The sequence below is a fragment of the Elephas maximus genome, chromosome 26 (genome assembly GCF_024166365.1).
Source record: "Elephas maximus indicus isolate mEleMax1 chromosome 26, mEleMax1 primary haplotype, whole genome shotgun sequence".
Lineage (NCBI taxonomy): Eukaryota > Metazoa > Chordata > Mammalia > Proboscidea > Elephantidae > Elephas > Elephas maximus.
The window spans coordinates 6,684,676-6,798,547 of record NC_064844.1 but is presented as its reverse complement, the minus strand read 5'-3'; the positions used below and the strand labels follow the sequence as shown (position 1 = coordinate 6,798,547).

Below are 113,872 nucleotides of genomic sequence, written 5' to 3'. Positions count from 1 at the left end.
AAAGTTTCCTATCATCCTTTCACTCAGGAAGAGATTTCTCAAGATTTCTTCAAGGTAATTTTCTTTTGAACTTTGTAGTCATTTATTTATGCTAAATTCATCCCTTCTTAGAACGTTAAATCCAGCAGAGTAAGACTTCGGAAAAATCATACCCATATGGTTGGATCTAAGTTATTTGCTCAGCTCTCTTCTAATCAGAAGCTAAGTGGTTGTAAAGGACCATGGTCCCCGATGTTAGGCATCATGGAGAGCAGTTCTTCCTGTGGCTTCCCTCTGCAGGCTACGCATCCATGGTACTACCCATATACCAAAAGCGCCTGTGTCTACCACCATCTTGATCCACATTTTAGGAGGTGATAGACTCACCCAAAACCAGGCTCCACAGTGACAAATATTTCAAAATACAGGCTTGCAAAGTTAATCATATTCAAACTAGCAAAATAAAGGCACCCCAAATACAACAGCAGAAAGGCACCATGGTTCATAATAGCCAAAAAGCAGAAACAACGCAGATGTCCATCAACTGATAAATGAATAAATAAAATGTGAAATATCTACACAATGGAGCCCTGGTGGCATAGTGATTAAGAGCTTGGCTGCTAACCGAAAGGTCAGTAGTTCAAATCTACCAGCTGCTCTTTGTAAGCTCTATGGGGCAGTTCTACTCTGTCCTATAGGGTCGCTATGAGTCAGCATCGACTAGGCAGCAACGGGTTTGCTTTATATCTATACAATGATATATTATTTGGCAATAAAAGAAAATGAAATACGGATACATGCTACAACATGGCTGAACCAGTTATAAAGGACCATATATTTTATGATTCCGTTTAATAAATAACCAGAAGAGACAAATTTATAGATACAGAAAGTAGACTAGTTGTTACATAGAGCCGAGGAGGTTGGAGGATTGGGGAGTGACGTCTGAGTGGTGCAGGGTTTCTTTTTGGGAAAATGAAAATGTTCCAAAATTGATGGTGGTGATGGATGTACAACTCTGAGAGTATACTAAAAGCCATTGAATTAAACATTTTAAATGGGTAAACTGTATGGCATGCGAATTATATCTCAATAAAGCTGTTTTTTAAAAAAAGAATGGTACAGCTCTTCCCTTTTTCCGCCATCTTGGAGCCTGTGGAGGCCTGCTGGGAACAGGACTTCTAAACCAGCAAGTATGTCTGGAAGGCTGTGATCCAAGACTATTTTTGCTGGCTATAAACAGGGTCTCCAGAATTAGAGGGAGTAAAACACTCTTCTAAAATTGAAGGTATATAAATTGACAGTAGCAACTCAAAAGATTAGATAGCAAGCTTAAGGGGCAGTGAGTTTGTGTTAATGGGGGAGGAACAATTCAGAAAAGGAGGGAGAGGATGGTTGCACACCTTAAAGAATATAATCAATGTCACTGAATTGTACATGTAGAAATTGTTGAATTGGTGTATGTTCTGTGTATATTCTTAACAACAAAAATAAAATAATTAAAAAAAAAATTGAAGATATTTATGCCCCAGATGAAACTGAATTCTATTTAGGTAAGTGATGTGCTTATATGTACAAAGTAAAGAACAACACAGTGAACGGCTCCTGGTGGCAAACCTAACAAAAGCAGAGTAATCTGGGGAGAGGTAACTCATACCCATTAAAACAGTGGCAGGGTTTGTGACAAATTCCAAAGCAACCTTCCTACTAAGGGCATTGGACACTGAATCCGTGTGATGCTGTGCCCCTCAAGGATTTAAACTTATTAAAATTAAACAACAACAACAAAGAGAATGGTACTATTGCCTCATGAAAATTTAAAAAGAGATGCCACCAAGAAACCCAATCTCTTGTAGACCCTTCACAAGGATCGGTAAGTCCTCTTATTCTGAAGATCACGATCTTAAAGACACTTAACAACATAGAAACCCTGGCGGCATCGTGGTTAAGGGTTCGGCAGCTAACCAAAAGGTCAGCAGTTCAAATCCACCAGGTGCTCTTGGGAAACCCTATGGAGCAGTTCTACTCTGTCTTATAGGGTCACTGTGAGCTGGAATCGACTTGACAGCAATGGGTTTGTTTTAAGAACATAAAAGACATACGTTTTAACTTTTTCACCCTTACTGGTACGTACAGGTACCACTTCCATTTTCCGCCTCTGGGACTTCTGGGGAGGCTTTTTTATTTTTTTTTAACCACTTACAGTGCATATGCTGGCATTGGGGAGGTGACTTGCGTGACGATGTAAAACAGAAGAAAGTTCATCAGCGAACTTCCTGGGTTGCGAGGTTAGTGTATGAGGTGCTGCATCCTGGAGGAGTGACTGTGCAAAAGTTTTGTTTCTTTGGGCTTTTGTACAGTGAGATAAGCCTTGTAAGTATATTTACTATTTCCTGTGTGTTGTTGGGAAACTCCAGTAGCGTAGTGGTTAAGAGCTACGGCTGCCAACCAAAAGGTCAGCAGTTCGAATCCATCAGGCACTCCTTGGAAACTCTATGGGACAGTTCTACTCTGTCCTGTAGGGTCACCATGAGTTGGAATTGACTCGGCAGCAAAGGGTTTGTGTGTTGTTGGGAAGGTGCAGTGCCATGGATTGAATTGTGTCCCCCCAAAATATGTGTCAACTTGGCTAAGCCATGATTCCCAGTACTGTGTGGTTGTCCTTCATTTTGTGATCTGATTATCCTCCATTTTGTGATGTGTTGTAAATCCTAGCTTCTATGCCCGTGGTTATGGTCCCATTCGGGAGTGACCTGTCCATTATGTTCATGAGGCAGGATTAGGTCATATTAGATTAGGGCGGAATGCAACACCCTTACTCAGGTCACAGTGCTGATCTGATATAAGGGGAGTTTCCTTGGGGTGTGGCCTGTATCATCTTTTATCTTACAAGGCATAAAAGGAGAAAGAAGAGAGCAGAGAGAGGGGGACCTAATTACCACCAAAAAGAAGAGCCAGGAGCAGAGCGCATACATTTGACCCAGGGTACCTGCACTGAGAACCTCCTAGACCTAGGGGAAGCTTGAGACAAGGATTTTCCCCAAGACCCCACAGAGAAAGAGAAGGCCTGGTTCCCTGAATTTGGAGTTCTAGCCTCCTAAACTGTGAGAGAATAAATCTCTCTTTGTTAAAGCCACCCACTTGTGTTACAGCAGCACTAGATAACTAAGACATGTAGTTTTCAGGGTTAGGTGATATTCAAGATAATAAGTTACTTTCAGGCATAATACAGTGCACAAGTCCTTGATGTACTGTATGACCAACAGTACACATAAGTACAATTTACATTTTTCACCTCTTGGGCTTTTGAATGGAGAGAGAGCCTTGTAAGTATATTTATGGTTTCCTGTGTGTTATTGGAAAGCTGCAGTTTTCGGGATTAGGTAACATTAAAGTCAGTAACAAGAGGAAGACTCTCCTTTCTTGTCAGGATCAAGCCAGGAGTCAGTGGGGTCTCGAATGACATCCAGCTCCAACAGGTTGGAAAGCATTTACTTGTCAAGGGAACCAGAAAGTGAGGCAAAGAGTGTGACACTAAGCAGAAGCAACTTGAACAATTATGTGCAGCCAGTGCAGAGTGCCTTTATGTGTTACCCCATGTCTTCAAAAGCTTCACGATTTTTTTCCCTGACTCATTCCACTTATCCTACCTCTGAACCCACTGGTACATATGTGTACCACATAACATTTATAAAAATCCATCTTATGTAACAAAAAATTACCAACATTTAATGATTCTGCACACATTCCATTAGTGAAAACATATTACATCACCAAAAAATTACAAACATAAAATAATTCAATAACGTAATTATCCAACGTAGTTTTAAGGGAAATATAATACAATGAGTGAGAAAGATCAAAATTGGGCAGGTTGCTTGACTTCTTTGAGCATCAATTTCTTCAGCTATAAAATGGGTGTGTCAATATTTTCCTCACTACATCTCATAGTCAGGCTGACGATTAAATGAAATAAGCACCTGAAACTCAACTACGTGAGTTTTACTTCCTCCTGATCCTACTAAAAATGACAGTCAGAGGTTGTTGAGAGCAAAGTTCCTAAGGTCTACAAGACTATTTTCATATAACACTCTTACCACACTGAGTCCAGTCTCGTGTTTTGCTTTCACTATTAGCATATGTTATGAGTCTTTCACTATCAGCTTGTTATGGGTAGATTTATGTGTCCCCCCCACCCCATAAAGTCCTAACCCTGAAGACTTGTGACTATGACCTTATTTGGAAATAGCATCTTTGCAGATGTAATTAATTACGTTCACATGAGGTCATACTGGAGTACCAGTAACCAGATACCATCAAGTTGATTCTGATCCTTGGTAACCGCATATGTGTTGGAACAGAACTGTACTCCATAGGGTTTTCAGTGGCTGCTTTTTCAGAAGTACAGTGACTCTAATCCAACATGACAGGTGTCCTCATAAAAACAAGAGAAGAGACACAGAGACACAAATGCACAGGGAAGAACGCTATAGGAAAATGGAGGAAGAGATTGGAGTTATGCTGCCACAAGCCGTGGAATGCCCGGGACCACCAGAAGCTGGAAAAGACAGGGAAAGATCTTTCCCTAAAGCCTTCAGAGAGAGAACGGTCCTGGCCTCCAGGGTGATAGAATAAATTTCTGTTGTTTTAAGCTACTCAATTTGTGGTACTCTAGTGCCGCAGCCCTAGGAAGCAAGCCAATACAACATAAATCTCTAAACTCATGCTATGTCTCTGAAGATAAACAGTGCACACCCTTTCTACTTTCGTAGCTTTCACTTATCAAACATCTACTCTGCTGGGCACTTGAAAATCGTGATTCCATTTAATCCTTAAAATACTAAAAAAAAAAAAAAGTCAGATATTATTATTTCCATTTTATAGGAGAAAAGTAACTTGCCCAAGGTCACACACCTAGTAAGTGATGTAATATAACTTAAAAATCAAGTTTGGATGATGTCAGAATCCACAGTGCTAATCACTATGTTGTTGTTAAGTGCCATCGAGTTGATTTTGACTCATAGTGACCACATATGACAGAGTAGACCTGCCCCATAGGATTTCCTAGACTGTAATCTTTCTGGAAGCAGATTGCCAGGTCTTTCTCCCACAGAGCACCTGGGTGGGTTCAAACTGCCAACCTTTCCATTACCAGCCAAGTGCTTGACTGTCATGCCACCTATGCCTTATGGGATTTCCTCTTCCCTCTTAAACTCTAGAAAGCATCATGAAAGTAGTTATGTTTATTATCAGGCTAACCTTAATGCTTTGAGTCAGAATCTACTCAATGGCACTTAACAACACCACCACCTGAAAGTTAATGCTATCTCAGATGATCTTTAAAAACCAGCATGGCGTGGTATAAAGAAGGCTCCAGGGATGGGTTCTCCTGCTGGAGCTGTCATTAACTAGCTGTGAGAGCTCGGGTGATACATTTCCTCCTTTTGGAACTAAATTTCTTCATCGGTACAATAAGGGAGTTGGAGTAGATGAACTCTAAGGCTTTCACATGACTAAAATGTTATTATATCCAAAAAAGAATTTTGCCTTTTGTCTGACCTTTTTGGCAATGTTCGTTATAAATGGAGGAATAGACAGTAAGATGTTGTGGACTTTTCCCATTGGCCTGGAGTTGATGGCCGGAGCTCAAAGACAAAGAGGGGATTCAGAGCCCTCACATTCTAAAAAGAGCTAGTCACATCCTTTAGGAATTATTAAGATTCAGCCAAATCAGTTTCACTTCCCCCAACCATCATCTCAGCCCCCACCCCAACCTCACCCCAATCTATAAAAGAGAAACAGAGACAAGAAAATCATCAGTCTTGCAAATATCTCACCTTGAGGGAAGTAGAGTGGTAGCTTTCCCCATCTCTTCCCAGGGGGTGGGAAAAGGTGGACCCTACTCCAGGCCAAGTGAAGAATGGTATCATAAAGACTGAGGGTCATACTAGTTTTTTCTCTGCTGGACATCAGCTTAGAGAGTGGATTGTTGGTCTTTCCTGTATCTCAGTTAAACAAGGCTAAAGATAATTGGAAAGAAATGACGGGACATAGAGCCGGGTCCCTCCTTTCAGCCTAAGCTTCAATTTCTCCTTTCTAATGCTCTAATTCAGGCTTCCAGACAAGGTGAGCTATCCACAGTTTCTCAAATTCACCACAATATTCCCTACACCTGTGCCTCTGGACACCCCTATCCCTTCACAGATACAGCAAGCCCTTTTTCTGCTTGCTAGCCAGGCCAACTCCTATTCATCCCTCAAATTTTAATTCAAGTGTCCCCTCTCTTTGAAGTGTTTCTCAGCTGCAGATTGAGTTGACCACTCCCTCTTTTGTGCCTGCCTAGTTACTAATCTCCCTTTTTTTTTAAGTATCTAATTTCCCTTTAAATTCTGTGACTTGCCCTGAATGGCATGTATTTGCTGACATGTTCCTTTCCTAAGTATACTGGGAATTCCTTGACAGTGATCTTGTTTTATTCATCTCTCTATCCCTTACCTCTAGGGCAATGCCTTGCAGTGTGGACAATTTTGGTCAATATATCAAACGTCTTCCTTCAACCCTGGTGACTGGTTTAAATTCCTATCAGGTGGCAAAAGCTCACAGCAGGGAAACTTCTGAGAACAACTATTCTAATTAACTAATGACCTGGAGGAGTATTATAGACTGAATTGAGTCCCCCCAAAATATGTGTGTACCTGTGGATGTAATCTCATCTGGGAATAGGGTTTTCCTTGTTATGTTAATGAGGGCATATCCCTGCAGGGTGTGTCCTAAACCGAATCCTTTCTGAGTGATATAAGAAGCAACACAGACAGAGGAAGGAGCCCTGGTGGCACAGTGGTTCGGTGCTTGGCTGCTATCCGAAAGGTTGGCGGTTCTAAATCACTAAAAAAAAAAAAACTAGCTGTGGGAAAAAGATGTGGCGATCTGCTTATGAAAGATTACAGCCTTGAAAACCCTCAGGGGCAGTTCTACTCAGTCATACAGGGTCATGATAAGTCGGAATGGACTCGATGGCCCTGGATTTGGTTTGGGTTTTACAGCCAGAATGACAAGCAAGCACAAATGGGAGAAGACAGCTGTCACGTGAACATCGTCAAGGAAACAAGGATTGCCAGCTACTAGAAGCTGAAATAGACAAAGACAGACCTCCCCCTAGAGCCATACTCTGCCTGCAGACTCCTGGTCTCCTAAACTGTGAGAAGATAAATTTCTGTTCTTTAAAGGCACCCACTTGTGGTATTTCTGTTACATGAGCTCTGCAAAACTAAGACAAGGCGGCATTACCTGGAGATTACTGCTTGCCGGTGAATTTGAAGAACTGAAAAATTTACCCCCAGGACCCTGAGGTCAGAAAATAAATGGCCTTTGAGAAAGATTTTTCCCAACTCTTATTTAATTTTTTTTTTCCCAGAGAAAAACTTAGGAGAATAGGTAAACAAGATGCAATCTTTTATCTCTCTGACATCGTTTAATGATATTTATCCCTTTGAACACTCAAATTGTTTTTCGTTTTTTATCGCCTTGGTGAGAATCTTCTAAAAATGTGTTATAATTATCTAAGATTTGTTGAACAGCATATCCTGAACATAAATTGGCCTTTTCTTAAAGATTTTTTTCTTAAACATCATCACAACTGACCTGAGTGACTGTGTAGTGCATTTAAAACGATGATGTCTTCAGAGCTCCTAAGAGGTGCAAGAGTGTTTGCACTACACTCAGGGATGGATTATCCAACGCAAAGTAAGCGTGGGTTTCCTTGTGCTTACTGACTAATCTACCGTGAACAATTGCATATGAGTTTCACCATGCCACATCAACGCGACACCCATGTGAAACTGTTCACCACAGATCAGTAAGGAAGCACAAGGAAGCCCGTGCTTACCTTGCTTGTTGGATAATCCTCCCCTGCTATACTCAGACCACAGACAACTTTGTTTTCTGAGTTTTTATTTTACTTTGAATTGTTTCTCTTTTAGCCCCGAGTTTTTCTTGGTGACAATACCTTTACGTGTAGCCTCCATCCTAACTTGCTGCTTCTAATTTCCTGTGTGCTGAGAAAAACACAGATTGTTGAAACAGCCTGAAAAAATAATCTTTGAGTGAGGACCCAATGGACGTTCCTATGAGTAAAGTACGTGAATTTGTGACATTCCTGCAGTGTCTCTTAGTGTAATGTTTTTGCTTACTTTCAGTTTCCTGGTCTTATTTAGGAGCCGTCGTGGCCCAGTGGTTAATGAGCTACAGCTGCTAACCAAAAGGTCAGCAGTTCGAATCCACCAGGCGCTCCTTGGAAATTCTGCGGGGCAGTTCTGCTGTCCCATAGGGTCTCTACGAATTGGAATCGACTGGACAGCAACGGGACTTTTTTTTGTTTGTTTTGGTGTTATTTAGGTAAGTGTGCTACTATTCTATTTCTTTAATTCGTCTGCTATGAAGAAATAAGGAGCTCTGTTACAGCAGTGATGAAGCATTGGGTGCTAACCGAAAGGAGTGTTGGACCACACAAGAGAAAGGACTTTGCTAACCGCCTCCGGAAAGACTACAGCCTAGTGAACCCTACGGGGCAGTTCTGTTCTGTCCTATACGGTTTCTATGAGTCAGAATCGACTGGATGGGACACAAGAACAACATGAAGAAATCGTCTTGCAAGTGAGTGGTTTCTGGCCAGGCTTTCCAAGGCCTGACTGCCCTATCATGTGATCGGTTCCTTGGGCTGGCATCGTTCCTCTTTAATTCCTTAAATCTGTGCAATAGCCGCTGACTCACTCCTGCATACGCTGCTGCTGATGGAAAGATACTTAGCAAATGGAAGCCTGAAGGTCAGAGGAGAAAATAAAAACATGTACAGAAAGAACAAATATTATAAAATGGACTTTTAGAAGATGAAAATATCACTTTTCTATTCCACCTGTGGTGGCGTAGTGGTTAAGTGGTACAGCTGCTAACCCAAAGGTCGGCAGTTCGAATCCGCCAGGCCCTCACTGGAAACTCTACGGGGCAGTTTTACTCTGTCCTGTAGGGTCGCTATGAGTCGGAATCGACTCGATGGCAGTGGGTTTGGTTTTTGGTTTTTTTATTGTAGTTGTAAGCCTATTTCCAACCTCTGCTATTCACGCATTTATATCCTGGAGCCAGATGTTAGCAATACCCAGCGAGACAAAATCCAGCCTGTCAGAACAGATGATGGATCATTTATATAATTTATATTAAAAAATCTATGTGGTAGGCGCTAGCCTCATGTTGAAGGTCGCTGAAATGTAATTGAGAAACTATAGCAAGACGCAAAGCTTAAGACCTGCTAATAAAGGAAGCAGAAACTGGGTATTTTGGGGTATAGTAATAACTATTTTAGGTTGACACTTAAATTTGCCACACAGCATTTTCATTAAGATAAATCAGCAAGCAGATTTCCACGTAAGGCATCATTGGTGCTTCTAAAACCAAAACCCACTGCCGTCAAGTCGATTCTGACTCACAGTGACCCTATAAGGCACAGCAGAACTGTCCCATAGGGTTTCCAAGGAGTGACTGCTGGATTTGAACTGCGGACCTTTTGGTTAGCAGCCGAACACATAACCACTGTGCCACCAGGGCTCCACTGGTCCTTTTAGGCAGTTGAAAATGAATGAGGTTAAGACAATTAACTACTTCTAATTACAGAACAAATATAGATCGGCTTCCACATGAAAAAGATACAAATCGCAAATGATCATAAACGTTACAAGACATGAAATCTGGAGACATTTTATTTTACTCTGTTGAATGGCAGTAGGATGATATATAAAAATGTATACACTGATATAAAAGCCTATGGTTTGCTGCTGAAAAGTTAAAATTCAAGTGAAACTTGAAAAAATTTTAAACATGAAATGTTTTTATTTTCTAATTTTCAATCAATATGTGCCAATTATTTTCTTTAAAATTGTAGCTTAAGAATAATTCTTTGACTCTATTTCATGAAATTTGTGAAGATTTGTCTTTGGTTTCTTGAATTAAAACAGCAATATGAAATATCCAGTAGAATGGAATGTGGTTTATATTTTAAAATTTTATTTTCCCTTTATAAAAATAATATTTCGTTGTCATATTTGGAAAAATCAACAACACATAAAGAAGAAAAATTTTTAAAGTCACCTATAATTCCACCATACACAGGTTAACATATTGTTGCATTTGGTTCACATTATTTAAAAGAACTGTACCACTCTCATAAGACTATTAGAAAATATAATGACCAAGTTTTAACATGTCACTCAGTTTGAATTAATCAGAAAATGGAATTCAAATGCACTTTTAGTCACCATATTTATCATGTATTAAAACCAAACAAAACCCGTTGGCATCGAGTTGGTTCCGACCCTAGCAAACCCATAGGACAGAATAGAACTGCCCCATAGAGTTTCCAAGGAGTGCCTGGTGGATTTGAACTGCTGACCTTTTGGTCAGCAGCTGTGGCACTTAGCCACTATACCACCAGGGTTTTCTATCATGTTATTACATGTGTGAAATAGCCAGGCTACAGATTTTTAAAATAGTAAACCCCAAATCCCCACAATCCTATATGAAATTTCACTATTAAATCTTACAAAAGAATTAAAATGTATATTCGGGGTTTAAAGTAAAAATGAGATTACTCAAAACCAAAACCAAACCCACTGCCGTGGAGTCGATTCCGACACAGAGTGACCCTATAGGACAGGGCAGAACTGCCCCATAGAGTTTCCAAGGAGCGCCTGGCGGATTCAAACTGCCAACCATTTGGCTAGCAGCTGTAGCACTTAACCACTACGCCACCAGGGTTTCCAAAATGAGATTGAGTTCTATATTTGTCAGTGCATTCTCAGTTTCCTCATTAATCCATTTTTATTCAGCTACTGCAATTTTTCCACTGCATGTGTATGTAAGACAGCATACTGAGCACACAAAACACAAAGAAGATTACATCTACCTGAGGCTGAAGGAAATAAAACGGCAAACACATTCAATCAACTAGTTCAGGGGTCAGTAAATTTTTTTTTTATGAAGGACCAGGTGGCAAATATTTTAGGCTTTGCAGGCCATAAGGTCTCTGCCATTGCCATGTAAAGCAGCCCCAGACAACTCAGAAAAAAGCAGGCATGGCTGTGTTCTAGTAACACTTTATTTACAAAAAGAGACAGTGGGATATACTATGTCCATCCCTAAACTAAATGAATACGTTAGATGCAAACAAAACAAAACAAAAAATAGAATTGACTTCTTTCCAGTGAATTCATTAGCTTTATAAGTAATTATCTGTCCTGGATTGAATCGTGTCCCCCAAAAATATCTGTCAACTTGGCTAGGTCATAATTCTCTTGTATGAATGTGTGATTGTCAACCTTTTATCTTCTGATGCGATTTCCTTATATGTTGTAAACCCTATCACTATGATGTAATGGGATGCATTAGCAGCAGTTATATTGATGAGATCTACAAGACTGGATAGTGTCTTAAGCTAGTCACTTTTGAGATGTAGAAGAGAGAGGTGAGCAGAGAGACATGGGACCTCATACCACCAAGAAAGCAGTGCCAGGAGCAGAGCTCGTCCTTTGGACCTGAGGTTCCTGCACTGAGATGCTCCCAGACCAAGGCAAGACTGATGACAAGGACCATCCTCCAGAGCCAGAAAGGGGGGAAGGCCTTCCCCTGAAGCCGGCGCCCTGAATTTGGACTTCTAGCCTACTGGACTGTGAGAGAATAAACTTCTCTTTGTTAAAGCCATCCATTTGTGGTACTTCTGTTATAGCAGCAATAGATGACTAAGACACTATCTAACTGTATTGCACAATTATCTTCTGGAAATACAGAAGAGGTGGTCCACAATTTGTTGGAAGGTGAACTCCATTATTCTACAGCATCAGATACAGTTCAAATTCCTTTCAGTCTTAATGTTTTGGAATTTCTCTCCAGTCCTGGCAGAAAACAGAGGGCACACTTGAAGTGTTGAAGAGAATTTAATGAAGGGGCTATGTAGAGAGGTGCGGACAGTTAAGTGAACCAACAGGGATGGTGCAGCACCCAGGAAGGACCAACAGCAAAGAGCTGTTATTACCCCTAAGCCTGAAGGGACGTGGGGAGAAAACAGTGTTGCCAAAATCCTGAAAGACCTGGGGTCTTAGAAGAGAGGCCACTGGACCGGAGCTGTGTCTACGGAGAATGCAGCTATAGTCACGGTGTGGAGGAAGGTCAAACAAATATCCCAGTCTCCTGTCCTCCCTCATTTGTACCCCATGGGAAGAAGAAAGCAAGAGCCCCTGACAATGCAGTTCATGGAGTCAGCCACTCATAGGGACACTATGTGACGGAGTAGAACTACCCCATAGGGTTTCACGTTCTAATCTTTATGGGAGCAGATCTCCAGGTCTTTTCTCCCACAGAGCGACTGGTGGGATTGAACCACTGACCTTTCAATTTGCAGCCGAGCACTTAACCATTGCACCCTTTGAAATCAATTAGTCATCGTTTTGTTTAATAAAAGAAATATGGATAACACAGCAAGGTGTATGCCCTTTACTTATTTTTGGTAAAATTCAATCAGCCTCTTTCAAAATCATCGTGAAGTCAGCATTAGTAGACAGCTCTGTCATTGTTGTTAGCTGCCCTTGAGTGAGTCAGCCCCCGACTCATGGTGACCCCATGCACAACCGGACGAAACGCTGCCAGGTGTTCAGCCATTCCCGTGATCAGCTGCTGATTGGAACATTGTGAGCCACAGGGTTTTCACTGCCTGATTTTCAGAAGTAGATCATCAGGACTTTGCTTTTAGATGGCTTTAGTACTGACTAAAATAGTGTTAGTAGGTAATACTCCCCAACAAATTGATATTTTTCTATCCACCAACTAGATCTCCTACCTTTCACAGTACATTAATATGTAATGTGAAATCTGGCTCTAAATTAGGAAGAAATAGTTTATGTGTAATTGTTACCATTAATAAACTCATACATAACTCCTGTGGGAAGTTCCTAGCATAACTTAAAAAAAACAGGTTTCCAAGCCCTTGCTTGGGTCTATTTTGATCCCAGAAAGCAGCCTATTCTTAACTTTAAGTCTCAACCCCGTCCTCCTTTTTGCTGAAGACCTGCCAGTAGTATATCAATAGTATTATATATAGCTGTAAGTAGTTTTCTAGTTTGGGTAATTCAGAATTAGTTATCCAGCTGCCTCAGTCTCTTCTATTTTCTCTGTTTCCTATGCCTGTATCTAAAGCATTCTTGAATACAGTGATTCTTTTTTTTTTTTTAAACAAGGGTCATAAGGACAATAGCCATATTTTTCCTGCACTCAATGCGAAAGCATTTTTCTCTTACTCAATTTGCAAGGTCATATCGAATTACATGGAACTGGCAAAAAAATCAACCTGGTTTTGTGAAGAACAAATCCTACTAAATTAACTTACTTTCTTTTCTAAACTAACTGCAAATCCTGACAGATGGTATAGCAATGATCACCTCTACAAAATATCTTGTGTCTCCTTACTGGTATATACATCATGTGTTTTCAAATGTATTGTGGTATCAGTACAAGGTAGAACCCTGAAAGGAATGCTTCTCTCTCTCCTCATTGCACTCTTGAATGCTGACCTCAGCATAAAGACGTAAATAAGACTGGAATCAGTTACTGAGTGTGCCAAGTACACACAGATTGTAGATCATCCCTTGTGTCCAGAGAGGCAGGAAAGTGGAATTCCACCTTGCCCGGGAATCAAGTGATCTGGCGTTACCAGGATTTTTCCAGTCTGCAAATGATGTAATTTCCCTGTCCTCTTTTAAAGAAACTCCATCTTAAGTAATACTACAAAAATATGGCCTCTGAGAAGAGGTAAGAAAATTAAAATTCACCAAAAAATTCCTATATAGTCTTGAAGTCAAGTATAAAGCACCCATCTAAGACTGCCAAGTGTCCACCTTGGGTCAGGCTCTGTGCACCAACAGCAGGGCCTTATTCTGTGTGTGTTTACTGGAGACATCCGTTCCCATAAATGTCAGTGAAGGGCAGAAAGCAGCGCCTCTGCCTCCTCTTCCCCCCTGTACAGGAGAGCGTGTCTTTAGGGCCACTACCCTGCCAGGGCCTCTGAGCCTCTCTGTACACAGGGTCACCACCGTGTGCTACACAACCAATGGAAACTCAAGTTATGATGTTCTCTGGTTATTTCAAATAAATGGTAGAATCTCCTCCCTCCAAAAAAAAGAAAAAATTAATACACATATTGTTTTGTGACATTGGTTGCCATCTCCATGGCGTATCAACACTCTCCCCTTCTTGACCTTAGGTTCCCCATTACCAGCTTTCTTGTCCTTTCCTGCCTTCTCGTCCTTGTCCCTGGGTTAGTGTGCCCATTTAGTCCCATTTTGTTTTATGGGCCCATCTAATCTTTGGCTGAAGGTTGAACCTCATGAGTGACTTCATTGCTGAGCTATAAGGGCTTTGGGGGCCATACTTTTGGAGTTTTTCCAATCTCTGTCAGACCAATAAGTCTGGTCTTCTTTTTCTTTGTGGGTTAGAATTTTGTTCTACTTTTTTCTCCAGCTCTGTCTGGAACCCTCTGTTATGATCCCTGTCAAAGCAGTCAGTGGTGGTAGCCGGGCACCATCTAGTTGTGTTGGGCTCAGTCTGGTGGAGGCCATGGTAGTTGTCGTCCACTAGTCCTTTAGGCTAATCTTTCCCTTGTGTCTTTGGTTTTCTCCATTCTCCCTTGCTCCAGACAGGGTGAGACAAATAGAGTATCTTAGATGGCTGCTCACAGGCTTTTAAGACCCCAGACGCTACTCACCAAAGTAGAACGTAGAACATTTTCTTTATGAACTATGTTATGTCAGTTGAGCTAGATGTTTCCTGAGACCATGGTCCTCAAACCCTATATATATATATATATTTTTTTTTTTAAGGTGTCTTTAACACCTGATGCTTCCTGAACACGTCAGAAGCACCATCCACGTGTCTAAGCTACAGTGACAATCATTTTATTCAATGTGTTTTGTCCAATATGAGTACTTCCTGTTTAGCTTCTTTTCTTTTTTTCATTCAGTGAACACATATTTCGAGTATCTATCGCATGCCAGGCACTGCAGATACAAAGATGAATAAGATGTTCTTTCTGATACACGAATCCTCAGGGACATCACAGTCGACGAGGGAATGTTGCTGTTGTTAGGTGCCGTTGAGTTGGTTCCGACTCATAGTGACCCTACGCACAACAGAATGAAACACTGCCCCGTCCTGCGCCATCCTTACAATTGTTGTTATGCTTGAGCTCGTTGTTGCAGCCACGGTTATCAATCCACCTCGTTAAGGGTCTTCCTCTTTTCTGCTGACCCTGTACTCTGCCAAGCATGATGTCCTTCTCCAGGGACTGATCCCTCCTGACAACAAGTCCAACGTATGTAAGAGGCAGTCCCGCCATCCTTGCTTCTAAGGAGCATTCTGGCTGCACTTCTTCCAAGACAGATTTGTTCGTTTTTATGGCAGTCGATGGTATATTCAATATTCTTCGCCAACACCACAATTCAAAGGCGTCAATTCTTATTCGGTCTTCCTTATTCATTGTCCATCTTTCACATGCATATGATGCAATTGAAAATACCATGACTGGGGTCAGGCGCACCTTAGTCTTCAGGGTGATATCTTTGCTCTTCAACACTTTAAAGAGGTCCTTTGCAGCAGATTTACCCAACGCAATACGTCATTTGATTTCTTTACTGCTGCTTCCATGGCTGTTGATTGTGGATCCAAGTAAAATGAAATCGATGACAACTTCAGTCTTTTCTCTGTTTATCATAAAGTTGCTCACTGATCCAGTTGTGAGGATTTTTGTTTTCTTTATGTTGAGGTGCAATCCATACTGAAGGCTGTGGTCTTTGATCTTCATTAGTAAGGGCTTCAAGTCCTTTTCACTTTCAGCAAGTAAGGTTGTGTCATCTGTGTAACGCAGGTTGTTAAAGAGTCCTCCTCAAATCCTGATTCTCCGTTATTCTTCATATAGTCCAGCTTCCCTGATTATTTGCTCCACATATAGATTGAATAGGTATGGAAGGGAATAAAAACTGATTATTCTAAAACAGTGCACTGTGCGATGTGTGCTACTAGAGGGAGAAACAAGTTTCCCTTTTAATGCAAAGCTAAGGAAGAATTCATAGAAAGGTGACTTTTGAGCTAGGTATTGAAAGAAAAATAGGTGCTCAATAGGGAGGGAAGGGAATTTCAGGTAGAGAAACAAAAGGAGAAAAGCATCAAAGCATAAAAGAGCATGGTGTGTTTGAAGAGCCACGAATAGTTTCATGTAGCTAAAGAATGAAGTTTCCCGGGGTGGAGAAAGGTAAGAAATGAAAGGTGAAGTCATATTGTGAAGAAACCAACTATCATAGTAAAGAACATGGCCTTTATCCCATAAACAATAGCGTTCAGTTGAAGCTTTTTCCCCCACTTTAATCAAGGGGATACCAGATTTCTCTTTTAAAAAGAAAATTCTAGCAGCACTGTAGTGAGGATAGTGTAGAGAGGTAAGACTGCAGGCAGAGAAACCCAATAGGAGTTCCTCCCACTGAAGTTTTATAGCTTCAGCCTGTGCTGTTTTTGTTTGTCTCATGTTTTATACTGATTTTATTAAACTTTGTTGATAAACATGCAGATGGAAATTTTCAAACATGGAGGCACTCATCTCAGGACAGGGATGGCAGGATCAACACGCATTCCCTGGACACAAAAGGTCATGATGTAAACAATTTGTTCCTAGGAAGAATATGTATAACCAAACCGGTTGGCATCACTCACCTAGGATATAAAACTCACTCACTCCTCTCCCAGCCAAATGGCTGACCTTTACATTTCAAAGGACTTCAAAGCTGGAGCCAAATCAATCATTAACCCCCTACCTTTCCTGTGTTCTATATGCATAAAAACCTCTAACTCAATAGAGACAGTGGAGCACTTTGTATTTTCACTTAGTGCTGTCCAGCTTGAGCTGTATTATTCCTCAATAAAATTCCTTTTCTTTCACTTCTAACAGAGTATGAGATTTTCTTCTTTGACATTTCCAGTATCAGAAGCTAGACTTTGAAGTGCATTATCTTTGACAACCCCTGGGGCATCTGGATATCTTCACAGGCACTTGCTGACTTGCTCTGGGCTCTCTGCCTGCATGAATTCTCAGGAATCACTTAAGGTAAAAAAAATCTCTTGAATCCGAGCTCTGTTCCCTTGTGTGACTAGCTCTTTGAGTTCTATTGTGGATTTGTTTTTGTTCTTTTGAGAAGAATTTGTTCTGCTGTAACTGTCATTATAAAATAGGGAATGCCATGTCTAAAGGAGATCTGGAGCCACTTTCTGGGAATGCTGCTCACTACATGAAGAAGCATATGGTCCCTTATTGTCATATTCTTGTCTGTTAGCATAACCTCACTAAAAACAGTTTGGAAAATCAGTGGCTATTTTGGGGTTCTTTTGATCTCTGTAAGTTAATTTTTCTGTGCAGTAAGTTAGAGAACTGAGGCTTCTGGATTAGAGTCCCAGGAGGATGCTTGTTTTGACTGGTATAGTAAGGTCTCTAAAAGACATAGGAGCCCTCTTGGCACAGTGGTTAAGAGCTCAGGCTGCTAACCAAAAGCCCAGCAGCTCAAATCCACCAGCCGCTCCTTGGAAACCCTATGGAATAGTTCTACTCTGTCCTACAGGGTTGCTATGATTTGGAATCGAATTGATAGCAACAGGTTTTTGTTTTTTTTTTAAGACCTCAAGACAGGAAAATTGCTTCCCAGTAAGACACTGTCTCTAAACGTACTAAGCAAAATAAAGAATTACAATATCAAATTTCAGTTCCCACCCCTTCTGCTCCCCTTTCAGCTGCTGCCTGTTTATACCCTTCTTTGCCTTCCTACTCCTTTGATAACACTTTATCTGAACTTCCCTTTTTCCCTAAAAACCAGCAAATAAACCCTTCCCTGAAATGCCCTTTAAAACTAACCCCCGCAGTGATACTAAAGATTCCCCTCATATCACTTTTGTCCCATGGACATGTTCAGAATTATGTAGCACGGTGAAAGATTTTCCTGTACGCCATAAAGACCCTTACAAATTTCTGAAGAACTTAATATCCTTGTTGTAGCCAACCAGCCTGGACTTCCTGACTTATATCTGCTTGTTCACATGATAAATGGCCCAGGAGAAGCCCAACTATGGCTAGAACAGGTAGAATGGTAAGAAAGGCCCCAAGAATGATTTAGCCTTAAATATTGATAATATGGCCACTGAGCTATTAGAAGACTCTCAGGCCATGAGTAAAAAAATGCTCGATGCTATCCCAAAGGCAAGAGATGAGATAAAATGATTGAGACATTAAAAAAAGTATTGGTGGGGAAAAATTTGGGGGCTGCTGAACGTATTGCCATCCATTGCCCTATTTGCCCTCACTACGATCCCAGAAAACACCTTCAAATCCTACCTGCACAATACCCTTTACCTTCCGGGACTATGCTTGAAAGGCAGCTAGGTTTTATTCAGCTTCCACCCTCGAATGTTTGTAAATATGTATTGGTAATGATTTGTAGATTTTCACATTGAATAGACGCCTCCCCTGCCATTATGCCGCTACAACATTTGTAGCCAAGAAACTTCTTGAAAACGTCATACGCACTTGGGGAGCACCAAAAACTCTGTAGTGATTAAGGAACTCATTTCACTGGTCAAGTCATCCAAGAACTGTGTCGAGATTTTCCCATATATCAAAGGCTACATTGTCCCTATCATTTTCAGTCTTCTGGCCTGGTATACAGAACTAATGGAATAATAATGATCCAAATAACAAATCTTTGTGAAACTTTAAATTTACCCTGGACAAAGGTTCATCCCTTAGTTCTTTTAAATCTGAGTTCCACACCATTTAGATCTCACAAACTTACCACCTATGAAATAATTACTGGGAGACCCATGGTCCTTCCTTATGTTGCCTGCACGACCCTAACATTATTCAACTTGAATTACTGAAATACTGCCAGTTAAAATTTTTTTTTTACTTTTATTGTGCTTTATGTGAAAGTTTACAAATCAAGTCAGTCTCTCATACAAAAATTTATATACACCTTGCTATATACTCCTTTTTTTTATATATACTCCTAGTTGCTCTCCCTCTAATGAGACAGCACAATCCTTCTCTCCACCCTGTATTTCTGTGTCCATTCAGCCAGTTTCTGTCCCCCTCTGCCTTCTCATCTCCCCTCCAGATAGGGGCTACCCACATAGTCTTATATGTCTACTTGAACCAAGAAGCTCACTCCTCACCAGTATCATTTTCTATCTTACAGTCCAGTCCAAGCCCCATCTGAAACGTTGGGGAATGGTTCCAGTCTTGGGCTAACAGAAGGTCTGGGGACCATGACCTCCGGGGTCCTTCTAGTCTCAGTCAGACCGTTAAGTCTGGTCTTTGTGAGAATTTGAGGTCTGCATCCCATTGCCCTCCTGCTCCATCAGGGATTGAAATACTGCCAGTTTTTAACCCAATACTCTAAACATTATCTTTCACAGGTTAGAGAAACCTTTGATGAATAGAAATTAGACTCCTGAAGTATACCTAACATTGCCCCAGGAGGATATGTATATTAGAAGAGACACCAAATAGAAGATTCATTAGAACCTTGTTAGAAGGGACTATACTTAGTCCTTCTCACCAATTCATGTGCACCTAAATCAGAGGGAATAAAACCTTAGATCCATTTGTCACAGTTAAAAAGGCTAAGACTTCTCTTTGGACTAGCCAACCCACTGGAGAATTGAAGGTTACATTTAAATGCCCCTGTGGCCAGAAGCAGATGACATCTGAGGCAGATGTCTGACCCAAGACACTGGGCCAGGCCTGAAAATGCACCTCTTTACCTTTTTTTTTTTTTTTTTAATCTTTGGTACGGTCACATCTCTATTAATGTTTTCGTAGGTTGAACAGATGCTTATGCTCACCATTTTAAGAGGTTTAATTGTTGGATACAGGGTTCTTTCCCAACATCAAGTCAGTCTGACCTTCCCTGGTGGGTCTCTTTACTACAGGGATCTGCTTGGGTTGCTCTTGATCTATAGATAAAAGAATGGAGAAATAGCTTGTTACTACAGGAAATCACTATTACTAGATTCTCCATTGATAAATTGCCTCTTTTCAGATCTGAACAAAACCCAGGCTGAAACTTAACCTTTAGACTTAACACAACCATTACTTTACTAAATAAAGTCACCCAAGAAGAGCTAAAGAATCTTCCAAATCCACAAACAGTACACTTCATATTGTAGGTCTATATCAACAATTGTGGGATGGATTCATATGGTTAACTCCCCAAGCAGGGTGGCTAAGGCAGGTTGCTCTCCTTTGCTGGGAAGAATCTAACCACACTCATATGAACAACCCAGTCATCACCAGACCTATGGGATGCCTTCTGATATCCAAATGTGTTATAACCTTACAAGCTACTTATTGGTTTGCCACTGACTGGCTATGACACTCAGGTATCTATTGGGTAGCCCTTTACAGCACCTTTTGGCTATGTGGAACTAACCTTTGGCCCTGGCGCCCACCAGGCTGGATTGGAAGATGCACTCTGGGCTTGAGATGGACTCAAGGATGTATTTTAAGTGAACTCCCTTTACAAAATAATATACCCATAAAAAGAGCTCGATAGTCTTGATCATTGTTTCATGGGCCTGATCATTTAGTGGCAGTACTCACCCCTCAGATAGGACTTGAAGACGTTATGGCACATGTAGAAATATTAACCAAATATAAACAAACTGCCCTAAATGACAGTGCTCGTGGGCTTCAAGAGATCAATACCGAAAGAGCAATGATGAGAAAAGTATACTCCAAATAGAATGGCCCTCCTCACTGCAGCCCAAGGAGGTACCTATTCCATAACAAAATCTGATTGCTGTGTCTATATTCCTGACAATAAGGCTAATATTACACTCTATGTCAATCATACACAACATGTAATAGCTTGTCTTAATGATCCCGTTCCTTCCTAACTGATATTACAAGCAATTGGTTTTCCTCTTGGGGTGGATGGTGGAAAAATGGATGCTTTATTTTGGAATCTTTATATTCTTCATCATTTCTATCATAGTATTGTAGTTATAAAATGCTGTTTTGCTTTAGTTCAACACATTTTATCTATGAAAAGCTGTACTTCAAAATCATTTGACCCTTCACATAAAATCATGCTGGTTTCACAGGCCTTCACCAATGATCATGTTGTTTTAATCATTTCCCTCTTGTATCCCTGGGTATGTTTCATCTTGATCTCTATCATTCTGTCCTGATGGAGAAATGGTCCTCAAATGGGACCTTGTCCATCAAGATGTTCCCCATAAAACCTACTCACCCTGAAGATGAGGCCTATCAGTTTGCAAAGGTGAATTAAAAAAAGAAAATTAATTTTCTTAGCCAAAACTGCTAAAGAAAACAAAGTATTGCAGAAGAAAGGCTACTCCATTGTGGGTGATCAGTGCCTGCTAGTGGAGGCTTGATCAAAAGGGGGAAATGTGCAGAAGGAGTTTTTTAAACATGGAGGAATTCATTTCAAGACAGGAATGGTGAGATCAACGTGCATTCCCAGGAAGCAAAAGGTCAGGATGTAAACAATTTGTTCCTGGGAAGAATGTATATAGCTGCACTAGCTGTTGCCACACACCTAGGGGGTAAAACTCACTCCCCACCCAGCCAAATTGCTTACTTTTACATTTCAAAGGACTTCAAAGCTGAAGCTGAATCAGTCATTAACCTCCTATCCTTCTTTTGTTCTCTATACATGAAAATCTCTGACTTGATAGAGACAGCAGAGCAGTTTGTATTTTTACATACTGTTGCCCAGCTCAAGCGGTATTATTCCTCAATAAAATTCCTTTTCTTTCACTTCTAACAAAGTACGAGATTTTCTTCTTTGACAGACAGGAGGTTATGAAAACTACCACCAATTCTAGCAACTTTTTTATGTTGCCCTCTGCTGGCAGAAAGGAAGAGAAATGACTGTGGAGGGCATCGTTTCACATTTCATTTGCTGATGGTATTTCAATTTCCCTGAAATAATGTTTGTCATATTTGTTAACATAAAAACACATACCAGTATTGTGTTACAATTATATCTGTATACCACCACCGAGGTTTTGAATTCTTCTTTTCACACTATTACACACTCTACACACAAAATTTTTCTCCTTGAAATTCAATTTATTCATAAATCCTATTGTAACAATGTGCCAGGAATTGTGCTGAGTAGAAGATACAAAAAAAGAATCTCAAGAAGTTCAGTATAAGAGTAAAAATAAAATCAAAATACCATTTATGTGATGGTCATAAGTTCAATGCATAAATACAGCTAACATTTTATACTAAATATGATAAATGCAGGTAATTCACATCTGTGTCTTGAATTCTTATTGTACATCTTAATATATCCAGCTCTGTGTGTGTGTGTGTGTATGTTTAACATCAACAGCACACCTTCAGTGCAGGAAAATCGGACACTACGGATAAATACAAACAAGATACAAGAGAGAAAGGAGAAACAAAAGGAAAAAATAGAAAGCAAATTTCACCCACATTCTCATCTACCTAGATGCTTTCAAACTGACACAGACACACACATACATACACACACACACACAAGTGATCATATCATAGACAAAGTAGATTGCTCTTTTTTCCTACTTAACAATATACCAGGTCCATATTTATGCACCAAAAACTAAGCTTTTTGAGTATAATTTGAATTAGATGGAAATAAATTTTAAAATAAAATCCTACATTATTTGCCATATAGGTTGTTTTCCTGCTTTTTTTCTTTATAAACAGTGCTACAGTAAATATCTTTGTAGCTTAATGCTCTCATTATTACTAATTTCCTTAGGATAAATTCTCAGAAGGAGACTTACTAACAGTTGAATGCTTAAGCATTGTGCCACCAGGGCTACTTATTGGAGACACCAAGAGTCAGATTTTATATAGTAATGTCGTCAAGCATTTCCAATTGAACATATACTTTTTAAATTGTGCTTTAGGTGAAAGTTTACAGCTCAATTTCTCATACAAAAATTTACACACATATTGTTATCTGACATTGGTTGCAATCCTTATAATGTGACAGCACACTCTGCCTTTCCACCCCCGGTTTCTTGTGTCCATTCAACCAGTTCCTGTCCCTTCCTGCCTTCTCATCCTGCCTCTGGACAGGAGCTGCCCAATTGTTCTTGTGTATCTGCTTGAACTAAGAAGCACATTCTTCGAGAGTGTTATTTTATGTTTTATAGTCCAGTCTAATCTTTGTATGAAGAGTGGGCTTCAGGAATGGTTTTAGTTCTGGGTTAACAAAGCATCTGGGGTGGGAGACAGGGGGAGGGAAAGGCATGGCCTTGGGGGTTCCTCCAGCCTCAGTCAGGCCATCTAGTCTGGTCTTTTTATGTGAATATGAGTTTGGCTCCACGCTTTTCTCCCACTCCGTCAGGGACTCTGTCAGGGTGCTCATTGATAACATATACCTTCAATGAACCAAAAAAAAACCCCACCAAACTCATTAGCATCAAGTCAACTCTGACTCGTAGCTCTCCTACAGGAGAGAGTGGAACTGCCCCACAGGGTCTCACCCCTATCAAAATCTTTAAGGGAACTTCTTCTTCTTTTACCTTTTAGCATGGAAACTTACAAACATACATGAAAGTAGAGAAAATAGTATAAAAAACCCATGACCTAGTTTCACTAATTACCAGTATTTTGCTGATCTTGTATCATTTACTGAACCCCCCCCCCATTTTTGGTTGGGGTAATTTAAAGCAAATTCCAGACATATCATTTCTGCATAGTTTCAGCAGACATCTTAAACTTACAAGTTTTTCATAGGAAGTTTTCAAATCTTGAAAACTTATTTTTAAATCTATCTGAATGATTAACCAGTAAATTTTTAAAAGAAGGAAAATGAGGGGGAAATTTAGCCCCCCAGATAATAAAAACATATTCCATTTTAAAGCTATTAAAAAAAAATTTTTTTTTTTTTTATAGGCCCAGGAATGGGACAGCAGGGGCGAGGAAGAAACAATTTCATACACTGCTAATAGGCGTGCAAATTGGCACAATTTCTCTTGAGTGCACTTTGGCAATATGAACCAAAAGCCTTTAAACTGTGTATCCTTTTATGTCTCTTGCATGATTCAAATAGAAAGAGAAAGCAAATGTGGTAGAAAGTCAACAATTGGTGAATCCAGTTGAAAGGTATATAGGTATTCTTTGTACTATTTATGTGATTTTCCTAAAGATTTGGAATTTTTCAAAAATATAAAGTTTTGTTTTTTAATGTGCCTCTTTTTGACCCAGAAGTTTTAGAAATTTATTCAGAGAAAGAAAAAGATATGCACAAATATATACGTATAATGAAGAGTGTAGAAGGATGTTCCCAGCCAGTTGTACATAACGGTGAAGAGCTAAAAACAACCTAAAAGTTTAAAAGTAGAGGTTCATGAATGAATCATTGTGAATGAATCATTGTGGCACATGCATACAATTAAATACTATGCAATCATTTTAAATCATCTTAAAGAGCATATATATTCTCCTGCAAAAATTTCACAAAATGTAATTACGTTAATATGACGGTAAATGTTATGTGTCACCTTAGCTAGGCTATGATTCTTGATGAGTGGTTTGGCAGACACTGAGTAATCATCTTCCATTTTGTGATCTGATGTGATCAGCCAATCAGTTGAAAGGGGAGTCTCCTTGGGGGCATGGCCTGCATCCAGTACATAAATGGATGTTCTGGAAAAGACCACTCTCTTTCTCCATCCTCCACTCTTCTCATCTCCTGAGCTTCCATTCTTGGTACATAAACCTGCAGAAGTTTCTGGCCTGCTGCCTGACCTGTGGATTTTGGAATCCCCAACCCCTGCAACCTCATGAGGCAGCAGAGGCATCTAGCCTGCCTCCTGACCTGCAGATTTTGAGTTTCTCAGACTCTGCAACCATGTGAGCTGGCAGAGATCTTCAGTCTGTTGCCTGACCCACAGATTTCAGACTTCTCAGCCCCCACAATGGCATAAGCCATTTCCTCACCATTGCATGAACTATTTCCTTGAACTAAATTTCTCTCTTTATGTACACTTTGCTCCTCTAGAGAACCCAGACTAAGACAGTCAATTAGGACTGTTTGTTTGCAAGTGACAGAAAATGACCTGAGCTGGTGTGACAGTTATTATGTGATTGTCTCTCTGCTTCTATGGTCTGCTTTGTGATGATGGGGCTGAAACCCCACCAGAATTTCTTCTTGGGTCCTCATCCAAGCTTTTAAGTTTCAATAATCCCAACTACTACCCTTTATTCCCCCCCGCCCCTGCCTTAAGGATGGTATCTGCTTCCTGCAATTGCAACCTCTGTGATACTTTAGGATTTTCTTTTTACTTTTTCATTTTATCAATAGTCATTTAGCAATAATTTAGCATTTATCTATACCAAATTATTTCTGTAAAAATAACTGGCGTGGTTACTGTCTCTTGATAGCTGGTTGAGCCTAAAAGGAGAATTTATTACAATGATTTAAAGTAGCTCATGGAATCTGAGGGCAGAAGTACTTCAGAAAGAGTCTGGGGTAAGGACATAATTAGTGACCAGGAACCTAGGAAGTGTCTCCTCATATCTTGTCCCTGCTTGTCTGTTTATAGAACTTCTCATCTCTTTGCAGAACAACTATCTACGTTGTTCAGTTCACACATCAAATGATAGCTGTGCCCCTAGCTTTGACCCTTTTAAATTTCCTTCACATGGGAGCGTAGATCAGTCTGAAAAGAATATTATGGTGCCAATTTCAAATTCCTGGTAGAAAGAATCTCATAGACCTGGCTTGAGTAGATGTCTACCCACGGCCTGATCATGTGTGACCAAGAGAGGAATTCGTGTAAAAGAGATATGGTCGTTCAGGGCTCAACTTTAAGGAAGAGGAAGTTAAGCTAGAATCACTGTGAGATGGGCCAACAGCCAAGAAGAACCTAACATAATTATTGAGTGAGAACAAATAAACAACCCGTGTATAATATAATCCCATTTCTGTGAAGAAAAAAGCAAAACAAGCTATATCTATGTAGGAATATATGTCTATTGCTAACACATGTATTAGAAGAGTCTGGAAAGATTTTGTAAACAAGAATATATATATATACTTCACTTTTCATCATAAAATAATTTCAGACTTACAAAAGAGTTGAAAAAGCAGTACAAAGAATTCCTATATATTTGTTATAATTGAATCGTGCCCCCAAAATATGTAGTGTATATTCTACCGTCAGTGCCTGTCGTTATAATCCCATTTTGAAATGAATTGTCTTTGCTATGTTAATGAGGCAGGATTAGTGTAGGGTGTGGCCTGCATCTAAGATATATGTGTGTGTCCTCGTGAGGCTCTCTCCTCTTTGCATCTGGATCTTGTGTCCAGTTCGTTATCAAGTGACCTCCCCAGAGTCCTGCTGTCTGACCTGCTGATTCTTGGATTCGCTGGCCTCCACAGCCCCTTGGGCTGGTGGCCTATTGTGTGACCTGATTCACCAGCTTCCACAGCCTTGTGAGCCAGCAGCCTGTAGTCTGAACTGCCAATTTGGGTTTATCAGCTCCTGCAGCCACATGGTTTGGGAAAAACCTATGCCTGACCTATGAATTTGGGACTTGCCAGACTCCACAACCACATGAGCCATTTCCTTTATTTGGTTTGTGAGTTCTGTGAGATATTAAAGTAAATTAGGGAAACCAAAGATAGGAGGGAGAGTACTGAGAGTACCAAAGACAGGAGAGAGAGGGAGTAGTTGATGTTAAAGATGATGGAGTGGTACAGCAGCTTGGAAAAGTAGGACACACGGGACATCTTTAACCTCCGCCTCATAGGAAGCACATTTGTGCTGATTCTTATAAAATAAATTATTTCTTTATAAGTCCATCTCTTTCCTCTTGCATTTTACTACAAGCAGCAAGGAGAAAGCACATGGCCCCTTTAAGTTCTTGCTTAGAAATCTCATCAGCCAGATATCCAAGTTCATCACTTACAAGTTCTACCTTTCTCCAAATGTTTGACCAGGGCGTAACTTTAGTAAGGGTGGGGCAGGAGTCATGCCCTCCTGCAAGGCTGCAACCCGAGACACACCTACACCAATCCAGCCTCATTAACATGTAGAGGTCAGGAGCCATAACACATAAAATGGTGGACACCACAGGATACTGGGAATCGTGGCCTACCTAGCCAAGTTGACACATAACCCCAACAATTGCAGATTCCATATACCTTATTTGCACAGTCCCACTTAATCATTCCATGTGAGTCACAAACACCGTGGCTAGAAGGGCCATATTAAGTAATTCACTGCATTGCACTTAAAAATGAACTGTGCAAAATGAAAACAGAACTTAAAGATTTGGACAATTCTTTTGTACAAACTAAGGACACATATCCTAGAATGTTCACCAAGGGCGTGGCTACACAATCTTTTGTTAAAGAGATTACGCCTGTAACTGATGGATCTACCCACCCACCACAGCAGAAAACCCATTAGCTTAGACTGAAGGCGACAGAGAAAGAAAGGAAAGAACACCGTCTGCTTCTTGGAATTCTACAGGCAGGAAACAGACCAAAGGATCTACATCTGTTGTCCCCCAAGAAAAGAAAAGGACCATCCCTGAAGCATTTCTGAGATCAGCAGAACTGTTGGAAGAAGGAAGGGAAGCAGGGTTGTCTTGATTTCAAAGGGTGGGGTCACAGTCTCCTGGATGTCGAAGGATAGGGCCACAGCCTCCTGGGTTTCAGAGTTGGATTTTTGCCAACTCAGTTCCAAATTGTAAGGTTGCCATTAAGGTGTGCCAAGAGGATGGGGCAGCCATGCAAAACCAAGTAGGTGGGCTGCCATGCTCAAGGGGCAGAAGTAGGGGACTGCTGTGGTCAAGGGAGTGGTGTCTCCACTCAGATGGACTAAGATGATGTGGTCGCCTAAACCTGGGGAAACAGAGTTGCAATCCTAATGGGCCTGGAAGGCAGAGATGAAGCCCAGGGTAGAGGGGCCTCCACCCAGAATCGAGAGGCTGTGGTCAGTAGCCAGACTCTGGAGTGGAGGGCATTACGCACATGGTCTCAGAGAACAGAGAATTATTTTCAAGCCATGAAAGCTAATGTAATTTCTTCTGCTGGGTTTTGGACTTGCTTGGTGCCTTTTACCTTTTTCTTTATGATTTCTAATGGAATTGTCTACCTTGTGTCTGTTCTACCATTGTACTTTGGAAGCAGATAACTTGTATTCTAGATTTCACAGGTTCACAGATGAAGAGGAATTTTGCCACAGGATGAAATACGTCTAAATTCTCACCCGTATTTGATTTAAATGACTCAGAAAATGTGATTTTAGACTTGGACTTGCTTTAAGACTCTTGGGATGATGTAATGGGGTGAATGCGTATTACATGTGGGAAGGACATGAATTCTGGGGGCCAAAGTGTAGACTGTTATCCCCATTTTGTGTCCCCACCAAAATATGTGTTGTAAATCCTAACCTCTAAAAAAAAAACCTCTATGCCTGTTATAATCCCATTTGGGTATGGGTTGTCTTTGTTATGCTAATGAGGATGGATTACTGTAGGGTGTGTTTGAGTCAATCTCTTTTGAGATATAAAAGAGATTAAACAAGCAAGTGAGTGAGCAGAGATGGGGGAAAAGAGATGCCAAGCCACATGAACGTTGTCCAGGAGCAGTATCTCAGAAGAGACTTTCCTCTAGAGCCGACAGAGAGAGAAAGCCTTCCTCTAGAGTCAGCACGCTGAATTCAACCTTCTAGCCTTCTAAACTGTGAGAAAATAAGTTTGTTTGTTAAAATCATCCGTTCGTGATTTTTCTGCTACAGCAGCTCTAGAAAACTAAGACAATATTCTTCACCCAACTTCCCCAAATGCTAAAATCTTACCCACAGTAAAATGATCAAATCCAAGACAGTAATACCTATAAATACCAATCTACAGACCCTACCACTCTTCTGTCAGTTTGTTGTACTGTAATGGCTTGTGTGTTGCACTGATACTGGAGGCTTTGCTATGTGTATTTCAAATATCAGCAGGGTCACCCATGGGCAGGTTTCAGTGGAGCTTGCAGACTAAGGAAGACTGGGAAAAGGACCTGGAGGTCTACTTCTGAAAAAATTTGCCAGTGAAAACCTTACAAATAGCAGTGGAACATTGTCTGATATAGTGCCAGAAGATGAGCCCCTCAGGCTAGAAGGCACTTAAAATATGACTGTGGAAGAGCTGCCTCCTCGAATTAGAGATGGCCTTAATGGCATGGATGGAGTAAAGCTTTTAGGACCTTCATTTGCCGATGTGGTGTGACTCAAAATGAGAAGAAACAGCTGCAAATATCCATTAATAATCTCAACATAGCATGTATGAAGTATGAATGTAGTAAAATTGGAAGTTGTCAAATATGAAGTGAATGCTTGAGAGAACTCAAGTAAGTCAACTCTTGCAAAGAATTCAATCAAGTTACTTTTTAACTGTACAGCATTTATGTACAGAGTTATGTCCTAAGTTTTCTAAACAATAAAGTTTATAACTTTAACTTTAAAATATGTTTGGCATACACGTGGATGCAATTTGTATACATGTAATATAATATTAACTTCTGTAATAATTTAATGTAATGCTAACATAGCAAAAGTCTAAAAAATACTGGAAATTTTATCTAACAGGAATACCTTTAATTAATATATCAAGTGAGTTTTGTTTTTTATTATGGGACACAATGCTTGATATTACCCTAAATATGCAAATAAACGAGGTATTAGGCACATTAAGAGGAGGCAAAATTCAGTATTTATTTCTCATGCAAAATACGTTTCTGTTTTGCAACAATGAGTGTGTTTCTAAATTTGTCTTCGAAGAAAGCAACAAAGGGCATTTATCAGAACATTATGTTTATCTTTTATCAGAATGATTATGTATCTCCATGTAAGGAAATTGAACAATTCCTTGAGGAAATAAATTAAATGAGTATTTAGATAAAAAAAATTATATAAATTTATTTTATTTTCCATTTTCCTTTAGAATGGCTTTCTTTTAAGAAATTGATTGATACTGTTAGGACTCGCAAAACAAACTTGCTCATCAAGAAGTGGTGCTATTGTTACATCAATCATGTACTTCTCTCTGAATATGGGAGTTGAACAATTCCACAAAGAAGTAAAAATGTACATTTTATGAATTTTGTATACAATAACAATTATATTTTCCTTTTCATTTTGGATCAACCAAGTATAACTTCATACTCAGTTCTCTCTCACTGGTCACATAAGAACACACCAGGAGCACTATAATCATGTGACGTGTGACACATCTGGTTTGCGCAAAGTGAATCAAGATGCATCTTCAGGTTGAGCACACCCTTGCATATGTATCGTGCTCTTTGCGATCACTCTCACCCCTGTTGGGTATCAGCAGTAGTCCAATGAACTGTGAAGACACAGCATTGGAAGACAGCAAGTGAATGAGCAAGTTTTTAAGTATTATTTCAAGAGAAAAAAACACTCATGGAGATCTGCAAAGGGCCCGCCAACAAACATCGTATGACAAACGAAGGAATTATTTGTGAATGCCTTGTACGTATTATTTTTCTGACTATCTCAGACCTGAAGAACAAATTACATGTTCCAAATCAGTTTTTTTACTTACTAGCTTTTTTTTTTAGTTTTCAAATATAAATTTTTGTGTTAACATTCAAATTTGAATGTAAATTTTATGAATTTTTCTTGTTTTATAAATTTTATTTATTTTCAATTTTTGAAATGCATTTGCCACAGTGGAACCAAATTTAAAAAGTGACAAAATTTTAGATCCCAGTAAGATAAGATGCCAACAACTAAGTGGATGCAAAAATGAAAGCTGGCAGAAGATAAAAAGGAAAGGATTTGTGAATCACTAAAGACAATTCCAAAATTAAATTTCTTTTTAAAATGCAACGAATCGGAAAAAATTTATTCCATTGAATGCTCAAGTTTAATGGGTGCAAATCATTGCACTAGTACTGCTAGCACTGAAATTACTAATGACAATATGAATATAACAGGATTTGTTCAAATTCTGCATCCATTCTTTGCTGTAGTAAAAAAAAAATAATGGTATAGAAACTATTTTAGAATCTGAAATTGTCACATCTACAGACCACATAAATAGCAGAAATACAGATCCTGCTTTGTAGAATAATTTTTCTTCTAATGATGTAAATTATTGGATCGCAAGAAGTCCAAGTGATTGTCAACATCACGGTGGGAAGTCTGAAAATTCATGTTGAAAACTTCTGGATGGTAAACAAACAAGGTTCTGTAGCCAGAATATATATATTTAAGGTGAAAAGCTAATGTTGAAAATTAGAAGAGGGAGTGGCTACCGTATTCTCCATCAGTCAGCTCTGTATACTGTTTCGTTTGCAAACTATTCAGTACTAAATCATTTCATTTTTTATTTGCTACAGGTGGACTTAGTGATTGGTGCAACTCGAAAATGATTGATAACCACAAAAACAGTTCAATTCACAGAAACTGTGTGTTTTCATATTTAAACTGAGGGCATGGTTTTGGATTAGTTCATGAACCGGAAACACAAATTAATGAAGAACATCAGTACTGGAAAGCCGTTTTGCAACGGCATTGTTGCTGTCATTATAACAACTGCTGAAAGTGGGTTATTTTCTCGAGGAAAAAATGAAGTGTTTGGATCCCCACAAAATGGAACTTTTGGGGTTTACTTGAATTTGTTGCTCAGTTTGATCCATTTTTAGCAGATCACATCTCAAAAGGTGGTAATACAGGAAAGAGCAACCCATTGTATATGTCTAAAACAATGTATGAAGAATTAATAAACTTAATAAGTGGTAAAGTTCGATCATTATTTTCAGTGAAAGAAGTAAAGCTCACTATTTCAGTTCATATTTTATATTTAATATTTCACATTTTATGTTTTAAAAAGTCATACCAGTGAAGAAATTTCAAATCAAGTACTTCACTATTTGTGTGAAGTTTGCAAAATTGATTTTTATAAGTGTAGAGGCCAGTCCAATGACAAGGCTGCCAATATGTCAGGGCGTTATAAAGATATTCAACAGAAAATTTTAGAACGTAATGAATACGCCATTTTCATACCACCACATGCTGCAACATTGACTTCATCTTGTAGGATGTAGTGCATCATATTGTTGTCTGGAAGAAGCTGATTTTTTTTTCTACTGTTCAGTTAGTCTACATATTTTTTGTCACCTCTACTCACTGATGGGCAATTCTTAAAACATATTTAGGCACCGATTGAATATGAAAATGTCTGTCTAATACATGTTGGGAAGTGCATGCTCTAGGAACGAATGCAACCCTGGAATGGCATACTCAGATTCTAGATGCCTTAGGAAATATTGCTGAAGCCCAGACACAAAAAGGAGATACCACAAGAGAAGCGGAAAACATTGCCAGCAAAATGCGAACGCTAGTGTGTGTATTTATGTCGGTTATGTGGAAAAATATATTGCAGCATTTTCATTAGACGAGCCAAGCTCTCCAAGATTCAGAAGTAAATTTAAAGACATGAAGGGAGCTCTACCAGGGTATTTACATAATTTAAGAGAATATTTTTAAAATTTTGAAAACACAACAAAACAAATACTGATTATCAAGCAGTTCACCGTCGCAGAAGCATTAGAAAGAAACGACTAAATGACGGACGTGCTCCAGAAGTACTGCCCCATGGGGTTTCCAAGGCTATAATCTTTACGGGGAAACCCTGGTGGTATAATGGCTAAGAGTTCGGCTGCTATCCAAAAGGTAGGCAGTTTGAATCTACCAGGCGCTCCTTGGAAATCCTGTGAGGCAGTTCTATTCTGTCCTGTAGCGTTGCTACGAGTCACAATCGACTCAACAGCAAGGGGCTTGGTTTTGGTTTTAAATCTTTATGGAAGCAGACTGACTGCCACATCTTTCTCCCATGGAGTGGCTGGTGGGTTCAAACCACTGACCTTTCAGTTAGCAGCAGAGTGCTTAACCACTATACCACCAGGACTCCTTTTCTAAAGAGACTGGCCTGTAGTTTGTACACTGTCCTTCAACTTGGCTTCATCTGATGTCTCCTCGAGGTTAAACACAAGTTATGTATTTTGGTAGGAGCAGACAACATATCGTATCAGGAGGCACTGACATCCATAGCTCTCATGACTGGTGATGTTACCTTGGATCATTTGCCTAAGGTGGGTCGCCAAGGTTCTCTACTGCAGAGTTACCAGTTTTCTCTTTGTAGTTAATACCTAGCTTCTGGGGAAATATGTCAACTCTATGTGAATATTCCATTTCTCTATACTTTTGCCCATAAATTTTAGCATCCACTGATGATTCTTGCCTGAGACAATTTTTAGAGTGTAGTTTGGCAAATGGCGATTGTCTGTTTCAATCATTTCTTCAGCATTTGTAAATTGGAATTCTACAGTAAGAGCCTTCTCTTCTCCCCCAATTATTTATTTATTCTTTTTTTATCATCATAAACTTATACATACTTGTTTTATCCCATGGGTTAAAACCTATTACTATTATTATTTATCTTGTTACTTAAATTGCCCCATGTTTAGCCATTGGGAGCCCCTTTAAATTGGTTCCTGTGTCCTTTCAACATGCCCCAGTTATTTTTTGGGCATGTTCTTACTTTTTGGCATTGGAAAATATTCCAGGCTCATCTTTTTTTTCCTTCTTCCAGCTCAGAAAGCAACCATTTCTCCAAGAAGTCCTCGTTTCCTTCTTCCTTCCTTTTTTTCTTTCGTTCTCCCTTTACCTCCCGCCCTCCTCCTTTCCTTCCTTCCTTTATTGGCAAATGGCAATTAAACACCAAGACCTGGGCACTAGGTATGTTCACCACTACTTCATTGTCATTGTTTCTAGGCTCTCTCTGCAGACAGACAGAACTAGGAACTATATGTACACGCACATTATTACCTATCTATCTACATGTATACACACGCCTATTATCTATTTCTTTATCTATTTATCTCAAACCATGAGTTCATGCTGATAACTTCGATTCCAGCGAAACACCACAGGGTTCATTCTAGCTGTCTCCCTTTCCTTATCCGTAATTCCTTTCATCAACGCTGCATATAATAACAACGATAAAAACGTATTGAGTACCTACTTTATCGAGACTATGCTAGGTCCTTTACATACATATCTCATTTAATCTTTACAACAACTGTACAGAATACTAATTTTCCCTGCATCTTATGGAAGATGAAAATGAGATACTGAGATGTTAAGTAATGTGACTAATTACTTGTGAAGCGTTAGGGCCAAGATTTGGACTCAAGTAATCTGACTCCAGGATTCATGTTCTCGACCATTATGCCTATCCCACTAATAAAACCTGAGAAAGCCAGCACAATATAGACCAACCTCACCCCATATATACAGATGTCATTTTCTAACCAGACAGATAAAAGAATTAAACATAAAAACTCAAATAATAAAAAGTTAGGAGAAAAGATGAATGAATATTCAGTCTCAGGCTGGAGAGAACTCAGTGAGCTTTTAAGCCTCTACTCCCCAGCTGCATAGTAACCTCAATCACTTCGTCTCTCAGCTGTAGCAGTAATCAGTTAAAAAAACGAAGTTGCAGCTGCGTGCATTTTTTTCTCAGAGATCATTCCTGGCTTGTCTGCCTTCCTCCCTGTTTGCACTCACTTTATATTACTTTCTCTGTCAGACCGACTGGCTTTGAATTAGAGCTTCCTCTTCTCATTGTCCTGTCAGCATTTGGCACCGCGACCCCAGACTGTTGGTTTTGGCACTACTGACCCAGTAACTCCATAGGAAACTGACCCAGTAATTATCCTCTTGGCTCTGTTCACCTAGGCCACATGCCTACTGCCAACCCAAGGTCTCAGAGCTTCACCTCACCTCGCCGGCCCCCATCTGTCCAATGCAGGAGATTGTGGCCAAAGAGTAATGGAAAACACGTGCAAACAGAAGAGAAGATACTTAGGTTTGAATATGCAGTAAAGTGTAAAACTTCTATTCTTCATGATAACATATTATTCTATGAGTGTATGCATACATGATGGACTAGGAAGAAAGGCCTGGTGGTCTACTGAAAAATCTGGCCAGTGAAAACACTATGAATAGCAGCAGAACATTGTCTGATATAGTGCCAGAAGATGAGCCCCTCAGGTTGGAAGGCAAACATAGCAACGATTGTGTGGATGGCACAGGGACTGGGCAGTGTTTTGTTCTGTTGTTCATGGAGTCCCTGTGAGTCGGAACTGACTTGGCAGCACCTAACAACAACAACATATGCATACATAAAGGAGTTCTGGTGGCACAATGGTTAAGTGCTGGGATGCTCTGTGAGAGAAAAGACTTGGCGATCTGCTCCCCTGAAGATTTCAGTCTAGGAAACCCTACAGGGCAGTTTTACTCTGTCCCATAGGGTTGCTATGAGTTGGAATTGACTTGATGGCACACAACAACAATACGGATACATATGTATATCCATGCATGTACATAATAATTGATTTTATTGCTAACATCTCTTGAGCACCTACTATTTGCCCAATACTACTGATTTTTCCACAAATTTATATTTTGAAAACTCAAACCTACGGGAAAGCTTAAAGGATAGTACATGAGCATCCATATACCCTTTACCTACATTCAGCAATCAAGAACTGAGTTTTCCAATGTCCATTGCAGCATTATTTATAATAGCCAAAAGGTAGAAACAAACCAAGAGTCCCTCAACAGGTGAATGGATCAACAAAATGTGGTATATACATACAATGGAATATTATTTAGTGATAAAGAGAAATGAAGTCCTGATACATGCTACTGTATGGATGAATCTTAAAAACATTACATTAAGTGAAATAAGTCAGACACTAAAGGAAAAATATTATATAATCCCAAGTGTATGAAATAACTAGACTAGGCAAATGCATAAAATGAGTTTCTTCATGGTTACCAAAGGGGGAAATATGGGGTTTGTCTTAGTCATCTAGTGCTGCTATAACAGAATTGCCACAGGTGGATGGCTTTAACAAAGAGACATTTATTCTCTCACAGTCTAGTAGGCTACAAGTCCAAATTCAGGGCGCCATCTCCGGGGGAACACTTTCTCTCTCTGTCGGCTCTGGAGAAAAGTCCTTGTCATCAATCTTGCCCTGGTCGAGGAGCTTCTCAGGTGCAGGGACTCCGGATCCAAAGGATGTGCTCTGCTCCCGGCACTGTTTTCTTGGTGGTATGAGCTCCCTGTGTCTTTCTGGTTGCTTCTCTCTTTTATATTTCAAAAGAGATTGGTTTAAGACACAATCTGATCTTGTAGACCTCATCAATGTAACTGCCGCTCAGCCATCTCATTAACATCACAGTAACAGGATTTACAACATATAGGAAAATCACATCAGATGACAAAATGGTGGACAATCACACAACACTGGGAATCACGGCCTAGCCAAGTCGACAGATATTTTTGAGGAGAACAGTTCAACCTATGGCAGGGTTGTTATTACTGGGGGCTAAGCTTCTGTTTCGGGTGATGAAAACCTTTTGGAAATAGATAGTGATGATGGGTGCACAACACGGTGAATGTACTTAGTGTCACTGAAAATGTACATTTTTTATTAAAATGGCAATTTTTTAGTTACATGTATTTTACTACAATGAATTTGTTTTGAAGAACTCAATTTTCCTGCCAGATCTAAATATTGTCTCTATACCAGAAATTTATGTGCATTTTGCATCTCGTTACATGTCATGTGTTTCAGAGGTCCCATGGCCACCCCAAATTCAATGATTTGGGAGAAGGACTCACAAGGCTCAACAGCAGGTCACACTCATGGCTAAGGCTTATTACAGCAAAGGGTATAGAACAGGAACAGCAGAAAAAAGGTATGCATTGGGTGGAGTCCAGAGAGGCTTTCAAGTCCTTCCCTCTCCAGGGCACACAGGACATGCTTTCTCTCAGAGGACATGTGTAGAACACCTCTGCTCAGGGAAGCCCCTTCAAGTCTCAGGGTCCAAAGCTTCTATGGAGGGCTGGTCACATAGGCACATCCTACTACATGACCAGCCACGGCAACTGAAATATAGGATGCTAACAATAAAAACAATAAAAACAGCTGCACAGCCTCAATCTTGATGTTTGTGCAATGCAATCCTGACAAGCTGGGATGTCATGGTCCATGGATCCGGGTGGATACAATAAAATCATCAACATTAATATAAAGAACCTTCCTTCCAAGGACCACATTCCCACAGGTTGGAAAAGGGTCGATTACGGGTATAGGTTCCGTTAGAGACATGTAAGGAAAGAGCAGCCAGATGTGCTGTGTTAACGCCCCACATCATATCTTTGCTTGTGCTGTTCCTGTCATTTGAACTGCCTTCTCCCAGAAGCCTAGCTCAAGTCCCACTTTATCTGCAGCAACCTCACAGGGCCCTCCCATATAAGCAGGATTGAGGTATTCCCTAAACATGTACTCAGTGAAGGAACCTTGAATGAAGCTTTTCTCAGACCCATTAAATCCAGTAATCTCTTCCTTTTCCCTGAATTTTCCACTTACTACACAATTAATACCTAGGGATACCTCTTGTGTTATTTTCTGATATTGTCATTTAATTTTTCAAGTTTAAATTTCATCCTTAACCAGATGTCCTATGAGGATCGTGTCTTAGGTCACTTTAAATATATTCTGGCACTCCCAGGACGGAGTACTGATTATAACGTACACTTGCTAAATATTTGTTGACGCTGGAGATCTCTGATTCAAAAATTACCCTCCTACAACTTGATTTTTAGTTAACATATGAGTAATAAAGAATGAATTATACAGCTGTGGCCAGCTGGGAAGGGTTTGCCCTACTACTAAGTAAGATAAGCAAATTCAAGCCTTCCAGTCTCTTGTGTAACCCAGACTTGAAAAAAAAAATAGTACAAAGAAAAATGAATTTTAAAAAGAATATGTGTCACAGAGAAGAAATGCCTCAGCTGTCTTAAATATTAGAGACAGCACTGTGTATATTACATGACATTGCTTCAATACAGCAGAGTATAGAACTCTACAAATGAAAGTAACCTAAGAAGTTCCTGTCGAGGACTTAAAAAAAAAATTGATAAGGAAAATGAGACTGTCTCAAACTACCTAATGTGATAGGATGGTTTCAACCCAGCTAATGTGCGGGTTTGAGGTTACATGAAAGAAAGAAGCCACTGCACCAATCTCCACTGGAAGTCTCCCAGGTTGGTTTGTTGCTGTAAGTAGCGATACCAGACAAGAAAGATCCATGTGTCACATGCATCGCCATCCTAGAGTTCCATTGCTTGGCCAGTAGCACAAGCCACCAGGACAGTGTTCATCGCTAATTAGGATAGTGCTTCTCGAACTTTACCGTGCACAGGAAGAACTTGGAAGACTTGTAAAACACAGATTGCCAGCCCACTCCCAGAATTTCTGATTCAGTAGGCCTAGGATGTTGCTGCTGTTGTAGGTGCCATCGAGTCAATTCTGACTCATAGCGACCCTATGCACAACAGAATGAAATACTGCCCAGTCCTGCACTGTCCTCACAATTGTTGCTATGTTTGTGCCCATTGTTGCAGCCACTGTGTCAATTCATCTCATTGAGGGTCTTCCTCTTTTTCGCTGACCCTGTACTTTACCAAACATGATGTCCTTCAGTGACTGATTCCTCCTGAAACATGTCCAAAGTATGTGAGACATAGTCTTGACATCCTTGCTTCTAAGGAGCATTCTGGTCTAGGGCCAAGTAATTTCCATTTTTAATAAGCTCCCGGGTGATGCTGATACTGCAGGTCTACAAACCACACTTTGAGTAGCAAGGCTCTACATCATTCACTATATCCCACAACAGTATATATTTTCAGTACCCTAAATGCAATTCTCAGCAATCAACTAAAAAAATCTTCTGCCGACAAGTTGATTCCAACTCATAGCGGCCCTGTAGGACAGAGTAGACCTGCCTCATAGGGATTCCAAGAAGCAGCTGGTGGATTTGAACTGCCAACCTTTTGGTTAGCAGCCGTAGCTCTTAACTACTGTGCCACCAGGGCTCCATCAGCAACTATCTAGGTCCTAAATATTAGAACTTCGTCTTTATCAGTGTTCCCCTTTATTTTGGTCTTATCCACCTATATGAGGCCACTATCTTTCATATATAAACAGTAGTGATATACGTTTTGCTACAATAGCTCTTCTCTTCAGAATACAGTCAACAATAGAATTTCTTGCAGAAAGGTGCTAAATTATTGCATCAAAGCGTTTCTGTGATTAACATGCAAAATGGCAACTGATACCATTTGTCCATGTTTAACCAACATCACTATAATGTCATCATAATCTAATGGACAGATATTATACCACAATTTATTGTTATCTGACAGTGTTGTTAGCATTTGTTCTCTTTGTTCCTCTTTGAAGCTTCTTCCTAACTGAGAGAAGTGGAAAAATAATGGTGCCCACATTGCATGTAGTCGGTACTTGACCTGGCACTTCACGTCTGACAGACTCTATGTGGAGTGAGCCATTACCAGCAATCTGTTCATTCTGCCCTCCAGTAGGCAGAGCAAATAGGGATGGGTTCCAGCTAGGCCATAGGTCTCCTTGAAAGCTAAATACTACATATGGCATTTGTTGAGTCATTTTATTGTCCACAAATCAGAGATATATTTATCAGGGCTGCATTCACCTGGAAAATCTGTGAGCTTCTTACCTATAGTTGGTGATTAAATCTGTAAACAGACTATTTTTCCCAGGCCCAAATTCAATGAATTTCACTGATTAAGGAAACTCATTTTGGCTATGATGTTCACTGCTAGGGCATATTGGCACCCTTTTTTTTTTTTTTCAGACCAATATTTGCATACATCTGCTTATAAAATTTTTCATATTTCCATCTCAGTGGAGTCACTTAGGGGAAAAAACGTAGAAATTTCACATGCCAGCTGTTACACATGGTCCCCTCTACTGAAAAATATGAAGTGGATCAAAGTTAATGTGCTACAAAATCTTGAGATGTAGAAAAAAGCTTTAATTTTTCTCATTTTTCATAGCATCCAATTTAACACACATAGCCAAAGATCCCAAGTACAGAAAGGCAGGGAAAGGAGAACAGGAAGTGCAGGGAGGCTGCGGTAACTATTGTCTTAGGCAGTTTAGTCTCACCCCCTTCTTCTAATAACAGTGCCCTCGCCCCGGCCCCCGCCAAAAGCTAAAGGGCAAGCAACCCAAGTACCCCAAATTCCCTGCCATAGAGATTATTATTCTGAGCAGGTGACACAAATTGAGATAGTCCAAGTCCTCCCGCAGAAGGGAGTAGAGATGGCCCCTTGGCTCTGAGGTCATGAAGCCTAGAGGAAGTGAAACCCTTTCATGAGGGACTTGTGTACCTCATGAAAAGACTTACATAAAATAGAAGAGAATGAGGTCAAAACACAGAGAAAAATAAACAGGAGAAAAAGAAAGAAAATGTACATAAGAGAGAGCGAGAGAGCCCTGGTGGTGCAATTATTTAGTGCTCAAATGCTAACCAAAAGGTGGTGATTCAAATCCACCCAGGGGCTCTGCAGGAGAAAAGACCTGGTGATTTGCTCCTGTAAAGATCGTTGTTACATGCTGTCGAGTCAGTTCTGGCTCATAGTGACCCCATGTACAACACAATGAAACACTGCCCAGTCTTGCGTCATCCTCATAATCGTTATATTTGAGTCCATCTGGTTGAGGGTCTTCCTCTTTTTCGCTGACCCTCTACCTTACAAGCCTGATATCCTTCTCCAGGGACTGGTCCCTCCTGATAACATGTCCAAAGTATGTGAGATGAAGTCTCACCATCCTCACTTCCAGAGAGTACCCTGGCTGTATTCCTTCCAAGACAGACTTGTTTGTTCTTCTGGCAGTCCGTGGGATATTCAATATTTTTCGCCAACGCCATAGTTCGAAGGCATCAATTCTTTTTCAGTCTTCCTTATTCATTGTAAAGGTTACGGCCTAGAAAACCCTATGGGGCAGTTCTACTCTGTCACATTGGGTTGCTATGAGTCAAAATCAACTCAATGGCACCGAACAACAACATGTATCTCTCCCCCCTCCCATATATATAAAAAAAGTGAATATGTATATATTTTTTTCTTTCTTTCTCTTAGGTCTATTTTTCTCTGTGTTTTGCCCTCATACATGGAGATAGAGAGAAAATGAAAAAGCTTTCACTATCCTTTGAGTCCCTGGGTCAGAAGTGCGTAAGTCAGATCCTTCCGTATTCTCCCAGGACCATGAAACACTAAATTCTGCTCTTTGCTTAAATTACTTCGGGTAGGATTTCTGCCCCTTGATTAATAGTAAAGTGTAGTACAATTTGTTCATTTCTAAGTAGTGGCATTTTTTAAAAGTCAATCTCACTCCCACCCCTGGGATGAAAAAAGTACTGTGGGAAATAAAATTAGATTTTATAGGGATTTCAGTGGCTGTAATCTTACGGAAGTAGATGGTAGACCTTGGGTGGTTCTCAGCGTTTCATTCCACAATAATTCCTCAGCACTGCTGGGTGGATTCAAACCATCAACCTTTCAGTGAGTAGTCAAGTACAAACTGCTGGTGTCACCCAGGCACCTACTTACTTATGCTACAATGCTCAAGATACAAGGTCCCAGGACAGAGAGTGTTGTTGGTCTACTTTAGATCACATGTGCAGCACTTGACCATACCTGGGAAGTGAGAAGAAAGTCTAGGGGAAAAGCGTAAAGAGACCCTTTGGTTTTGGTAACAGGAGAACACTTGGATTTACCACTCCACCAATGACATACATGGGGAGGGGGGATAATTCTTTAAGCAGACATTGGGGTGCAGTTAGGAAGAGGGCTGGAGGCTGGGTGACCAAATAGTGATACATTTTGCTCCTTTGCATGACAAGGGGGCACTTTGCCAAGTTTCCTCCCTCCTTTCCTGTTTCTTTGCTCCATCCTGCACTCAGCTGGGACAGCCAAATTTCATGTACCCTACTCTATCTTGCCTCTGTGCCTTTCCGCATGTCATTCTACCTGCCTGATTGGTCCCTCTGCCCTTTGCCCCTTGACTTTCCAGGCAGAAGGTTGTAGACCTTGGATGGTTTTCAACATTTCATCTCAATAATAGCTAAAGCAATGGTTCTGCATCAGAATCACCTGGAGGACTGTCTAAAACCCAGAGTGCTGGAGCCCACTCTCAGAGTTTCTGTTTCAGTAGACCTGGGGCAGGACTCAAGAATTAGCATTTCTAACAAGTTCCCAGGTGATGGTGATGCTGCTGGTCCAAGGACCACACTTGGTTTTAGAACCAAAAACAAAACCAAACTCGTTGCCATTAAGTCAATTACAACTCATAATAACTCTATAGGACAGAGTAGAGCTGCCCCATAGGGTTTCCAAGGAGTGGCTGGTGGATTTGAACTGCTCTCAACCACAGCACCACCAGGGCTCCTGTTTTAGAGCAGTGGCATCTACGTATGACTACGTATGTGCCAGCCTCACCTGTAGATCTGTTAAAAAATATGGATTCCTGGACTCCCTCCAGGGCTATATTATCAGATACTCAGAGTGGGGTCCAGAAATCTGCAGTTTAAATAAGTTCCATAGTTGCTGTTTCTACCACAGTCCTCGCACAAGCTTTTTTTGTTTTGTTTTAATTTTTAGTCAGATTTTATTTTTATATGCCAAAAGATTCGCATAGTCTTTTCCTTTCTAAACACTCATCTTTTTTTTATTGTGCTTTAAGTGAAAGTTTACAAACCAACTCAGTCTCTCATACAAAAACTTATATACACCTTGCTAAAAAAAAAAAAAAAATTTTTTTTTTTTTATATACCCCGAGTTGCTCTCCCTCTAATGAGACAGCACACTCCTTCCTTCCACTCTCTGTTTTCATGTCCATTCGGCCAGCTTCTGAACCCCTCTGCCCTCTCATCTCTTCTCCAGACAGGAGCTGCGCATGTAGTCTCATGAGTCTACTTGACCCAAGAAGCTCACTCTTCACCAGTATCATTTTCTAGCCCATAAAAAAAAAAAAAAACAAACAAACCCAGTGCCGTCAAGTCGATTCCGACTCACAGCGATCCTATAGGACAGAGTAGAACTGCCCCATAGAGTTTCCAAGGAGCGCCTGGCGGATTCAAACTGCCCACCCTTTGGTTAGCAGCTGTAGCACTTAACCACTACGCCACCAGGGTTTCCTTCTATCCCATAGTCCAGTCCAATCCATGTCTGAAGAGCTGGCTTTGGGCATGGTTCCCGTCTTGGGCTAACAGAAGGTCTGGGGACCATGATGTCTAGGGTCCTTTTAGTCTCAGTCAGACCATTGAGTCTGGTCTTTTTATGAGATTTTGAGGTCTGCATCCCACTGCTCTTCTGCTCCCTCAGGGTTCTCTGTTATGTTCCCTGTCAGGGCAGCCATTGGTTGTAGCTGGGCACTATCTAGTTCTTCTGGTCTCAGAATCATGTAATCTTTGGTTTATGCGGCCCTTTCTGTCTCTTGGGCTCATAATTACCTCTTGCCTTTGGTGTTCTTCATTCCCCTTTCATCCAGGTAGGTTGAGATCAATTGATGCATCTTAGATGGCCGCTTGCTAGCATTTAAGACCCCAGACGCCACTCTCCAAAGTGGGATGCAGAATGTTTTCTTAATAGATTTTATTATGCCAGTTGACTTGGATGTCCCCTGAAACCATGGTCCTCAAACCTCCGCACATGTTAACACTGGCCTTCGAAACATTCAATTTATTCAGGAAACTTCTTTGCTTTTGGTTTAGTCCTGTTGTGCTGACCCCCGCCCCTGTTACGCTGGCCTTCGAAACATTCAGTTTATTCAGGAAACTTCTTTGCTTTTGGTTTAGTCCTGTTGTGCTGACCCCCGCCCCTGTTACGCTGGCCTTCAAAACATTCAGTTTATTCAGGAAACTTCTTTGCTTTTGGTTTAGTCCTGTTGTGCTGACCCTCCCTGTATTGCATGTTGTCTTTCCCTTCACCTAAAATAGTTCTTACCTACTATCAAGTTCCCTCCTTCCCTCCCCGCTCTTGTAAGCATCAAAGAATATTTTCTTCTGTGTTTAAACTGTTTTTCGAGTTCTTATGATAGTGGTCTCATACAATATTTGTCCTTTTAAAACTGACTAATTTCACTCAGCATAATGCCTTCCACATTCCTCCATGTTATGAAATGTTTCACAGATTCATCATTGTTCTTTATCGATGCATAGTATTCCATTGTGTGAATATACCATAATTTATTTATCCATTCATCTGTTGATGGGCACCTTGGTTGATTCCATCTTTCTGCTGTTGTAAACAATGCTGCAATGAACATGGGTGTGTATTTATCTCTTTATGTAAAGGCTCTTATTTCTCTAGGATATATTCCAAAAGAGTGGGATTGCTGGATCATATGGTAGCTCTATTTCTACCTTTTTAAGGAAGCGCCAAATTGATTTCCAAAGTGGTTGTACCATTTTACATTCTTACCAGCAGTGTATAAGTGTTCCAGTCTCTCCACAACTTCTCCAACATTTATCATTTTGTGTTTTTTGGATTAATGCCAGCCTTGTTGGGGTGAAATAGAATCGCACTATAGTTTTGATTTGCATTTCTCTGATGGCTAATTACCGAGAGCATTTCCTCAAGTATCTGTTAGCTACCTGAATGTCTTCATTAGTGAAGTGTCTATTCATATCTTTTGCCCATTTTTTATTAGGGTTATTTGTCTTTTTGTAGTTGAGTTTTTGCAGTATCATGTAGATTTTAGAGATCAGATGCTGATCCGAAATGTCATAGCTAAAAACTTTCTCCCAGTCTGTAGGTAGTCTTTTTACTCTTTTGGTGAAGTCTTTGGATGAGCATAGGTGTTTGATTTTTAGGAGCTCCCAGTTATCTAGTTTCTCTTCCGCATTGTTGGTAATGTTTTGTGTACTGTTTATGCCGTGTATTAGGGCTCCTAGTGTTGTCCCTATTTTTTCTTCCATTATCTTTATCATTTTAGATTTTATATTTAGGTCTTTGATCCATTTTGAGTTTGTTTTTGTGCATGGCGTGAGGCATGGGTCTTATTTTATTTCTTTGCATATGGATATCCAGTTATGCCAGCACCATTTGTTAAAGAGACTGTCTGTCCCCATTTAACTGATTTTGGGCCTTTGTCAAATATCAGCTGCTCGTATGTGTATGGATTTGTCTCTGGATTCTCAATTCTGTTCCATTGGTCTATGTGTCTGTCATTGGACCAGTACCAGGATGTTTTGACTAGTGTGGCAGTATAATAGGTTCTAAAATCAGGTTGAGTGAGGCCTCCCACTTTGTTCGTCTTTTTCTGTAATGCTTTACTTACCCAGGCCTCTTTCCCTTCCATATGAAGTTGGTGATTTGTTTCTCCATCTCATTAAAAAATATCATTGGAATTTGGGTCGGAATTGCATTGTATCTATAGATGGCTTTTGGTAGAATAGACATTTTTACAATGTTACGTCTTCCCATCCATAAGCAAGGTACGTTTTTCCACTTATGTAGGTCCCTTTTGGTTTCTTTCAGTAGTGTCTTGTAATTTTCTTTGTATAGGTCTTTTACGTCCCTGGTAAGATTTATTCCTAAGTATTTTATCTTCTTGAGGGCTACTGTAAATGGTATTGATTTGGTGATTTCCTCTTCAATGTTCTTTTTGTTGGTGTAGAGGAATCCAACAGATTTTTGTATGTTTGTCTTGTATCCTGATGCTCTGCTGAACTCTTCTATCAGTTTCAGTAGTTTTCTCGAGGATTCTTTAGGCTTTTCTATGTATAAGATCATGTCATCTGCAAACACAGATACTTTTACTTCTTCCTTACCAATCTGGACGCCCTTTATTTGTTTACCTAGCCTAATTGCTCTGGCTAGGACCTCTAGCACAATGTTGAATAAGAATGATGATAAAGGACATCCTTGTCTGGTTCCCGATCTCAAGGGGAATGCTTTCAGACTCTCTCCATTTAGGATGATGTTGGCTGTTAGCTTTGTATAAATGTCCTTTATTATGTTGAGGAATTTCTTTTTATTCCTATTTTGCTGAGAGTTTTTTCATGAACGGGTGTTGAACTTTGTCAAATGCCTTTTATGCATCAATTGATAAGATCATGTAGTTCTTGTTTTTTGTTTTATTTATATGATGGATTATTTTTCTAATGTTGAACCATCCCCTCATACCTGGTATAAATCCCACTTGGTCATGGTGAGTTATTTTTTTTGATATGTTGTTGAATTTTATTGGCTAGAATTTTGTTGAGGATTTTTGCGTCTAAGTTCATGAGGGATATAGGTCTGTAATTTTCTTTTCTTGTGGTGTCTTTACCTGGTTTTGGTATAAGGGATTTGCTGGCTTCATAGAATTAGTTTGGGAATATTCTGTCCTTTTCTATGCTCTGAAATACCTTTAGTAGTAGTGGTGTTAACTCTTCTCTGAAAGTTTGGTAGAACTCTGCAGTGAATCCATCCAGGCCAGGGTTTTTTTTGTTGGGGGTTTTTAAATTACCTTTTCAGTCTCTTCTTTTGTTATGGGTTTATGTAGTTTTTCTACCTCTGTTTATGTTAATTTAGGTAGGTAGTGTGTTTCTAGGAATTCATCCATTTCTTCTAAGTTTTCAGATCAGAGTACAATTTTTCATATTAATCTGATATGATTCTTTTAATTTCAGTTGGGTCTGTTGTAATGTCGCCCATCTCATTTCTTATTCAGGTTATTTGCTTCCTCTCCTGTTTTTCTTTTGTCAGTTTGGCCAATGGTTTATCAATTTTGTTAATTTTTTCAAAGAACCAGCTTTTGGTCTTGCTAACTCTTTCAATTGTTTTTCTATTTCATTTAGTTCTGCTCTAATTTTTATTACTTGCTTTCTTCTGGTGCCTGAGGGTTTCTTTTGTTGCTCTCTATTTGTTCAAGTTGTGGGGATAATTCTTTGATTTTGGCTCTTTCTTCTTTTTGTATGTGTGCATTTATTGATATAAACTGACCTCTGAGCGCTGCTTTCGCTGTGTCCCAAAGGTTTTGATAGGAAGTGTTTTCATTCTCATTGGATTCCATTAATTTCTTTACTCTATCCTTAATGTCTTCTATAGCCCCGTCATTTTTGAACAGGGTATTGTTCAGTTTCCAAGTATTTGATTTCTTTTCCCTGCATTTTCTGTTACTGATTTCTACTTTTATGGCCTTATGATCAGAGAAGATGCTTTGTAATATTTTGATGTTTTGGATTCTGCTAAGGCTTGCTTTAGCAAAGTTGTCACCTTGAAGACTAAGGTGTGCCTGACTCAAGCCATGGTATTTTCAATCACATCATATGCATGTGAAAGCTGGAAATGAATGAAGAAGACTGAAGAACTAACGCCTTTGAATTGTGGTGCTGGCTAAGAATATTGAATATACCATGGACTGCCAAAAGAACCAACAAATCTGTCTTAGAATAAGTACAACCAGAATGCTCCTTAGAGGCAAGGATGGAGAGACTGCATCTTACATACTTTGGACATGTTGTCAGGAGGGATCAGTCCCTGGAGAAGGACATCATGGTTGGCAGAGTACAGGGTCAGCGGAAAAGAGGAAGACCCTCAATGAGGTGGATTGACACAGTGGCTGCAACAATGAGGTTAAGCATAACAAGGACTGTAAGGATGGCTCAGGAGCAGGCAGTGTTTGATTCTGTCATGCATATAGGGTCGCTGTGAGTGAGAACTGACTCGATGGCACCTAACAACAACAACAACAAGGCTTGCTTTATGACCTAATATGTGGCCTATTCTAGAGAATGTTCCATGTGCATTGGAAAAGAAAGTATACCTGGCTGCCATTGGGTGGAGTGTTCTGTATATGCCTATGAGGTCAAGTTGGTTGACTGTGGCATTTAGATCTTCCCTATCTTTGCTGAGCTTCTTTCTGGATGTTCTGTCCTTCACCGAAAGTGGTGTGTTGAAGTCTCCTACTAGAATTGTGGTGCTATCTATTTCACTCTTCAATGCTGTTAGAGTTTGTTTTATGTATCTTGCAGCCCTGTCGTTGGGTGCGTAAATATTTAATATGGTTATATCCTCCTGCTATATTGTCTTTTTAATCATTATATAGTATCCCTCCTTATCCTCTGTAGTGGATTTAACTGTAAAGTCTATTTTGTCAGAAATTAATATTGCCACTCCTGCTCTCTTTTGATTGTCATTTGCTTATATATTTTTGTCTGTCCTTTGACTTTTAGTTTGTTTGTGTCTCTAAGTCTAAGGTGTGTCTCTTGTAGGCAGCATACAGACAGATCGTCGCACAGGTTTTTCAATGGGCATTTGAGGAGCATTGTAATATAGTCCATGGGCTCTGATTTATCAGCCAGTTTAAGCAAATGGCAGAAAAGCCTGGTATATTTCTTCCTAACATGACAGAAGGAGTTCCAAAAAAGGATACCTTTTCCTGGTGGAAAGATTATGATAGTGAAGATAAATATAACTTCACAAAAATATTGTAAAAATATTCATCCTTGAAACTTCTACCTCTTAGGTGAACAAAACATTGATATCATTTATTATGTTAGAGAGGGTGGGGGAAAATTGCTGTTGGCATTATAAACTGATACACTCTTTCTGAAAAGTAATTTGGCAATATAATCAAGAGCCAGAAGATGTTTTATTTTGTCATCTCGATTTAGTAACCTTTGATTAAGTAATCTCACTTCTGGGAATCAATCCAAATAAAATAATTCATAATATATTAAAACTCAAATGAATGAATATATCTATATTACAGCATTATTTTAATAGCAAAACACAAGAAACAACCCAAATGTCTAAAAACAGAGTATTACTTAAGTAAATACATGTGCTTGATGGAATATTATAAAGCAATTTAAATGACTGGTTATTAATTCACACACAAAAACAAAATAGCTGCCAGGTTGCCCTCCACGGACAATGGACATTATGATTTACAACAAATCTGTCAATAGTATCTTGTGCCATTTTATACATTAATGTGGAAAATGCTGAACTTATATCTTAAAAAGATTATGCCAACTAGTGAGCAAGGAATGGATGCCAGGTTCCACGGTTGAATATCAGTGTTTTTATTTCTTTTAATTCTTATAATTGTATATGACTTGAATTTTGAATTGAGTTAGTTCAGGATAGCTTTTGCCCCTAAAAAGAACTATTCATTGAAGGTCTGATGGTATCTTGTTTTGCTCTTGTTTTTTTCTTACTTAGCCCTATATAGTTGATTTATTTAAATCTGATTATCCATTAAGGACAAATTTCCAATATGTGTATACTTGTATTTATTTAAATAAGGAATCACAGCGAAGACATATTCAAACCAAAACCCGTTGCCTTCGAGTTGATTCTGACTTACAGCTACCCTACAGGACAAAGCAGAACTGCCCCATAGGGTTTCCAAGGAGCGGCTGGTGGATTTGAACTGCTGGCCTTTTGATTAGCAGTTGAGCTTTTAACCATTATGCCACCAGGGCTCCTGAGTCATATTAGCGGCTTTAAAAGTGTTCAAATATTTAGGCCCAGTAATTACATTTCTGAAAATAAATATTAGGGCTATAATCCAAAATGTTGATAAGAGTTTTAAGCTTGGAGATGTTCACTATAATTTCGTTTACAATATTTCAAAATTACCCAAGAGTATAGGAACTTAAGAAAACTGTATTATATTTATACAGTGGTTTAAGAACATGGGAACATGTTATAGCATTAAGTAGAAAAAGCAGTATACAAGCTTGAATATTTATCTTGATTTTAACTTTGTAAAATCGGCTTATAAATTACTGGAAAAACTCTAAAATGCTAACATGGTTATCCTTGAAGCATGATATATATATATATTTTTCTTTCTGCTTATCTGTAATTTCCAAATGTCCTTTACAGTGAGCATGTATTACTTTTGTATCTAAAAATATATATATACACACATATATATATATATATTGAGACTATTTCAGTCCAAATTGACGGAAACACAACTCAAATTAATTTGAGTCAAAAAGGAGAGAGTTGAAGGGAGTAGGGAGAGAGAGGGAGAGAGAAGTTCAGTGATGGATTTGGCTTCAGGCCCAGATGGAAATTATATCATCAGGCCCCTGTCTTTCCCCTCCCCCAAGATCTCAGCTCAGCCTCCTCTGTGGAGTGACCTCATTTTCCTTCGTCTTCCTGGCTGCCAGAGAAGTAGGTTGCCCACAGCTCTAGGCTTACATCGTCTGATTTAGGAATCCCAACGGGAAGAGACCCCTTCTTCCTGGTGTCTACATATCCATTCCAGAGAAGGACTCTGATAAGCCCTACTTGGGTCACCTCCCCAGGCCTAGACTAATCATAGCATCTGGGGAATGCTGTATTAAGAGTGACGTGTGCCCACATGAGAAGAGAATCTGGCACTAGAAGGAGAGAAACAGCACAATGACCAGCTAAATGAGGAAAGATAACAAGAGCAGCACGGAATGCTACTGCAGTTCACTTTCATCATCCACGCTCTTGCATTTCTGTACACGCGTCTCTAAAGATGTCCCTACCGAACTAAATGTAACTCCTCCATATACAGTTAATCTCCCAACAAGACAACCCAAAATCTTGTTCAGGGGCCACGTGTCTCAGAATCTAGGAACTCTGGGCTGTATGCTTTCCTCTTGGTCAGGCTGAGGTGGGGCTCCTCAGGGTCCTGCAATGCAAACCTCATGCAAGTTTGCTTCCCGGTCAGTGAAGTAATTCTTGGGTGATTTCTGCCCAAGTGAGGAGCGAATCCCTTTGACCCATCATTTTAGGACAGCACCAACTTTAGCTATCAACTTCCTGGTGGCCAGATTACGAGACCTGGATATTGAACAATCATAGGCTTGACTCCAAATTGGGCTTTTCTGGTAATACAAACCCCTTCAGAGCTCATCTGGCTTTTTTGCCAGTTTGATACCTGGGGATTGCACAGACTAGGCACCAGCATCAGAAATCTTACCCTGCTTTCCCAGTTTCTGTTGCTTAGCAGCAGATCTCAGGGCTCTGCCCATCCTCTAGGCTCTCAGTTTACTGCCTCCCATAATGCTTTGCCTACCTCTACACTGTATCCCACTGTGTAATATCTTACTATGGGGATGACGTCTGTTTGGTAAGGAATTTACAGCAAGAGTTGTTTGAGAAAGGGGTGGTGGTGATGGGAAACAGGGTTACCCTTATTTTTAGGTTACCCAGGATCCCTGGTGGATCAGTGGTTGTAAGCACTGGGCTGCTAACTGAAAGGTCAGTGGTTGGAACCCACCAGCCACTCCTCAGGAGAAAGAGGTGGCAATCTGCTTTCCTAAACATTTACAGCCTTAGAAACCCTATGGGTCAGTCTACGCTGTCCTACAGGGTCTCTATGAGTTGGAATCGATTCAACAGCAGTGGGTTTGTGTTTTTGTTTTTGTTTGGACTTAGCAGATCCCCAGGAGTCACTGGATAATGGAAACGGTAACGCTCTCAACTGCCAACCCACTGGTGGTCCAAATCTACCCAGAGGCATCTCGGAAGAAAGGCCAGGTGTCTACTTCTGAAAAATCAGGCATTGAAAATCCTACTCCGACACACACAGAGTCACCATGAGTCAGAATAGATTCCACAGCAACTGGATTTGGGGCACTGGTGATTCGGTGGTAGAATTCTCGTCTTCCATGTGGGAGACCTGGTTCAATTCCCAGCCAAGGTGTCTCATGCGCAGCCACCACCTGTCTGTCACTGAAGGCTTCCGTGCAGCGATGGTGCTGAACAGGTTTCAGCAGAGCTTCCAGACTAAGACAAAATAGGAAAAAAGGCCTGGCGATCTACTTCCAAAAACCAGCCAATGAAAACCCTATGGATCACAATGGTCTGATCTACTTCTGATCACAAAATGGTGCAGGACCAGGCAGCATTTCGTTCTGTTGTACACGGGTCACCACGAGTTAGGCAGCTAACAACAATAACAACAACCATGTCCCAGTGTGTTTCCGGTCTCCTTCCCTTGTATTAGTTTTAGCTCAGAGCATAGAGTTCAGCTATTGCAGTCAGAAAAAAGAATTATTTGATCCTCAGTGGTCCTGGATTGCTGGCTAGAGGCAGAAGGGGCCTCCCTGTGTTCTGCTGCCTTTCCGCTTTCCTACAGGTGAGCTTGGGTTCAAGCCTGCCCTTTTCTTCTAGCACAGAGGGTTTCCTCCAAGCATCTCCATGTTTGTATCATCCCAGTTTGGCAATATGTACAGTGAAGTGGGTACTATGTTTGATGGGGTCTAGGTCATGTGCCCACCTCTGGGAGGGAGGGGGGTTACCAGAAAAAGAGAGGAGGGGTGGAAACACATGCTGAAATAGACCACAAGTAAACTATAAGCTTTATATTTAAAGAATTTAGTAGTTTATATTTTTAAAAAATCATAGAATCTGAAACTGAAAAGGTGTGGGTTGAAAAGATTCTGCAAGATCACACCCTAATCTTTAAAAATTGCAGGGTGATCTCAAACAAACCAAGAAAGAGTCAGAGGCTGACAGCAAGTAAAAGAGAAGATTCTGCCACCCTCTCTTCACACCTTCAGAAACACAAGAGCCAGCCTGCCAACATTCAGCCAGTTCCTTAGCTGTCGTCAAGAGCAGCTTCCAAATGTACAAAACGTAGAGTCTAAATCTCAAAAGTACTTTTAGAAGGTGCTATATCTATCATTCTCACCTACATGTATGTTGTATTTTTACAGAAATATGGGCTTTAGGTTTATATCAACATTCAGGAAATGCCTACATTTCCAACCCAGAACATTTCCCCTCCAGTCAAGAGCTTTCTACCCACGTTGAGCCTCCTCACTCAGATGCTGGTTCCCAACCCTTTTGGTTTTGCACCTTGGTCCTCTGTCTTGTTTTCTACCGTAACCTGAAGTCCAATCCAGATCCCTAGAACAGCAGGTCTGGCCCACTTATTTATCTTGGTAGACTGGAAAACATAGCTTCAACATTCTGCTAAATTTCTTTGAGGTGGTTTTTAGAATAAACTTTTTTTTTTTACTTCAATTATTTTTTTTAATATGCACAGAAAATTAAAAGACATTCACATAAATGTTGACAGTGATAGTTCATGAATGGATCTTTTTTGTTTTCCTTTCCTACAATTTCCTAATTTTTATGAGAATGGACCACTTTTATATGGAAAGGAACAAAATATGGCTTTAAATATACAGAAAGGAACAAAAAATAAACACCTTTTTAGGGCAGCGACTGTTAGCAAGTTCATCATGAGAGGTCTTTGGTTTCACTCTCCTACTGTTGCATTTGCCACTGTGGGGTCAGCCTGATTCATGGCAACCCCACATGTTACAGAGCAAAACCGCTCCCAAGAGTTTTCTTGGCTATAATCTTTAGGGAAGCAGATTGCCAGATCTTTTCCTCCATGGAGCCGCTGGGTGGGTTTGAACCATCAATCTTTCGCTTAGCAGCCAATCACAAACCAGTTGCGCTACCCAGGTTCCTTACATTTACGTATTTAGTTAGTGTTTTCCTTACCATTGAAGGCCTTTTTTTTTATATATAATTTTTATTGTGCTTTAAGTGAAAGTTTACAAATCAAGTCAGTCTCTCACCTAAAAACTTATATACACCTTGCTACATACTCCCAATTACTCTCCCCCTAACGAGACAGCCCACTCGGTCCCTCCACTTTCTCTTTTCATGTCCATTTCGCCAGCTTCCAACCCCCTCTATCCTCTCATCTCTCCTCCAGGAAGGAGATGCCAACATAGTCTCAAGTGTCCACCTGATCCAAGAAGTTCACTCCTCACCAGCATTCCTCTCCAACCCATTGTCCAGTTCAATCTATGTCTGAAGAGTTGGCTTCGGGAACGGTTCCTGTCCTGGGCCAACAGAAGGTCCTTCTAGTCTCAGTCAGACTATTAAGTCTGGTCTTTTTACGTGAATTTGGGGTCTGCATCCCACTGCTCTCCTGTTCCCTCAGGGGTTCTCTGTTGTGTTCCTTGTCAGGGCAGTCATCAGTTGTAGCTGGGCACCATCTAGTTCTTCTGGTCTCAGGCGGATGTAGTCTCTGGTTCATGCGGCCCTTTCTGTCTCTTGGGCTCATAATAGGGTTATTTGTCTTTTTGTAGTTGAGTTTTTGCAGTATCATGTAGATTTTAGAGATCAGATGCTGATCCGAAATGTCATAGCTAAAAACTTTCTCCCAGTCTGTAGGTAGTCTTTTTACTCTTTTGGTGAAGTCTTTGGATGAGCATAGGTGTTTGATTTTTAGGAGCTCCCAATTATCTAGTTTCTCTTCCTCACTGTTGGTAACGCTGTGTATACTGTTTTTGCCATGTATTAGGGCTCCTAGTGTTGTCCCTATTTTTTCTTCCATGATCTTTAACGTTTTAGATTTTACATTTAGGTCTTTGATCCATTTTGAGCTTGTTTTTGTGCATGGAGTGAGCTTTGGGTCTTGTTTCATTTTTTTGCAGATGGATATCCAGTTATGCCAGCACCATTTGTTAAAAAGACTGTCTAGAATAAACTATTTTTGAATGATTTTAGATTTATAGAAATGTTGCAAAGACAGTACGGAGTGTTCCTATATATCCTTCATCCAGGTTCCCCTCATGTTAACAGCTTACCAAGCCACGGTGCATTGATCAAATCTAAGAAATTAACATTGGTACATTACTATTAACCAAACTGCAGACTTTATAATGGATTGCACCAGTTTTTCACGAACGTCCTTTTTCTGTTCTAGGATCTAATCCAGGACAGCGCATTGCCTTTAGTCTGCTAAATTTTAAAAGAAATGGTTTTTCAAGTCGTTTCCAGTTATGACAATGACAGAGAACATGGCGTTTTAATATTTCACATGAACTACTCATTAGCAAAACAACACACGTTGTCAAGATGTCACTTGCTCTGAGACTGTGAGCTCCTCCGGGGCAGATTCTCTGTTATTTGTTTGGCACACTTTAGCTATATATAGTTTCCTACATTTTCTACAGGATGTAGTTTTCACAGGGGTAAGAGCTGAGAGAAGTACCAGGAAATTCAAAGCATCCTAACCTTTGGTGGAAAACAATCTCATTCCTCCTAATGTAGAATGAGGATTTTATTTCAGGGACATGCTATAAAGGTAGTGTGAATATAATTTCTAAATACATTACAGGCCTAATCTAATCATCACAGCCTGAGCCACAGAAACCACAAAAAGACCATAGAAACAGATTCTTGTCCAACCTATTTCTCTAGCGGGAGGGACACTTGCCAACAAAACCCAAAAGCTCTCTCCAGGAAAAGAAAGCTCTCTCTAGGAGTAATACACGTAGTAATTTGGGGGAAAGTAAAAGGTGCCCTGCAATTTTAAACAAAAATATTTTCAGACCTGTAGAGAGTATTTTATATACATGGCTTAAAAAAAAGTCCATGGGTGATGGCTGCACAATATGATTAATGTAATTGATAACCCTAAACTGCACATCTGAAAAAAATGTACATCTTTTATTTAAAAAGAACACATTTTAGGTATTATAACACAAGAGCTATAAAGAATTCTACTTGAAATCAAATTCAAGGACTTGTTCAAACCAAGAGAGCTGCACAAGTTTGGTAAGGATATATTCCATCTAGCTCCTGACACAGTAGTTATTTTCAGGTGCTATCCTCAGTCACAGGATGGCATGTACAATTCCTGCAGAAGTTTTTCTCTCTCTTTCTAGCTCTTCAACCAAAAAAAAAAAAAAAAGGTCTTTCTATAATACTTTGAAAAACCCAAAGAAAGACAGAAAACAAAGAAGAAATGTCCTGAGGAACAACAAAATATTTTTGCTGGCATTAGAATATAAATTAGAAGGGTAAATGAACATATTGCGTCCTCAGGTTTTCATTTAGCAATTGGCTTTTGGGAGGAATAAGAAGTACAGTAATTGAGCTAATTAGTAAAAATGAAAGAAAAGCTGGAGATTTACATAGCACCTATTGCTTTCTAATTACTGGCTCATATATGATATATTGAATAGTTCATTGATGACTTTATATTGTAGGCCTATTTGCCATGGGTGTTGGCAAAAAACATACAACGCCTAATTGTTCAATGAAGCCACTTCAAATGTAACCTCCTCTGGGAAGATTTCTCATTGCTCCTAGTCTCTCCACCCAGGAAAATCTGCCCTCTCTCCTCTCTGCTCCCAAGAAACAACCAGTTTTACACACTTCTACAACAGCACTTATAACATTGTCATCTCTTATAGGGACAGCATCTTATTCAACTTTCTGTTTTCATAGGTAAGTGACAATCACAGGTAAATGACATATAAGTACTTAAAATAGTAGTTAATCATGTGTAGTTTGCAGTTATTATATATTTTTACGCACATTTAACAAGTTTTAGGAATTTACATGTCTTTGCATTCATATCTCTTTTACGTTCATATTTAGCTTCTGTGGGTGTTTCCTTGTATGTTAGGCAGTCGAGTGAATTATTTTTCTAAGTTTTTCATTCAAGAAATTTTGAAAGGATTCTTACTCATGACAATGACTTCTATCATGGACAAAACTAATTCCCTGAAGCAAATAATAATTTACCTGCTTACTGTCTCCCCCTCCTTTGGTAGGATTTAAACTCCATGAGGACAGGTGCTTTGTTAATAAATGTTGTTTGGACGAGTATTTGTAGAATCCAGCAGTAGGGTCTGAGACAACAGCTTTCAATATTCCTGAACAACATACGGAGTATTACAATGAAGTAGTCCAGTCATACTCAAGAGATGTATTCTGCTATAGATTAAGTGGAGTCCCTGGACGATGCGAACAGTTAAGCGCTAGACTGTTAACCCTCAAGTTGGTGGTTCAAACCCACCCAGAGTTGCCTCTGAAGGCCTGGCAATCTGCTTCCAAAATGTCACAACCTTGAAAACCCTATGGAGCACAGTTCTACTCTGCAGCACACGGGGTCACCAGGAGTCGGAATTGACTCAACGGCAACTGGAAAAAAATAGATTACGTATATTATGTTTGTCTGGAAATTTGTGTATTTGTTATTTTGTAATGTGTCCTTGAACCCTTTGAGAGTGTCTGTGACAGCACTTTTATCTGGGAATGGCTCCCGGTTCACAGGAGCTATATAGAGCAACACTGTCCAGCAGAAATACAACGTGAGGCACATATGTGCTTTTAAATTTCCTAGTGGCGTAGTGGTTAAGTGCTATGGCTGCTAACCAAAAGATCAGCGGTTCAAATCCACCAGGTGCTCCTTGGAAACTCTATGGGGCAGTTCTACCGTGTACTATAGGGTCGCTATGAGTCAGAATCAACTCAATGCCAATGGGTTTATCTAGTTTAGTAGCTCTATTAAAAAAAAAGTAGACCGAACATTTGAAACTAATTTTAATGTTTTATTTAAACTAATATATAATACATAATTAACATAAATAAAATTATTAATGAGGTACTTTACATTCCTTTTCTTCAGACTAAGTCTTCAACATCCAACGCATATTCTACACTTACGGCATACCTCAATTATAACGGTAAATTTAAGCAATTAAAGGTAAATGTAGTTCTACCAAAATAATAATTTGTATTGTTTTCGGTTTTAACTTTAAATTAATAAAAATTAAATTATTAGTTCTTCAGTCATACTGGCTACATTTCAAGCGCCCTGGTGGACTAGTAGTTAAGAGCTCGGCTACTAATCAAAAGGTCGGCGGTTCGAATCTACCAGCCGCTCCCTGGAAACACTATGGGACAGTTCTATTCTGTCCTATAGGGTCACTATGATGGTAATGGGTTGGTTTCATCTGGTTCTGCGTTGGACAGTGTGGCCAGTAATAGAGCATTTGACCCTACCTCCTGGCGACACCTGATTGGAGCAGGAGCATCCTCCTAACCACAGCTGAGCCAATCAAATGCTCTCTCTCTCTCAGGAATTTGAATCTTGAGCTTAGATACACAAAGACCAGAACTTTGGTGCTGAGTCTTGTTAGTGGCAGAATTCCAAAGGGAAGGTTTGTGAGCAGCTGTTGCCTGGGTCCCAAGAGCTTCCTTGGCATCCACCTTTCCAGATGCCTAGGTCGTTGTTAGTTTTCCTTTGGATTCTATAAGACACCTCTGACACTTCCAATACATTTTTTTTTCCTTGAGCCAGCTCAAGCTGGTTCTTGTTACTTGTGAAGACATCAATAAAAACCAAAAAAGGAATCTTACCAAACTTCTTTAAAAGGAGAGTCCAAGAGAGCACATTTATGCAGACGTACATGCGTTTATGCAAAACTGCTTTGAAAATTCATAATTGTCCAGGGGTTACCAAGTCTCAGCGGAATGGAGCAGAGTGTAGATAATTCAAAACAGTAAATTGATACCAAAAAGCATCTATTTGATTTTGGAATGCACTTCTGGGAACTGTGGCTGGGGGAGGGGAGAGTAGAAACAGGGTACGGCCTCCTGATCATTTTATAGAGAATTTAATCAGTATGAATTCTCCAAGAATGACGCTGATCACACAGCAGGTGTCTGATAAATGCATGTTGATTAATTGATTTAGAATATGCCAGCTGTCGGTGAAAAAATATGATCCACAATCAAACCATTTGACAGAAGAAAGCCAGGATGGTGTTTAAAATTAGTAACAACGTGGAATTCTATATGCAAATAATCCAAAGATGTTGTTGCTCTCTTTGGTTCCCTTCCTAGATAATCATACTCTGCTTCGGGAAAAGAGGTTTAATGTTGAAGGCAGTGAACCTAGGTAAACACATTCTCCAGCCATTTGTTCCCGGTTATTTTTGTTTGTTTGTTTTTGGGCTTTAGGTGAAGGTTTATAGAACAAATCAGTTCCTCATTAAACAATTAATACACATATTGTTTTGTGACATTGGTTGCTAACCCTGTGACATGCCAACACTCTCCCCTTCTTGACCTTGGGTTTCCCATTTCCATTTGTCCAGCTTTCCTGTTCCTTCCTGCCTTTTAATCCTTGCCCCTGGGCTGTGTGCCCATTTATTCTCAAATACATGGTTGAGTTATGTGTATTATTGTTTTATGGGCCTGTCTAATCTTTGGAAACCCTGGTGGTGTCGTGGTTAAGGGCGTTAAGTCTAATCTTTGGCTGAAGGGTGAACCTCAGGAGTGACTTCAGTATATTGAATTAGAAGGGTGTCCAAGGGCTATACTCTCAGGGTTTCTCCAATCTCTGTCAGACCAGTAAATTTGGTCTTTTTTTGTGGGTTTGAATTTTGTTCTGTATTTTTCTCAAGCCCTGTCCAGGTGTTCCCAGCCCTGAGTGTGTACCTGGAAGTCCTTTTGGTTGCAGAGAGGTATCAAGTGTGTGTGTTGGTGGGGGGTGTAGAGTATGGGGCAGAATGTGATCTCCCTGATCTGAAGCAGCTTTGGTTTTTCCTCCTTTTAGCATCAGCTCGAAACCCTGGTGGCATAGTGGCTAAGAGCCGCAGCTGCTAGCCAAAAGGCTGGCATTTCAAATCCACCAGATGCTCCTTGCAAACCCCATAGGGCAGCTGTACTCTGTCCCATGGGGTCGCTAGGAGTTGGAATCGATTCGATGGCAACAGGTTTGGTTTGGGTAAGTAGCATCAAATAATCACTATTTAAATTTCACAGGACAGACAGAGAAAAGTAAAAAAGGATTCTAGAATACCAGGTTAAAAGGGGTGGTGGTGGTTGTTAGTTGCCACTGAGTTGGCTCCAACTCAAGGTGGTCTACGTATAAGGTAATGAAATGTTGCCTGGTTCTGCACCATCTCTATGATTTTTTATATGTCTGAGCCCACTGTTTACCAGACACGATGTCCTTTTCTAGTGATTGGTTTTTCCTGATGATGTGCCCCAAGTAAGCAAGATGAAGTCCCTCCATCCTCGCTGCCAAGAAGTATTATGGTTGCATTTCTTCTGAGACGGAATGTTTGTTCTTCTGACAGTCCATGGTATATTCAGTATTCTTTGCCAACACCACAATTCAAATGCATGAATTTGAAAATGGGTGGAAGTGAGTCTAAATAAGCATTGGGATTTCACTATCAGTTCACAGGAAATATCATATAAAGAATGCACACAGGCATACAGTCAGCCAAGTCCACAATGTGGAGAATTCTACAGAACAAATCACCTGGCATTTTCAACAAATAATAAATTCTATAATTATATTGCAAATGGCACAATCACGCTGTAGGACAGAGCAACCTCTGGTGGAACATTGTTTTAGGCTGGAACCCCGAGACAAATTCGGAGGTGGAAAGCTGCATGCTGAAAGTCTGTTAGAAAGACACCACTGTGGAGAAGACAGGAAGGCAGGATTGGGCAGCAGAAAAATGGACCCCAGGAGGTTTCAACTGAGTCCTCAGTCATCCAATGGGGATCTCTAGAGCTAGAATGGCCCTTCACGGTTGTCCCAGATTGAAGCAAGGGAACCGGGTTTTATATCTGCCTGAGCTTGTTACGTGTCATGGGATGCCATCTAGTGAGGGGTATAACTTTGGGAGAAGCGGTTCCCTGCAGCCAAGAGGCGCTCCCAGTCAGGGACACAAATGTGAACCAATAACAGCTGATATTCCCAGTGGTACAGTGGTTACGCGTTTGGCTGCTAACCAAAAGGTCAGCAGTTCGAATCCACCAGCTGCTCCTTGGAAACCTTATGGGGCAGTTTCTACTCTCTTCTATCCTACAGGGCCACTATAAGTCAAAATCCACTCGAATGCAAGGGGTTTCTTTTTGATTTAGGGGATGGGGATAAGAGAATCCGCCTGAAGGAGGAAACTTGATGGAGCCCAATAGTATCCAGTACGATAATTCAAAACAGAACTAAGTCCTGAAATTACTGATGACACACAGCTATTATTCAAACCATAATTTGTGTAATAAATACTATTTTATTAAAAATAAAATGGCATTTTTATATCAAATATCTTCAGTTACATATTTCAATATAGGGAAATAAATTATTATGTGGCATTCATTTGTTAAACACTTAAATTATACAGTAGTCTCCACTTATCCGCAGTTCCACTTTCTGTGGTTTCAGTTACCCTCGGCCAATTGCGGTCTGAGAATGTCAATGGAAATTTCCAGAAATAAACAATTCATAAGTTTTAAACTGCATACTGTTCTAAGTAACATGATGAAATCTTGTGCCATCTCACTTGGTCCTGCCAGGGATGTGAATAATTCCTTTGTTTAGCATATCCATGCTATACACGCTACCTGCCTACTAGTCACTTAGTAGCCATCTCGGTTATCAGATCAACTGTTGCGGTATTGTGCTGTTTTTCTTTGTGTTCAAGTAACCTTTATTTTACTTAATAATTGTAACTATTTTATTATTAGTTATTGCTGTTAATCTCTTACTGTGCCCAATTTATAAATTAAACTTTATCATAGGTGTATGTAAGTATGGTAAAAAACGCAGTACATAGAGAGTTTGCTACTATCCCAGGTTTCAGGTATCCACTGGGGTTCTTGGAATGTATTCCCTACCGACAAGGGGGACTACCATACCACCATTTATGGAACCCTGGGTGCAGGAAACCCTGGTGGCGTAGTGGTTAAGTGCTACAGCTGCTAATCAAAGGGTCGGCAGTTTGAATCCACCAGGCGCTCCCTGGAATCTCTATCTATGGTACTGGGTTTGATTTTTTGTTTTTTTGGTTTTCGGTGCAGGTACTTTCTTTGCGTGGCTCTCAGGCTACCATAATTGTTCTCCTCCTGTCTCACAGACCACTCCCTGCCAGTATCCTCTGATGATTCATCTTCAGGTCTCTGAATTTTGGAGTGCTTTAGGGTTGAGTCCTCAGATCTCTTCTTTTTTTTTTAAATCTACATTGACTTCCTAAGATTTTTCATTCAGTCTCATGACTTTAAATATCATATATACTTTGATGACTCACAGATGTATATTTCCAGCTTGGTCCTCTTCCCTGAACTTCACACTGGCGTATCCAAATGCTGACTCAGTATCTCTACTTGGGAATCCATACGTACCTCAAACTTATGTTCAAACACAAACGCCTGACTTCCCTCCACTCCAATCCCCTGCAAAGCAGTTCCTACCACAGTCTTCAAAAATCACAGCAAATAATAACCCCATCCTCCCAGTTGCTCAAGCCAAACATCTTGGGCTCATTCTTGAATTAAGAAAATTTCAGACATCGTGTCAATTTACACATAGAAGCTTCATTGTGCATTTCTAACTGATAGACTTTTTCCCCCAGATAAACACCATTTGTAACCATATTAGTTATTTAATGTCTTCTTATAGCCAGTCCATATTCAAACTTTTCTAATTGTCTCAAAGATGTCTTTTTATAGTTGCTTTGCTCACATGAAGATTGAAATAAGGGAGGAACAGTCAAATAAATAAATATAAAATATGTCAGATAGTAATCAATACTGCAGAGTAGGGAGGTTGAAGGAGCTAGCTCGCTGGCTATTTTACCCAGGCTACTCAGGAAAGCTCTAAAAAAGTAACCTTTGAGCAGAGATAAGTGTTTTGAGGAAGGCATGGCCAACTGCATCAAATGTTGCAAAAGCTCTACACCTATGGTGGGGACTCAGAATCGATCTTTAGAAACGGCAACCTGGAGGTCATTGATTGCTTTGATTAAAGTTGCTTTTGTGGAGTGGTACAGGTAGAAGTGGCACAATGGTTAAGCATCCAGCTTCTGACTGAGTGGTTGGCAGTATGAACCCATCGGAGGCTCCATGGAAGACCTGGCGATCTGTTCCTGTGAAGATGACAGCTTAGGAAACCCTACGGGGAAGTTCTGCTCTGTCCTGTAGGGTCACTGTGAGTCAGGATTGACTCGACTGCAAACAACAATATAGGTAAAGGCTTGAATATGGAGAACAGGAGGAGAGGAAGTAGACATAGTAAGGATAGACAACTCTACAGTCATACCATACAGGGGAGCTGCCAAGTGGGGCACTGGCTGGAAGGGATGTGGAATCAAATGGATGAGTTTTTTTTTTTTTTTTTTAAATGGGTGCTTTTATAGAATTTTTTTTTTTTTTTTATAATAATGGGAATGATTCAGTAGGGAGGAAACACTGATGATGCAGGAGAGGAAACCATTGTTCATGAGTATAAGAGAGGGGATGAATCCGGTGCACAACTGCAGGGGTTGGTTTGAGCTAAGAGTACAGACAATGCAGCCATAGCAACAGGAGAGGAGACGGAATATGTGGGCTATAATGCTGGGTTTTTTTTTTTTTTTTAATGCTGGTAGGCCAGTAGATGTGGTGGTGGCTGTGGAGGTTTTCATCCAGCGAAGTAAGAATCAAAGTCATCAGCAGAGGGACCAGATGTTGGAGAGTTAAAGAGAGAGAAGGAATGAAATAGCCCTGCAGGAGAATAAGTGGATTAGGAAATGTACTGGGGCTATAAGGCCCCTTCAAGGCTGGGGTCATGAATTCACAGTGTCTACCTTTCACATTGTGTGAGCTGGAAAAATACAAGGTGGTAGTAGATTTAGGACAAACATATACAGGTAATCTAAAAATAAGGGCAACTGGGAAAACAGGCAGTCTTATGCACTGGTAGTGAGAATGTGAATTGGTACCACCTTTTTTTTTGGAACGTCACATGGAAATATCGACCTAGCAATTTTTCTTCCTGAAATTTACCTTAAGGCTAGACTTACACATCTGCACAAAAGATATACGGACATTCTTTGCAGCATTGTTAGAAATAGCAAAAGACTGAAAACCACCTAAATATCCATCAATAGGGGACTTAGTAAGTAAATTATGGTACGGATATACAATGGTATACTATGCAACCATAAAAGAATGATATAGAATGTCGCCATTTAAAAAACCCCAATGTAATTGATTCAGGCAAGGATTATCAATGGACACTAAAATCATTAAGTGAAAGCCAGGGAATAGAATTTTCACATGGTCTCAAAGAATCACCCCACAGAGTGATTAAGTACAAAGAGGAAAGCTCCCCCTGCACTGTAACAGACACCACCTTAACCAAACAATCATTAGCATCACTACTGAAGCGACGAACTGCCATCATGGGTCTTCTGATGTCATCCAACAGGAAGTACACACTTCTTCTATGATGTTCTTGCCAAAAATGCCTCACCTGAATCTCATCATGATGAAGCAATGAGATAAATTCAGAAGGTGGGATATAGTACAAGGTAATTGTCTGGACTCTTCAAAAATGTCAATGTCATGAAAGACACAAACCACACACACAACAGGAGAAATGATAGAAGACTAAAGATACATTTCTATTATATGCAGGGGTGGATTAACCAATAAGCAAAGTACGAATGGCCTTAGCTGTGTTTCTTTACTATCTGTAGTACACAATTTCACGAGTTTCACCACATCATTATAACCCGCAGTGGTCGCAGCCTGGTGTGGCCTGCAAAAACATGATCGGCACAGCTGATTTTATAGCAAAAAGCATTAAGGGAGACAAACGCCGTTATATCATGATTAAAGATACAGTAAAAAATGAAAACATAAATGCTGTAATGAAAAGTCTCAAACATAATCCAACAAGAGTTTTGAATTGACAGGGATGGAAGGATAAATCTTTTTGGTTGCAGCGTTCTGGGGGATAACGTGGAGTAGATTGTATCTTTGCCTCCAATTACTGCTGCCTTCTTTGTTGTTGTTGTTGTTAGGTGCTGTCGAGTCGGTTCTGACTCATAGCGACCCCATGCACAACAGAACGAAACACTGCCCGGTCCTGCGCCATCCTTACACTGGTTGCTATGCTTGAGCCCACTGTTGCAGCCACTGTGTCAATCCACCTCGTTGAGGGTCTTCCTCTTTTACACTGACCCTGTACTCTGCCAAGCATGATGTCCTTCTCCAGGGACCGATCCCTCCTGACAACATGTCCAAAGTATGTAAGACCCAGTCTCGCCATCCTTGCTTCTAAGGAGCATTCTGGTTGTACTTCTTACAAGACAGATTTGTTCATTCTTCTGGCAGTCCATGGTATAGTCAATATTCTTCGCCAACACCACAGCTGCCTTCTTTACGAGAGGGTTATATTCACCATCCCGTTGCCATCAGGTGTAGCCTTTATGGCTTGCTCTAGGCTATGGAATGTGTGCAGAAGTGACTCATGGCCCCATGAGACAGAAGTATTAAGAGCCATCCCATGGTTCAGCCATTAATCTTTCCTTCTGGGTGGTGCAAACAGTTACATGCTCAGCTGCTAACCAAAAGGCTGCTAGTCTGAGTCCACCATAGGCACCTTGGAAGAATGGCCTGGCTGTCTACTTCCGAAAAAACCAGCCATTGAAAACTCTAAGGAGCCCAGTTGTACTCTGACACACACCATGAGTTGGAGTCACCATGAGCTGGAGTCTACTCAGTGGCAACTGGTACTGGCCTGCCATGCGCCTGGTGTGTTCCACATAGAGGCTGTTCCTTCAGTTTAGATCCTGGAGTGAAGATCCCACAGCAGAGCAATAGCTAACATGCACAGTGGGTGAGAAGTAAACCTTGGTGGTTGTAAGCCACTGAGATCACTGGAGTTGTTTGTTCCGCAATGTAACCTCGTGAAAGCTGTCTAATATACAGCACCATCTTTAAACTCCAAGAGAGCAAGGGGAATCTCCAGGGCCCCTAAGCAAAGGGAACTGAAAGTGTGAGCGCCTGAAATTATGCTGCAACTATAAATAAGGAAGAAAAAGAAGAGAGAAATGCAATAAATCTCAAATATCTAGAAGAGGAAATGGGTAACACCTCAAAGGCAAGGAAGAAAAGGGAAGATATTGAAAATAAAAAGCAGAAATGAACACACTGAGTAATAGAAAGGCTGAACGCTAAATACATGTACCTAATGACTGGTGGTGCAGTGGTTAAGTGCTCAGCTGCTAATCAAAAGGTCGGCAGTTAGAATCCACCAGCCGATCCCTGGAAACCCTATGGGGCAGTTCTACTTTGTCCTATAAGGGTCACTATGAGTAGATGGCAATGGGTGTGGGTTTGGTTTTTTAAATGACTACATAACCTCTATCTGCTAGGACCCCAGTCCATTGTTGCTGCTGAATTGGTTCCCACTCACGGTGACCTTATGTACAACAGAATGAAACCTGGCCTGGCTATTAGGTTTAATTTTCAAATTCTCAGGAGTTTGATGTTCACTTTGAAAAAACTAAGATTATCGACACATTAATAAATTATAACATTTAAAAGCAATGAATAAAGGTTAAATACAGAAACTATTTAAATTCTAAACAAATATTTATGCTTTATTATAAAATAAAACAGTTTTTATCAGACATTCTTAACCACATGATCTAGGTCAGTGTTTTTTAATTGAGGGTTGCAAGTCATGAAGTCAATTTAGTGGGTTGCAATTTAGACACCGAAAAATAGAATTGAAAATAGAGTGCAATGCTTGTAGTAAAGTACCATTAATTTCAGATGTATGATATACATGTGCGTGTCCTGGGTTGAGATTAATACGCCTATCTGACTGTAGGTGGATTGGAGTAAAACAAAAAAGTTTGGAAGTCACTGACCTAGGCCCCTGTAATCAAAGGTGGTATTTCACAACTGGTAGAGCTCGGACATGGCCGGGTCGGAACTAAAGCTGGCTGCACTGCTGGAACAGGGCTCCAGAGACCTCTGCTACGCCAGGGCTTAGCCCCTTTGTGGCTGCACTAAGGGTCCCAAAGGGAGGGTCAGCTACGCCAGGGCAGCAGTGAGGTTTAGTTTTGTTTTCTATGGATGTCGTACCAAATTACCACAAACTCCACAGCTTGAAAGAACAGATTATTACACAGTTCTGTAGGCTGGAAGTTCCACATGGGTCTCGTTGAGACTTTCTAGGCGCTCTCAGCAAGAGTCTGCTCCTTGCCTTTTCCAACTTTCCACGTTCCCTGGCTGGCACCCTTTTTCCTCCCTCTTCAAAGCCAGCAACGTTCGTTGCATGTCCCTCTGGCCCTTCTTCAGTAGTCACCTCTCCTGCCGGGCACAGCTGGGAAAAGCTCTCTGCTTTTAAGGATCCCTGTGATTAGATTGGGGCCACCTGGTAAATCCAGACTAATCCCTCCACTTCAAGGTCCTTAACCTTAATCACATCTGCCAAGCCCCTTTTTCCTGTAAGGTAACATTTTTGCAGGGTCCGGAGGATTAGGGTGTGGACATTTTTGGGGGCCATTATTCTGTATACGACATTGAGTTTGGAAATGTTTCGTTACCTGAACAACCAGCAGAGCCACACCTGTGCCTACTGCCTGCCTGGAACTGAACACAGGTGGTCTATGAAACAAGGCCCTGTGCGAGCTCTACGCAACACTCCTTAACTGCGTCCTGAGTGTTCACCCTATCGCCTCCCAGAGGAGAGGGAGTTTCAGCCTCACAAACCAATGGAACCTAATCCTCTGCTTTTCTGTCTCCTGGTATTTTCTGGAAGGGTTAACCAGGAAATGGGTGGACCACCTTAGACCCAGAAGTGGGAGAGAATTGTGGACAAACTGAAGTATCTGACAGGAATACTCTTCCTTTTATCACATATGAAAATTAAAAATGCATATACACATGACTTTATACTATTATTTTTTATAAATATTAATTTTCATTGGTTATATAGTACGCATTTCATGATGACTGCAAATGGCAGCTTTTTTTTTTTAAAAAAAATGTTTCAGAGGGCCATCACAACTTTTATAAGTATAAAATTCCATAATTCTGAAAAAAAAAAAAGTCTTCTGAAACAGCATTTGAGGGTGGTAGCCCACAAAGTACAGTCATAAATTTAAGGTGTTTAGCTACAGCTGCTAAGTAAAAGGTAAGCAGTTGGAATCCACCAGGCGCTCCTTGGAAACTCTATGGGGCAGTTCTACTCTGTCCCATAGGGTCACTATGAGTTGGAATTGATTTGATGGCAATGGGTCTGGTTTTTTTTTTACACACATATGGGAAACCCTGGTGGCCTAGTGGTTAAGTGCTCTCAGAAAGAGTGTGCTAACCAAGAGTTTGGCAGTTCAAATCCACCAGGTGCTCCTTGGGAACTCAATGGGGCAGTTCTACTCTGTCCTCTAGGGTCACTATGAGTCAGAAACCACTCGACAGCAACGGGTTTGGTTTTTGATGTACACATATGGAGCCCCGGGAGTGTAATGGTTAAGCGCTGGGCTGCTAACCAAAAGTTAGGCAGTTCGAATTCACCAGCTGCTCTTTGGAAACCCTATGGGGCAGTTCTACTCTGTCCTATAGAGTCACTATGAGTCAGAATGGACCGGAAGACGACGTGTTTGGTTTCGGTATACACTTATAGGAGCCCTGGTGCCACAGTGATTACTTGCTACGGCTGCTAACCAAAAGGTCAGCAGTTGGAATCCACCAGCTGCTCCTTAGAAACCCTATGGGGCAGCTCTACTCTGTCCTATAGGGTTTCTATGAGTCAGAATCAGCTCAATGGCAACAGTTTTTTGTTTGTTTGTTTGTTTTTAAATACACATATACAGGAAACCTGGTGGCAGAGTGATTAAGCAATTGGCTGCTAACCGAAATGTCGGCGGTTCCAACACACCAGCTGCTTCTCAGGAGAAAGATGTGGCAGTCTGCTTCGGTAAAAATTTACAGCCTTGGAAATTCTATGGGGACAGTTCTACCCTATCTTACAGGGTTGCTATGAGTCGGAATCAACTCGATGGCAGTAGGCTTCTGGGATACACATATACAGGAGCCCTGGTGGCACGGTGGTTAAAGCACTCATCTGCTAACTGAAAGATGGGGGTAAGAACCCAAAAGCCCCTCTGTGAGATCTGCTTCCATAAAGATTACAACCTTGGAAACCCTATGGGGCAGTTCTGCTCTGTCCTATAGGGTCTCTGTGAGTTGACTCATTGACAATGGGCTTGGTTTTTTGGGTTTATACATATTATGCACACATTGGCAAGAAGGAGACAAATTTCATTTTCAAAGCTAATGTTTAAAGTTCATACGATTTATTTTTTTCATTAAATGTGCTTTACTGTACTATAGAATTTTGAAAATGATTTTTAAGATGCTTTACGCATATTTACCCACTGAGTCATCTTGCTCAGCATTGCCCATCAAATGCTTTTTATGCCAGCTAATAAAAATAGGCAATTCACTCATTTTTGAGCCATATAATTCCAGCCATAAAACACCAATGAACTCTAACAGTGCACATCCTGAATCAGAGTGAGGGTGGAGGAAATACGAGGAAGCTAAAAAAAAAAAAAGAAGCAAAACCCACAGCAGGTATCAAATAAAGGCAACGTGAGCTTTTTACAAACGTTTGTGGCTATGTCTGGGTGGTGTATGGAGGAAGTCAATTTGAGGCCGTAACTGTATTATGCTGTTTCACTCACTTGTCTGAACACATTGCAGGATGCTAATTTATGGAGCTTTTGTATTTTGGGTGACTCATTCTCCTTCCATTATTTTAAGAAGACTTTGCATGTAATTAGTAAACTAGATTTTTTTTCTTATGAATCCCATTGCATCTCCCTACCCTAACAAAAGAAAAAGGTTTCATTGTTGTTCCTCTACCCACCTCCAGTTTTGGAGACAAAATGTTTTTCAAATGGAAAGAGAGAGTCTCCTTGAAATCCATGCTAGCCTTTCGTGGAGTTAATTATCCATGCGTGGAGTTAATTATCCATGCGTCTGCCCCTGGTCCTGTCCTGCACTGTCCAGTCTTCCCTTTTTCACCCCTCCCTCCCTCTCTTGCTCCTGTCTCTGCTTTCTGCAACTGCCTTCTCAGTGAGCCTCAACAGCAAGATTTCCTGAAATGATCAGAAAGAAAGTGCTTAGGGCTACATATTTGTCCAATCCACTCAGAAGTCATTTTCTAACAAATGTAATTCTTTAAAAATTATTCACCATCCGCCCAATTGATGGAGAACATTACGGCGCCAGTTATTTTTCTGTTGGCTCAGGGCCACACTTGTACTTCTGTACTCCATTCTAGCAGGGGCTGGAACTCTGTATATTACACTTCCAGAATCCTTTGCTACCTGGCTTCCAGTCACGTTTGGCCAATGGGAGTTACTGGTGGGAGAGAAGCCGCCATTTTGGTCTAGCACCAGTGATGGAGATGTCTGGAAGGCAGTATAAGCACCGGCCCTGTGTTGCCTCTTCCTACTGCCTGCGAGGGCCAGTCAGTGCAACCAGAGGGCTCCAGCCTGAGGCTGGCAGCAGCTTTTTCATCTCTGGGCAGCATCTCTTCCTTTCTCCCCCTTTCTCTTCTAGCCTTCCCAGCACCTTTGTAACCATTTCCCACTATTAAATCCCTTTCTGTATGAACTATATAGAACGGTTTCTATTTTCCGGAGTGGACTGATTATAGACCAAGCTGTTCCACAAGCTACCAGGGCTTTGGAGAATCAAGATGTTTTTGATTTGTAATTTGTAAATGAAAATAATGTAATACTTCTCTTGAAACCATTGCTCCCCACAAATTGTTATCAGAAAAGTTTCCTGCATCCCTCAGTCCTAGCGTATGTGGTTCCACCCAAAGGCTTTGGTAGCTGACCCAGTTGCAATGGATCGCGGAGTCTGGCTAAGCTCTGTTTCAGGGGTACGAATAGTTATGGTTCAGGCACCCTGGAAAGTGGTTATGAGCAGCAGTTAAAATCCTAAGGCTTTGGGCAGTTCACATGGCTGAGCATCACTGCTGTTCAGGAATAACCCAGACCTAGGTCTCAGGCACTAGTAGTATTTTGGAATATTCATCTGGAATGTTTAGTAATTTGCAAGTCAGGAAGGAAAGCTTGCAGGGTAATGGGTTTCAGGCACCTAACGGAAGACAGAGTAGTGGCTTAGGTGTTGACCTACCTAGTTCTTCATCTGTTTGACAAATGTGTCTAGGACTCCCTCAAGGAACCCTGGTGGTGCAGTGGTTAAGCCCTTGGCTACTAACTGAAAGGATGGTGCTTTGAACTCACCAGCCACTCAGCGGGAGAAAGATGCAGCAGTCTGCTTCTGTAAAGATTACAGCCTTGGAAACTCCATGGGGCAGTTCTACACTGTCCTATAGGGTGGTTGAGTCAGAACTGGCTTGACAGCATACAATGACAGGACTCTGTCAGAGTGTATTTTCAGCCTTTGTTTCACAGAGTAGGGACGTAGACGGGAAACCCCAAAAGGAATGGTGGTAATTAGGGTTAGATTTCATGTGAGTGATTTAAGGCCACATTGAAGAGGGTGCTTGTAACTGCCATGACTTCTGGGCTCCTCAGCTTCCCCACTGTGGGACTATATGATGCATTTTTCTAGGTAGTAACCCTACAGGGCAAAGTAGAACTGCCCCATAGGGTTTCCAAGGAGCGGCTGGTGGATTCAAACTGTGACCTCCTATTTTGTTCTTTTTTTTCAAGATTGTTCTGGTTATTCTGAGCACCTTGCAATTCCATTTGAATGTGAGGATTGGTGTTTCCATTTCTTCCAATAAGGCTGCTGGAATTTTGATAGGAATTGCATTGAATCTGTAGATCACTTTGGGTACAACTGACACCTTTATAATATTAAATCTTCCAATCCATGTACGTGGATGTCTTTCCATTTATTTAAGTCTTCTTTATTTCAGCAATGTTTTATAGTTTTCAGTGTATAAGTCATTCACTTCACTGATTAAACTTATTCAGACCTAATCTTTTATAATTGTTCGGCATTTAAAAAAATTGGCATGGGAAAAGTAACTTGTATTAACAGTTCTTTAAAGTTTTTAATTATAAAACAACTCTACTGTAATACCAGCATTTTTTTTCACTTAAAAATTTAAAAATATCATTTTTTGGGGGAACTGTCTTATGGTACATAATAATAATATTGAAGTAGATAAAAAGCATTACATATTTATTCTGAAACATAAAATAATTGGACACTCTCCAGTTCTTTTTTTGAGCTAAACATACTTCTGAGAAAATACTTCAATAAAGATGTCACACATGTGCACACAAATTATAGACAAACCTTTCTTCTGAATATTAGGCCCAAAACAAGTAAAATCCTAGAAAACCTAGTTCAAAAATGCATTAAAATCTTAATACAATTGATATAACTGGACTTACTGAATTGTGCATGTGAAAAAATGGTAAAATGAGAACTGTTGTGTTATCCATATTTTTACAATTAAGAAAGAAAGAAAAAAACTAGTCTGATGCGGTCAAGGTGAATTTACCTTAGAATGCACAACGGATTCGATATAAGGAAATCTATTAATAAAGTAACCACATCAATTGATTAAATGAGAAAAAACACATGATCTCATTAGATGCTGAAAAGCCACCTGATGAAACTCAACACCCAATCATATTATTAATAAAAACTATTACTACATAAAATTAAAATAAACACAACAAAGAGTATCTATTCCAAAGTCAATTACACCTCGTGACAGTTCATTATTTGCCATAATCACTATCAAGTGTTTCACATTACTACAATACTTTTAGCCAATCTGATGAGATGTGAAACAGAAATAAGAGAAATAAATAGTGGAAGGGCAAAATTTGAAATATCATGATGGTTTCATATTATATAATAGCATATCAAGAAAATTAAAAAGAAAACTCTTAGCTGTTAGAGTTAATAAAAGAATACAGAAATATAAAGTCAACTCTGAAAAAAATCAATATATTTTTGTAAAATCATTTAAGACAAATTAAACCATACATAAAATTAACCTTTTCCCAAGTAAAATTCTTAATGAGTGATATTTATAAGGAAAACTCCAAAACTGATTGCGAGACACAAATTGAGACTTCAATAAACAGGAAGAAATCTTGTTTTCAGTGGGAAAACTAAATACCACAAGGATGCTGATTTTCTCAAATTAACTTACAGATTTGATACAATTCTAATCAAAACATGATTTTTTAGAGGCCTTTAAAATGATAATAATATTAATAGGAAAAAACAAAATAGAAAATATAAAAAAATTATATTATCTGATAATACACCAGATAATAAAATACATTATTATTGTTTTTGCCTTTGACTCATCTGCCTTCCCTCCTCCCTCAATACTAAAATACTAAGCCCACTGCCATCAAGTCAATTCTAACTCATAGTGACCCTACAGGACAGAATAGAACTGCCCCATAGGGTTCCCAAAGAGTGGCTGGTGGATTCAAACTGCTGACCTTTTGGTTAGCAGCCATAGCTCTTAACCATTGCATCACCAGGGCTCCAAAGTACTAATGGAAACCCAAATTCCCTAATTTTCTCCCATCCTGAGGCAGAGTTTTGGTAAAGGTAGGTGTCTTCTCCTTCCTCTGGTCTGCCATCTGGTGGCCGAAATCAGCAACTACGTTTCCGCCGCAGCAAGACTGCTCCTTTTGCCTCTACCCTTAGGGCCGGCTGGTCTTGCTTCTCCTTTGCTTAATAGATCTTTCTAGTACATAGCCAAGAAATCAGAGACCTGTGCTGGGTCAAAGGGCATTAAGTGGCATCTTCCAATCGTACTTAAAAATGCTCCTATGTCAATGGCATGATGTCTGGGATGGGAAAAATGATAATGGTTGAAGCACGATGCTTCCGCTTTCCTGTACATTTGCAGATTTTCATAATAAAAAGTTAAAAACAAAACAAACTCATCGCTCCCACAAACATCCAGTTAATATATGAAAGAAACCGCAATCTCAATAATTAAACAAAAGCAAATTAAAAGAAGTAAATATTTTCTCTTTCAGATTAAAAAAAAAAAAAGCAATTGTTTTTAGTTCTGAAGGAAAAAAAACCCATTGCCGTAAGTTGAGTCAGACTCATAGTGACCCTATGGGACAGAGTAGAACTGGCCCATAGGGTTTCCGAGAAGTAGCTGGGGGATTCAAACTGCTGACTTTTCAGTTAGCAGCCAAACACTTAATCGCTGTGCCACCAGGGTGCGAGTCTCAGTTGGTACATTCTTTTGGGGGGCAATCTGGTAATACTAACGAAAATCTTACTGTTCCAGAAATGTTTCACATCCTTAAACCCAGAATTCCATTTCTACCTTATGAAACTACTCAGGCAAGAATGCAGAATATATATACGTACATAGACGTTTATTGTAGCATTGTTCATAAGAGCCAAACACTGGAAATGAGTAAGACATTCACTAAATAAAGGCACACCTATGTAATGGAACACCATGCATCCCCTTAAAAAGACAATCTCTTTGTATTCACATAGAAAGATACCCTTGGAAAATTAAGTAAAAAAAGCAACTTGAATAAATAGAAGGGCCTCAGATTTAGCTAGTAATGTGTTAATATGTACATTTTAAAAAACATGGAGGCTGATAACCAAACACAGTGGTTTTCTTCAGGTGGTGTAAACGTGGGAGAGGCACTTCATTGCATGTCGCCCTTGTTATTGCTGTTAGTCGCCATGGGGTCAATTCTGACTCACAGAGACCGCATGTGTGCAGAGTAGCACCGCTCTGTAGGGTTTTTGAGCTGTGACCTTTTAGAAGCAGATCCCTGTCTTCCGAGGCGCTCCTAGGTAGTTTCAAACCACCAACCTTTCGGCTAGTAGCTGAATACTTCACATTTGAATGTTTTTTCGATACATACATATTACTTTTTCAACAGAAAGAGTAATAAAAATAAAATTCTAAAATAAACAAATAAAAAGTGTGTTTCCCTGCCATCCCTGAAAAATGTTCTCCTGTTGAGCCCAACTCTCTACCCTCTCTCACTTTAGGATTAGTTCCCTACCCGACTGTGCGGGTGGAAGATGCTTTGGTCATCCCCCTTTTTTTTAGAGTCCTGATCTCAATGTCCTCGGTTCCAAACATGAAACTTGAAATTCTCTTCACCGTTTCTCTTAGCCTATTCTAAAAGTAACTATATAGCAAAGAGAGCACTCAGTGGCTTCCTTAAACTATCCCAAGGAGGATAGAGCCCAAACTCATGGTCTCCACAGTGGGTACACAGAACGATCCATTGACACTCAGGAAAAAAACCTATATATGTAGGTATATTTTATCTAATCTGTTCTTAATTTCAACTGACAAGTTTTGTTTTCTAATTCACAATTATACAATTGTTTATATTCAATTAAGTACGTTCTTCTTGTTGTTAGCTGCCACTGAGTAGGTCCCCCCTCACGGTGACCCTAAGCACCATGGAACGGAGTGAAATGCTGCCTGGTCCTGCTCCACCCCATCATCGGTCACAGAGCTGACCGCTGTGATCGACAGGGTTTTTGTTGGCTGGTTATTGGACGTGGATTGCCAGGCCTTTTTTCCTAGTCTGTCTTAGACTGGAACCTCCGCTGAAACCTGTTTAGTATGCACAGCAGCACCCAAGCCTCCACGGAAGGATGGTAACTGCACATGAGGTGCACTGACTGGGAAGTGAACCCTGGTCTTCTCCACGGAAGGCGAGGAACCACCAAGCCCTCTCGTTCACATATATATACATTTATATGTATATATATAAATAAATAAATATATATTCATAAAAATAGATATAATACAAATATATATTATAAATAAATATATATTCATAGATTATGGGAGAAGTTCAAATTTTTTTTTTTACTCATGCAGCATTGGATCAAAAAAGATCAGAGAATATAAATCTAGGCTACAGTTGCTTAAGAAAACTAAAAGCAGAGCTGAGGTACACATAAGAATATTCCATAAATTAATTGTCTGCCTCAAAGTCACTAGTACAGTCGCTAAAAAAAAAAAAAAAACGGAACTTTTTTTTTGTTAGAAAACAGAATGGAAGACAAATGCAAGCATCAACTCAGTAGGTAATAAAAGGTGGAAGAGAAAACAGGAAATTTATCTACAAATAAACAAATTAGAAATTAAAACATTGAAAAAAACAAAAACAAATGGATAAGGAAAATAAGGTAAAAAGGAGTAATTCACAGAAAGCCTCTGATGAAAGGAGCCACATGCTATCCTGAAGTTCACCTGACTATACCAGGCCCCAAATGGAGTTCCTTGTGCTGAGCCCCATGTTAGCAAACCAATCTAAGTTTCTATTTCTTAAAAATGCCTAACCTTTCTGGAAAGACACCTAAACTGGCCAATCAGGACTTTCCCGCTCAGTTTAACCTAGTCCAAAATTTCCCTTTAATCCCAAATAATGTCTTCGAGCCAATCCGAAATTTGCCCAGTATGGGTTCCTGGGTCCTGCATGTCTGCGCTTACAAAACTTCTGCTCGGTACTGTGCTTTGGTTCTCTCATCTGACTTCCAGACCGATGTTCCCCAGCTCGTGAAATGAAAAATAAAGCTTATGAGTTCATACACAAACTTAACACTGTGAAAATTTTATTTCTAACACTGAAAATAAGCAAACTGTCATACAGGTGGAATTTAGAATATACCATACCAAGGTCTCTATATTCTTAGGATCTACCATAGTGCTGAGGGCCCTGGTGGCAGAGTGGTTAAGAGCTCAGCTGCCAACCAAAAGGTCAGTGGTTCAAATCCACCAACTGCCCCTTGGAAAACCTATGGGGCGGTTCTTCTATGTCCTATAGGGTCGCTATGAGTTGGAATCGACTCGACGGCAGTGGGTTTGTTTTTTTTTTTAAACCATAGTGCTTGGCACATAATATGCACTCAATGCATCAAAAGAGAAAGGATTTATAAGGTATAGTATATTACATCTAATGCATGTGTTTAGACACGATTTGAAAACTCAATGTATTTTTGTTATTTTTTTCTCTACTTTCAATTAAGCTGCTGAATATTTTATAGATTATGAAGACTAAAAAAAAAAAGAAGAAATTGAAAAGCCAATGGAAATTCTGTAATGCTAACTTTGCAAATACCCATTTATAAACCTAAGGACTCACTGGAGAATTTGAATATATGGCAGGTAATTATTTATTTGCCAACCCATGGAAACCTCCCCCATCCCTTTGCTGTTATAAAAACCAAACAGTCATGTAGAATATTTGCAAAGAACCTATAATTTAGAACTCCTAAAAAGTCTTTCTACAGCTAGAATAAAGGCAATTTACAGGATTAAAGCAGTGACCTTTTTTTTTCTCTCTTAAAAGCTGAATCTGTATCATCTGAAGTAGCAATTACGTGGTTCAGTAGTGAACTTTATGTTCTATAAATTACATTTGAAAATGACACTTCTATTGCATCTGGACTTTTAAGCCTATTGCTAATAATAACTTTTAACCATCTGACCAAGAATGTCAGTATGTTTTCTAAGACTTAAAAAAAAAAAAAAATTCCTGTTCTGCCAGTTAGTCATACCATTTCCCTCAGGGTCAGAAATGAGAAATGGATTATTCGGGGGCAAACATGAAGCTCTATCTTCTGTGGATGCTTCCTGGGTCGTTTAATGTTTTCCCCATAGGATCCTCCACTATTGTAACTCGAGGCCTGAATTTTTTCTTCAGTTCTCTCAGCTTCAGAAACGCCAAGCCTGTTCTGCCCTTTGGTTTTCCATCTCCACCCCTTTGCACCTCTGATTACAATACTTTGTCTTCTCGAGAGGCCCTCCGAAATTTTCTGTTCAGTTCTTTCACTTCATCATTTCTTCGTTTTGCTTTATAAGCTCGACGTTCGAGAGCAAGTTTCAGAGTCCCTCTGACATCCATCATGGTCTTTTCTTTCTTTCCTGTCTTTTCAATGACCTCTTGATTTCTTTGTGTATGATGTCCTTAATGTCATTCCACAACCCAGTGTTTCTAAGGCTGGGAGAACTGAAGAAAAAATTCAAGCCTTGAGTTGCAATAGTGAAGGATTCTATGGGGAAAATATTAAATGATGCAGGAAGCATCAAAAGAAGATGGAAGGAATACACAGAGTCATTATACCAAAAAGAATTAGTTGACGTTCAACCATTTCAAGAAGTAGCATATGATCAGGAACCAATGGTACTGAAGGAAGAAGTCCAAGCTGCCCTGAGGGCACTGGTAAAAAACAAAGCTCCAGGAATTGACGGAATATCAACAGAGATGTTTCAACAAATGGATGCAGCACTGGAAGTGCTCACTTGTCTATGCCAAGAAATTTGGAAGACAGCTACCTGGCCAACCAACTGGAAAAGATCCATATTTATGCCTATTCCCAAGAAAGGTGATCCAACTGAATGTGGAAATTATAGAACAACATCCTTAATATCACACACAAGCAAAATTTTGCTGAAGATCATTCAAAAACGGCTGCAGCAGTATACCAACATGGAACTGCCAGAAATTCAGGCCAGATTCAGAAGAAGACACGGAACCAGGGATATCATTGTTGATGCCAGATAGATCTTGGCTGACAGCAGAGAATACCAGAAGGATGTTTACCTGTGTTTTACTGACTATGAAAAGGCATTCGACTGTGTGCATCACAACAAATTACGTATAACATTTCGAAGAATGGGAATTCCAGAACACTTAATTGTGCTCAAGACGAACTTGTACATAGATCAAGAGGCAGCTGTTCAGACAGAACAGGGACATACCGAGTGGTTTAAAGTCAGGAAAGTTGTACATCAGGGTTGTATCCTTTCACCATACTTACTCAATCTGTATGCTGAGCAGATAACCCGAGAAGCTGGACTATATGAAGAAGAACGGGGCATCAGGATTGTGGGAAGACTCATTAACAACCTGTGTTATGAAGATGACACAACCTTCCTTGTTGAAATTGAAGAGGATTTGAGGCACTGACTGATGAAGATCAAAGACCACAGCCTTCAGTATGGGTTACACCTCAACATAAAGAAAACAAAAATCCTCACAACTGGACCAATAAGCCACATCATGATAAACGGAGAACAGATTCAAGTTGTCAAGGGTTTCATTTTACTTGGATCCATAATCAACAGCCATGGAAGCAGCAGCCAGGAAATCCAGAGACGCACTGCACTGGGTAAATCTGCTGCAAAGGACCTCTTTAAAGCATTGAAAAGTAAAGATGTCACCCTGAAGACTAAGGTGCGCCTGACCCAAGCCATGGAATTTTCAATCGCATCATATGCATGTGAAAGCTGGACAATAAGTGTGAAAGCTGGACAATAAGTAAGAAAGCCCAATGAAGAACTGACAGCTTTGGATTGTGGTGTTGGCGAAGAATATTGAATTTACCATGGACTGCCAAAAGAACGAACAAATCTGTCTTGGAAGAAGTACAACCAGAATGCTCCTTGGAAGCAAGGATGGCGCGACTATATCTTACATACTTTGGACACGTTGTCTGGAGGCATCAGTCCTTGGAGAAGGACATCATTCTTGGTAAAGTACATGGTCAGCAGAAAAGAAGAAGACCCTCAAGGAGATGGACTGGCACAATGGGTGCAACAATGGGCAGAAGAATAACAATAATTTTAAGGATGGTGCAGGACGGGGCAGTGTTTCCTTCTGTGGTACACAGAGTCGCTATGAGTTGGAGCTGACTCAACGATACCTAACAACAGTAACACGAGGCTCTGTATACTCAGACCGTCACTCTTGGGTTCATCAATTATCCATTGGGGTCTCTTAGGTACCAAGCTTTGTGCTAGGGTAAGAGATATATCTGTTAAATTAATGAGTCTCTGTAAGAATTTATCTTCATTTCTCTAGCCCTCCCTGATTAAATTAGCAATCGGCAAGTACCTGAGATGTATTTGTGCCTGTGTATGGATGTGCATATTCAGGGATGTAAAACAATAATATAAAATATAAGAATTACTTAGCATTTAACTATGACTATTTCGGCATGCACAATGCAACTCGGGGTGGGGGATTGTATACTGTGTGAGTCAGCAACTCTACTCTTAGGAATAGAATCTTCACGAAATAATAAATATTGGGTGCAAAGGTTTAGTCACAAGTATGCTCTTTATAGAATTATTTTTTAAATAGTGTAAGAAACAGCTTAGATCAATAGACGACTGGTGAAATAAATTATGTTAGCTCTGGTAGCACAGTGGTTAAGTGCTCAGCTGCTAACTGAAAGGTCAGCAGTTCGAACTGAGCAGCAGCTTTTCGGGACAAAGATGTGGCAGTCTGCTTCCATAAAGATTATAGCCTTAGAAAACTCTAAGAAATCCTCAAGAAAACTCCTGAAACTAATAGAAAAGTTCAGCAGAGTATCCGGATACAAGATAAACATACAAAAATCAGTTTGATTCCTCTACACCAACAAAATGAGCATTGAAGAGGAGATCAGAAAATCAATACCATTTACAGTATCCCCCCAGAAGATAAAATACTTAGGAATAAATCTTACCAGAGGTGTAAAAGACTTAGTCAAAGAAAACTACAAAAAACACTTCTCTAAGAAACCAAAAGAGACCTACATAAGTGGAAAAACATACCTTGCTCATGGATAGGAAGACTTAACATTGTAAAAATGTCTATTCTACCAAAAGCGATCTATAGATTTAATGCAATTCCAATCCAAATTCCAACGACATTTTTTAATGAGATGGAGAAACAAATCACCAACTTCATATGGAAGGGAAAGAGACCCCGGATAAGTAAAGCATTACTGAAAAAGAAGAACAAAGTGGGAAGCCTCACTCTACCTGATTTTAGAACCTATTATACCGCCACACTAGTCAAAACAGCCTGGTACTGGCCCAACAACAGAAACAAACCAATGGAACAGAATTGAGAATTCAGACAAAAATCCATCCACGTATGAGCAGTTGATATTTGACAAAGGTTCCATAGCAGTTAAATGCGGGAAAGACAGTCTTTTTAACAAATGGTGCTGGCGTAACTGGATATCCATCTGCAAAAAAATGAAACAAGACCCTTACCTCACACCATGCACAAGAACGAACTCAAAATGGATCAAAGACCTAAATATAAAATCTAAAACGATAAAGATCATGGAAGAAAAAATAGGGACCACGTTAGGAGCCCTAATACATGGCATAAACAGTATACAAAACATTACTAACAATGCAGAAGAAAAACTAGGTAACTGGGAGCTCCTAAAAATCAAACACCTATGCTCATCCAAAGATTTCACCAAAAGAGTAAAGAGACTACCTACAGACTGGGAAAAAGTTTTTAGCTATGACATGTCTGATCAGCACCTGATCTCTAAAATCTACATGATTCTGCAAAAACTCAACTACAAAAAGACAAATAACCCAATTAAAAAATGGGCAAAAGATATAAACAGACACTTCATTAAAGAAGACATTCAGGTAGCTAACAGACACATGAGGAAATGCTCATGATCATTAGGCATTACAGAAATGCAAATCAAAACTACAATGAGATTCCATCTCACTCTAACAAGGCTGGCATTAATCCAAAAAACACAAAACAATAAATGTTGGAGAGGCTGTAGACAGACTGGAATACTTATACACCACTTGTGGGAATGTAAAATGGTACAATCACTTTGGAAATTGATTTGGCGCTTCCTTAAAAAGCTAGAAATAGAGCTACCATACGATCCAGCAATCCCACTCCTTGGAATATATCCTAGAGAAATAAGAGCCTTTACATGAACAGATACATGCACACCCATGTTCACTGCAGCACTGTTTACAATAGCAAAAAGATGGACGCAACCAAGGTGCCCATCAATGGATGAATGGATAAATAAATTATGGTATATTCACACAATGGAATACTACGCACTGATAAAGAACAGTGATGAATCTGTGAAACATTTCATAACATGGAGGAATGTGGAAGGCATTATGCTGAGTGAAATTAGTCAGTTGCAAAAGGACAAATATTGTATAAGACCACTATTATAGAACTTGAGAAATAGTTTAAATAGAAAAGAAAATATTCTTTGATGGTTATGAGAGGCAGAGGGAGGGAGGGTGGGAGAGGGGCATTCACTAATTAGATAGTACCCAATGCCGTCGAGTCGATTTCAACTCATGGCGACGCTATAGGACAGAGTAGAACTGCCCCATGGAGTTTCTAAGGAGCGCCTGGCAGATGCGAACTGCCAACCCTTTGGTTAGCAGCCGTAGTACTTAATCACTATGCCACCAGGGTTTCCAATTAGATAGTAGATAAGAACTATTTCAGGTGAAGGGAAAGACAACACACAATACAGGCGAGGTCAACACAGCTGGACTAAACCAAAAGCAAAGAACTTTCCTGAATAAACTGAATGCTTTGAAGGCCAGCATAGCAGGGGCGGGGGTTTGGGGACCATGGTTTCAGGGGACATCTCAGTCAACTGGCATAATAAAATCTATTAAGAAAACATTCTGCATCCCACTTTGGAGAGTGGTGTCTGGGGTCTTAAACGCTAGCAAGCAGCCATCTAAGATGCATCAGTTGGTCTCAACTCATCTGGATCAAAGGAGAACGAAGAACACCAAGGACACAAGGTAATCAGGAGCCCAAGAGATAGAAAGGGCCACATAAACCAAAGACTACATCCGCCTGACACCAGAAGAACTAGATGGTGCCTGGCTACAACCGATGACTGCCCTGACAAGGAACACAACAGAGAACCCCTGAGGGAGCAGGAGAGCAGTGAGATGCAGTCCCCAAATTCACGTAAAAAGACCAGACTTAATAGTCTGACTGAGACTAGAAGGACCCCGGTGGTCATGGCCCCCAGACCTTCTGTTGGCCCAGGACAGGAACCATTCCCGAAGCCAACTCTTCAGACAGGGATTGGACTAGACAGTGGGTTGGCGAGGGATGCTGGTGAGGAGTGGGCTTCTTGGATCAGGTGGACACTTGAGACTATTTTGGCATCTCCTGGCTGGAGAGGAGATGAGAGGGTGGAGGGGGTTAGAAGCTGGCGAAATGGACATGAAAAGAGTGGAGGGAGGGAGTGGGCTGTCTCACTAGGGGGAGAGCAATTGGGAGTATGTAGCAAGGTGTATATAAGTTTTTGTGTGAGAGACTGACTTGATTTGTAAACTTTCACTTAAAGCACACACACAAAAAAAAAGATTATAGCCTCGGAAGCCCTACGGGGCAGTTTTACTCTGTCCTTATAGGGTCGCTATGAGTCGGAATCATCTCCACGGCCATGGGTTTGGGTTTAAGAGATGATAATGCTTTGCACTATTTAGAAACATGAAAAACATCACTGACTGCGTGAAGTGACCTGTGATAGAATACACAAAACACACCTCATTTCATTCTTACCCGCATACAGTCACGTGGCTTGCCTTAGTAGTGTGTGTGCGCTGTTCTCACGAGTTTGTGTTCATTTCCTGATAAAAGTATTTAATATATTTTCCCAAATGTGTGTAAGCACCCGGCTGTAAGAATCCAAATAGTGAATAAAAAAAGCCTTAAGTTTTGAGAAGACTGAAATAATAAAATGTATTGAAACAAATGAGAGCGCTGGCATGCCAAAAGCAATCTGTGTTGCTGATGTTCTGGAGGAATGCTGAGAAACAAAGGAAAGGAGAGCTCGTGGACCCTAGTCATCATCTGCTTCAAGTGCAACTGGAAAGCACTGGCAAGAGTCCAAAGGTAATGCTGGGCAATGCCAAGTGCAGCCGGATAGCACTTCACAGCCCCCAGTCTCCTTAGAAACCATGCAAGCAGCTTCATCTTGAAAGGAGGAAACTGGGAGAAGAACAAAACTGGTTTTCTATTTTAAGCCTGTTTAGAAGACAGAAAAACAGAACTAAAAGCCACAGTTATCCACCCTGCTGCCACAATGTTTCAGCCTAACAATGATGACGTCCTTCTTGCCTTCTACCTCTTCTCTGTAATTCAAAAACCACAACCCTTCCCACCCCTTTCCAGCCACTCCTATTTGGACCATGGCTATCCTCTGGGGAAAATTAACTTATTACTTCCCATCTCAAAACTACACGGCAAATATAAAATATCTATATGGCAAAAGACACAATGAATGGAGTTAAAAAGCAAATGACAAACTTGTCATGCAATATGTGACAAAGGGTTAAAATTCCTATAATAAATAAAAAGGTCTTACAAATCAATAGAAAAAAAAAAAGAACATCCCAATAAAAATAATTAGAAGTTTGAAGTTAATGGACACTTTTCCCAAGCAAAATATAGCTTAACCGTAGTTTCTTCTGAAATGTATGGTTTATGTTTTTACCTGAAGGGGAAAGAAAAGCAAGAAATAAAATGACTTATCAAAAAAAAAAAAGATCAGAGGATTTGAAAAGACAATGCAGGGAGAAATACAAGGGCTAACACATGAAATGATGTTCAATTTCATTAATAAAGAAATGCAAATTAAAATTACTTTGGTTTTGTTGTGTGCTGTCTAGATGATTCTGTGGCATAGGGACCCTACAAGACAGAGTAGAACTGCCCCACAGGGTTTTCTAGGCTATAATCTTTACCTGAGCAGCTCACTAGGTCTTTTATCCAGCGGAGCCATCGGTGGATTCGAACTGCCGACGTTTCGGTTTCAGTCAAGCGCTTAACCGTTGCACAAAAGTGGTCCTTAATTAAAATTAGGTACCAGTTTTAATTTAGTATATTCTCAAATAATTTTTAAAGCTTACAAAAAATAGGCCCAGTGATTCTTCCTTTGGGAATTTATTTAAAGGAAACAGGAATAGGGTTGAAAACATGTGTTGAAGTTTATTATAGTTATTTATGGGTTTAAAAATTGCAATAATTTAATCCAGCAATTAAGAGTTAGTAAAATAAATTAAGATATGTATTCTTTCATTTAGCAATTTCACTAGAATCTAACAGTAAACAAAACCAGCAGTTCTTAAGGACAGACCCATTGCCATCGAGTCAATTCGGGCTCATAGCGACCCTACAGAACAGAGAAGAGCTGCCCCATAGAGTTTTCAAGGAGTGCCTAGTGGATCTGAACTGCTGACCTTTGGTTAGGAGCCGTAGGTCTTAACCACGACACCACCAGGGTTTCCCTTAAGGACAGAAAAGTGTTTATTTCAGCAGTTTGTAGAAGCAAAAAACGGCTGAATTATTTATGGTACCCCCCACGATGGAGGGAATAAAGAAAAAAAACATGTATTAAACAATCACATATATGTATCCAAGGAAAATACGTATATGTGTGTATACACACATGCACACACACCATACACACTAAGCACCTATAAAGGAAGGATAAATTAGTGCTTTCTGTTTTTATACGAAAAGTTGATAAATTAAGTGAAAGACTTCCGAAGTGTGTGTGTACATCCAATTTATGTGTATATATATATATATATACACAAAAGGCTATTTGAACATCTTTGGAACTCCAAGCACCTTCACCTTTGGGGATCCCATTTCACACCATATAAAACATTACAATGGACCCCAGTCTAAGGGTCGAGTTGGAGTTATTTGCTATAAGATTTGGTTACATCAACATTTAAATGCATACTAATTTTGATAGTACGCTTGAAAAACTCCTAATTCCAATTATCTCCATCTATGCTTTTTTTTTTTTTGATTTTGAACATCAGCCTAGAGAGCCAACAGGCAAATCTTAGAGCTACTCTTCTCAGTTTTGTATTTTCAAACGACCCTTTAATTACAAACGCATCTGGGCCAGTGCAGCCCCAGTGTCGCAGTGGTTAAAGTCAGCGGTTCGAATCCACCAGCCAGCCGCTCCGCAGGAGAAAAATGTGGTAATCTGCTCTCTTAAAGATTCACAGACTTGAAAACCCTATGCGGCAGTTGTGCTCTGTCCTATAGGGTCGCTAGGAGTCAGAATTGACTTGAATGCAAGGGGTTTGGTTCTGGGGGTCCGGGCCAGCGGGGCTGAAAATGGGAGTGACTAAGGGGATGGGGAAACACGGTGAACCTGCGCCTCTGAAGTCCTTCTGGTCCGAGGCCGGGTTTCCAGGTGTCACTGCGATATCTTTAAGGCTCGGATCCCAGACCCCTTTCCGAGGAGGGAATACCGGAACGCCTACCAAGATCTCCAGCCAATGGCTGCACGGCTGCGCCAACTCCGGGCCAATGGGTGGAGGTCTATCGGTTGAGCCTTGTTCTTTTCCAGCCAATCGGAAACGTTTCTAAAACGCCCTTGTCCGAGCTGCGCAGACTCCAGCCAATGGCTACACGTCTGTCTTACAACTCCGGGCCAATGGGCGGAGGGCTATCTTTCGCTCCGCTCCTGTTCTTTTCCAGCCAATCGGAAACGTTCTTCAAACGCCCCTGTCTGAGGCGCGCAGACTCCCGGGAAGATGCGTTCGCTTCCGGGCGGCGCCTGCGGCGACTACGCGCGTTGCCATAGCGACCATTTTTACGTTAACCCGTTTGCAGCTTCCGTCCAGGCGTCGGGGCAACAGCCGGGGCGGCGCTCCCCCAGTCGCGGGAAGCCCTCTCCTCGCCCTTGGCTCCCGCGGCCCTAGGGTCTCAGCAGGCTCGGGGGTGCGGGCGCCTCTCGGCCTCGGAGCCGGATGGCTGCGGAAGAGGAGGATGAGGTGGAGTGGGTGGTGGAGAGCATCGCGGGCTTCCTCCGAGGCCCGGACTGGTCCATCCCCATCTTGGACTTCGTGGAGCAGAAATGCGAAGGTAAAACCGGCAGCGGCACCGGCGGTGCTGTCTCGGCTGCTCCCAGCCGCCCTGGGCAGGGACGTGGTCCGCGCAGGCCGTCTCCTCCTCGGCCCTGGCCCAGGCCCCTGCCGGCCACGGTCAGAGCCTGGATTGCAGGAGGGGGCTCTCCGTCCGGGGCTGCAGTGGGGACCCGAGTCCTCGCCCCCGGCCCAGGCCCCCTGCCGACCGCGGTCAGAGCCTGGATTGCAGGAGGGGGCTGCAGTGGGGACCCGAGTCCTCGCCCCCGGCCCAGGCCCCCTGCCGGCCGCGGTCAGAGCCTGGATTGCAGGAGGGGGCTGCAGTGGGGACCCGGGTCCTCGCCCCCGGCCCAGGCCCCCTGCCGGCCGCGGTCAGAGCCTGGATTGCAGGAGGGGGCTGCAGTGGGGACCCGGGTCCTCGCCCCCGGCCCAGGCCACCTGCCGGCCGCGGTCAGAGCCTGGATTGCAGGAGGGGGCTGCAGTGGGGACCCGGGTCCTCGCCCCCGGCCCAGGCCCCCTGCCGGCCGCGGTGAGAGCCTGGATTGCAGGAGGGGGCTGCAGTGGGGACCCGAGTCCTCGCCCCCGGCCCAGGCCCCCTGCCGGCCGCGGTGAGAGCCTGGATTGCAGGAGGGGGCTGCAGTGGGGACCCGAGTCCTCGCCCCCGGCCCAGGCCCCCTGCCGGCCGCGGTGAGAGCCTGGATTGCAGGAGGGGGCTGCAGTGGGGACCCGGGTCCTCGCCCCCGGCCCAGGCCCCCTGCCGGCCGCGGTCAGAGCCTGGATTGCAGGAGGGGGCTGCAGTGGGGACCCGGGTCCTCGCCCCCGGCCCAGGCCACCTGCCGGCCGCTGTGAGAGCCTGGATTGCAGGAGGGGGCTCTCCGTCCGGGGCTGCAGTGGGGACCCGAGTCCTCGCCCCCGGCCCAGGCCCCCTGCCGGCCGCGGTCAGAGCCTGGATTGCAGGAGGGGGCTGCAGTGGGGACCCGGGTCCTCGCCCCCGGCCCAGGCCCCCTGCCGGCCGCGGTCAGAGCCTGGATTGCAGGAGGGGGCTGCAGTGGGGACCCGGGTCCTCGCCCCCGGCCCAGGCCACCTGCCGGCCGCTGTGAGAGCCTGGATTGCGGGAGGGGGCTGCAGTGGAGACCCGGGTCTTCGACCCCGGCCCACGCCACCTGCCGGCCGCGGTCAGAGCCTGGATTGCAGGAGGGGGCTCTCCGTCCGGGGCTGCAGTGGGGACCGGGGTCCTGGTCGCAGGCCCTAACACAGCCCCGGGACACAGCAACCCTGTGCCCGGCCTCTCAGCCCTCCCCGCACGTCTGTCCTGGGCCTGCTTGGGATGGGCTTCGGCTACTTCCCCAGTGATTTGACGGGAGAAGCATCAGTGTTCTCCGAGGCCCCGCTAATCCCTAGTATTTCAGCCTGTGTAGCCGGCTTAGGAAATGAGTAATGGTTTGCCCCCGACCAGCAGCTGATTGAGAAGGAGGGCTGTGATCACCTCCAGCAGGCCCAGGGCCGGTGTTGGATCCCGGTGGCTTGTATTCCTTTTATTGAGATCTCTGACACTTAAAAAAAAAACCCATTGCCCGTCGACTGGATGCCGACTCATAGCAACTGACACTTGGCCATGCCAAAAATGAGGAGTACCTTCCAACAAAGAGTATAGACCCAAAACCCACTGCCACCGATCAACTCCAGCCCTTAGCAACCTCATAGGACATAGTAGAATTGCCCAATAGGGTTCCAAGAAGCAGACTGCCACATCTTTCTCCCTTGGAGCAGCTGGTGGGTTCCAACCGCTGACTTTTTGGTTAGCAGCGAAGAGCTTTAACCACTGCGCCACCAGGGCTTCTAAGAATATAGACGTAGCATAATATTCTGTGTGAGGAAGGGCACCTCCTGTTGCTGACTGGTTACCACTTGGAGTTCTGCATTCAGTTCTTGGAGACAAATTGGATCCCATTCAAGGAAAAGAAACCAAAAAATGCTGACATGTGAATGAGTACCCAGGTGTTATACAGGTTGTTTAGCGTGGCAAGACTTTGAAGGTAGTAACATCCAGCGGTCATTTGAAGCACCGTCTCACGTTGGAGAGATTAGTCTTGTTTTGTAATGGTCAGTTGGGGAGGGCTAGGATCAGTGAGTACAATCTACAGGGAAACATTTCTATGAAGGAAGTACATCGTAACTGAACGCACCCAAGATGGGTTGGCCTTCCTGGGAAGGTGATGGTTCCCCAGGCCCTGGCCGTGTTTTTAGAGTGGACCTGACAGTCACTGACTGGAGATGTTATATAGGAGATTCAGCTATCTCATGGTTGATTATTCCGGATGACCTTTTAGGAGTCCTTTCCAGCCCTACCAATTCCCTGGATCTGGGCAAGATGAAATTTAGATGGACATAGAATCTATTTATTGCATTCTCAGTGCCACAATGAGAATTCCAATGGTAGTTATTAAGTGTCATTTTTGTAAGATTTTTTAAGAAGTTCAAAAACAAAATTATCTTTCTTTGTACATCTTTTAAGAGTTTAAAACGCTGTTATGAGACTGATGAAGGACAAGGAAATCTGACCTCCTTTAGGAGGAAGAAACCCTGGTGGCACAGTGGTTAAGAGCTCGGCTGCTAACCAGATGTTGGCAGTTTGAATCCACCAGCCACTCCTTGGAAAATCTGTGGGGCAGTTCTACTCTGTCCTCTAGGGTCGGTATGTGTTGAAATCCACTTGACAGCAAAGGGTTTGGTTTTCTGGTTGGTTTAGGAGGGAGAAGAAATTATGTCACCTTTTGACTCTATTTACTCCCCTGAGGCTAAGTGGGGGGAAAAAATTAAAGCATAGTTCTTTCGGTAATATCTAAAGGAGCTACATCTCAGCAATAACACATCTGATTGTGTAATTTCTCAGGGAAGCAGTAATCCCCAGCTTTACAAACATATACTGTAAATGAAAACAGTGTAAGTATTGGCTATAATTGCAGCTGGGGCCCTGGTGGTGCAGTGGTTAAGAGCTCAAGAGCTCGGCTGCTTACCAAAAGCTCGGCAGTTCAAATCCACCAGCCGCTCCTTGGAAACCCTATGGGGCAGTTCTGTGCTATCCCATGGGGTTGCTGTGAGTCGGAATTGATGGCAACAGGTTTGGTTTTTTTTTTTTTCATGTTGCAGCCGGTATATCTTCTTACATAGAGACGCCAGGAGAAATGGAAGTAACATGGCCAGTGACACTTGGAAGATAGTTTTATACTTCACTGGCTTTGGGTTGTCAGAATGCTGTTCGCTACCTCAGATAATTTAAAGATCAGTTTTGTACAGCCTTGTTAAATCAACACTTATTTCAGCAAACATGGAGTGTCTACTACAAATGAGTCCTTGGGCCAGAAGCTGGGGATAGAAAGATGAATAAAACAGCCCTTGAGCTTGGGAAGTTTATGGTCTAGTGGGGAAGATAGGCAGGTAGACAGAATTTAAATGCAAAATGGTAGGTGCTATACTAAAGGTAGACATATGGTGCCGTGTGTTATGAATTAGAGGAAAGGATCTAACTGCCTAGAGGTTGGGGAGTAGGTAACAGGTCGTGGAGGAGACGTCCCTTTCCTTGTGTCTTGAAGAGTGGCTGGGAGAGAAGAGGGGAAAGCCAAAAGACAGAAGGAACAGCTTGAGCAAAGGCCAGGAGGTTTGAAGCAGTGCGTGTGCTATGTTTGCAGGCATTTCAAGTCGTTGGATATTGGTAAGAGTGCAAAGTTTGGGTTGTGGAATGGTGGAGATGAGACATGAGACCCAATCTTGGAGGGTCTTGACTGCCTTCTAAGGGTCTTGCACTTATTCTTTAGGCAATGAGCAGTCATTGAAGAGTTTTAAGCCAAAAATTACAGACGTTTGTTTTGCATTTTAGAAAGATCGTTCTGGGGGCATTAAAGTTTGTTGTTTGCAATTCAATTTGTCCTGTTTCTCTAATTAGATTGTAGCTTCTTGAAGGAAAATATATCTTTCTAATCTCCTGCAGCATCTCACTCATGGGATCATTGGGTAGACATTTGTTTTGGTTTTCTTTATTTTAAAGTCATTATTAATCTGTATGTAACAAAAATGACCTAGTCATTTTCAGTAGTATTTGTGTCAGCAAATATAAAACACTCTGGAGCCTGCTGTAAGAGGATTTAAGGTTTTAAAACTATTAACAATAATATTTTGTTAAAAGTTTACAAAGAAAATGTTGCTTTATATTATTGGTTAAAAGTAGCAAATTAGTGTTTGTCTCAGTATCAGGTAGACCTTAAGTAGGAGAAAAAATTATTTGCAATTAACGCAGCATTTTTTTTCTTTCTGTTGTAGGGTAAAGTAAAATAATGAAGTATTGAGGTACATTTGAATTTTAAACAGTAATCAGATTTTCTCAGTGAATTATTGTATTTCTTCTAAACAGTAGTTTCAATCTTGAGAGTTTTTTTTTTTAATTTTTCTAAAATCTCAGGATTGGTTTAGTGGTTGTGGGAAGTACAGTGTAAGATTCATGAACAAAATATAGTTGCCTGCTAGAAATTCAAGGATCAGGAAGGAGTGTGCCTTGGTGTCTAGCCTCAAGAGTCACTGGATGAAGAATTGGATGAGCCTTTGAACAAGTTTCATAGCTGATGCTGATCTCTTGGGACTCTCTTCAAAAGCAAAAGGCATACATTTTTATCTGTGTGTATTCTTTTCTTTGGACTACTTATTAAAGGTCAGTGTTAAATCCTATTGTGAATAGCAATTTATAATCTATGAAGTATTATCTGAGAAGTATTTGAGCACTACTAAAATACAATGATGTCCTTGTATAAGTCTGTGGGAACGAGAATTTAAAAAGAATATCCGGTTTGGACAGGTATAATTATGTGTGCTTAATGTTATCAAATGCACTATTTAGGCACTGTTTAAAAACCTCTTATAAAAAGCTGTCATGGTAACGAACACATGAAGAAATGCCTGCAATCATTAGCCATTAGAGAGATGCAAATCAAAACTACAATGAGATGTACCATCTCACCCTGGAAATAATGGCATTGATCAAAAACAAGTAAACAATAAATGCTGGTGAGGTTGTGGGGATATTGGAACTCTTATACACTCCTGGTGGGACTGTTAGATGGTACAACTACTATAGAAAATGGTTTGGTGCTTCCTTAAAAAGCTAGAAATAGAAATTTCATACAATCCAGCAATCCCACTCCTGGGTACATAGCCTAGAGAAATAAGAGCTGTGACAGGAATAGACATATGCACACCTGTGTTCATTGCAGCATTATTCACAATAGCAAAAAGATAGAAATAAATGTCCATCAACGGTTGAGTAGATAAACAAATTATAGTATATACATACAGTGAAGTACTACGAAACGATAATAATGATGAATCCATGAAACATTTCACAGCATGGATGAATCTGGAGGACGTATGCTGAGTAAAATGAGTCAATCACAGAAGGACAAATATTGTATGAGACCACTATTATTAAAAGTCAAGGATAGGTTTACACACAGAAAGAAGCATTCTTTGATGGTTACCAGGGATGAGAGGGGGAGGGAGGGAGATCATTAAATAGATAGTAGACATGTGTTAACTCTGGTGAAGGGAAAGGCAATATACAGTACAGGGAAAGGCAGCAAACATGACCAAGGCAAAGGAATACCTGATAGGTACACAAGAATAAGTGGCAAATACAGTAAATGCCGTAACATATCTAATCCTGCAATGACTGTAATAACAAACAGTAATTTGTGAGTGGATACATAGGTAGATATGTATGCCAAATAGGTGTGGGAGGTTGTAGGGGAGTACACCTGCATGCCTGTATAGGTATGGTTGTGGATGTTTCTACATGTTTGTATGTGCTACATGTATAGTCACATATATAATAGAGCATGTGGGGGCACAGTGAGGAAAATTCTTGGACGTAACCAAACATCTCAAGAGACTGAGCTACTGAACTTGAAGGCAAAGAACCACAGTCTTGGGGGACATCTAGGTCAACTGGCATAACGTAGTTCATAAAGATAACTACGTCCTAGGTTGGTGAGTAGGATCTGGGGTCTTAAAAGCTTACGAACGGCCATCTAAGATACAAGTATTGACCTCTTCCTGTCTGGAGCAGAGGAGTGAAGAAAACCAAAGACTCAAGGAAGAAATTAGTCCAAAGGAGTAATGGCCCACATGAGCCAGAGCCTTTTCTAGCCTGAGACCAGAAGAACTAGATGGTGCCTGGCTACCACGACCCACCTCTGTGACCAGGAACACAATAGAAGGTCCAGGTTAGAATGGGTGAAAAATGTAGAACAAAATTCAAATTCATGAAAAGACCAGACTTGCTGGCCTGAGACTAGAGGAACCCCTGAGACTGTTGCCCCAAGACACCCTTCAGACTTGGAACTGAAGCCCTTCCTGGAGGTCACCTTTCAGCCGAATAATAGACTGGCCTAAAAAATGAACAGTAACACCCGTGAGGAATATGTTCCGAAGAGCAATCAGTTATACAAGACCAAAAGGGCAACATTTGCCCAAAAGCAAAGATGAGAAGGCAGGGAAACTGGACGAATGGAAGCAGGGAACCCAGAGCATAAATGAGGAGACTGCTGACACATTGCGGGGTTGCAGTCGATGTCACGGAACAATTTGTGTATAAATTATTGAATGGAAAACGAATTTGCTGTATAAGCTTTCACCTAAAGCACAATAAAATGTTAAGAAAAAAAAAGCTCTCATGGTGATTTTCTTCCCATATTTTGAGAATTGGTTTCTGATAAAAGCTGTAAGAGATTTTTTATTTTAACTTTTTATTACCCGTCATCTTTGGGGAGCAATGAAGCGAGAAGTTATTTTCTACATTAGGTCACTTGCTTTATCTGTTACCAAGTAGACATGTTCAGATTTGTTTATTCCTTCAGGCTTTTAAGACCTGTTAAAGGAAAGACTTTGTGGGTGAGCCTAGGTTTTGGTTCCGGTGCTCATACACATGAAAACTCTTTATTCTCAAAAGAATCTTTTTTTTTTTGATCCCAAATGCCTAGGTTGCTTGTCCTTTTTGAAGAAAGGATTATTACTCACATTGCATTTTAAGATATTTAAAATAATACTAATAGTATTATTTATAGTATAGAAATCCAGAAGCACCCTGGGGAGTAAAGGAGACTGGCTTGTAGGGGAAGTATTTCTCTGTTAAAGCTGAATATTATAACCTGAATATTCAAGTTTTTCACGACTTTTAGTGTCAGTATATTTAATTTATCATTACCAAACTCTGCTTTCTGTAGTGAAAGTTGAGACTCATGATCTGATATTGAGAAAGAACATTAACCGAGGTTGACTAGTAACACATGCACCCTTCATAAGTCCAAGAATTCTGCATTTCTAACAAAGAAAACCTGAAAAGCTGACTGTATATCAGTTCTCATAAACTATTTTCCAAGAACTTTAGGACTTAGGAAGTGGTATATGTAGCCTAAATATTTTAAAATATACCTACTGGTATTTTCAGATGTCCTTTTTATCTAAAGGTATCAATTAAAAAAAAAACAAAAAACAACAACCAAGAATTGGAAGCTGAAGACCTAGGCTATAAGGATGACATTTCTATTTGTAAGGAGTAGACTTCTATATTTGCGTTAGTCAGATAACTTTTTTATTTTTTACACTGTGTGCTATTTTTCTCTTTCATTTAGTTTTTGATGATGAAGAAGAAAGCAAATTGACCTATACAGAGATTCATCAGGAATACAAAGATCTGGTGAGTATTTTGTTCACTGATTAGAATAATATTATTTTTAGCTTTTTTAAATAAAAAAGGACTTTTCCATTAAAATTCTTTAATTTGACAGAAATCAGATATACCCTAATAATGCTACCAGTTAAAATGAGATTCTGAGGGTTCTCTGAGCTTCTCATTCTTATGAATTTTATCTCTTTTACTGTAGAATCTTAAGGAATATACACATATATATATTATTTATTTTGTTGTTGAGAATATACACAGTAAAACATACACCAATTCAACAAGGAATATTTTTTTTGACAACGATTATAAGGGACCTTGCATCTCATCTTTAAATTTTATTCTTGGCCTTTTGCTGATGCATCCAGGGAAGTGTTAATTCTTCATTTAGCCCTGGTTGTCTTGTGATTTTTAAAAATGCCTCTGGGCAGCTGAAGTGTTATGCCACTTGGAGCTTCATAATCCTCACTTACATTATTTCTGGTAGATGAAATAAAATTATTTTATGTAATTCTCTAAAATATTTTAACTTTGTTTTTCTGTGAAAAATAATGTCACTGCCATGTGACATAATATGTAGATTAATCATTGTCAGCAAGCTTTTGATTATACTTTTCTAAGCTAGATATACAACGTGAGAACTGTCAGCTACAGTTTTTCTATGTTAATTATAAAAGTTAAACTTTCTCTGCAGGTTGAAAAGCTGCTGGAAAGTTACCTGAAAGAGATTGGAATTAATGAAGATCAGTTTCAAGAAGCGTGCATGTCTCCTCTGGCAAAGTCTCGCACATCACAGGTTTTGGCTTTTGTGTTTTCTGCTAACCTATAGTTTTTACAGAAGTACCCAGGGTTTCACTTAAATTTGTATGTTTTTCATCCACACTCCTTTCATTCAGGTATGTAAAGTTACACAGATGGTCCAAGTATAATATTTTAGACATTGTGGGAGGCAAAGAAACAATTCATCCCATATGGATTCATTTTGGAACCACCTGGAGAAATGATAATCTGAGACATTAATGAGCTGGTGCCATTACAAATGAGTTTTCTGAACTGAGAACTACCATACGATCACAGGATTTATCCGCGCTTCTGCTTTGTTTTTATAGATCTCTGGTAATCCTGTCGTTAGCCTTTTTTAATTGTAGCAGATCCATGGTCCCTAGTTCTGGGGCTTCCTTTTGTTGGAATCCCTTTCATTGTCTCATTAGCCCTGCAGTGCTGGAATGAAGTAGCTATTATGTGTATTTATTTTTTATTGAGGGTTCGTGCTAGCTGCTGTTGTAGGCACTTGACACGTATAATCCCATTTAGTCTTTCTGACACCCCTTAGAAAATGGGCACAATTTTGCTTCCATTTTAGAGACAAGGAAACTAACCACAGAGATATACAGCAATTAGTTCAAAGTCCACAGCTAATAAGGAGAGCCAGGGTAGCAGCCCATGCAATCCAGCTGAGTTTCGTGCCTGGAAGCTGCTCCAAGTTGCACCTTCTCACAAACATGCTTTGGTTTCCCGTGGTCTACCAAATAAACTGGAGTTCCTTACTGAGATGGGAGTCAGGATTGTCTGTGATCTGACTGCAGGTTCTATTTTCAGCCTCCGTCTCCTCTCCTCTGGTAGCTCTCCAGGACGTTAGGTACTACAGTCATTCCTGGCTGCTTGCTCTTGTGATTATCTGAGCACCTGACCTCGCTCATGCTGTTTCCTTAGCCTGGGAGGTCTGCCCACACCCCTCACCGTCCTGACCCTTCCTGACCTACAGAAATCCTTCTCATCAACAGGGCCTGGTTGATGGCAGCTTTCTGAGCCTCTCATCAGACCAGCACTCATTCTACCTCACTAGGCGCTTTTACACTGATAGTTTTGGTACCCTGCCCTGAATTATCATTGCTTACACATCTTTTTGCCCTGCTAGATTTGAGTCCTTTGAGCTGCTTCTAGTCATCTTTGCGTTCCTAGCATCTGACCAAAAGAGACGAGAATTTAGTTCCTAGTAGGTAGTTTTCAATAAATCTTTGTTAATTTGAATTACCTTGTTAATGTGGCCTAAGGGAGTTGCTTTGACTGGTGTTTAACCCATCACTTCCTGGCATAGTTCTTTTCAGCATAGCTTCTGCTCATTTAAAAGTTGCTTTTCTGGTTAAATCTTTAATATAACATAACATTTAAAAAATAACATTTAAATGTTATTGGTGCGCTCACACTAATGTAAACAAACAGCTGATTTTTGTAGCTAATGATCCGGTAAAGCACAAGCTGGTTTACTGTTCAGTGGCCTTGGTGGTTCAGGGAGGCGTTGATGCTTCAGTGGAGTTCTCGCCTGCCCTGCAGGAGGCCTGGGCTCAGTTCCCTGCCAGTGTACCCCATCAGCCCCCACCCATCTGTCATTGGAGGCTTGCATGTTGCTGTGATGCTGAACAGGTGTCCGTGGAGCTTTGTGACTGAGGCAGATTAGAGAGAAAGGCCTGGCAATCTACTTCTGAAACTCAGCCAGTGAAAACCCTGTGGATCACAACAGTCTGATCCGCAGCCAGTCATGGGGATGGCAATGGCGCAGATGACGTGGGACCTGGCAGCATTTCATTCTGTTGTGCATGGGCTCGCCATGAGTTGCGGGCCAACTTGATGGCAGCTGACAACAACAACCATAGTTTTATTCTAAGAAATAACAGTGCGCTTATTTTCTTCTCTTTTTTAGTTGAATAAGAAGAATTTGATTGAAAATTATCGACCAGTATTTCCGTTTCTTTGAAGACATTGATGTTTGTTTTTGTTTTCCTCATTCATCAGGAATACACTTTTCTGCTTTTGTTACAATTCGCCAGCTTCCTATTAAGCCGTCACAAATGAGCCTGAAGTGCTTCATGAGTGGAGATGTTCAGTCATAGTGGACGCACCCACCCATCTTTTATTTGCGTTATCAGAACAGCTTTAAATTATTTGTGAATGAAGATGTCCTGGGTTTTAAAATATTGTTTTCAGATCTGGATTACTACGTCTTTCTCTTTCATTGCTATAGCATACAATGCCTTTCCATTTATTTGGATTAGATTGGCAGTACAGCCTTGTTACATACCAGGAGGCAAGGCTTTTGAGCCAGACAGACTTGAGTTTGAGTTGTGGATCTTCCATTTCCTACCTGTACGACATGGGACAAGATTCGTAACCATTCTCATCCTCAGCTTCCGCGTTGGTAAACTAGGGTAGCATCTACTATGGCAGGTTCTTGTGAAGCTGAAGAGAGAGTGGACATGAAGCATTTAGCACAGTGCCTGGCATCTGTCAGGTGATCTATGAATGGAAGCAGCTTTTAATTAAGGTAGCTATTTTGGTAGTTGATTAGCAGCATACTAATGGGGCCAGGGTCATGTGTTCAATCCCCACGTGGACTAGTTAGCTTTGTTCTCTTCTGGAGCAAACTCTTAGCACCAGACACCTAATGGAACGTCATCGAATCAGCACTAGGCTGTCACCATTTTGACAGAACAGCCCAAAGTACGTTATTTCCTGCTTTGCAGCAAAAATGTAATCTTTATACATAGAATCCTAAGGCTGATTCCAGTGTGCCAATCCGGAGTGCCTAGAAATGGACTCAAGAAACCATTTCCTGCCCTGGGAAATTTAGGAGGTAATTCTCGTTTTATTTAAGCTTGGTTTGCTTTGCTTTTGGTGTTTTCCGTCCAGCTGCCAGCTCCCACTGAATCGTTTTACTCAGGCAGACTTGCAGAGTCCTCTCGACTTGGTCTGCTCCTAGTTAGAACACTGGTCCTGGTGTAGTTTTTGAGTCTTTATTTGCGTTGCCGTTAAAACCGGCAGGAGTAGCAAGGAGTGCGTGAGATGAGGAGCCGTAGGGAAAAAAAAAACACCAACCTTCTAAGAGCGTATTTTTCAGTTATGTATGTATAGTTTCTTAGACAGTGCCGTGAACTGGGATACCCTTCTGAACAGTTCAGAAAATCTGATGATAATGTGATAATAAGAGAGATGTATTCTTTCATTTGTCTTTAGCTCATCTTTGGGATTTGGTGTCTTTTCCAGCTGAAATAGGCCAAAGTGAGTTCCTTATTGCTTGTGATTTTTGGCCTGGCTAAAGCCTGTCCTTGATTCCTGTCTATGGCAAAATCCAGGGACTCACATGTAATAACAATCAGACAAACAGTATTTTTGGATTGGTTTACTTTGCCTTTTATGAGATAGAAATGAACACTCCCACAAATATTTTTGTATTTTTGATATAATAATAGTGGTTTGGGGAAATTGTGCCTTTCATTTCAGTAATTTTCACTGTTGAACTGATAAACATGTGGTGTTATCATTCATTAAAAAATAATAGGATAATTAATGTTATTTTGTGCGAGTGCTTATAAGATTTTTAAGTGATTTGCTGAAATATTATTTTTATATTAGATATTTCTTGTTAGCTTAAGTACTAATAGCTTTTTTTTTTTACATTGCAACTTTCTTGGGATATAATTTGCATGCCATAGAATTTACCCACTTAAATGTTCTTGGTATATTCACAGAATTATGTGGTTATCACCATGATCACTTTGACACATTTTTATCACTCTAAAAAGAAATCCTAAACCAACTAGCGGTCACTCCGTATTTTCCCCCAAACCTCTTTAGTCCCTGGCAATCACTAATCTACTTATTTTGTCTCTATAGATTTGCTTATTCTGAACATTTCATATAAATGGGATCATACAACATGTGGTCGTTTGTGTCTGGCTTCTTCATTTAGCGTGTTTTCAAGGTTCATCCATGTTGTAGTACATACCAATACTTCTTTCCGTTTTTATGGTTGAATATTCCATTGTGTGGATATGTCAAAGGGGCCCCAGTGGTGCTGTTCTCTTCTGTCCTGTAGGGTCACTGTGAGTCGAAATCAACTCGAAGGCACACAACAACAGCATGGATGTATCAACATTTTATTTATCCATTCATCTATTAATGGACATTTGGGTTGTTTCTGCTTTTGGCTATGATGAATAATGCTGCTATGAACATTTTTGTCTATAAGTTTTTGTGCGTGTTTATGTTTCATTTCTCTTGGGTGTATACCTAGGAGTGGAATTGCCGGGTCATGTGATAATTCTGTGTTTAACCTCCTAAAGAGCTGCCAGGTTGTTTTTCAAAGTAGTGGTAACATTTTCTTTTCCCTCCAGCAGCGTATGAGAGTTCCAGTCTCTCCACATTCTTGTTATTAACAGTCTTTTTGTTATATCCATTTTAGTGAGTATGCAGCTGTTCAGCTCTGTAGCACATGAGGTTGTCATGAGTCAGTCGACTTGATGGCAGTAGTTTGTTTTTTCAGTAGTTATGCAGACATTGTGGTTTCGATTTGCGTTTACCTTGGTGGCTGATGATGTTGAGCATTTTTTCATGTGCTTACTGGCATTTTTATATATATATGCATATATATATTTGGAGAAATGTCTATTCAGAGCCTTTGCCTATTTTTTTAATTAGTTGTTTAACTTTTTATTGAGTTATAAGAGCTCTTTAAATACATACTGTAAGTACAAGTTCCCTATCAGACATACAATCTATAAAAATATTTTCCCACTCTGAGGGTTGTCTTTTTTCTTTATTGATGGTATCATTTGAAGCACAAGAGTTTTAAATTTTGATGAAATCCAGTTTATCTAATTTTTCTTTTGTTGTGCTTTTGGCATCATATCTCAGACAGCTTTGTCTAACACAAAATCATGAAGATTAACCCATATTTTCCTCGCAGAGTTTTATAGTTTTAGCTGTTACATTTCATTCTTTTCCATGTGACTATCCATTGTTCCGCCACCATTTGTTGAAAAGACTATTCTTTTCACCATTAAATTTTCAACTTTGGCACCCTTGTCAAAAATCAGTTGACCCTAAATGTGAGAGTTTATTTCTGGACTCTGAATTCTATTCCATTGGCCTATAAGTCTGTCCTTATTCTAGTACCACACATTCTTCATTACTGGAGCTTTGTAGTAAGTTTTGAAATTGGGAAATGTGAGCCCTCCAACTCTGTTCTTTTTCAAAATAAAGTAACCTTGGCTATTCTGGATCTTCTGAATGTCTGTATGTATTTTAGAACAAGCTTGCCAGCTTCTGGAAAGAAGCCAGCTGGAATTTTGATAGGGATTACAATCAGCCTGTACACCAATCTGAGGAGTATTGCCATCTTGACAATATCAAGTCTTCTGATCCATGTGATGCCTTTCTATTTATTTAGGCCCTCTTTAATTTCAACAATGTCTCATAATTTTTAGAATATAAGTTTTCCACTCATTTTTGTTAAATTTTTCCTATTTTATTCTTTTCGATGTCTATTGTAAATGGAATTGTTTTCTTAATTTCGTTTTTGGATTAGTCATTGCCATTGTCTTGAAATCCAATTGATCTTTTCTGTTTATTATTATAGTAAAAATATATCTAGCAAAAGATTTGCCAATTCAACAATTTTTACATGTATAGTTCAGTGACATTTATACAATTGATTTTTGTATAATGTGTCCTGCAACCTTGCCGAACTTGTTCATTAGTTCTAATCGTTTTTTGTTGAATTCCTTAGGATTTTCCATATATAAGATTGTGTCATCTGCAATGCAGATAGTTTTACTTCTTCATTTCAAATCTAGATGCCTTTTATTACATTTTCTTGTCTAACTGGTGACTAGAACCTCCAGTACACTGTCAAATAGAACTCTTGTGCTTGATCTCAAGGGGAAGTCATTCAACCTTTCCCCACTAAGTGTAAGTTAGGTGTGCATTTTTCATAGGTGCCTATGTTACCTTTTTCTTTAGGGTTGCCGTAGCAGATTACCACAAACTGGGTGGCTTAACACAACAGAAATCTATTCGCTCACAGTTCTGGAGGCTGGAAGTCTGAAATCAAGGTGTTGGCAGGGTTGTGTTCTCTGTCTGAAGGCTCTCGAGTAGGAATCTGTTCCATGACTCTCTCTTAGCATCTGGTGTTGCTGGCAGTCCTTGGTGTGTGGATGCATCGTTCCAGTCTCTGCCTCTGTGGTCACCTGGCATTCTTCCTGTGTGTCTGTCTCTCCTTCCTCTCCTTAGAAGAACACCAGTCCTAGACTTCAATTTCACTTTATTACTTGATTCGCAAAAACCTTATTTCCAAATAAGGTCACATTCACGCATCTTTTTCGCTGACCCACTACTAAGCATGGTGTTGTTCTCCAGGGACTGGTCCCTTTTGATAACATGGCCAAAGTACGTGCGATGAAACCTTGCCATCCTTGCTTCTGAGGAGCACTCTGGCTGTAGTTCTTCCAAGACAGACTTGTTGGTTCTTCTGGCAGTCCATGATATATTCGATATTCTTCACCAACACCACGATTCACAGGTGTCGATTCTTCTTCAGGCTTCCTTATTCGTTCTCCAGCTTTCACATGCATAAAAAATGCATATGAGGTGATTAAAAATACCATGGCTTGGGTCAGGTGCACCTTAGTCCTCAGAGTGGCCTATTTGCTTTTTAACACTTTAAAGAGGTCTTTTGCAGCAGATTTGCCTAATGTAGGACGTCATTTGATTTCTTGGCTCCTGCTTCCATGGGTGTTGCTTGTGGATCCAAGTAAAATGAAATCCTTGACAACTTTAATCTTTTCTCTGTTTCTCAAGCTTATTGATCCAGTCGTGAGGATTTTTGTTTTGTGTTGAGGTGTAATCCATACTGAAGGCTGTAGTGTATTCCATTAATAGCTCTTAGTTCTTCTGACTTCAGTCTTTGAAATTCCCAGGGCTCCTGATCATCTGTTCTTGACAAGGCTTTCTGAATAGAGTCAGATCTGATTTCACAGTCCATCTGTGCTACTCGATTGACTAGTGTGTCACTGAACAGCTTGGAAAATCTCCTTATGGTGATCTTAATCTCCTTATAGTGATCTGGGAGGATGCTTAATGAGATTAATTAGCCTAATAGATTGCCTGCTAGCACATCTGGTCCTTTTGTAATTTCAGCAAATATTTATTATTTTCTATGTGTAGTACACTGTTCATGGTTATGGTCTGGCAGATGTGCTTGCCAAGACCTGAGTTCTCTGAAATAGCCTATCTGCACATTTTCTCAATGGAACGACACAAATGCAGAGAATCACTTACACGTTTAAGCCTATGGTATGATTAAGTCAAAGCAGAGATAACGGTGGAAGAACCCTAGGCCAGGTGAGTGTGAACATGGACATGTTTGGATGCGTTTGAATTCATCAAAGTCAGATTCTCAACGCCTGGATGTTCGTTTTTTGTTAATGTGCTCTGAGGCAGATACTTCAGTTTTTCAAATATGGTATACTTCTGTTTCACCTAGAAATGCTTTTATATCATAATTTCTAACTCCACCTCTTTGTGAAACTTTCTGTGCGTAGGGCAGCTACCGCTCTGCTCTTCATTGCTGATAGCTCAGTACACTTATTGTCCAGACTCCATTTTGGGGGCATTTAACTTTATTTAGATATTTTTATTAAGGAATCATTTTGTAGTTACTGATTTACCATTAAGTAAACAGTAGGTTTCAAGTGAAAGAATATAAACTTAGTAGATTATTTTGGCTAGAAAACAAACCCAGGTACTAAAGTGGTTACATTAATAAAAGAAGCCAGATTCCCGGGTGGTGTTTTGGAGTCATTCAGCTCTGCCCATTGGGAAAACATAGCACTGTCAGCCTTAGCTCCCTGGGAGCAGCGGGTCATGAGTGTCAACCTCTCGAGAACCCAATCTTAAAGACTTTTAAAATAAAATCATAAAATTGCCTTTTTTGAGTCATCTGATCTTAACGTACCATTTTGTGCTGGAAATGATATGCATGCGTGGGAAGCAGTTTAAAAAAAACTGAATCTTCATTTAACCTATAGTTTCTCTCTACAGGCCATTTTGCAGCCCGTTTTGGCAGCAGAAGATTTTAGTATTTTTAAAGCAATGATGGTCCAGAAAAACATTGAAATGCAGCTGCAAGCCATTCGGATAATTCAGGAGAGAAATGGTAAAATGTTCAAGTTAGAAATTTTCAGTGCTAAGCGCATGTTTTGCATTTTTGACTATTCTAATTTAAATGGTCCTACACGTAACCACCTTGAATAATTTTATGTCAAGTCTGAGAGTCTGTGGCTGACTTAAGAGGTGAAAGAGCCAAACTTGTTGATAAGCGTGTATTTGACATCTGAAGGAAAGCAGAGCAGAACTCGATCGAATGATAGGTTCGGTCTCAGAGAGCCCGATTTTCTGTCCAGCCATTTGTTGATGAAATTCAGTAATTTTGAGCGATCACAGTTATAGTCACTTAGAGAGAAGGCAACACGTTTTCTCCTGCTGGCTTATCACAGTTAGGGCCTTGTAGGGAGTGGTGGATCTTACACTTCAGTAAGCATCCGAAGCACGCAGAAGGCTTGTTGAAAACGCATTGATGCCCCCCAGCTTTTTTCAGTAGTCTGGGTTAGGACCCTGATAATTTGCATTTTTAACAAATTCCTGGGTGATGCTGAAGCCGCGGCCCTGGGACCATGTGAGAACCACTGTTAGAAGGCAGTGGACAGATACGGTCGTCCCAGCGTTGGGTGGAGAAGAAAACAGAACCCAGAGTCCCAGCCAACCTTCGTTGACTGTATCTCTTCCCTGACTGCTTCATCTCAGTCTCGAGCTCTTCCTGCTTTCGTTCCCTTCTTAGGTACCTGAGCTATGTTAGACCTCTGGACTCAAAGCATCTGACTTCCCAGCCACACTGCTTGTTATTGCACCATCTCCCTTTCAGCTCGGATCCTTACCTCTGTTTCAGACTTTGGCTCTGGGAGCTTGACCAGTGTTCCTTTGCTCAGTTGATTGCCACCAGTACTCTTCACTGTTCTATAACCTGTGTAGCGGTTTGGCAGCAGGACTTGCCCGTTGATTGTTTCTTGCAGATAAGAGAGCTGTGTGTATATAATTCAGTTGTATTATTTGCTCTGCAAGGTCTGGAACGTGCAGCAGTAGGTGCAGGGCAAACGAGGGTATTGCAGGGCCTTGTAGATTCTGCTCGCATTTGTCTGATGTGAGTAGCAACTGTTCCTTAGAACCAGCCACACCATAACCATCCCCCTAAATCCTGAGAAGCTGCCCCAGCAGGAAGAGAGCTGTTGTTTGTGGACAGGAGCTGACCCCACTCAAGAATGCGCGGCACACTGCTGTCGATTTGGTGTAAGTAAGTTTGGTAAGCAGTCCCTTTCTCTTTGTCTTTCTACCATGGTTTTTGCTCTAAAATCCTTTCTTCTGAATTTTTCCAAAACTATGCTTTATTCTCACCTGTGGGATAATGAATTTGAATCTTTTTACATCGATAAATTTTGTTTTCAGGGAATCAGTTTTGATGAAAGAAGTTGTGAGCATGACACCGACACTATGTATGTAGATTTCAGTTTGGAATTTCACTGGAAACTCGTTTAAATTTTACCGAAAAGATAACAAATGCATACAGCTTGTATCAGCTGGATGCTTCAAGCTGCCAATAGCAGAAAACCCCAGTAAAAATGGGTAAGCAGTAAGATATTATCATCTCACAGATCAAGGAGTCCAGAGGAAGGGACGAAGGAAGGCAGGTCCAGGCCTGATGAATTCAGTGGCTCGGTGATGTCATCAGGGACCCTGCCATGTCCCATGGCTCTACCCTGTCGTTCTCAGCATCTTCTCTTGTGATTGCTCTCTGGCAGCACTGAAGGCAGACTCCACTCAGCAGTGTCTCTTGAAGAAAAGGGATGTTTCCTCCTGTACATCTCTGGTTAGCAAGATAACACTTTAACGGAGGCCCCCAGGAATTTTCCCCTCAGGCACAGTTGGTCAGGATTAGGGCCACACATCCTTCTCAAGGAGCCCTGGTGGCACAGTGGTTAAGAGCTTGGCTGCTAACCAAATGATCGGTGGTTCAAATCCACCACCCACTCCTTGGAAACTCTATGGGGCAGTTCTGCTGTGTCCTACAGGGCTGCTATGAGTCAGAATGGACTCAATGGCAATGGGTTTGGTTTTTTTGGTATCCTTCTTAAACATCTGGCAGGGGGAATGAGACCATTCCGCTTGGTTTAAACCAATCATAAGTCCATCTGGGGGCCAGGGGTACGCCTCGAAAGTATTTGGCTGCCTGATAACTACACAAAACCTGGCTTATGTTAGCAGGGGAGGGGGAAGGGAGTGATGTGAGTAATGGACGCTGTCAAACCACAGGGCCGGACAGTTTAGTCGTGGTTACACATGAACCAATACTTAACTTCTGCCTCAGAGTTATTAATATTTGTATTTAAGAATGTTGCCTAAGTTAGATTCAGGGAGAGTACCTTATAGCTCTGTTGATTGTTCTTAAAGTTACCATTTGAAAATTACCTTGGTGGTGAGAAAACTCAAAGGTGCTGTGGATTCTGGGACGTGTCTTAGCAAAGAATTATGGGAAAATGCACATCAGAGCATTATTTTGATGACTTTATTCCATACTGTTGCCTTGCTCTTCCCTTAGTACTTTTAATTTTCCTTAGGAAGACTCTTAGGAGATTACTAATTTTACATCTTTCAATGAAGCAAAAATGCACTTAAGATGAGTGGATTGTAGTAATGTTTCCTGGTTGTGATGTTGTACCAGTTTGCGAGATGTCACCATGGGGGGAAACTGGGTAAAGGGGATCCAGGATCTCTCTGTTCTTTTTACAACTGCATGTGAATCCGTTACCTCAAAATAAAAAGCCTAATTAAAAAAGGTACTGAAATGTCCCGGGGATCAGCGTAATAAAGCAACTTGAGAGCGGCACTGAAATCTCCAAGTCACGTGTGGATAACATAACTGGAGGTACAAATTGATAGACATGCTAATACAGCGGGAGTGTCGTAACCACGGATACGAGAGAACGCTTACTGCACCTCAGGAGGGTATAGGTAGTAGAGTCAGTTAAGGGGCACTGAAAACCACTTACCCGGCCTGAGGGCTGTGTTGCCCTGGCTTGAGGTTGCTAAACTGATGACTGACCAGAAGTTCCAAGGGCAGAGATTGTCTCATCCTTCCTTATGTCCCCCAGAGAGCCTAGCACCATGCCGTCTGTGTAGAACGTAAGCAGGGCCCTGTTTTGCTGTAGCTGTAATATGAATTCAGAGTGTCAACATGCTATTTCAGTTAAAAAATTATGTTTTCTTTTTGAACGTTTTTGCCACTTAAAGAACACCCTTACGAGCACAGTTGCGTTATTAACCTCAGCTTAGTGGCTTCAGCGGTTTATTCTCAGGCAGTACAGAACAACAACAGCAGTAGCTCGTGTTAATTAGTTGATATTTGCCGTATATTATTACTGTTATTTTAAATAGGTGATACAAATAACTCTAAGAGACATTTCTTGGTAAAATGGTTGCTTTTTTTTTTTTTTTTCTTTTTGTGGGAAAGGTCCTCTAAAACCAAGAGTTGATAGCTTCGAACATTTAAGAGGTGGATCTAATGAAGTAATTTGCACTTTCTGACGAACTATAGCAGTGAGAAGTAGAGGTTTTCAGTTGAACTGATGTTCTTCTATGTGGTCTTTGGTTTTGAACAGGTGTGCTACCTGACTGTTTGACAGACGGTTCTGATGTGGTTAGTGACCTTGAACAGGAAGAAATGAAAATCCTGAGGGAAGTTCTTAGGTACCCTTCTTTAATTATCTTTTGAATGAATCAATAGTAATATTATAATATGATCTGCATATGCTTTTTGCCCCAAAAGTATCGTGAACCAATCAAATATCTAAATTACCCACTGAAACCGAAAACCAAAACCAAACCTGTTGCCATCAAGTTGATTCCGACTTATAGCGACCCTACAGGACAGAGTAGAACTGCCTCATAGTGTTTCCAAGGAGTGGCTGGTGGATTCGAACTGCTGACCTTTTGGTTAACAGCTGAACTCTTAACCACTATGCTACCAGGGTTCCATATTAGCTACTAAAGACCATGAAAATGATTTGTGAATTTTATTTATGTATAACTGTGTATATATTAGGAGCCCCTGGGTGTCTCAGGTAGTTAAGCACTCAGCTACTAACGGAAATGTGGGCATTTTGGGTCTACCCAGAGGTTCCTTGAAAGAAAGGCCTGGCAATCTACTTCCAAAAGGACAGCCGTTGTAAAACTTATGGAGTCTCTGAAACATGTAGGGTTGCCATGAGTTGGAATCAACTTAATGCAGCTGGTTTTATGTATAAAATTTCTTAACAGAAAAAATGATTTTCAGATGACTTGTACCTGATCAGCCCAAGTGGGAGGGTCTTCTTCCACTCCCACCATAGAAATAGGAAACTAGACCCCTTGGGAACGAGTTGGCAGTAAGGCTCCCCCCGCCCCCCCATCCCTGGAAAGGGAAGAACAGTGACCTGAGCTGAGCAGGGTGCCCCATGGCCCAGTGTTGGGGAGGCTCATCCCAGATGTCTCACAGGAGGGGGAGGGGTGCCCAGACTCCCACAGACTGAGGAGCTGGAGGGATGGCAGGTGGGAGGTGTCTGTCCCACGTGAGTGTGTTGCCATCTCCTCGCCCCAGTTACACGACTCAGCCTGGCATGGAGCATGCCGCTCAGTAAAGGGCCCACACGGAACTGGGAAGGTTAGCAGACATTTCTTTTCCCGTGGGCCTGTTGGCCCTGACCCCCGTGGGAGTTTTGGGAGGGAGGGGAGAACATGTCTGATGTGTAAACCTCCCGGGGATGTACTAGGCTGAGGACAAAAGGATGCCTGCAGCCACTGTGTCACCTGCAGAATGGGGCTTTGGCCTTGCAGGCCCATCCTCTCCAGCTGTGCTGCGCAGTTACACATGACCCTCTTCTGGCTCCTCGAGTCTCCCCACCTGCCCCCTCTAGTCTCCCCACCTGCCCACCGCCACAGCAGAAAAGAGGGGCGCGCTTAGAGGATGGGCCTAGCTGGGAACTGAGAAAGGAGCCTTGGGAAGTTGTGCCTAATTTCAGGGGATTTGAGTGGTTGTGGGGAGGGAGGGAAACCCTGGTGGCATAGTGGTTAAGTGCTACAGCTGCTAACCAAAGGGTCAGCAGTTTGAATCTGCCAGGCGCTCCTTGGAAACTCTATGGGGTGGTTCTACTCTGTCCTACAGGGTCGCTATGAGTCGGAATCAACTCGACGGCACTGGGTTTGGTTTGGCTTTTGGGTTGGGGAGGGAGGCAGCCGTGCTGCCCTCAGTGGTCTCCTGAACCCAGCCCGTTCCTGTGGACCCTGGTTCCCCTGGCCAGGCAGATCCCAATACAGAGGGCTTTGGGATTACAGGTGTGAAGCGGTAAGGGTATTTGGTGGTAAGTTTAGAGGACTGATAAAGTTTTGAATTGGATTGGTTGCACCTGTTGATTGATTTGGTGGTCTGATCAGCATTGTACTTTTAGATTTTATTTTCTAAGAGTTTTTGAGGAAGGTGGCTGCTGTGAAGGAGTCCCTGGCTGGCATAAACGATTAAGCACTGGACTCCTAACAGAAAGGTTGGTGGTTCAAACCCACCCTGAGACGTCTCGGAAGCGAGGCCTGGCGATCTGCTTCTGAAAGGTCATAGCCTTGAGAACCTTTGGAGCAGTTCTGCCGCACACTTTGGGTCGCTGTGAGTTGGGGCTGACTGGACGGCAACTAACAGCAGCAACTACCACGGATGAGATGGCCAGGGGACTTAGTGACCAACGTGTGTGAGACCTGATTTAGTGTGTTCCTGAATCACACTGCTGCAGCGAGCACTTTATGGAGCTGACAGGGCTGTGGCACAGCAGCATCAGAGGAGCAGAGGAGATTTGCAATGGCTTAGAGGTCAGCGGAAGAGCTAGAACGAGGGGGGACATTGATCGCACCAAGAGAGGTATAACTGACCTCAGGAGGGAGACCAGAGGCCGTGTTCATGGGAGTCGTCATTCAGATTGGAGTTTAGGGTTTCCAGCCTGTTCGTCTTTGTTTAGCTCCAGGGGTCATTCACAGTTCATGAAGAAACGGGTAAACCTGGGTTTGTTGTTAGCAATGACACTGACGCCTGTGTGTCTTTCCTGGTTGATTATAAGCTGCTGTAGAACAAGGCCTGATCATTGTTTCTAATATCCCTTAGGTGTATTGTAAGCTTAGGTTTACCTGTGGGCTGGTTGAATATTTGTTCTTTGACCAAAAAAGAAAATGTACTTTTCGACCCTGTGTTTGTATATTTCAGAAAATCGAAAGAGGAATATGACCAAGAGGAAGAAAGGAAGAGGAAAAAACAGGTGTTTGCAGAGCACGTATATGTAACAGGAGTATTTCATGGCACTTAGATCTTCCCAATAACAGGAGTATTTCATGGCACTTAGATCTTCCTAATAACAGGAGTATTTCATGGCACTTAGATCTTCCTAATAACAGGAGTATTTCATGGCACTTAGGTCTTCGTAATAGCAGAAGTATTTCAAGGCTCTTAGCTCTTCCTAGTAACACGAGTATTTCAGTGCTCTTAGGTCTTCCTAAATTTAGGCCTAGTTTTGGCTGTTAAAAGTTTAAGCTTACGTAGAACTATACAGTTCCTCAGAGTTTTCCTATTTTCTTAGCAAGTCTAAGCATTTATATTTAACTTCTACCTAAGAAGAATTCATTTCTTTCTAATTCCTCTTAGGTTATAACTCATCCAGCGACCTACCTTTTAAATTCCATGATAAAGACCACAATTATTAATTCCAAAAAAACTGTAATAGCATTTTTATGTTTTTGGAGACTTCTTAATAAAAATTCCCTTTCATTTTATGAACAAAAGACTATTAAGGAAAATATTTTACTTTCCCACGTATGACTCCCTTACCGTTTCGCAGCAGCAGCCAGCACTGCTGCAGAAGGTTCCCCGTGGCCCCTAACGTTACCACCTTAGGGCGGAATGCGCAGCATCACAGTCCTGGTACGTGGTTCTCCCGCTGAGAGCCGTCGCCGTGGAGCGCCTCACGTTTCCTCAGAGTAAATTACAGTCAGGGAAGCTCAGCTTGCTCCTTCCTCTCCCCTTTGCTAGCTGCTTCTCTGTGCATCTCCCCGATGTCCCTGAAAGGGAAGGGGGCCTAAGTATAACCTCTGTCAATCACCTGAATGCCATTTCCTTTTCCCCTCACGCATCATGGCAACATACGTGCTCCTGTCATCTCACCGTTAGCTTCTTTGAAAAATCTGTCTTTACTCCAAGGTACTCAAGTGCAGAGCAGAAGAGAGATATTTTAGGATTAAGAGGTTATTGAGTAAATCTCTTTTTAGTAAATGGAGACAGAGTTCTTAGATGTTAATAAATATTTTTTTAATATAAAGGGGTAGAACAGAAACCAGTTCAAAACTGTTATCAGAAGATGGTAGTACTCTCGGATTTATAAGCAAACCACATTAGGTAGGTACATCAGGCTTCTATGTTTTAGGGGCATATGATTGTTTTTATGGGCTTTTTCCCTTGACTTTTTGTTATGGAAAATTTTAAGCACACAACAGTAAAGAGGGTAAAAATTATGAACCCATGTGTCCAGCATGTAGGGCGTACGCTCTAGATATCCATGAATTATCTAGTAAGCCACGTTGTGATGGGGTTCCTCTATTTTTAAGGAAAAATGAGTATCAGTTTACTTAGTTCTTTCCAACACTTAAATGATTTCTTCGTTTTAAATACACTATTCCATTTTAGAAATAGATATTAATCGATTTGTGCCAACTTTAGGCATTTCAGAGTAGGACTTTATGGATTATTTTAAGTGGAAAAACATCTTATAATTCAGTGGTTTGAGTTTTGCTGGAGTATCTCCTAGGGTTGTGATGAAGATCACGTGACTAATGTGAGTGAAGCCTGGGTTTGAACCCAGTTCTAGCTAAGTCTCAAGCCCTAACCATAACGGGCACCCTTACCGATGGATGACCTGAGATAGAATGTTCACCTACCTCATTTTTATAAAATAGGAGATTATAACTCTGGAAATATAGAACCTTGTGTTCATTATGTATTCAATAGACAGGTTTTTCTTTTCTTTTTTTTTTTTTTTAAATTAATGCCTTTGGAGTAGTGAATTAGGTGAAAATAATCTAAAATGCTTTTTGTTTTTGTAATTCTGGATTTCTGAAGTTATGTGAACTAGGTGAAAATAATCTAAAATGTTTTTTGTTTATTTTGTAATTCTGGATTCCTGAAGTTATCGGAGGCTAAGACAGAGGAACCCTCAGTACATGCTGGTGAAGCTACAGAAATGAGTAGTTCTCAAGGGGGTGGCGAACACCTGGCACCCCCAGCCCTGGGTAAGGTTGAGGTGTGCTGAACCTTCTCTAATGATCTGAATGTAGGTTGCGCCATTTCTATGTATGTCCTTTCTTATCTCACTCTGCTTCCTTTTATAGCTCATATACTCACACTGAAGATGTTTTATTTAAAAAAAAAAAAAAAAAAAACTTTATAATGAAAAATGGCAGTTTAAATGTTAATTGCCTCTCCTGGCACAGTTACCCCAATGCTGGGAAATACTGAGCTCTGCTGTTAGATGTCCTTCCAAGTTCTCCTTGCTTTAGGAATCTTTACGTTTTATTAATGCAGTGACAGGGTTTAGAGTTATCTTCGATATGTAATCACGAACAAAAAATTATTGATAGTAATCTCATTTACTCTTTCAATACAGAAAATGGTAGCTTTACATTAGTTGTTTTGAAAATACAGGGTCACTTAGTTTTTACCTGCAAGCAAAAGTTTTGAAACCAATGACATCACAGTGAGGAAGAAGTGTATCGTTGATTTGGTTTACCACTCGGAATCGACTTGACGACAGTGGGTGTGGTTTGGCAAGCCTGTATTTCATTTTAGTGTAGTTCTAATCATTAGACAAGGATTCTATCTTTTACAGTACCTTGTAAATAGTAGCCGATCAGTATTTGTTGAATTGTCGTTACTCATGACGTAAGAAACTGTAAACCTTTAAAAATATTTGGTAGTATTGAAGCTCCTTGAGGGCAGACTGTTTATCCTTCTCTCCCAGTGCCTGGCACAGTGAAGACACTTAATAAAAGTTGACTGACTGGCTGTGAGAAAAGACAAGGATTAATATTAGCTCATTCTGGTGAACCTAGCCTAATATTTAGTATTTTCTTATAATTTTCTAATTGGTCTCATTATGTGATTGCTGTCAGAAGTTGAAGTGCATTTTGCTAATCAGTCAGCACAACCCTTGGCAAGAAAGCTGGAAATGCTGCCTGAATCTTCCTTCCTCCCACAAAAAGGCCTGAAGATGCCTGGCTTGGAACACACGAGCACGGAAGGACCAATAGCTGTAAGTAAGGGACACAGCTCAGGAACTCTGAGCAGACTGACAGGGCGAACAGCGGTACACTTGGCGGTGTTGTGGCCTTGAACTCAGATTTCTAATTGAATCCGTCAGAGCATCTGTGCCACTCATGGTGTAGACTTGAATTTACATAATCTTCTTCTCTTACGTGATCCAGAGTCTATCAGTGCTCGGGACAGAAGAGCTGAGGCAACGAGAGCACTATCTAAAGCAGAAGAGAGACAAGCTAATGTCCATGAGGAAGGACGTAAGGACCAAGCAGCTAGAAAATACTGAGCAAAAAGGAAGACCTGCTGGGGAGGCAGAGGTATGACTTGCCTCGTAGCCTGTCAGAATCTGCAAATCTTAGTTATCAGAATATGTGCAGAAGAGCATCAAGAATGAATTTTGCTGATAGACCCATTCATTCTAAATCTCCCTGCTAGTGCCAACAGCTGCTAGGTCTTTTCTAGGCAGTTGGATAACTGTGATAGGATTCTGTCAGGCAGAAGTGGTAGCAGCTTCATACATGTTTTCTTGTTTCTTGCCCCTCCTGCCTCCCCACCCCTGCCAAGTGCTTGTCAGCAACTGTCTACTGAAGCGTGTGAGATACTTTGTAGAGCAACATCAGGACCCCAACCACCTCCTCCCAAGAGGCTCTCCCCAGAGATTTTACAAAGAGATGTAGGGAACCCAGTCTACATCGGGAGCCCTGGTGGCACAGTGGTTAAGAGCCTGGCTGCTAACCAAAAGGTCAGCAGTTCCAATCCACTGCTCCTTGGAGACCCCATGGGGCAGTTCTGCTCCGTCCCAGGGTTGCTGTGGGTTGGAGTCTACTGCACAGAAATGGCAAAGTTTACCTCTGGCTTATCCTCTTACTGAAAATATCCCGATCTTTATTCATTTGAGACAGGATGTTGGGACTTTTAGACAGATGAACCCATTTTATACTGAAGCCGTCTTTTTCTTTTTTAAAGGAAATGACAGAGAAGCCAGAAATGACAGCAGAGGAGAAGCAAACATTACTGAAGAGGAGACTCCTTGCAGAGAAACTTAAAGAAGAAGTTATTAATAAGTAATAGTTTTATGAAACTATTTAGCAAAAGAGCAGCTCAGATTTTAAAAATAAATTATTTAATCCTTACACTGAGCCTGTTAGTTTCAAATACTTGAGTTTGAAAATGCCAATGTTAGCTTATCATTACTATTGTAAACCCTGGAAGTGGAGGGTGGTGGGGAAGACAGCTCCTTACGCTGACCAAACCAAAAAATGCTTTGCTGGCGACTCTGACTCGTAGCGACCATGGAGGACAGGGTAGAACTGCCCTGTAGGGTTTCTGAGGCTGTAATCTTGATGGAAGCAGACTGCCACATCTTTCTCCTGCGGAACGGTTGGATGGTTTGGACTGCAGACCTCAGCCAAGCAGTTAACCACTGTCCCACCAGGGCTCCTTGATACTGACCAGTTTGATATAAATTTCTGGATCCCACTGTCTTGGAGAGAGGGTATAGAAACTAGTCCATAGAACATTCATCCACTT

At 40.9% G+C, this 113,872-nt stretch overlaps 1 protein-coding gene, 1 long non-coding RNA gene and 1 pseudogene across 3 annotated transcripts; 2 read left to right on the top strand and 1 right to left on the bottom strand.

The window, feature by feature from the left end:
* Positions 1 to 1,174: 1,174 nt before the first annotated feature.
* LOC126068092 (60S ribosomal protein L35a-like) lies at positions 1,175 to 1,739 on the top strand (annotated as a pseudogene).
* An 18,237-nt stretch (positions 1,740 to 19,976) lies between these two features.
* Positions 19,977 to 85,716, bottom strand: LOC126068110 (uncharacterized). Its single transcript, XR_007515553.1, has 3 exons — positions 85,640 to 85,716; positions 84,210 to 84,312; positions 19,977 to 20,058 (listed from the first exon to the last, which is right to left on the bottom strand). It is a non-coding gene; the product is annotated as an uncharacterized LOC126068110 (long non-coding RNA).
* A 295-nt stretch (positions 85,717 to 86,011) lies between these two features.
* On the top strand, positions 86,012 to 113,481 carry CFAP36 (cilia and flagella associated protein 36). 2 transcript variants are annotated; one of them, XM_049870523.1, is made up of 10 exons: positions 86,012 to 86,355; positions 94,031 to 94,095; positions 94,775 to 94,876; positions 102,958 to 103,072; positions 106,626 to 106,713; positions 109,247 to 109,298; positions 111,216 to 111,318; positions 112,201 to 112,337; positions 112,510 to 112,659; positions 113,309 to 113,481. In XM_049870523.1, exons 1-10 carry the CDS (start codon positions 86,241 to 86,243, stop codon positions 113,408 to 113,410), a joined length of 1,029 nt encoding a protein of 342 aa, XP_049726480.1. In that variant the 5' UTR covers positions 86,012 to 86,240; the 3' UTR covers positions 113,411 to 113,481. The 2 variants fall into 2 exon arrangements, with proteins under 2 accessions (XP_049726480.1, XP_049726479.1); XM_049870522.1 differs by having other exon boundaries at positions 112,198 to 112,337.
* Positions 113,482 to 113,872: the final 391 nt, after the last annotated feature.

Excerpts from the sequence above, each read along its gene's own strand:
- CFAP36 (XM_049870522.1), top strand. The coding sequence starts at position 86,241 with ATGGCTGCGGAAGAGGAGGATGAGGTGGAGTGGGTGGTGGAGAGCATC. Across the intron at positions 94,877-102,957 it reads CAAAGTCTCGCACATCACAG|GCCATTTTGCAGCCCGTTTT; the intron begins GTTTTGGCTTTT and ends TTCTCTCTACAG. Across the intron at positions 103,073-106,625 it reads GATAATTCAGGAGAGAAATG|GTGTGCTACCTGACTGTTTG; the intron begins GTAAAATGTTCA and ends GGTTTTGAACAG.